The following is a 144,179-nucleotide window of genomic DNA, read 5'->3' as shown; positions in this document are numbered from 1 at the left end:
TTGTGGGTCAAATGGAGCAAGTCCCTGCACAACCCCAGTATGCAGTGTTCCTATTAGATAGCATATCTGTTATAATCCCACAGGAATCGCGTTTAACTCAAACCATTACATTAGCACCAACACAACTGCTTTCTTCTTTCAATGTATAAATTCAAAAAAGAAAAGGATAGTTCAGATGGGGGCCTCACTCAGTGCTAGGGCACAAGCTTTGCATGAAGAAAGTTCCAGGTTCATCCCTGTCTTCTTCATGTAGGACTCGGAAGGACTTTGGCAGGGCCAGCTCAAAAGTTCCCAGCACGTCAGGTGGCATGACAAATGTTGCCCCTCCTTACTTGGTGATGTGCCAGCCTCTGTTCCACTCCCCGGACTGGAAAACAAAGAGGGGCGCAGAATAGAAGTAGAAGGGTGGAAGAGAGGAGAGGACAGGAGAGGAGAGAGGTTGGCTAGAATGTCTCACTCTAACCTAACCCCTCCTCTCCATGCCTCTCTTCCTTTTCTGATCTAGGGAGTGAGAGGAGTAGAAGGAGGCAATGGATGTGGTTGAGCAGAGGTGGGTGCCCCCTATCGATGAACTGCCTGAGGCAGTACTTTCAGTCAGCCTCATAGATGGGCCGGACCTGATCCCTGGACAGCCACTGCCAGTTAGTACAAAAAGCACTGAGCCAAGAGGACCCAGTGATCTGACTCAATATAAGGCAACATCAAATGGCTTAAAAGCTTTTAGGTTGGTCCACAGATGAACCCAACCCTGCCCCAATATCCTCCGTCTAAAGGCCCAATCTTATCCAACTTTCCAGCACCAATGCAGCCATGCCAATGGGGCATGCACTGCCTCCTGTGGTGGGAGGCAAGTCACAGAGGCCTCCTCAGGGTAAGGAAATATTTGCTCCTTTACCTTGGGGCTGGCTGCATCAGCCCTGGAAAGTTGGATAGGATTGGGCCCTTAGTCATTCAGTGTGATGCAACAACATTTCAGGGGAATATTCTTGCTAAGCCAAAAATCATGCTCTCAGTATTCCCTGCTGGTTCACAAAGATGGTCCACAAGAGATGTATCTGTTCCCTACAAACAGAGCAGTCCTATACAGAGTAAACATTTACTCTGAAGTAAGTCCCACTGCCTTCAATGGAGCAACTCTTGTGCGTTTATTTTTGTTTACCAGCTAGGTTTTGTATGCCGACATGGAACTGAAATTAACGAAAAAATAAATCGCATTCTCTAATTTGCATAGCAAATCATGCTGTGCTTAATTTTACAAAAGTTGTTTCAACAATTTCACAGACCAAAACCATGTTTCTTTATGGGGCTTAGCAGAGAGAACAGAAAGGTATTATTACAAATTGCCTTGTGGAGTGCGTGGTGTAGTAGCAAAACACATAGTGACCCTCATTGTGGCAAATTAGTTTCACAAAAACAATTGTCTGGAAGCACTCTTAAGTTCTTTGTGCAGTCTTTTCCAGAGATTAAGAAACTGTCTGAGAATGGTTCCTGATAAGACTGGGCATAAGTGCAAGGTTGTGGGTCCCTTGGAGACACTGGAAGAAAAGGCATCTCCATCCAGCAACAATAGCAGAGAGAAAGATACCAAGCAAGTCCTCGTAAGATGATTATCCAGTTATGGTAAGCTCAAATTCAGATCATCTGAGGACACATAGCTGCTCCATATGTTCTGATAATTTAGATAACTCTTCAAATACTACTTGTTTTCTGGTTCCCATATTTTATCCTGATCAAAAATGCAGAGGAGACCTCAGGAATCTTTGTCTGCAATTTGACTGCGATTACCTCAGTCTGCAATAAATTATGTTCAAATGCTTTGATTGTTGATCTTGCCTCTTATACAACTTAGGGCACAATCCTAACCATGTCTACTCAGAAGTAAGTTCTATTGCGTTCAATGGGACTTACTCCCAGGAAAATGAGGTCAGGCTTGCAGCCTTAGGGTGCAATCCTGACTCGCGCTAGAGCAGGCAGGCCAGCGGGCAGCATTCAGTACAAGTTTGGGGCATCCAGAATTGGCACAGCTTGAGGCAAGGGGAAAACTTTCCCCTTACCCCATGTCATGCTGCACCAACCCCAATGGGTCTACTCAGATGTGAACCACCTCAGGAGATGGCGCAAATGCAAGTACCACTCAAGCACAGATCAGGATCCAGCATAACCCCCACATCGTGGCCGCAGATCCCGCTCCCTGCCCACCTGCCTCCTGGAACGCCCACCACCTGCCCTCCTCCCAACCAGAAACGCCTCCTCCCCGCCTTCCCCATGCCCCCCAGACTGCTGCGTCGACCGAGCTTGGCCAATGCAAACTTATGCCATGTGTTCTGGATTCAGCATGGGGAGGCCAGCACAATTCTCTAAAGTCAGCGCAAACATGCTTTATGGCACATTTGCGATACCGCCCCCCCCCCCCGGTCGGCACAAGTGACCTGTATGGGCCTAACTTGGGGCTTATGATTGTGCTGCACGTGATCCCTTTGTGAAAAGCTCTCCTGCAGGAAGATTTTGTTGTTCTGCTTGTTGGTACAATCCTGAGCAGCATGCACACCTGTACAGCATGCACTGCATCTGTGCTTGCCATAGTAAAAGTACCATAAAGCACTTTGCAATGGCATAGCAGCTGCTGGCACTAGCGCAAAGGCCAGCATTGGCTCATGCATGCTGGCAGATGGGGCAGCACACACCAGAGAAGGTGAGCACCGCACTAAGCAGCATGGAGGCAGAACAGGGTGGAGGGAGGGTTGGGAAAGGCAGCAAGGTGGCAGAATAGGGTGGGAGGGTGGTGACAAGGGCAGGAGCTGGGCTGTTCAGGCTTAGGAAGGGGCAGGATCCCCTCCCTGGAGCGCATACCCCCACCTCCCCCCACCCCCACTTTCCACTCCATGGCTCAGCCGTCTGTGCAACCGAGGAGCAGCAGAGGCCAGGCGCCCACCCAGCGCTAGCCCAGCACCAGCAGTAAGCGTCGAGCCCAGAATTGGGCTCTAATTCCCCTTGTATCTGACAGGGAGGGAGGCATCACTGAGAAGGCCCTCCTGAATATCAACATCAGTTGCACCCCGGATAACTGAGAAACGTGTAGAAACACTTCCCCAGGGATCTCAGTCTACACATGTAAGGTAAGGTGGTCCTTCAGCTACCCAAGTCTCAAGCCATTTAGGACTTTAAAATGTCATAACCAGCACCCTGCATTGTGCCTGGAGGCAGACTGGCAACCAATGCAGCTGGAACTGCAGGGCCATGGTGTGATCTAATACCTCATTCCTGTTAAGATGCTTGTGGCTGCATGCTGTACTTGCTGAAATTTTTGAGAGTCTTCAAAGGCAGCCCCACATGAACATGAACTGAATTACAGTAATCCAAATGAGAAGTGACTGAAGCATGGATAACCAAACCAGGCTTGATTGAGACAAAACGAGTGCTGCCTGGGTACCAGCCAAAGTTGGATAGAAGCATTCCAGGTCACAGCTGATGCCTATGAATCCACAAGCAAGGCTGGGTTCCAGGAGTACTCCCAAGCTGGTCCCAAGCTTGATCCTTCAAGTAGAGCCATCCCAAACAGGCAAACATACCATCACTGCATAAGCAGATCTCCCAACCAGGTTTAACACCCATCTCTTCCAGATTTAATTCTAACTTGTTTGCCCACACCCAGCCATTCTCAGCCTTCCTCATATCCTGTTGTTTCATTAAAAATATACAGCTTTTATTCTTACAGAATAAAAGAGTGCATTGGTCTGACGTCAGCCTCCTCTGCCACAATTGATTTTTGTTGAGTGCCCTTGGCCATTTAATGTGCAGCATTAACACCCCCATGATCTGGTTTATGACCATCAGCATCTGTGGTCAGAAGTGGTTATTGTGATGTGGCTGCTACACCTCCCACAGCACCAGTGGGGTTGCCCAAAATGACCCTGTTTTGCCTGCTTTTTTTCCTCAGGTTGGTAGGTGGCAAAGTTTAATCTCAGACTGTTTGGGGGCTGCCACTGGCTCTTTTGGTTGCAGCATTTTCCTGAGGCCCAGATTTTTTCAAAAGTGGGCAGGCTTGTAATATCATCACCCCATCTCAAAAATCTCAGGATTTGGGGTGCACCTGACCTGGCAATCCTATGCTTTATTAACAAATGTATGCGAGTGTTGCATCTCGGCTGGGACACTTGCACACGATCCTGTCCATTGCTTTGGACGGCCTCCTTGATGGAAGAGAGAAGCAGATCATGAGTGTAAACATGCTCCGGAAACATCCCTGGGCTGATACAAATGTCTAGTGGGCTCGTTCCACTTGACTTAAAGAGCACCAGGTGACCTAAATGTAAGTTCTTCACAAGATAAGAAAAGAACAACTTTAAATGACTCTTTTTTTACATATGAATAGAGTCAATTTGTCTCATAATTGTAGAGCTGCTTCCATAAAGATACCACCAGCAGTTGCTAATTGTACCTAGAAAACTCATTACATTATATGATTGGATTTTTAATTAGAAGTGCAGATGGCAACTCATTTATTACTGTTCTATATAGGTCTCTGACTAGGGAGGCAATCCTCCTCCCTCCCTTTTTCCTTTTTTAAATAAGTCTGAAATTTAGTTATTGGAGAAGAATTTGGGTTCATGAAAGGGGGGAAAGATAATAGATAAATTGCATCTCGGTGCATGATTAAGTTTGCATCTATGGCTCCTGAAGGAGAAAAAGAAGCCATTTTCACTCTCTTGGCATTTATGAAAAAGATGCCTGGAGTCTGCTTTGCTGGAGTGAGTCAGAAATGTTAGTTGCTATTGATAATCACAAGATGATCACAAGAGAAAAGATGGAACTCCTGGAACAATTGAAAGTGACATAAAGAACATACCATGAGTGACAGCACTCACAGTAAATCTCTGAAAGTTTGGTTAATACATGATTCCTTGAAAATACACCAATTTAACTGAACCATGAGGCAGATGCATGGAACATCAGGACTTGCTTTGTATGCTGAAAAGTGCTACAAAAATTCTGCATACTGAAATAATAATTTGCACAGTTGTTCTCGTCGCTGCAATAAGGAGTGATAGTCTCTCGTTGGCTACTTTACAGTTATTCCTCCTTGAGACCTTCAGGCATATAGCAGCTACAATACTATGTAAAGAGTTTTGATAGCAACACAGTTTTATGATTGCAGGGATAGTAATAACAAATGGCCACTGAGTTCCTTCCTCCTTCCACCCCCAAGCAAATGATGTATCCGGAATCCACTTTTAATCACACATTCTTAAAGAGAAAGCAAAAGGCCTTGCCAATGCTTTCCACTCCTGCCACACTGGCGTGCTGTGGCCAAAGCAGGTATTATAATATTGGTTTGCTCCATACTGAATTGGATACTTGATCGTGTGGGTGGCCCAGAACATTGTGGTTACTTCTCATGTTTTTCTTTTATTCCCTGTCCCTGGTTTTTTCCAGGCTGCCACTGGGGGAGAAGAAAAAGAAGGAAGGATGGCAAATTAGGCAAAGTTTAGTTCGGGGTTCCTTTCCTCTGCATCTCCTCTGCACTACAGGGACAATAATACTGATGCCACATTGTAGGCTGTTGTGAGGACTACTGAGATAATCAGTGACCTCGATAGGGAGGTGCAGGCTGCACTGGGTGACACGCACAGGGGGGTGACACCACTACTCACCAAAAAATTTTAAATCTTGGTATTTTTGAATAATATCATCATATTCTATATCGATAGCTGCATAATTTCCTGCATAATGCAATGAAACAAACTGCATGAAAAATCTCTATTCTATGAAAGGTTATAGCCCAAAAAAGCAGCAGGGGCTAAGCTATGGTACATCATCATGCCCACATCCTAGATGTTGTCCTGTCCACTACATAGGAGGAAGTGCATCATAGGGGTGACACTCTGGCCTCCCACACTGGGTGATGCAAACCCTAGTGATGCCACTGGAGAAGATGTATGTGAAAAGTTTTAAACAAACATTTGAAATGCCCTATAAGAATATTGATTGATTGATTGATTGATTTGATTTGATTTGTAATCCGCCTTTCTCCCCGGAGGGCACCCAAGGCAGCTAACAACATTTAAAAGTCATAAAATGCGTTAAAACAACAACAATAAATAGATTAAAAAAAACAATCAGCAGCGATAAAATGTTGTTGGAAGAGCAGTCATGGTAGAATACTCCAGTTTGCCATTTATTCGAGGTTTGCAGCAGCACCTGTTTAATGGTGTCCTAACTTCTCTATAAGAAAGCAGGAGTTTTAATGAGGGACATCACCTGAGATGATGAACTCTTTCCCAATATCTTGGGGTATATTCTGAGACAAAGAGCTGGTACAAATGTATCCAAAGCGCCTTGAAAGTCAGGGACTGTGAAATGTTGGATAGGCTTCTGCTGGTTACAATGCTCCCGGAAGAAAATTTAACCCTGGCCTAGAACCAAAGGCTGAGCTCTAACGTCTAGATTAGAAGTCACCTTTTGTTTGTTCATTTTATTGGTTCAAGTAGACTGGCCACTCATCACTTCCTTATGCTCCAGCATGTCAGCTTTTGCAAAAGCTGGAAAGTGCCTAGCACCACTAGAATGCATGTTCTGGTGGTGCCGGGGGGATTGAATCCAAAATCAGATACATTTCTCCAAATATAAAAGTTGGGCAACCCAATCCTGAGCTGCCCGGGGCTTGCAGCTTCAGCTGTGCCGAAAATGGCTGCCACCAGATCCTACACGCCTTGGGCTACTACAGGTGGCACCTCGGGAGAAGGGAACTTTCGTCCCCTTCTCCCAGGTAAGGGAAGTAGCCCCGCAATGGGCAGTATGAACACGTCTACTGGCGCCGGTGCCAGCTCGGTGCCAGCTGGCACTAGGCTAGCACTGGTGGATCACCACTGTTCCTCTGCTCTGTGATCACCTGAACTGCTGGGAGGTGGAGAGGTAGGTGGAAGTATGGGGGGAGGTGGGGAGGAAGAGTTCCGGGGTGGGGGGAGTCAGGGGAAGGGTGGGGGAGGGCTGGATAGAGGCGTGCCAGGGGAGAGAGTGAGGCGGGAGGGAGGCGGGACTGGTGGAGCCTTGCTGTACTGGATCCTGAACCTCCGTGTCAGGCCAGCGGCCCAATACAGAGGCTCTTGATTCTATGCGACCCTTGGGTCGCCGTAGAATCAAGTAACCCCATATGCGGGGCTACTCGCCTTACCCAGGAAAAGGGCACAAAAGTCCCCTTCTCCCAAGGAGCCACCAGCACTGCCTGGGTAGTGCACAGGATGCAGTGGCAGCCGTTTTCGGCGCCGTTGCAACCCTGTGTGCTGGGCAGCTCAGGATTGGGCTGCTTATCTTCTATAGTTTATGTAAAAAAAGTGGGGTGATGTTCCTCAAGAACCCTGAAAAGACTATTGGAAAACAAACAAAATTAGCAACAGCCTCTAGCAAAATTAGAAACACGGCATTGCTGCATAACAGCACTGCCAACTTAATGCAGCTGTAGAGCACAAAGAGTTTGTGATCAGACCTTCTTGAGGAGTACAAATGGAAACAAAAATTATGTGTTATGGAGGATGACTTTGGTCTTCCATAAGAATAAACAGCACAAAAGAAAATGGGTTCTCATTTATGTCATTTTGATCCTGTTTCACACAGAAGACCTTGTTTGCTCAGGCTTATTCTAAAATTTCCTGTACTATAACAATGAGATTTTTATTGCAAAGCTGAAAGATAAAAACCCTATTCTTCCCCTTTTCACCTATGACGCATTTGAATTTATCGGAATAGTTGTGAAAAAAAATGAGATGTTTTCAGTGACATTTTTAGTTGCTTGAGAGGTCAGCTCTGAAGAAAATCACATACCACATTGTCAGAGGTACAGGAACAATTTCTCATTCTCCATTTTAAAAGAAGTGGCCTCATAAGCTAAAAGCCAGCTCATACTCTCCTTTTTCTTGAATGTTCCAGAGGTTTAAGTAACACCATATCAGGCCAGGTCTGCCATATTTCATCCTGGCTACTGGTACTGTGCATTATGGCCCAATTCTATGCAGGCCCTCCACTGATTCATCAAAGAAGGCCCAGGCCTTTGGCCCAGCAGCTGCAGCTACCGTGCACAGACCAGGACCACCAGTGTGAATTGCTGGCAGCCCCAGGCATGAGCCAGTGGAGTACCCAGCCCCTGCCACAGGGTAAAGTCAGCCTGATGGCATTCTGAGAAGGATTGGGTGGGGATTAGAGCTGGTCAAGGGTGTGCCAAGGAAGGGCTGGTAGTGGATATTGGCGCCAGCAATAGGGCTAATATCCTGTACCTTGATATCCTGTGGCTTAAGAACATAAGAACATAAGAACAGCCCCACTGGATCAGGCCATAGGCCCATCTAGTCCAGCTTCCTGTATCTCACAGCGGCCCACCAAATGCCCCAGGGAGCACACCAGATAACAAGAGACCTCATCCTGGTGCCCTCCCCTACATCTGGCATTCTGACTTAACCCATTCCTATAATCAGGAGGTTGCGCATACACATCATGGCTTGTACCCCATAATGGATTTTTCCTCCAGAAACTCGTCCAATCCCCTTTTAAAGGCGTCTAGGCTAGACGCCAGCACCACATCCTGTGGCAAGGAGTTCCACAGACCGACCACGCGCTGAGTAAAGAAATATTTTCTTTTGTCTGTCCTAACCCGCCCAACACTCAATTTTAGTGGATGTCCCCTGGTTCTGGTATTATGTGAGAGTGTAAAGAGCATCTCCCTATCCACTCTGTCCATCCCCTGCATAATTTTGTATGTCTCAATCATGCCCCCCTCAAGCGTCTCTTTTCTAGGCTGAAGAGGCCCAAACGCCGTAGCCTTTCCTCATAAGGAAGGTGCCCCAGCCCCGTAATCATCTTAGTCGCTCTCTTTTGCACCTTTTCCATTTCCACTATGTCTTTTTTGAGATGCGGCGACCAGAACTGGACACAATACTCCAGGTGTGGCCTTACCATCGATTTGTACAACGGCATTATAATACTAACCGTTTTGTTCTCAATACCCTTCCTAATGATCCCAAGCATAGAATTGGCCTTCTTCACTGCCGCCGCACATTGGGTCGACACTTTCATCGACCTGTCCACCACCACCCCAAGATCTCTCTCCTGATCTGTCACAGACAGCTCAGAACCCATCAGCCTATATCTAAAGTTTTGATTTTTTGCCCCAATGTGCATGACTTTACACTTACTAACATTGAAGCGCATCTGCCATTTTGCTGCCCATTCTGCCAGTCTGGAGAGATCCTTCTGGAGCTCCTCACAATCACTTCTGGTCTTTACCACTCGGAAAAGTTTGGTGTCGTCTGCAAACTTAGCCACAAGGCCTGTTCGTCTTGTATCCTTCGGCTTGTATCCTGTGGCTTGACACACTTCCCTGGACCAAGTTTGTTCCTTACCTTTCTGTTGTACTGCATTTGCTCTGATTTACTTTTATTTGGGAAGATTGAACAATTCAGAGTATGACCAGTTGTGGACCTACCATAAAAGTCCATGGGGCAAATGCCCCAGGAGCAAGCCTCTAGGATCCCACGGAAGCCTCTCAGAGGGTCCATGACAGGGTTGGAAACTGTCTCCCAGTTTTCAGGCTCAGGTAGCGCAAGGCTCCATGAGCCTCAGGTGAGTGTGGGGGTGGATTTGCATGCAGGGGGTGGTGACAGCCCGCAGGGGGGCACCATCGCGGACCTTTGCCCTGGGGTGCAGGGCTGGGGAGGTCCGCTGCTGTATCACCTAAATATAAACTGGCATAAATATTTGTCTACATTTGGATTGGTCACAAAGACATAGGCAGAGGAGAAAGAGAGATCAATTGAAAACAGACTGAAGCTATATAGATTACTTTATTGGTAACATCAGGTTGAATTTTTGAAATACATCATTTTCAATATTTAATCCATGCTGTCGCTCAACGGAAGAGCATGTGCTTTGCATGTTGAATGTCTCCATCAGTTCCTACCATCACCAGGTCAGGCTGAGAAAGACCCCTGCTGAATGTGTGCTCTGGGGCACATGTAACATAAGCACATGAGAAATTTGAACACGTGGGTAGGGACCTAGGTGGTGCAACAGCTCATGACACACTTCAATAGATGGGAATGGAGTAAGGATGAGAGAGACAGAAATAAGAATAGAACACAATACAATTTATTGGGTGGGGTAAATATATAATAAGAGTGAGGAGGAATCAGAACATGCACAGACACAAACAGCTAAGCCCTAAATGGTAGTGGTTACTAGGCAGTACAAGAAAACAAAGTAGTTATTGGAGAAGGGATTCATAAGCATGTCAAATGGAGAAGATAGCAAAGGGAGGGAGGATTGGATATTTTACAGCAAGATATTAGCATCTATGGAAATGAGGGAGATGACTCAGAAGGCCAGCAAATAAGGAGCCAGGATTTGTTGGTACCAAGAAAAAGAGGGAGAGAATGCTGGGGGAGGAAGGAGAAAGAAAATAGAAAGAATCTAACACTTCAGTCATGGTGAAAAACTGTAACTTAAGCTGGAGTTCACTGTAGCCTGGAACAGAAACTACAGGCAAAGGGTGAGCTCCTAGATGGGCCATAAAACATGTCACTCACTTGTCATGTAGGAGTTTGTCTCTCACTATGTGATTCTTCTTAGCTAGCACTGCAGGTGCTCAAAGTTTGTCCCATATGCCCTTGAGCATCCAAGCAGTGGTAGTGATAGTTAAGGAAATCTACCTGAAAAGGAAGCCTTGGGGCTAATTTCCAGACTTCCATCCCTTACTGGTATAAAGATAGACCAAACGTCTTTGCCTCACACATACACTTACAACATTCACACCAGGCAGAGTAACAGAAAAGCAAATAGTCCAATTCACGGTAACTCCTTGTGCAGCAATGCAGCGGCGCCAATGTGGCTTCCACAGTATCCCGCGGGAGAGTTTGGTATGCTGAGGCCTCCTCAGGGTAAAGGAACATTTGTTCCCTTGCCCTGGAGAAGGCCCATGTTGGCCTGACAGATCTACTCAGAACTGCGCCAGTGATATCACTGGTGCAAGTCTGTATTGACCCATGAAGACGGATCAGGACAAGGACGTGGATCAAGATTTGGTGGGTGCTGCTGCCACCAAATCTACCCCCTTCCCAGGCCTGATCTGCCCTGCCCCCCATCTCCATTGCCATCCTGTTCCATCCACCCTCACCCCACTCTAGCCCTCCCCACTTCCCTCCCAGCCCCTGCCCATACTTACCTGAGGTGGAGGGCATCTGGTATCCCTTGCTACACAGACCTGGATGCTCTCTGCTTCCAGCAGCAGCCACCCCACACTCTCCAGTACAGTTGCATTTGTGACAGCTGCAAAGCATGCTATGCTAGTGGAACACGCATTCTGCCAGCATAGCACATGGTTAGGATTGGGTCCAAAGTGTGTCTTCAGTTTAAAGAGACACATGGGAGACACAGAAGATGTTTCATATTGTGGCCAGTGGTTGGGGTACCAATGGCCATGGTTACTCATCCATATCTGCTGGAATGATTCCTTGGATTGCTGTAGGAGTCATGGCGATAGTTAGGCAGTACATAGTGACCTCCTAGTTTAAAGGGACTATCTCAAAACCACTGTATGTTCTCTTGGTATGAGTCCAAACAAAAGCAATGCGAGACTGTCTGGGTCACACTCTCCTGGCATGCACCCAGCACCATGTACACATATGTTGGGCAACAAGTTCTCATCAGTGCATGCAATACTGAGCTAAGTAGACCCTAGCTAGGTGACTCACAGAAGGTAACTTCCTCTTTTCAAAGCAAATGACCATTTTTTTCTTTCTTTCTTTCTAAAGTGTTATATCTATCTATGCTTTTTCATCCAGGCAGCTATTAGGCAATTATGGCGATTTTCACCCTTCAAATTTCAGTAACAGAACAGAGACTTTATTTTTAACTTTGCAGGACGAAATCACCATGGAAACATAATGACATATGAGAGCAATCTAACTGATTGATGATGTTACAGTGAGAAAGATTGACATGAAAAGCAGAGATAAATTTTGTGGCATTTCGAAGCAGGGCTTCGTTTATACAGTAGATGAATCATCAGGCCTAACTTTGCAGGCTTTAAGTTAGTACTATAAGACCACTTAACCCAATGCAAAATGAAACATGCCTCAGATGAGATATTACCCTCCTTGGTTCATTAACGAAGCCAATAAGAAGGATAGCTCTCTTTTCGGTTAAATGGGAAAGATGACCAGCAATAATGAAGGGCCATAAATACACATGACACTTGGGCATATGGTGGGAGGGAAGATTTATTTATTAAATTCACAATTAATTTTGATTTATAGTCCACCCTGCTCCAAGGGCTTAGGCCAGGAAACAGACATTTTACATGGACTACTAAGATCCCCCAAAATCTATACTTTCAGGCTCTGATGCTGGCCCATTTATGTGGAACTAGATTAGCTTGAACTTCATGGGATTTATTTCCAAATATATGTGTGTAAGGATGCTAGAATCCAGAAATTTGTTCAGCATTACTATAAAGCCAAAAATTCCAATCCCGTCCCATTGACTCTAAGTCTTCTCCACTCCTAAATGCTATTTGACCTTTCTTCCTTTTTTAGCTATGTGTGAACCCAATTCTATCCAACTTTCCAGTACCGGTGCAGCCACAGTGCATCCCCGAGGTAAGGGAACAAATTTCCATACCTTCAGGAGGCCTCTGTGACTGCCTCCCCAACACAGCAATCAGTGCATACCCCATTGGTACAGCAGCACCGGCACTGGAAAATTGAATAGGATTGGGCCCTGAGTCTTGTACAGAACTAAACTGCAGAGATTTGCAAGTGGTCTACAGAAAAGCGGAATATTCTCCAACTTTTCAGGTACACACTGAATATTCCATATTGTCCTGAAACTATACACTACAGCAGCCCATGACTTAGAACAAGTCCCATGTTTAATTTAGAAAGACTCGGTGCCACTATTTTATGTCTGAAACATTTTATTTAAATGATCACGTTCAATCTGTGAGATTTGTCAGCATTTGAGAAGTGAGAAGGCAGCAAACATGCAATAGTATTGGTATTTTTAAAAAATCATATACAGTATTTGGTAACTAATCTCTCACGTACAAGTCTTGCAATTAAAAAATAATCTAGTGAAAATTGTTTGATGATGGCTTATTCATGCATTCATGCATTGTGAGGATGCTTGACATTAAAACAGATAATGTTGTTTTCTCATTGTGAAGACTACCACAGCTCACCCTGCATACATGTACTTTGTTCAAAAGGAAGAAAATGTTGAAGATCATGTAAAATAGAAAAACCAAAGCAGCAATCCAAAAAGGCATATACAATGGTGATTTTCTGTTGCCCCACAGAAGTTCCTCACATAAGCACATACCCTCTTAACAGATGCACATACCCCCTTAAAACCTGCTCTTCAAGAAACACCCTCCATTCTGGATTTCACCACAGTGAAAAGGCTACAGTTGGAAAAGAAAATCTGCCCATTCCCCTCATAACTGAAAGGTCTTGCCAACTGAGCAGTGCATCCAAGCTGGTGTGTCTTTCATTTTTGTTACAGTATCATGCGTATTGTACTCAGGTACCTGTATCTCATTGTGAGAAGCACCAGTACTTGGAAAGAAATAATTAGAGAACTGGCAGGAGTTTGTATTTTGAGTTTTGCCATCTACAGGGCAAAGGGTGGGGGAGTTATGGTCGGGAAGGCCCTGTTACTAGTTTCTCAAATTGGGCATTTCTGCCACTTCCAAAGTTCTGAGAACGCGCTGCCAGATTATTTCATAAATGGACAGTTTGTGCCAACTTGTATACGTTTGTCAGCCTATCATAGATAGTTCCAGCTGTGATGCTGTCATATTGCTTAAAGTGTATGGAGTTACCAGCATTCTCATCAGAGTTGTCTCATATTCTTCATTTTAAAAGACTTCAACTGTAAAATGACCCGATTTGTTGCACCAGAGCTTTTTGATGCTCCCTTCCCCTTCAGCCCCTCTGACATTTTCTCAAATAAAAACCATCAGTTGATGCACCATCTTTCATCTCTAGGCTTGATGCAATTTTGGCAGGACTCATAAGACCCTATTTTTATCCGGTATGTTCAGGAAAAGTCTGCAGGACAAGGTATTGAGAACAAAACGGCTAATATTATAATGCCGTTATACAAATCAATGGTAAGGCCACACCTGGAGTATTGTGTCCAGTTCTGGTTGCCACATCTCAAAAAGGACATAGTGGAAATGGAAAAGGTGCAAAAGAAAGCGACTAAGATGATTACTGGGCTGGGGCACCTTCCTTATGAGGAAAGGCTACGGCATTTGGGCCTCTTCAGCCTAGAAAAGAGACGCCTGATGGGGGGGGGAAGGACATGATTGAGACATACAAAATTATGCAGGGGATGGACAGAGTGGATAGAGAGATGCTCTTTACACTCTCACATAATACCAGAACCAGGGGACATCCACTAAAATTGAGTGTTGGGAGGGTTAGAACAGACAAAAGAAAATATTTCTTTACTTGGTGTGTGGCTGGTCTGTGGAACTCCTTGCCATAGGATGTGGTGATGGCATCTGGCCTGGACGCCTTTAAAAGGGGATTGGACAAGTTTCTGGAGGAAAAATCCATTACGGGTTACAAGCCATGATGTGTATGTGCAACCTCCTGATTTTAGAAATGGGCTATGTCAGAATGCCAGATGCAAGGGAGGGCACCAGGATGAGGTCTCTTGTTATCATTTGGTGGGCATTTGGGGCATTTGGTGGGCGCTGTGAGATACAGGAAGCTGGACCATATGGGCCTATGGCCTGACCCAGTGGGGCTGTTCTTATGTTCTTATGTCCTGCAGATACTTTTTATCTTCTGTTTTAAAAACACACGTCTGCCACCTTATGCAGATATTTTTTGCCATTGTTGACCAGATGGGGATTTAGTCATCCAGTTACAGTACCTGAAATGACATTTTACTGCCATCGTTGACCAGATGGGGATTTAACCTTCCAATCGTGGTACCTGAAATGAACTTGTACAATGCGAAACTTTTTTCTTTGCTCAAATTGTACTATATTGTGATTGACTCATAGTATACACTCTGGTGCCCTCTCATGGCCTTCTACACTAATGCTTGGGCTCCTCATCTGTTGAAATTACCAACATTCTTTCACCTCATGTTTAATGTTGTTGTTGTTGTTGTTGTTGTTGTTGTTGTTGTTTTAATTCCTGATAGGCATGAGACTGGGTCCAAGGCAGTGTTGTTGTTGAGCTTAAGTAGGAGCAGAATTGAAGCTGAGTAACTAGTAGATAACCCAAGAGAAGCAACTGGGCCTCTAGGGATAGTGCAAACCAGGCTCATCCATGCTAGTCTCAAGGAGCAGAGGATTCAAGTGAGACGTGGCGCAGCTGGAGGGGGGTTCCCTGCCACACTGAGTGCTCCACTCCCCTCCAGCTATGCCACCGAAGTGAGGTCCAAGAGAAACACATCATAATGAACTGTGCCGAGTGGGGCACAATCACCATTACAAAATATAGCAGCATACTCGCATCGAAACATAAGTACTCCAGTACAAGTGTTAACAGAGCACCAGAGAGGAACTGTCGACCAGCTCAACAACAGCCTGACATTTGAGCTTTGAAATAAATGTTTTCCCTTAAATGTAACTGATTAACATGCAACATGGCTTGAGGCACAGCAATTTATACAGATTGCTACAAGTCCTTTCTCTGCTTGCCAGGTATTAAAATGAAAGGGGGAAATGTAAACATTAAAGCTGGAGTATGAATAATAGTCCTTAATAGTATTAATAACAACCAGAAATTCACAACGTGAGTGGACCTTGGTGCCCGTAACAGTATCTCACGTTATCAAGAGCAAAATTCTAATTCTGAGAGGTTCCACAGCTTGTAAACAAGAAATGAATGGCAAGACATGGTTCAGTTACGCACCGGTCCCAGCACACAGAATGCTAAAATGATTGAGCATTTTATGGGGGCTATTTTTAACGGCAAGCAGTTGTTTATTCATTATAAAAATCTGCATATTGCACAATACACAGCTCCTGGATGCAGGCCTTTCACAAAGGAGCATAACATGGCCATTATTATAAGAAAAAAATGATGTATCATTAGGTAGATCTCACCAAAAATCCACATGTATCAATGCCAGTGTCAGATTGCCCTACACAACTTACTTATGACAGTAGGCAGCGGTTCCTCCCACACTTTCCATCAGTGAAGGGGGAATCTGAACAGTGTTGGAGTGCCCAGCCAATCTGACTTCTGATGCCACCCCAAATGTACTGTCCACTCTGAAGCAGGGCCGACCCATCCATGAGCCACCTCAGATAGCAGATAGTAGAGTTGTGGCCACTCTTGCCGCAATTCAGTGTTGTTCTGGGCCCCCCTCCTCCTTTACAAGAGGGGAGGAAAGGGGTGGCCTAGGGCAGCAGTGCACCGGGAGTCACAACTTCCAGCACACTGCTGCTCTAGGCTGCCCCCTCCTCTACTCCAATAAAGGAGGGGAGCACCCCAGGACATTGCTGAATTATGGCTGGAGTGGCTGTGAGTTGCAGTTCTGCACTTCAAATGCAATTCTGAGCCATGTCTTTCGTCTCCTCAGAAGTGGCCCAAAGTGGCATTGTGTGTAGAGTGGCAGCCACTCTGTGGCCTGGGCCACAACTTTCATCTCCTCCAAGATGAAAAATGCATCTCAGAGCAGCACAGAATCGCACCAGGAAAAGCTTGAACTCCCGGTGCTATTCTGGAAGTGATTGTGGTGATGTGATGACACCACTGCAATTATTTCCGGGTCAGGGGCTGGGGGCGGCAAACAAAGTGGCAGTCCCAGACAGGAAAAAGCCCAGGACTGCCACTGGGTGGAACAGAAGAGGAAGTGTGGAGGAGAGGAGAGTGTGAATGTGAGGAGCAGAGGCTGGCAGGCCACTGTGTATGGAAAATGGAGCACTTGCCAGGCCCTCTCAGGCCCCAGGAGGTTTTGGGATGGCCTTGTTCTGAACAGCCAATATCCTCTCTAGCACTTCCTTCCAGCATTGTCTCAGTAGTGGTAGCAGGGTCCAGAGCAGGGCCTCCTAGAAGTGCCTGCTCCTAGGTCAATCTGGGAGCAATATCAGATCAGACCCGCTGAGCTTCAGCAAGGTTTTTATATCATGTACTTTCAGGCCATGCCCTGGCTCTGTGCTGTGCTATGATACGCTGCTGTGGGTTTCTTAAACTAACTGTAGTACAGAGTCAATAGTCAAGACCTTGTAGCTGTATGCAGCACTTGAATTCATCACATGCACGTTTGAAGAGAAGGGTCTATCACTGCTACATATTCGCATGAAGCTTTTCTAAATTATCCAACAATCATGCTTTTCGCATGCTGATTGTATTTATGACGAGGCAGTCTAGTCTTCTGATGTTTCCATTACACTTTGCTCGTCCTATGAGAAACCTTTTCAGTATGTGCCAGTAGCAGTCATCAGGGGTGTGTGTGCGTGTATGTGGGGGGGGGGGAGGCATGCTCCCACAGTATATGACAGGCTGTCACTTGAGTAGGCCCGTCCCTTTAAGTTGAACCCATCTTTGAGTATCTGGCTGCTTGTTCCTTTCCAGGCTCACAAACTGTTGCGGACACACAGATGAAACAAGACTGGGGCCTTTGTGATCAAAAGCACTCTCAGAACAGCACGCCTCAACTTGAGAAAGTGTTTCCAGAATGTTCCCTTATGTAAAATGTAATGCGACTGGTTATGGGTCAATTCTAACTAGAAACGACACAAAACCATTGCTCATTTCTTCTTTGTCACCCTGCAGCTATTTATTCATCTGGAAAGTGGCAGCCGAACATTTGAGGAGGCTCCATACATTTCATTATAATAGATGTTCTTTTATCATCAGCATATAGCATCTCTGAGCCACTTAATGAAGTGTCTATCTGAATCAAAAATGTTTCTCTAAGCTGGGTCTCTTTCCTTCTATCTGCAAGGCCGTCCCTTGACTGAAATGCCATTCAGAATGCTATTTACCTTCAGCCTAATTTGAATCCTCAGGAATTTACATGCAGTTTAAAGTTTCGGAATAAATCCCTCAACTAACTCCTCGTTACTTTTATAAAAAGCAAGTCAGTTCCCAGAAGACTTACATTGGCATAAATGTGCACACCAGTTTGTGGGACTAGCCACATCCTGGTACTGTGGTTATTCACTTTTTAATGAAGAGTGAATGCCACAGCGTATTTACTGTACCAGGAATCAAAATGTTTTCAGTCTGATGCTAGTTAAGGAATTTCTTTGAGGTCTATTAAGACCCCTCTCAAATTATCCATTCTTTACATTTCGGGCTGTCCAAAACCATGCTGGAAAATTATAAGCAGCTCAATCCCCATAAAGAGAATTGGGGGGGGGGGGGAGGGAGGAATTGAACACAACACTGACCAAAAAATCTGTGCAAATAGTACAACTGCATAAAGAAATAGTTAAGATGGACATATTCTTTCAACAAATAGAATTTGCAGGTTATGCACATTGCCATTTATTTTTAGGTAATCTCCTCTTGCAGCCTACCTTTGTTAAGAGATATTTTGGTATACTTTTCAGCCTTTATTGGCAAATTCTGTGCTTAAGAAACAATTAGTGGAATTATATTGCCTTCTGGCAATTAAAGTTGTGGGCAGCAATTATTATTTGTATCCATTTTTTGTTGGGTAGGAGGTGTCAGAGTATACTGTCGTTCTGCTGGTTTAACTGACGTGTAGGGATACCCAACTACTGCTGTGAGAACAGCTGTTATTTCTACTTTTACTTTTAGAAAAGGGTTGATTTTGTTAAGGCTTACATTAGCAGGAAATTCATTTTCAAAATGTAACATAAGAGGACGGGAAAGACTAGTGGCTTGGCCAACAACCCAATCCTGAGCTGCCTGGTGCCCAGGGCTGCAGTGGTGTCAAAATGGCTGCCACTGCATCTTATGGACTTTGGTCAGCCACCGGTGACTCCCGACGTCACCTCACAGAAAGGGGACATTCATCCCCTTCTCCCAGGTAAGGGAAGTGGCCTCACATTGAGGCTACTCAACTCTGCACTGGTTATTTAGAATAAAAAACAGCCCCATGAATAACAGAATAAAGCAGCCCCATGTTGTTCCAAGAGGCCTGACGTGGGGCTATGGATCTCTGCCGGTCCCGAGCTCCGCTGGTCCTGCCCCCTCCCACCCCTCTTCCTTCTCCTGCCCTGCCTTCTCCCTGCCCTCCCCTGATCCAGAATGCCTCCTCCTATGCTTCTACTCACCTCTCTGCCATCCGGCGCTCGCCATGAGCACCAGGTGGCATCAGGCCAGCCTCTGACTGGTGCTGGCCCAACGCAATCTCGCACTGGGCCAGCACTAACTGTTGCAGGCATGCCTTACTGCAAGTTTGTAACAGTGCACACTGGCGGTGGGGCCCACCAAGATCGGGCTCTAAAAGGTCTTGTCTATTGACTCCAGCAGCTTTCTGCTTTCCAAATCTTCAACAATTTACAGTTAGTTCCCACCTAAGCAGTACCTGTAGCTCTTTTAATTTTTTATTCTCTGATGGCCAAAACCTGCTGTTTAGTTGTTTCTCCAACATCACATCTCCTGAATTCACAAATGATTGGAATAATTTGCCAATCAATGGTACACAAAAACAACAGGTTACATTGCCTGTTACCAAACACAGTGTTCCCCTGTGTTAACTCATTCAACAGCTTGGACATTAAGGATCCCCAAAGCAGATAAACGAAAGTTTTCACCATTGAATTAAAAATATTGTTGTCAAGTGTTAATTTGGCTTCTTTGAAACATTAAGAACTTGAAATTTTGAAAGTTTCTTCATAAACAGCTTCGAGTTCACATCTAAAACTCAAAGTAGCTTATTTCAGGTTAATGGGAGTCTTATCTACCCCTAGTGATGAGGGGAAGGGAACATTGCATGTCCTACTTGTGAGGACATCTTTGGAGCCCTGATGCTGGAAGGAAGTTCCAAGGTTGAGTAACAGAGTCACCACAGATCAAACAGCACAAAGAGGGCTCTTGTATCACCCCAAACTCAACAGTTTTCAGTAGAGACCCAACCACACATTGTTCTTCTCCGAGTTGGCAAATATGAAGTAACGGAATTACGAGACACTAGGATCAGGGCAAAATACTCATCTCATTCATTGCATGTTTGGCCCTGTCATGCTTTGTACATTTCATTGGTAAACCCCCAGTGGTAGAGGAGCTGATCAGGTTTGGGACTGTGGCATGGGGAAGAAGGGTTTTAACCCTTTGCCTCTGCTGTAGTCCTAATCAAATTCTGGGCTGAAGGAACAGCTGCTATTTCCCACAGTATAGAAGCTGCTATTGGTGCCAATGGGAGCTCAATCCAGATTAAAGACCCTCTCCCTCCACACCAGCCATTTTCAACCACTGTGCCGTGGCACCCTGGTGTGCTGTGAATGGTCCCCAGGTGTGCCGTGGGAATTTGGGAGAGGGTCATTTATCAATAGGACCATTGGGGGATGTGAGCCCCCATTGACAGCACAGTGTGCGTTGTCAATTGTCAAAAAGCTGACGGTGTGCCTTGACCATTTTAGTGCCTTGCCAGTGTGCCATGAGATGAAAAAGGTTGAAAATCACTGCTCCACACAATGAGTTCAGAATCTGATCATGTCCCTCCAGCTGGTCTTTGCCAATGAAAAACATCAGTCAAAGCATATTAGTAATGTAACATATACCGTAATTTAGCATTTAGACATGCATATGCATGTTTCAAATTTAGCTCTGGTAGATGCACAAACAGATCTCTTTACTACCCAGGCTACTCCCACCTATTCCACTGGAGAGAGCTCAAGGAATGTTATGTGCTTCTTCCCAAATTATGAATGAAGCTGATGGTGTGTTCCATGCAAGCATTAGAACTCTGCTTCTAGAATACATGAGTTCATCATGGAGAGCCTTAGAACAAAACAAACCCTGTAATCTCTTGATGAGTTTCTGCACTGTACATTTTAATCCACCCCGTTTTCTTTCATTACCCACCTCTTCTTCTTTGACTCCCTTTGTGTTACCCATATTGCCCCCATATACTCACACTGCTACCCAAAAGTGCCACAACCCACTGCTACCGCCCCCCCCCCAAAAAAAAACCCTTACTGTGCTTCCTTGCTGTCATCAAAACTGGAAGTGCAAGACTTCCAATTTTATACACAGGGCCAGCATAAACGCTCACACTATCCCTGTAAATAAAACAAGAAGTGTCTCACTTCCAGGTTTGACAACAGCACACAAGGAGTACAATAAGGAGGGAAGTGATCTGCTTCTTGCTTGCACAAGCAAGAAACAAATCTTTGCAGCTTGCACCCACAGCTTGTATTAGCAGCAGGTTGGAGGGAGGTGGGATACTCAGGGTGAAAAGCACTCTGAATCCACTGGTCCGTTGGACCCGTCACAATCTGCCTCGGATACAACCCTCATCAGCTGGCATCATGGATGGCCGGGCCACACTGCTGCCACAAGATTCCCGCCATAAATTCCGAATTCTGCCAAAAATGGAAGTACTGATGCCAAAAATGGAAGTACTGAGTTTTGAATAAAACATGAAAACATTCACAGACAAAAAGTGAATTTGCATAAATGTAACATTTTTTAAATGAAAGTGTGGTTGTCTTAAAAACTGAGGGTCCTCAAAGCAAAATTTGCACTCATTTAACAAAAACAAACACAAAACACACAGACAGTTTGCGATCAGTCATGGTTATTTCGTCTTCTGAGCAATTGTATGGGTACTACATTACATTACCTTTAGAATGCACATGGGAAATGCTTTTGACACTTTTTGACACTATGCCTTATTTTCCAGGGAGAACATGGTAGGAAGCCCTGTCCAGAAACCTTTGGGTTAATTAGAGCATAAGGAAGCCTTCTTCTCTAAGCCACTAGCATTTTTATCATGATGGATGGAACCAATTCCTAAAACCCTGCAGGCTAAGGGTACACTGTACTCTCAGACACTCAGACTGCTGCAGATTATTAAAAATTCTTGTTCCTTAGCTGCCAGTGGCATGGCAGTTTGTAATGATCATTCCCAGTAACATGCTGCAGTACTAACAAAACAATATAGATCAGCCAGGCAGGGCTAAAGATTTGCTCCCCAGCATCTATTTCCAAAATCCTCTGAAGTAGTTTATCTCTAACTCTGAGACATGGGAGTGTTTCCATATAGGACGAAGTTACATGTTACTCTAAACATGTAAAGTGGACCATCTTGTGTGTGTGTGTGTGTGTGTGTGTGTGTGTGTGTGTGTGTGTGTGTGTGTGTGTGTCTTAAATAGTGGCTTGGGGGGGCAAAAAACAGAGTAGAAACATGATCTGGAGATTGGGGAGGGGAGCTTTATGTCTTTGCCCTGCTTCAGTTTGACTTCTGATCACATCCCCCTGGTGTAAATTTTAAAGAGAAAAAGGCTTCCATTGAAAGCTGAAACCAAAGGCTTCCACTGAAAGCACTGAAACCTCTCAGTAGGTTTGTCAACTCTGACAGAAGCTATTCCTGGAGTTTTTTTCCTCAACGTGATGGACATTCCTGGAGGCTCTGTCACCATCTCGAGGAGTGCTTGGAGTGGTCACCTAGAGACTGATGCTGATTCTCGGAGTCCCCAGTCCTGGAGGGCTGGAAATTCTATCTCTCAGTCTTCCCCCTTGAAAGCTTCTTGCACAGTTCGGCCCAGGGGCTTATCTGAAGAACTGGCACAATACCCATCAAGGGCTGCTCTTGCACCACAGCAGGGAGTGTGCGGAAGTTTCTGCACTGGAGCAAGGAAGCAGCAGTGCCAGCACCTGTGAAGCCTGTGCTTGTCTGCCACACAGACACAACCTGATTACCATAAGCATGTATTTCCAATATGCTTTCTGTGAGCAATGGCAAAATCCACATAGGATCTACAGCAGCAGATTCTGATTTGCCACAGCCAATTCCATTTTTGTAGGGTGGGGGGGCAGACGGACAGACAGACAGGGAACTATGCAGATTTAAAAAATGAGCCCAAGTGGTTTCATAGATTTGGTCTCAGAATGGTGTGATACCACATTACAAAGTCAAGGCCCCAGAATACCCCACCACTGAACTCTGACCTGCCACCATGCTGTGGTAGCCCCCTCTGCCTGTTCTCTCTCTCTCTCTCTCTCTCTCTCTCTCTCTCTCTCTCTCTCTGACCAGTGATGAGATTGGGCCTTCTGGGACGGCTCCAGCCCCCATCTTCCTCCTTAGTGCTGCCTGTGGCAGTGGCATCTCTTCCTCCACTTTCTCCTCCATCAGGAAGGCTCTTCGTCTTCTCCCATTGCATTCAGTCTCAGAAGCAATAGGTTTTCTTTTGTTTTAGTGCATTGTTGTTTTAGCGGTTATTTCATTGTGTGGAGCTCTGTGCAAGCATTTCTGTTTCAAGGGGCCCAGTGTCTATTGAGCTGGGTGGAAGAGGAAGTAGGATTAACCTCCATGCCAAGAAAGACAGGCTTGTTCTATGCCTTTCCTTTCCTTTCCAAACAAATGGGAGTACAACAAATCCAGCAGTGAGAGCACAGTACATATGTTTATACAATATTTTGACAGTAATCCTGCTGAAAACTAATGGAAATCTCAAAAATGCTGATTATATCAGATCCAAAAGTTAACAAACTATTTTTAAATAACTACACTAAAACCAGCAAAGCTTACTTGGTCTGAACAACAGCCTTTTCATGAATCAGCCGCAGACATAGCTGCCTTTACACATCTTTAAACTTAATGCGCTTGCAATTGGTCCGCTTTAGGAGCACTATGCAGAAATGCATGCAATAATTTATGCCTATAAGAAATAACATAAAATCTAAAGCAGCATCAAAGCTATGATTTTAGCCCAGGAATAGTATTGGGCTGTGTTTAATTCTTTTTTCAACAGCAGTTTTTTTCACCTAAGATCTCACACACACCCAGGGCCAAATCCTATCCAACTTTCTAGCATTGATGCAGCTGTGCTAACGGGATGTGCACTGCATCCTGTGGTGGTGGAGCAGTCACGGAAGTCTCCTCAAGCTAAGGGAATGTTTGTTCCCTTACCTTGGGGCAGCATTGCAGCTTCATCCGCACTGGAGAGTTGGATAGGATTGGGCCCTCAGTTGCATTTTCTTCCAGTGGGTTCCAGCGGCATGATTCCAAGGGTATTTTCCTCACCAGGGGTGTCAAACATAAGGCCTGTGGACTAGATGCGGCCCCTGGGGGCAATTTCTCCAACCCCTGTTATAATTGGGCTCTCCCAGAGTGATAATTGGGCTTTATCTTGAAATTGTGAACAAGATTTGCATATTTTCTCATTTGTCATTTGCAGCTAATAAGTTTCTGTGGGAGAACAAAACACTTGCTTCTGGCCATCAACTGCTTAATGGCATCACTTCCTGCTTAAAGATGTCACTTCCAACCCTTGGCAAGCATCATGAATGTTATTCAGCCTACTGTATGAAATGAGTTCGAAACCCCTGTTGTACACAGTTCCTTGTAGTGAACTTTAAAGTGATAGGCCAGTTCCACTCATTTCAAAATTTATGTTTGCTTCCATTGCATTTGCTGGTGGGAAACCAGGAGAAATGGCAATAACAGAGTTGAGTGTATAAAAGTTGAAATTCATCATTTATATATTTTGTGCATATTATTCAAGATCTATGTCAGGCTTTTCCCCATAGTATAAGACTTTCTTACCTTTTTTGCTCTGGAAGAAAAGTCTGCAATATTCCATAGGATCAGTAGCAATATATGAGATTTAGAAATAGGAAATAGAGCCCTGCAGATGTTCTGAATGCTTTCCCAAATAACTTCTGCCTCTAGACAGCAAAATCACTTTATCATTACTTCATATAAATGTCTAAGTAATTTTCCAGGGAGGCCATCACAAAGTGAACTTTCACAGGGAAGCGTGCAGCCAATATTTTTCACACACACTGAGAACTAGGGAGCATTCATCATTCCAATTATAATGTATGGGAAATACAGACTGCTGTGCATTGTTATGCAATTAGTTTGCTGCCCTGGGGTTCAACTGCAGCAGAAATGTTGGGCTAGTATTGAATGAGCAGCAACTGCCACCTACTGGTTACAGATATTTTAACACTCATTTTTACTTGTCTTCCTCAAAAAAAAAACTTGGCAAAACAAGACATTTTAATGAAGACAGCAGTTCGCAATAGGGCAGTGTTTCTCAAACTGAGGGTTGGGACCCACTAGGTGGGTTGTGAGCCCATTTAAGGTGCTTCCCTGATAAGGCCACTGCAAATTCACAGTTTTGGCCTGGTGGAAGAGACTGCAGAGCTGGTTTCTCATGAAAAGGATCTGGGAGGAAGTAGCTTCAGTGGCTGCAGCTTTGTCCCTTATCTAGAACCTGCTACAAAAAAGAGCTACTGTCCTGGAGATGGCTACCAAAGGGATTCAGTCTTCTGGATGATGTTTGGGACACAAGAAGGTGACAGCGAATTACTTGCCAACAATCCGGTGGCTCCTTATTCTCACCCTTCAGATTCTGCTGTGAACGCACTGGGTGTTGTGTATTTTCTTGGAGAGTGGTATCCTACTAAGAGGGGTTTCTGGCTTCTTTCTTTGGTGATGGGTTTATCCCTTGGCTGAGCTAAAGCAATCCTCTGTGAGAGGGAGAGTGTGGGACAATTACCCAGCTGAAAACAGGATATGGTCTGTGGAATGGGTGCACAGTGTAAGAAGGTTCCAGTGAGAAAGGCCAGGAGGAACCTGGGGAACTGATGGTCTGGAGCAGTGGTTCTGACACTTTTAGCACTGGGACCAACTTTTTAGAATGAGAATCTGTCAGGACTCACTGGAAGTGACATCATGACTGGAAGTGACATCGTTAAGCAGGAAAAATTTTAACAATCCTGGACTGCAGTCCTACCCAATCCTACCCAGGAGTTAGTCCCATTTACTATCATATACACAATAGCCTGTTAAAAGAACAGATCTGTAACATTTCCCAAAATGCAGTCACATACCACGGTAGCATCAAGTCTAATAAACTAAAAATTGAATATTGAATTGAATGGGGACCCACCTGAAATTGGCTCAAGACCCACCTAGTGACCCACAGTTTGAGAAACACTGGTCTGAAGGCAACAGCAACAATGACATGCAAACCACACTTTACAGGCAGGCGTTTCAAGTTCAAGTGTTTCCTTTATCCCATTGCTTGAACATGTAACATTGTTCATTGTGGTTCTCTTTCAAACATTTTTTTCCCTGAATGCAGAGTAAATCATGGGCATCCCAATCCAATACCTTAAAAATGCTGTTCCAATCAGCACAGGATATGGCATATTCCCTCAGGTGCCAGTTCAAGGACAATGCCACTGGCACAACTACTGTATAGCTCCGCCATCAGCAATGAAGTCCAGCTGTCACACCCCCAGTTCCGCTGGCAGACACACAACAGACACTGATGTGATATTATGTGGCTATATTTGCAACAGCAGTGCAACTACAGCTTGTGCAAATCCCAAAATGGGGTGAAGGCATAAGTAGGATGAGGAGGAGTTGACTTAAACCATCTCCTAAACCTCCTCCAGGCAACAGGCACATCCCAAACATTGGCACAACACTATGCCAATGTTGGAAGTGGTATAGGGACCAAGAAAACCATTTTAAAAATGAGGAACATTAAAAAAAAAACACTGACAATCTCTCCCACCCTTTCCATCCTGCCCTTTTTTTTTAAATTTTTTTTTGCAATGGAGCATAGAATACAGGCTGCACATTACAGCCAGTCACAGCATATCAATCCTGATACTAAAGCCCCTGCCGGGGAGACCAGAGCCTATGGCATAGGATTACAACTCTATGGCTTTACATTGTACACACTTAGAACATGCATACAGGAATGTTGGATCTAGAGCAGGGGTGCCCAAACCCCGGCCCTGGGGCCACATACAGCCCTCGAGGCCTCTTAATGCAGCCCTCATGGAGCCCCCAGTCTCAAAGAGCCTCTGGCCCTCCAGAGACTTGCTGGAGCCCTCGCTGGCCCAATACAACTGCTCTCAGCGTGAGGGCGACTGTTTGACCTCTCACGTGAGATGTGGGATGAGGGCTTCCTCCACTGCTTGCTGTTTCAGGTCTGTGATGCAGTAGCAGCAGCAAAGGAAAGGCCAGCCTTGCATTGTGCAAGGCCTTTATAGGCCCTGAGCTATTTCAAGACCTTCATTCATTCATATAAGTTCATCTTTAATATATTCATTTATGTAAACTTATGTAAATTTATTCAAATTTTAAATTTAAATTAATTCTTTTTTCCTCGGCCCCCAACACAGTGTCAGAGAGATGATGTGGCCCTCCTGCCAAAAACTTTGGACACCCCTGATCTAGAGAAAGGGTACTTTGCACAAACAGGCTAAAACAAGCACTGGACACTGCTTGAAAACACTGCTGGACACTCAGCTCAAGCTCACAAAACTCTGTCTTGGACTCTGCTTACCAGTAGATACTATTCCATGCATGTCGCATGCTTTGAGAGGGGTGTGTAATGTAATATCAGTGGAAAGTCCTATCTCATTTTGTTATGAAACTTCCACCTCCTTTGTGCATTTGCATTTTGGCTGTTCCCATTGGGAAATACCCTTTTTCATTATCTGCCAGGATAATATCAGTGCCCATCTAGATGTCATTTCATCCATTAGCTCACACTTTCAACATGCCAAAACAGGAGCCATTAAAGCATCCATCAAGTCTCAAGAATAGGATTAGGCATTACAAAATGCCTATCCCCGGAGCTTCACGTAGGCAGTCTCCCAATATTGCAATTAATGCTGGGTTGCTTCAACCAGCAAAGTGTGCTGTATCTGATGCAAAGACTTATTTAGTGAGTTTATGTGTCAAGTCAGAACCTCCAAGCTGCGAAACTTCTGAACCCCTAGGAGGTTTTCCAAGAACATTTGATACAATAGCTACACTTGCACTTTGAATTCTTTTGCTCTATCTCTCTGTACCATCACATCCCTTCTCCCTGCCTGAGCTTAGGGTCTGGGGTAAACATGTAGGATTTTCCACAGCCTTTCCTTTGTTGCTAATACTTTTTTCCATTTTCTCTCTGTTCATTGATTACACTATACATGCATCCATTTCATATGTAGGCGTGCATACACATTTTGCTAGGAGTGGTTGTTTTCTTGAACCTTCACCAATTTCTTTTTAAATAAACCTTATAAAAAACTATGTACTGTATATTTGAAGTTGCTCCTTTTTCAGTCTCATGAGTTAGTTTTTGGCAATGCACCAAGTCTAAAATTCCTCATTCCCCTTAATATCTATGCAGGGAGGGCATGATATAGAAGTGAGTTTGATCACCCTGCATCTCCTTAAGTCAGCCTTGAATTATGGCCCAATCCTGTCCCCTGCTGATCCACAGCATGCAGGTGCACCAAAGGCATGGGCTGCATGATATGGGGGAGAACTGGCAAGATGGCTAGTAAGCAGTAAGTAAAAAATGTTTATACTTACTCAGTGGTGCACAAAGAGGGTGGCCAGTAGGGTGGCTCTGAGTGCTGGGCTGCAGGCGGGTATCTGAGAGGCCACCCTGAGATGGCAGCAGGAGTTACCCAGGCTATGAGAGAAGGGGTGGGGCCAAGCAGTGCATGAGCAGCAGATTCCAGAGCTCTTGGAATTAGTCCGTATTTCTCCTTATTTTTTTGCAGATTCAAGGAAATCTGAGGACAAAACCAGGAGAGGTTTTGTCATCCTGACGGTATAAAGTGTCTTGAGAAGACAAGAGCCTGGCCGGGGGGGGGGGGGCTTTCCTCCTGGGACACAGCAGTTGAGGCAGATAAGGAGAAATGGCAAAATTCGCCACTAAGCTGTGAAAACCCCTACAGTGATACCATCTACGAAAGAAGGAAATTGGGAGATCAAAGTAAGTGCTGACTGTATTATGCAAATCTCGGCTTCAAACAATTGATTTGTGTTGATTTGGGTTAACGTTCTAGAGAAAAAGGAGAAAGGGGGGATATTCCCTCGACTTACTGGTGTTTTTTTTAAACCTGAGATGATACGGTGCGATTTTGATATTATATGGACTATGATCTGATTGATATAACTTTACAAATTTTGCAAATTGGTATTGGATACAAATTTTACTAGACTTTATCTTGGACTATTTTGGACTATTTAAATATGCTGAAGGATACTGAGCGGCGAATTGACTTTGTTTAGTCTGAAGGTCTTGTATTTCACATTCCACAGTAAAAAGAGCTGCTTATGACATCTAGAGGATTAAAAGAAAATTGCAATGGGGAAAAAGGGGGAAAAAGGGAGGCAGAATGGGGAAACCTCTTGGAAGAAAAATTACAAACTTAATTCTATTGAGTCATCAGCAAGGAATTCAATTTTTACAAATTCAAATCAGTGTGGAAATCTTAAGTCAAAAGAGAAATAAACTGAGTGACATGAAAGAAAAAAGCGTAATGGAGGAGGAGATTATTGATCAACAACCTGGAAGAGGAACATTGATAGAGTTGCAGACTGATGGAACAGCTCAGAAGACAAGTATTCAGATGTCATCAGATCAGAGTGGAGAAGAAACAATTGGACTGACAGGCATAGAAATGGATCAAGAGAAGGAGAGGATCTGCCAGAATTTGGATTTGATGGAAGTAACAAGAAGAGGACATTTATTAAAGCACCAATTGTGAAGAAAGATTTATGTGAAGTTTACTAGGAAAAAGAGATGGAAGAAATGTAAGATATTAAGATGAGTGGGCAGAATTTGAGATAAGGAGAAGAATTGGTATTCAAAATAGAGTAATGATTTGGTAGATATTTTTATATTTGAGATAAGAGATATGTTAGTATTTTATAGGTTAACTTAGAAGAATTAGAATTGGAATTAAAGTGTTTGAGATTGCTTTGGAATGATGATATGATAGTAAAAATGGTTAAATTTGTATGTTAAAATATATATGTAATTGAAAATACACTTGGGGATCTTAAGTTTAGAGATAGTAAAAATGGTTATTAGTGTGGTACAATAATAAGTGTTTAATTTTTAGAAAGGGAAAGGTAGGTAAGAAGGATTTTATATATCATATAAAGCAACATATATTATTACAACATATTTTGTATGTTAGGTATTGGAAGGAGTCTAGAAGGTTGATATAAACAGGAACGGTAGAAATGATGATATAGAAAGTATAAGAAGTATATATAGTATATAAGTATAATAAAGGGTATGTAGAGATAATTATATATTTTCTTTTTTTTTTTGTTTATTTAATTTTCTCCCTTATTTTTTAGGTTAATGAGGGTTAAAAGTAAAAAAATAGCAGATTAGGAATGTAGAATGATGTATTAAATAATTTGGTAGATGATGTCCTGCAACCTCTATTGTTTGTGGAGTATGTGTTTGTAGTGTATGTGTGTATTAATAAAAAATTATTTTAAAAAATTTTAAAAAAGGAGTTACCCAGGCTACAGCCTCAGTTTGGCCAGCGCTGGCTGCAGCCACCCTCAAGAGAAGCATGTTTAGTGGTATGATTATAAATAAAAAGTTACAAGTTATATATTCATATATAAATATAAATATACAAACTTACAGTGTGTGTGTGTACACATACACACACACTCACAAAATTCAATAAAATAAATTCACTGTCCACGCTTCTTCTCTGGCCATTATTATTAATTTCATGTCATGACTATTACTGAAAATAATTTTGTCATGGGGGGTGCGAAAAGCTTATGGGCCCCAGGTGCCAAATGACCTTGATATGCTGCTGTACTTACTTCCTGCAGAGCCCCCTGGGATGAGATGGTTGGCAGCTTGAGATGCTCTCTTTGAGATGCTGCTCCATCTTTGATACTGTACAATAAAAAGTTTTACTTGATCACAGTGTAATTTTATTAACAGACAAGGATCTCTTCTCTCCACCCTTGTGGTTTCTTACTTCAGGGTGGGACACTGTAGGGGAGGGAGGAGAGGCTTGTCTGCTATCAGGCTTCAAGGGCTGCAGCATCCTTATTCCCTGACTCTTGGGCTCCAGTGGGGAGAAGCAACTTGTTGGGCACAAGTTGCCTGTTCTCAGCTGTCATAGTGTGTAAGGGAGGCTGTTGAAGAAAATAGAGAGGGAAACACAGACAGCTAGGCCAGGGCTCCTGTGCAGCTGATACCAGCAGTCATGCAAAGGGCATGGCTTCTGTTTATAGCTAAATGGGTGGACTATTGCAATAGGGTGGACTGCTATGTCACATGCCAGCCTGGGCTCCACTCCTTCTGACTGGTCCATGTGCTACAGTGTCTGAACTACAGTGTCATGTGCTACAGGACTTAAACCCTTGACCTTGGAAGGTTGGGTGCTTACTTTGCATCCTGCCCTCTCCCAATGGAGCTATCTTCCTTCGCAGTGCCTACTGCAGTTGAATAGATAATTCTCAGAAGAGTGTGTTTGTGAGAGTGGCATAAAGAGACTTGACCAGAGGGTGCTAGAGTTCCTTGCTTGTCTCCTTGCTGTCTGTGTCGCAACAGTTCTGCAGTAACAGGTGCTGTGACATCCTTATGTTGTGTGTGTTCTTGTGGTGTCATGAGGTGTCTCTACATGGTTGGCAGAGTCATATGGTTGAGTGTGCAAATCACTCCTGGAGGGCCACTGAGGAGATACTGGCCTGGCAGTGGCTGTTCATTGGACCTGTGTCTGCCACTGCCCCCTGCTTGGCTCACTCAGGTGTACTTCCTTGGCTACTGGCCTTTGAGCTGGGTAGGTTGCAGTGATTGGCTCTTTGCAAGTCAGGCTGATGTTCAGTTGCTACACTGTGATTGATGATTGCTGTTTGGGTTTCCATGGACACTAGCAGTGTTCCTGGGAGGGCTGCACTACTGTGGTTTGGCTCTTGTTCCCCTCTCCCTCTTTGGGCTGAACAGAATTAGGATAAGATGGACGTTGCTCCGATGCTGTTTTGATGTAGCACTGACACCAGAGCTTCTTGGGCATGGGATTGCACTGCCAATGTTTTAGTACAGCGGTTCTCAAACTTCTCGAGACCCATCACTGGACTGCAACTACATTTTTGGTGGGTTGCAAAACTGACAAGGAAATGTATTGAACCCTATGGAAACAGAAACAGAACAGCATGTACATATTTTCTCATGAGTAGGTGCCTGTGCCTTGGTCCACTTCAAAGGGCAGCACCATGAGAATGGTCCCAATTCCAATCCAATCCAACGTAGGTCCCAACAAACTCTTAAGAAGGAAGTGTCCCCCCCTCTCCAAACTCACAAGGAAATTGCATTGAACCTGATGGAAAGTGAACCTGTGCATTTACTCACACACGTGCATTTACTTGTGAGTAGGTGACCGTGGCTTGGATCTTACTGAAGGCTAGGCAAAGGGGGACGCAAGGCCACCAGAATGCTCCCAAACCTGTTGTAAAGCTGGGTGGGTCCTGACAGAGTGTCATTTTAAAAAGTGGGTCCTGGTGCTAAAATGTTTGGGAACCACTGTTTTAGCAGATATCTTGGTACATTATCATTTGTTCTTGAATATTGAATGTATTGAGTTAAAAGCAACACACTAATTTAAATCTTCATCTTTTAGAGAGGAAAAAGCTTCAATTTTAAAACAAATAACTTTTGCCTGACCTGAATAGAATTTGATAACTGTGTAGGTTTATTTATTTATTTAGTGTATGACATATAATACATGGACATATATAAATTAGAATAGATCAAATGTCAATGTCCAGTTCGTCCAGCCATTCAAGGACAGGGTTGCCTTCATTGAAAAAGTCAGACCGTGGGCCAGTATACGCCCTCCGTTTGCAGCCAGACACAATGTGGTATATGGTTTGGCGGGGGAACTGTGTAGGTAGCTCCTTCAGACACAAATTCGGACAATACAGAAGGTCCCAACTTCAAGTTACAAACATCTGACTTAAGAACAGGCTTTGTTGGGGCTTTGAAGCTGATACATCTGTGAAGACATTGGCAAAACAATAAGCAGAAGCTGCTTGGAGAGAACTGGAGCTGCTCAACAACTTTGAAAACAGCAACCCCTTGCTGTGGCAATGGGGAAAGACAACAACTCAACAACGGGGCAGAAGGGAGGAAAGGATGAAGTAGTCAGCCTGGCCAAGGCTGACTGGGCACACAGAGAGCTGAGATATCGCAAGGCGCAGTGGAGCATTAAGACTGTATGAAGAAAAGTGGGCCCTGAATGGAGGTGATGCCAACAAGAGAATAACAAAGCCACCTCTTATCATTACCAAGCTAGAAAGGAGGGAAGGGAGGGTTAAAGCTGAGTTTGATCAAGGCCCCCTACAGCTGCCTTCTACTCTCTTTAAGAAGCAAACACAGAGAAAATTGTCACATTCCCCAATCCTTCCCCCACCAGCCTGTGTGATGCAACAGTGCTAATAAAGCACACACTGCATCCTATAGTGGGGTGTGAGTGTGACAAGCCAGCCCCAGAGAGGTAAGTAAAAATATTTTTACTTATCTCTCTGGGGCTGTCTTGTCACACACTCACACCCCACTATAGGATGCAGTATGTGCTTCATTCATGCTGTTGCATCACACAGGCTGGTGGGGGAAAGATAAGCCACCAGGCTGCCAATAGGTCTCCTTTGCCAGATATTTAGCAGGCCCATAGGATTGGGCCTTTAGTGTAACTAGTTCACAGACTCTAAAGTTCTAGGAAGTCACTTTGAAGACTTCCAAGGATCAGCAGATATGCAGGATGTAAACATGAGTTTTCATGGTCCTGAATACTTAATTTTAAGTGTTGAACTTTCCGTAGATCAGTGTTTCTCAACGACTGTCCTCCGCTATACCACTTTACACGGTCCACCTATTGGAAGCACCACTGGAAGTAACTGGTGATGAAATCATCGCCAATTACTTCTGGATTGGGAGGCCAGATGTGATGCAACAAACATCAATAAGAGGCTAAGGGTAGATAAAGGAAGGCTTTTTCGAACACGCGAAACACGCACACTGAAGCTCTGCCCACTGAACCAAATCTCCTACCACTATTTGTTGTGTTGTGTTCCTGGTCTCATTACCCAGTGGCAGGGGTCCAGGGGTCTCGCAAGTACCACCAGACACTATCTCAAGTACCACTGGTGGTACCCATACCACTGTTGAAAAACACTGCCATATATCATATTCAACAACAGATTTGTGAATCACCATCTTCAACTTTCAGAAGCTCAGCAGGCAACCCATCCTTGAAACTGTTGGGCAATAAATGCTTGCTCACTAGTTAGTGAGTTAAGAAATCACTTACAGGGATCTCATACCTAGAGCAACTGTTAAATATGTATATCCAAATATTAAGAACTCTATAACTGAAACTGGAATATTGACAGTGGTACTACTTCCTCAATACCCCATTCTGATCAAGAAAACAGAGTAGAAACTCAAAGATCTCATTTAGACATCACATTCTAGGGTTTGGTGGATCAGAAACAAATGACAAGCCTGAGCAATCCTTCGTGTAAGCCTAGTTTAATAGATTTCCTCAATTGCTAAACCACAGTCTACTGTGGTATCTGAAACTGTGGTTTGAAAACTCCCTATAAACCAAGATTAAAAGCCAGATACAAGCCTAGGAATGCTGCCATTTGCAATGCCTATAATGTCACCTAATCCCCAAAACCTGGGCTGATAAGATCATAGTCTTTGAAAAATTACAACTAGATCTGAAATAAGTAAACACAAGTTTGAAGAGTCTACCTTTCATGTATTTTTTAAGGAAGACTGTGAAGCTGTTTTCAGTTGTATTTACAGATGAAGAATCTAATCATGAAAGAGACTTGCCCATTTCAGATAAAGCAGTAAAAGTACAAATGCTGTGCATTCCTTTTTTTTCTTGTTTGCTTTTCAAGGTACAAAAGAAGAACTCAGAAATAAGGGAATTAAAATGCAGTGACTATGTGGAACATTAACAGTTGTTGAAACGATGAAGTAGTGCTGAGAATATGTGTCATGATCTCTTTGAAGATGAAATTTTTGTAGATGTGTGTGTGTGGAATTAAGAATAAGTGGAAAATAACAATGATGAAGAAATGGGAAAGTGCACAATGAGTCCCATATGACTTTTTGATGTGTTATTTTAAGACTATCACAGCCAAATCCTATGCACACTTGCCTGGGAGTAAGCTCCATTGACTATAATGGGACTTACTTCTGAGTAAACATGCATAGGATTGGGCTGTCAATCTAGTTATAGCACAGAAAATATATATTATATACATGTGGAGATTAGCTATGCCATAGAATAGATAATGTGTGAAACCAGTTTTAGGCTTTGGTCTGAAAGTCCCCCAACTGCATATCTTGTTCTGCAGTTCTGGGTACCCTGAAATGACTGAAAAGGTTTGGGAGAGCAACCCTTGAACTTCATTTCTAGGGAAAGTCTAGCAAATGTCTTTGCTACACACATATTATATGTAAGGTCTCTAGCAGCCTTGGAGCACAGGACCCCAATTATTATTAATTATTAATAATTTAAAAATAATAAAATATTTCTTTCTTGATCATTTTTTTTTGCCCAGTGGGTTGTGATAAATTGTCATAATTAAAAGTGGGTCCTGATGCTAAAAAGCTTGGAAAGCACTGGCGCATACCATTTCTCACAATGGCAGCTTTCCCCCCAAGCTGGGTCCTTTCTTTTTTCAGGACTTCAGTTCACTTATCACAATATTGAGAGTATCCGGCATTTTTCAACTCTCTTCAAGTGCCTGGGTTTGATCTGGGTTACTAGAAGCTTTTGGGGAATCTGGGAGCAGACATTAGAGCTGCCTGTTCACCTAAAATGTGGGGGTTTGTTTAAATCCGTGGTCTCCAAACTTTTTGACCAGAGGGCCACATCAAATATTTGGTGTGGTGTTGAGGGCCAGAAAAATAATTTACATATAAAATTTAAATAAATAAATTTGAGATGGAACTTAGATGAGTGAATAAATGAATGGGCTCATTCATTCAACCTCAATGATCCTTGGAACACATTCCAGACACAATCAGAGCACAGTCCTGTTCATGTACAGTTGAGTGGTCCAGAGGCTTTCAGGGGACAAGAGGTTGGCCACAGGCCTGATAGAGGCTTGCCATGGGCCGCATCTGACCCCTGGGCCAGGGTTTTGGAGACCCCTGGTTTAAAGGAAGAGTATGGGAGGCAGCTTGGACTTTTACTTTCTTTAGCAACTGGCCCAAAAGTCACAATAAAAGCCCCTCAGAGCCACAGCCTATGCATGTCTACTCAGAAGTAAATCCCATTCTAGTCAAAGGGGCTTACTCCCAGGAAAGTGTGGACAGGCTTGCAGCCTCAGGGCCTCATTCTGGGCATGTCTACTCAGAAGTAAGTCCCATTCTAGTCAATGGGGCTTACTCCCAGGAAAGTGTGGACAGGATTGTGGCTAGCGCCAGGTGCTCCTGTTTCTACTCAGGACGCCCCAATCTGTCAGAGCCAAACCCAAGACGAGGCCTTGCCTCCTGACCCCGCCCTCTCCAGATCTGTGTAAGTCTTCCGAAGTCCCTGATTGGTGCAGAGGAGAACGGGCGGCTCCACCCCCGCCGAGGAATCACTGCCACGTCGAGGTTACTTGCGGCTCCTCCCCCGCCACCCCGCCCATCCAGGGGAGGCGTGACGTGCCCCACGGACCCAGCCCAGTAGCCTTCCCTTCGCACCAATCAGAAAGCAAAGGCGGAGAGCCCAGCCGCTCACAGTCCTGCCTGTCAAACGTAGGCGGAGCCTGTGCGAGGAGAGAGGGGCTTGCGCGCACGCTCGGCCGGAGGCTGCCCAGCAAACGGCTCCTCGGCTGCCACGTGACCACCCCCTCCAACCGTCGTCCCATGCGCGCGCTCAGCCCGAACCCCCGCATGCGCAGGAGCGTTGCGGTCGGCGGCAGCGGAGGGGTGACGTTGCTCTCTGGCCGTGAGGGACTTTGGCAGAGCCGAGAGAGGCGCTCGCGGCGTCCGCTGCTTAGGAGCCGAGGGAGCCCCGAGCGGGGGGACGGACCCGAGGGCTCCTCGTAGGCCGAGGGAGATGCGCACGGCCTGACGCGCTCGTCCGGGCCCCGCTCCAGCCATGGCTGCGCCGAGCTGGCGAGAGGCCGTGGCCCAGCAGGCCGAGGAGGTCTCCGCCCGCCTGCGGGACGTGCTGTCGGCCGGCGTGGGCCTGCTGCGCACCGAGCTGGGCCTGGAGCTGCCGCCGGGCCTGGAGCCCCAGCGCCTGCCCACCTGGCTCGTGCTGCTGCTCGCCTCGCTGCTGGCGCTGCTGCCCTTCTTGGGGCTGCTCTGGGCGCGCAGGAGGCGCCCCGGCAGAGCCCCCGAGGCGGGCGAGGAGGACGAGGAGGAGGAGGCGGCGGCGTCCCTGGACCAGGCGGGCGGCAGCGTCCCCGGCAAGGCGGCCCCCGCGGTGCTCCTGCTGAAGGGCGAGGACCAGAAGAGACGGAGCAAGAAGAAGCCGCCGGAGAAAGCGGGCAGGGTGAGCGGCGGGCAGTGGGCCGAACCAGAACCAGGGCAGCCACTGAAACTCAGTGCTGGGAGAGCAGGACAGGCGAGAGAAAGTGCCACTTCACCCAGCGTGTCACTCCGTGGTACTCCTTGCCACAGGGCGTGGTGACGGCATCTGGCCTGGGCGCCTTTAAGAGGGGACTGGACGGGTCTCTGGAGGAAAAGTCCATACCAGGTTGCAAGCCAATGGGTTTCAGAAGTGGGCTACGTCAGAATGCCAGGTGCAGGGGAGGACACCATGATGCAGGTTGCTTGTCCTGTGTGCTCCCCGAAGCATCTGGTGGGCCGCTGTGAGATACAGGAAGCTGGGCTAGGTGGGTCTTCCACCTGTTCTGCTGGGGAAATTCTGATGAACTTAAGCCATTTCTGCCCAGTGTTGTGTATATGTAACAGGGACCAAGTATTTCTTTATCTAGCAGGGGGTTAGTGTGTGGAACTCCTTGCCACAGGGTGCAGTGATGGCACCTGTCCTAGATGTCTTTAAAAGGGGATGGGACGGATTTCTGGAGGAAAGGTCCATCCCAGGTTACAAGCCATGAGGGGCATGTGCAACCTCCTGACCTTAGAAGTGGGCTACCTCAGAATGCCAGGCGCAAGGGAGGGCACCAGGATTCAGGTCTCTTGTTGTCTTGTGTGCTCCCGAGGCATCTGGTGAGCCACTGAGATGCAGGGAGCTGGGCTAAATGGGCCTTTGGCCTGATCCGGCAGGGTTCCTGTTAGGTTCTTATGACAGGAGGGGGGCGTGATCAAAGAAATAGGCAGAAGTCACAAATGGGGACCCCAGGTTGTGCTCAGTTCTTGATCCAGCATCACTTACTTTATGGCCTTCACTCACATGTTATGTATGGTTCTTCCATGTGCATAATGATGCATGTGTGTTTTTTTTTCACTGACTGGGTGATGGTCTGAAGTGGTTCTCTTTTTCTCCTCCTCCCGTGCTTCAAGTAAGGTTTGAAGTAGGACTGGCAAACATTGCAGCAGCTACTGCCACAATTTTAACATTGTATTTGTTTACTGATTTTTTTATTCCATTTCTCTCCCTATAAAGCAGTGATTTACATTTCTCTCTCTATAAGGAGGTGATTTTCAGCCACTGTGCCATGGCACATTGGTGTGCTGCAAATGATCCACAGGTGTACCATGGTAGTTTGGGGGAGGATCATTTATTAGTAGGGCCATTGGGGGATATGAGCCCCCCCACCAGCAACATTGTGTGCCCTGTCTATTTTTTTAAAAAAATTGATGCTGTGCCTTGATAATTTTGGTGTCTTGTCAGGGTGCTGTGAAATGAAAAAGATTGAAAATCACTGCTCTAAGGGGACCCAAAGCTGCTGTGCCATTTACAGTTCTTATCACTGAAGTAAATCTTTGAGGCCTTTACTTCTGACATTACACTGCTCACTTTACACTTATACAAACAGTTATTTACAAGTTTTAACTCACCATAGCAGAGTTACACCAATTCTCTTCTTCTCGGTGCATGTAGATGCAATAAATTTTTCTTGGGGGGGGGAGTGTGTGTGTGTGTGTGTGTGAGAGAGAGAGAGAGAGAGAGAGAGAGAGAGAGAGAGAGAGAGAGAGAGAGTGATTTCTATGCAAGGATCAGTATTTGGGTTTGAATCCCCCTATATAGAAAGTATAAAGAGCTAAATTGAATTGGTAATGGTCAAGGAATTGGTAATGGTCAAGATTAGGGGTGCCCAAACTTTTTGGCAGGAGGGCCACATCAGCTCTCTGACACTGTGTGAGGGGCCAGAGAAAAAAGGAATTAATTTACATTTCAAATTTGAATAAATTTACATAGAAGAATATATCAGAGATGGAACTAATATGAATGAAGGTCTTGCAACAGCTCAAGGCCTATAAAGGTCATTGCACAAAGCAAGCCTAGCTTTTCCTTTGCTGCCGCTGCTGCATCACAGACATGAAGCAGCAAGCAGAGGAAGGAACTCTCATCCCACAGCTCATGAAAAAGGTCGAACAGTTGGCCATTAAGCTGAGAGCAGTTATGTCAGGTCAGTGTGGGCTCCAGCAAGTCTCCAGAGGGCCGGAGGCTCCCCGCAGACCAAATTGGGAGTCCTTGAGGGCTGCAAGTAGCTCCAGGACCAGGTTTTGGGCACCCCTGGTCTAGATGAAGATGAACAAACTTAAATTCAGTTCAGACAAGATGGAGATGTGAAGGAGGTGGTGGTTCTGATTGTAGGAGTAAGGTATGGTTCTAATGTTCTAAAGGGGGTTACATTATTTTTTGAAAGAGCATTCTGGGGAAGTTCATCAGTTCACTTTTATTTAAAACCATTTGTGTCCAGTGCAGCATATATGTAACGGACCAAATATGTACACTTGTGGGCCATGCAGAAATGGGTTCACACAACGGTGGAATCTATAACCAGGTTCACATCGACTTAATTAAAACATATGTATTCTACTTTTCCCAAGGCAGCTTAAAAAGTTCCACATTAAAAACATAACAAACAATATATGATCTATAAAAACAATAGACACATGTATTAATAAAACTAATGGTTCAACTGTTTTGACCAGAGAGCAGATATGAACCCCTCATGCAAAAATGCCAACTGGAACAAAAGCCATGAGGGAGAGGGTAGTTCTTAATTCCTCCAACAGGGAATTCCATAATTGTGGTGTCACTACAGCAAAGGCTCACCCTTGCTCTGCCCTCCCTCTAACTTTGGACAAAGTCATCTGTGTTTACTGCCTTAATCAGTGGTTCCTAAACATACCTTGGTCACAATGACCTTCTTTCATCGTGCCTTATCACAGTGGTGCCGGCTGCCAGCTCTCTTCCAAAATCGTATGAGATCTCACGAGATCTTGGGCCAGCCAAGATGGCAACTCCTGGGACAGTCAGGAAGCAAAAGCTATCTGGGTCATCGTGCAGTGCCCCTGTGAGTTTGCCATGGTGGCTGAGGGCGCTGTGGCATACAGTTTGGGAACCTCTGTCCTAAACAGATTGTAATAAGAGGCAACTATATCCCATATTGGTGGTTTTCAGCCTTTTTCATGCCACGGCCCCAATAAATAAATAAATACAGTTTGAGACTGGGAACCCACTGCTGGTCACGCACCCCCCTCCTGGGACCCTATCTGCCCACTTTCTGTCCCCGTAATGCCCTCCACTGTAACCAAATATTGTTATTAGATAGCAGAAAATGTTATCGTGAAGCTTGGCACTAGTGAAATCTGTTTTGACACAATTGCTAAGAACCTGAGCAGGATTGGGATACAAACTCCTGGTACCTAAAGAGGAGACATCTGGTGTACCTCTTTATCTGGCGTTCTAGTCCAGTGGTCTTCAACCTTTTTCATTCCCATAAATTGCTGCAATCCCACAACTGAGGCTTTGTAACCCCATTGGGCTCCTAACCCCAAGATTGAGGAACACTGTCGCATATGAACTATTCCATACGTTTATTTAGAACATCAGAAGGCCAAAGAACCTCATTTGCAAGGCTCAAGACTACAAGGAATAGGGTCTTCCCAGTGATCTTTTCTCTCTGGGAACCCCTTCTGAGAGAAGCTTGTCAGACTTGCTCTCCATTATTTTGTAGGCTGCTTGGGAGAATGTTAGTTGCAGAGCATCTTTTGGTGTCTTAATCCTGAATCTTAATCCTAAACTCTTAATGTTAGATTTTATTGTTACTATAATTTATTACATTTAGTAATCTTTTCTAGTATAAATCAGAAAATCACTACAAAGATTATACATAAAATTCCTTGTTATATCACACAAAATGGTTAATAAAACTAGATGTGTCTCACAAGGTTAATAAAACTAATGTTTAAAATAAAATTGTATATCTGGAAATAATTGGCATTACTTGTATTATGAAAATATTTCCCACTACTAATAAACTTGTCCCATCTTTTCTTTAATCCTTAAGTAAGTTTTGTATTCATAAGAGGAAATTCTTATGCTTTTCTCTTTTCAAGCCATTATCTACTTGAGGTTCCAATGCATCATCAGTATTTTTCGTAAAGTATAGAATCCTGATTGCTGTAACTGTAAAATGCCAACTTATGGTATTGGATCATTGGTGCCAGTTAGAAGAAACAAGGGATCTAATAACCCAATATCTTCTTGATTAAAGGACTGTCATCAGGTGTGGGGGGAAAATACCACTATCCAGAGGTTTGGCATAATGATGCTTTCTACACATACAGTAGTACTGCTACACCAATATCTGAACATATATGTGGCATTTGTAGGAGCTTGGATTGTGGGAATTTACTTTATGATGACTAGACAGATATAGCAACCTGATGTTGTGGAATTCTCTCTGTTCATGTTCAAAGAAAAAAATTTTTTTTTGGTACATGAATCTTCCCAATCCTGCATGGGAATTGTGCATATTCATGAGTGTCTTGAACTCAGCCTACCATATAATTTTCTGTCTGTTTCTTTCTTATTCATGTTCTAATGATAAAGATTCTTCTGAATCTAAAAAAAAAAAATTAAACACAATATAATCTGAAAAGGAGTTCAATAAACTTAAGTTGATGGTTGTCAAACGTTTTAGCACCGGGACCTACTTTTTAGAATGACAATCTGTCAGGACTTACTGGAAGTGACATAATCAAGCAAGAAACAATTTTTAACAATTCCCCCCTTAGAACAAAATTTGAGTGAGCGTGTAAGAATAAATTCTCCCAAGCAGTTGCTGATCCGTTTAAAACAAAAACAAAAACCAAAGGCTGTAATCCTAGTAAGTCCAATTGACTGCCATTGTTGAAGGCATGTATTTAGTAGCCTACAGCCTACACTACAGATTTAGTAGTGTACAGATCTAACATTTCCCCAAATGCACATATCAAAGGAGCATCAAGTCTAATATACTAAAAATAAAATGCGCATGAAGATGAATGGGGACCCACCTGAAATTGGCTTGTGGCCCACCTGGCAGGTCCCAATCTACAGTTTGAAAAACACTGAACTAAGTGATTATCACTACTTGTTCTTGCTTGTTGGCATCCTTCAGTCTCGGAAGACTATGGTGTCGTGCTCTGAATAGTGGTTCTGGAATAGAGTGTCCTCTCCAGTGCGCGAAGCCTGGATATGGAGGGTAGACCCATGCAGCAAATCCCCTCTCTCCACGTCGCTGAAATGGTCCAATGGAAAGGCAGAAGCCAATACGGTTGGTTCCAGTGGCATCGCAGGAGTTGCCAGAACGTGACTGTGTTCAGCCATGAACTGCATCAGGGAATCTGGCTCTGGATTTTGCCTCGAGGTTGACTCCTGAAGCCTTTTCCACTTGTTCTTGACTACTGTAAGATGTATTCGACTAGAAAATTTCCATATTGGTAGAAATTTATTTTCCACATTCTACCACATGAATGTGGTTTTCCACATTTCTACCACATTGGTAGAAATTTATTTTCCACATTCTTACATCTACTGTAAGATGTATTCGACTAGAAAATTTCCGTATTGGTAGAAATTTATTTTCCACATTTTTATACTGCCCTTTCTCCAAAAAGCTCAGGGTGGTGTACACAATTGCTCCTCTCCTTTTGTCCTAAGAACCCTGTGAGGTAAGTGAGACTGAGAGAAAGTGACTGCCCAAGGTCACCCAGGAAGCTTCATGACTGAGAGAGAGTGATTTCTATGCAAGGATGACTGAGAGGGGATTTGAACCTGGATCTTTCCAGGTCTGAGTCCATCTCCCAAACCATTACACCACCCTGGGTCATCATATTTGTATTTAGAATTTTATTAGGTAAATGGTTCCAGGGCCTGCTTTTGACAATGGGTGAGCTGTACGTTTGTTAAATCACACTGTTGCCTTTCTTTTGTACTTTCTAATTTATATGGCAATTCTATGTACATTTACTAGGGAGTATGTCCCATTAAACTCAGTGGAGTTTACTTCTGAGTAGATATGCATAGGCTGGCACTGTAAGGCTGAGAGAGGCTAAACTATCTTGTAAGAAGATGGGCTTCTGAGAAAAAAATACACTAAAATCTTTAAAATCTCATAATGGGAAAACTAGCCAGTGTTTCTCAAACTGTGGGTCAGGACCCTCTAGGTGGGTCACGAGGCAATTTCAGGTGAGTCCCCATTCATTTCAATTTTTTATTTTAATATATTAGTTTTAAGGCTACCAAGGTATGCGACTGCTAATGGGGAAATGTTACAGCTCTGTACTTTCAACAGGCTACTATGTATATACTTTTAATAATGATGGTAAATGGGACTTACTCCTGGGTAAGTGTGGGTAGGATTGCAGCCTAGGATTGTTAAAAATTTTCCTGCTTCATGATGTCACTTCTGGTGGTTCCTGACAGATTCTCATTCTAAAAAAGTGGGTCCCAGTGCTAAACATCTGAGAACCACTGAATTAGATGATAGTTGCCCATCCTCTGCTCTTTGGACTGTCTCTATTCTAGTCCTTGAGCATTCTTTGGAATAATTTGCTCTTAACTTCCTGAAGTTACTATTCTCCATTGTTGTGAGTTGACCCTGATAGAGCTGAGTTGACCCTTTTAAACACAGAGTTGAACTGTGGCAGCTGAGTATGTTTCACTGTCCCATGTCACATTCAGTGCTGTTCTAGTGGTCCTGACTATCAGGAGCAGCTTTTCAAGGGTCACAGGACATTGCAGTGGAAAAAGAAACTGGTAAGTGCCTCTGTGCAAGCTTGCTTCTAGTCACACTTCTCAGTTTCCAAGCCAAGGTGTCTAAATTAAATTTATTGACTTAGACTTGCAGCCAGTGATTTGGCTGACTTCAAATGTGTCCTCTTGCCCACTTACGTCATTTCACAGGCATACAGTCCTTTTGCCTTTCCAGCGCTCCTACGTATCCAATCTCACTTTCAGTTTTGAATCAGCAGCACATATTACTGAAGCCCTGTATGTGCTTTTGCTCAACTTACTGGTTAGATTTCAAAAGTTTAATGCTGATTCAGAAGACAGTCAAGATAGTACTGGGAAAAATTAAAAAAAAACTTCAGATGGTGTGAGAACATACTGTATTTTTCGCTCCATAAGACGCACTTCCCCCCCCCAAAAAAAGTGGGGGGGGAGTGTGTGCGTCTTATGGAGCGAATACTGCAAAAAAAGTGCACGTTGGGGACCTTGATGCCGTGGGGGAGCCTGCAGCCAGATCAGAAAGGGAAGCCGGGGCTGGGCTGGCTGCTGCCCTCACGCCGGCGAGAGCTCACCTCCCGCCCGCCTCTCGCTCCACCCGCTGCCGGGCTCGGCTGGGAGCCGCCGCCGCCAGGAGATGCGCTCCCGCCGAGGCTGGAGTCCCCGCCCGCCCCTCGCCCAGGTAAGACCGGCGGCGCCCAGCCGGGAGTGCGCCTGCCCCGTCGGGCAGCGCGCTGAGCCGCAGAACTTCCCCGCTGCTTGGCAAACTTCGTGGCCTTCGCCGCGGAGGGGCTGCCGCCACGGAGCCACTGCTGGTGCTGCCGCCCGGGGGCGCCAGCGGGGCTGTGGGGCAAGCGGCGGCGCACGTGCCCGGCCCGGCCCACTCTCTGCTTGCCGGCGTGCCTCCTCCCGTGGGCATGCCCGGTCTCTGCGTCAGGCGGGCTTTCTTGGAGCCGGCCGGGCACCCAGAGGAGGGACGCTGCCTGTCCGCCGGAAGAAGGGGGCTGGGGCGCTGCCGCTCCGCCGTCCCACCTCGCAGGGCTGTTGGGAGGAGGCAGCGCTTCTCCCGCGTGGGGTGAGGATCCCCCCCTCCACAGCAGCTCTGCGCACGAGTCGCCCTTCACCTGCTGCTGCCCGGCTCCACAGCTGCTGGGACCGCGCGTGGCTTCGCCCACCCGGGCGGCACCCCCAGGATCCTGTTTTCCTCCTCTAAAAACTAGGTGTGTCTTATGGTCAGGTGCGTCTTATGGAGCGAAAAATACAGTAATCAAATTTGCCTATAGGCTTTTTCATACCTATTTATTTAGATTCATATTTTGCAATGAGGCAGCTTACAAAAAATGCCAATTTTGAAATGGCTAAGAACAGAAGCACAAATCAATCAATACAATTAAAATAGTGGCAGCAGCAAAGCAGTACAGAAAGTAAATACAAAACAGTAATAGTAAACCAAAAGCTGAACGGAATGGGAAAGTTTAGCTCAGGGGTATCAAACTAGTTTCATATAGCAGGCCAAATAGCATTTGTGATGCCTGGGGAGAGCTGGAAATGTTGTCATAATCAAATTATTTGATTTTTCTCTGTAAACCGCTTTGTGAACTTTTAGTTGAAAAGCGGTATATAAATACAGTTAATAATAATAATAATAATGCAGGAAATGTCATTCAGCAGGTCATGACCAGAAATAAGCACTTCTTTCTAGCTGCAAATAGTAGAAGAGAAAATATGCAGATATTTTCAAGATATGAGAACCCAATTATTACACAGGTTGTTCTTTCAGCAGTGATATCACAGCTCAGCACCTGAGAACAGTTGATGGGGATGCTGAGAGAGCCCAAGGGCCAGATAAAGAGCTTCCAGGGGATGTAGCCGGCCCAGGGGCCTTATGTTTGACATTCCTGCTTTAGCTGATGCCAAAATTTATTTGTATAGCATAGTAAATGATACTATATTATCAGAAAAAAATTAACCAAGGAAGGCACCAATGTCTAGTCCTGTGGGAGAGAGTTCTATAACCTGGGTGTCACTGCAGAGAAGACATTTTAACACATTTAATTTTAACACATTGCAGGGTAATGAACTGGCTGGTAGTGGCTCAGGCAAAGTGCCCAAGTCTCATCCCAGCTAAATGTTCCAGTTTGAGCATAGTGTGCTGTTGAACAGTTGCATGACAACGATAGGAGGTGTGACCCCATGGTGCTTAATATGATTGCTTCATATTTTAGTTCAGGTTTAGTTTGGGGTCCTCATTACATTAATGTGTTTATTCCTAAACATGTTCTCCTATATCACTTTGTGGATGAGAAAAGGGCAAATTTCAAGACCTGAATGCTTTACAGGTTTTTTTATATAATGTTTGGTATCTAGCCTAGGGACTAGATAATTTAAATAAGCTTCTTTGTTCAAGTACCTATTACTGGCTTCCAAGCAGAATTGTCATAGTATCTAAACTTGAACTCAACTGTATGTTCTGTGTGAGAAATGGTATTGAAGGTATTTGGAAGTCCAGTGTGAAATATAAAGGTTAGATTCTTTACACAATTTAAGTCAAGGATTAGATGTAATTTTAGAAGGGGCTGTTTTGCAGCTCTAGCCATTTCCAGGCTCTCATGTTGTAAACTGAGAATTTGAAGTGAACTCAAACTACTATAGTTATATTTAGAAACTTGATTTTATGACATCGGCAACTTAAAGCTCTTACATTTGAGAACAGAGTCGTGTTTAAGTGTCTCAAGTATATTTTTCAAGGAATTATACAGGAATATAGAAAATATTTATCTTTGCCATCAAGTGGAATGTCTCTGAATTGTCACAATTTAAAAAAATAACTTGAAGTTTCCATAATGCTTAATACCTTCTGTTGCTTATCAGAAGTGAGCATAGTTTTCATCTATTCAAGTGACTTCAGAGCGAACCAAATGGTGATTAAAGTATTAGAGCGTGTTTTCATTTTAATGCACTAAATTAAAGTGCATTATAAAGTGCATTATAAAGCTATTTAAAGGAGATTAATCTGCTTTTGTGAGGGGAGGGGGGAATGAATTCACCAGAGTCTGACTGGAGAGACAGGGAAACAGAAGCATTACTTATGTTACTAACAGTTACTAATAAAGTTACTAAAGAAAACAGAAGCATTACTTACGTTATGTTACTAACAGTTACTAATAGAGTTACTAAAGTTGCAAGTTACTAATAAAATACATTTATATTTTTAAGGGGAGAGCAAATAGGCAAAAGCAGACTTAAATTTAGAGGTAAACAGAAAACACAAACATTTAACACAACTAACTAGAGATGTAGCCCTGCCTAGGAAGCACTTGTTTCAGTTTCTTCATTAGCCTCCAGGGATGCTAGTAGGGCAGTCAGCAATGGGCAGATAACCTTGATGTATATTGGAACAGAATGTGCCCTGCCCTGAAACAGAGCAAACCAATTCCTTTTGTGATGATGACTCAGGGTTCTTTCCCCACCCCCAATTCTGATTGAATGCTTAGCGGTGGGAATATTGTATTCAGCTCATTGAACCTCCTCTTTTGATGGAGGCTCAGATGAATGATTTTGACTGGGGTGGGCAAACCCCAGCCCACAGGGAGTTCCTAGTTTCCAATGAGACTCTGGCCTATTGGAGACTATTGGAGCCCAAGTTGGCCCATGACTGCTGTGCACACCTTCAAGATGCAAGCTGTGGGCAAAGTTAGAGTAAGACCTTTTATAATTTCCATGTGTTTTTTTTCTTTTCCATGGGCATTAATTCCCCTCCCCCATTACCTCTAAACAACTTGTGTTTCTGCATGTTTTCACTGTGCCAGAGGTGTGTGTGTGGTAGACAGTTCATAGTTGTCATGTAGTTTTACATGCCTGTATTATAGTTCTTGTGTATTAAATAAGCTTAGTAAAATCCATTCATTCATATAAGTTCTGTCTCTAATATATTCATTTATGCCAATTAGATTTATTCAAATTTGAAATGTAAATTACAAATTCTTCCCCCCCCCCCCGGCCCCCAACACAGTGTTAGAGAGATGATGCGGCCCTCCTGTTGTGGCCCTCCTGTCTTGACCAGTAGCCAGGTGTTAGCAAAACTCAACAAGGGGCCAGTGATTACTCCCCGACCCATTGTTTCTCTAATGTCTGGTGTTTCCAATACACATTCTAGTAAGCTGCTCCTGTGTATATGCCCAAGTTTACAGAGGTCAGGATGGCAGAGATGTACAAGTTGACTCATCTCAATCAGCACCATTTCATATATGCACACAGATTTTTCTCTTAAGCTGTAGGGTCCATGTTTGTCACATGTGATTTAAACTTTTTAGAAATGCCTGTTGGTTCCATCTCTGTTGTGCTATGAGTTTTAAAATGCATGTAAAGAGCCCTAGATGTATGGCTTACCTTAAAAGAATTGCAGCTATTTTAATCAGAACAAACTCTATAGGGCAGTGGTTCTCAAATTTTGAGGGAGCATTACTCCCTCAGTAAGTTCTTGCGGGGGAGGGGCTAGGGCAGTGATGCAATCCCCAGGATCGCGTCACTGAGGGGGGCCTAGGGGGGTTGCTTTGCACTTTTTACAATGTAGGGCTTCAGCAGCACCTCCTGCAAAACGGAAGTGCTTTGAGCCTGCTTTGATTGCAGTTTCCAAGTGTCCGGGAGTGTTGCAGAGGGCTGCGCAGGGCTCCCCGCACCTCCTGCAGCCTGCTGAAGCCCTACACTGTAAAAAGTGCAAAGCACCCCCCTTGCCCCCCTTAGCTACTCAATCCTGGGTTTTGCGTTGCTGTGTCCCTCCCCTTCCCCTGCCCCTTAAAGGGCCAGGGAAGTGTTACAAGAACTGGTCGGTTGCAATCCACCAGTTTGAGAACCACAGCTATAGGGAATTATCACTTGCCCCTCTGTCTTCAGTGAGACTCTTAAGCATAGGAATGTAGTCAGTAGGTCTTTAACTTTTTGACTGGGTCATGCTCATAGTTCTTGTTTCAGATCATTTTATCAGCAGTTAAATGAGGTATGGATTAAAATGGTTTGTTACTACCTTCTTGTAGTAACAATTAAGATACGGAAACTGTAAAAAAATATACCCAAAGGAGGCAACCAGAATGATCAGAGGTCTGGAACATCTTCCTTTTGAGGTAAAGCTACAGCATTTGGGGCTTTTTAGCTTGGAAAAAAGTCAGTTTGATTGACTTGATATGTTGAGACTTAAAAGATTATACATGGTGTAGATAGAGATAATTTTAGCTCTCTTTCGCAATAGGGGAACCAGAGATCGTTCAGTGAAACTAATTGATGGGAGATTTAGGATAAACCAAAGGAGGTACTTCAGACAGTGCCCAGTCAGTCTGTAGAATTTATTGCCCAAGGTATGATGATGGTCACAAGCTTTGATGGCTTTAAAAGGGAATATGCTTCTGAATATCAGTGGTAGGAGAGAATTATGCCTTTTTTCCTGCAGCTAGTGAGACCAGGACTAGGCCTAAGTAGGCCTTTAGCTTTATCCAGCAGGACCTTTTGTATAATCATATAGAAATGGTAATTGTGGGAGATGAATATAACTACAGTAATGTCTTAAGATTCCCTGGGAAGATGTAACATGTGGAATTTGCTTTATAGCAGCTACTCAGGGTAATGACTCCAGCCCCAATCCTAAACTCACCCAGAGCTGGCACTGAGCTCTAGCGCCAGCACTGGGTGCTGTAAACGTGCCGTAAAGCATGCGTACTGCACCTGTTGAGTAGGGAGCACTGGCGCTGGGCCCACACCAGTCTGGCGCTGGGCCTAGCCCCGGCAAGAGGAGGATGCACTGCTACGGGAGGTAAGTGAGACCATCAGCCAGAGGTGCAGCCTCTGGGGAGCCCTGCTCTGCTGGCTCCTGAAATCTGTATCGAGCTGCAAGGCAAAATAGCCAGCACAGACTTGAGAAGCACCATTGCTGGACTTGGGGCTTTCCCCGTGGGAAGGGGACAAATCTCCCCTTCTTCTGAGAAGACTCCTGGCAGCCTTCCAGTACCTGCTGGATGCAGCAGTAGCCACTTTGGTGCCACTGCTCCAGGACACTTAGGATTGGGCTGCCCAACCCTTGGGAAGATCATTCCACACACATTCGGTTTAGTAATCAAAAAGCCCCTCTTTTTGGTCACAACTCACCTCTGAAAGCAGGGACATTAAACAACCTGTCCCCTCCTTTGTTTTGTTTTGTTTTTGGCATTTCCTACACTGTAAAGTAAATAGACAATGTACAAATACATTTTCGCATCTAACTGTACTGTTGTTTCCAATGCCCTTTCACCTGGACTCTTATAGCTGAAAACATTTTAAGATTAATATGTCTTATGGCTTTGGACTACACATAACTCAAACTTTAGCAGTTCTTTATGGGAAACTAATCCATCTTCTAAAATCAAGCAGCTCTCCTTGCATTGCTTTTTTTTTTTGTCCATTGCTATAAGATTTTGGAGTTGTTTCTATTTTTTATTACAAGAATTTTAAGCTAGTACTGCTCTGGGTAGATAAATTGTACTGCCTTAAATTGATAAAGCACTGACTCCAATAGAAGAATTTAGTAAAATAAAAGACATTTATGTAACCCTGCTAATTGGGTAAGAGGCACTTTTTCAAGTGGGTGCTCCTTTTTTTAGCAGGGGGAGAGTAACTGGCCCACCTCACCCCAGCACTGTCTCTTTTAGTGGCTGTCTGCTGGTATTCATTTGCATCTTTTAGATAGTGAGCCCTTTTGGGACAGGGAACCATTTAGTTATTTGATTTTTCTCTGTAAACCGCTTTGTGAACTTTTAGTTGAAAAGCGGTATATAAATACTGTTAATAATAATTATAATTTTGCAGAAATAAACAGTGAAAGTGAACAGTGAAATTTCTAAGATTTGTAGTTCTATGTACATTTTCCAAAATTAATGTGGCTTAATTTTGTGTTTTCAGCTTAATGGTCAACCTGCTCATGAAGTGCCTGAAGATGAAATAATACAAACTCTTCGAAGAGAGAACATAAAGCAGCCATTAGATGCAGAAAAGAAAACTGAAAAGGTTCAGTTATCGCAATTTTCCATCTCTGACAAATAATATCATTTCTAAATTGGGAGGGTTGAGAGTAAAAATGCAGAGCAATTCTGCTATTTTTGGCTGGCTTATGTAGGCAGGCAAAATTTGTTCTTGCTTTCAACCCCACCCTTCCCAAGAGAGAAGAGCGATAAGGTCTTGTCTGATGTTACACAGTCAATGTTTGTGCCCTAAAATGTCTGCTCTGTAGCCAAAATACGTAGAATAGTTTTTCTCTTGCTATTTTTTATTTTCATTGCTTTGCTAGAATAGTATTTCTATTCTATTTTCTCTTTGACATTACTTTTTGAGTTTATAATAAAATTCATTTTGCATGAAAAACACCCAGTACTTGACACAGTTGTCAACAATTTTGCATTTAAAAAGACTTTGTTTGCAACCATTAAACAACATGTCTTGCACATTTGCACCCTGTGCTCTTGCTTTTTGACAGTTTGGAGCCCTTTAAATTCAGACATTACTCTGTGATACATTGCAGTTCTAAATTACTTCAGATTCATGCCTGCTACTCATTGAAGCATCTCTTTTACTGTAATTCCATTGTTCTTGCTGCCACACATGAAGTACCATGCATTTTTAATAATTAATTAAAAATATGTTAATATCATTTAAATGAAAAAAAAATGTTTGCTTTTTCTTTTAGTCAAAGAAGAATAAGAAGAAACCAAAGGGAGATGCTAAAGCAGTTCAGGACCAGTCACGTGTTGATGGAAAAGAGGCTGATGAAGGTACTGAAGAGTTAAAATAGAAAGATGTGTGTGCACACTTACAGTTTCTTTAAATGTATGATTAGTAATCCTACAAAGTAATCATAGTAATCATACAAAGAGAACCACAGATCTCTTCATATAGTAATAGGTCAATTTTACTGGTTATATGTGGAGTAGAAAAACTCTGGTTTTAGGCATAATGTTGTAATATACAGCTGTGTTGTGAATATTGGGTAAGACTCAATTTTAGTTCTCTTAAAATTGAGAGATCAGATCTGAATTTGCATCACATCTTTGATATTGGGAAAGTGTAAACCACCAAGCATTTTGGAAGGTTTCTGAAAGAGATCCATGTTTCATAATTATCAAGACAGGAGAAAAATCTGAGCCCTGAAATGGGAAATCCAATAAAGGTGATGTGCATAGCTGCTAGAATAAAAATTTGTCTTTAGTAGTTATTAAAAACTTCATGTGTGAGGTTTCAGATCAGCTGAAGTATGCACCTCTAGTGAGGACATTCAGAAGGGTGGAGGGATAATGTTTGAGATGGCAGTGTCAACAGAATATGGAAGATAGACCTTGACTATATTGTTGAAGCTAGTTAGTGCTGTCTTGTGGTTGCCCTTGCAAGGAAAGATTGGTATTGGTGAACAAGTTCTCCAACATTACGAATAGGTTTCCCCAGTAAATAGTTTAGAAATCAAATTAACTCATTAATGCTGCTTTTTATGACTTATTCAGGAGCATGGGAAACAAAAATTAGTAACCGAGAGAAACGGCAACAGCGTAAACGTGACAAGGTACTGACTGATGCTGGATCAGAATCAAATCTACCAGGCATGGAAAATTCAGTTACACTATGCACTGAACAACTAACACCTGCAACATCATTTTCAGTTGGTCCCAGAAAAAGCAGAGGTATATACGTGATTGTTCTGTTTTTCACTTCTTGGTTGAGGCTAGGGAGCACTACTTTAAAGAACAAGAAAAACAATTCAGCCTTTTTGAATGGAAATGGTAATTCCTCTCTTTGGATTTTAAAAATGCGTGAAAAAAAAACTTTTTGACTAAAATACCTAGCTCTGAGCTCTCAATAGCTGAGAAGTTATGGAAATATGGAGAACCTAGTGGTGTTTTGGGCAGCCCGATCCTGAGCTGCCTGGGCCCGGCGCCGAGGCTCGGCGGCACCGAGAAGGGCTGCCACCGGATCCTGCATGCGCTGGGCTACTGCGGGAGGCGCCTCGGGGGAAGGGGACTTTCATCCCCTTCTCCCGTGTAAGCCCCAAGCCCGCAATGAGGCTACTCACTTTACTGCCGACCTTTTGGTTGGCAGTAAGGTAAAGGGACTTGTGTAGGGCACAGAGCCCTACATGAGTGCCTTGGATAATGCGGAGCTCCGCGGACCGGCCTCCCTCCCTCTCCCAGGCATTCCTCCCTCCCTCCCCCCCTCCGGCCTCCCCCCCTCCTGGGAACGCCTCCATCCCGCGGCTCAGCGGTCCGGGAGACCACTGAGCCGCGGAAGCTGGCCAACCGCCCCGTGCTAGCCCAGCAGCAACCGGCGCTGGGCCAGCACAGGCAGGAGTCTGGCGGTGAGGCTTGCAAACTTGCCTTAAAGCATGTTTGCGACAGTGCTTGGCAGCACAGAGCCATGCCACCAAACACAGGATCGGGCTCCAAGTAATCTATTTTGGTCTTGCCTCTTTCTGTTATGCTTTTTTTCTTCAGATTTTTGGAAGTTTATTGTTCCATGAGAGTTTGCTCATTTGTTGTGATACTTTTCAGCCCTTGTTTATCTTCCAAACAGTTTATTAGGAATATTTCCATCAGGGCTATCTTGCAAGTAATTTCTTAAGCATTTTTTAGAAGCCTAACTAAGTGATGGACATTACATTCAGTAGGCAGATAATACTGTGGAAAGTACCTTCTCGAGTGAGGTATTTAGCTTGATATCTTGCCTTATTGATGTTTCACTGAAAGTTGTGACTTATATCCTAAGCCAGGGCTTTTCAAACTGGGGTGTCTCGATGCCCCAGCCTGTGGGCCCTGGCCTCTGCCCCCTTAAGGGGCGGGCGCAGCCTGGAGGCAGGGAGGAGGCAGCAGCGCAATCCCCAGGAGCACTTACCCAAGCCTCCTGCAGCCTCCCCAGGGTGCAAACCTTTGTTAGAGATCCCTGCAGCAGTGAATGTAAAAGCGGAGCAATTGTGCCCCGCCTCAGCTAAAGCAGTTCGCACTTTACCCTGGGGAGGCTGCAGGAGACTTGGGTAAGTGCTCCCAAGCCCCCTTTGTCTTGCTACATAAGTAGGGCTACCAGATACAAACGGGGCAGAGTGCCCTTGTCTTTAACTATTATACAGAAGAGGAAATTTTGGCAGGTGCAGCTCCACATGTAATGATTTAAAAAGCTGCACCTGAAAAATTCCCTCTTCTATACAGTGTTTATAGGCACTCTGTCCCCGTTTGTATCTGGTAACCTATATATAAGCCCTGTGTTTTCACTATTATTTATGAATTCTGTTTTTTCAGGAAACAGTAGTAAGCATTGAAAAGTAATGATGCACCTCTTCTCTACAGTGGTGCTTGAGATTTGGTATCGATAATTACTGTCTCAACACGCAGTTCTTTTGTATTGATTTGTGGGAGTTTTACTTCCTGGTTTCTACTGTGTGTGTTGAACAATCCTAAGAATTTGGAGTGAAATATGAGATTGTCAGGATGCTTGTTCGGAGATCTTATGTTGTATATCAGCTAGCATAAATATATGGCTTATTTGTGTACCAGGATATTTAGTCATTGGTCTCTTTTAATCAGGTGATCCAGTTTTGAATGTTCAAGTTAGCAACTCCAAATCTGGAAAAGGAGATACTGTGCTTCAGCAAGGTAATATCTATCTATTTAGCATAGTATATTGATTGGAAATATTGTCTGAAACTTTGTGCAAGGCTTGTGTGCATCTTTTATTCAGTTGTGCAAATCTGTTGCCTTGCATAATTGGTGTACAGCAGGGGTGCTCACACTTTTATGGCTCGAGAGCTACTTTGAAACCCAGCAAGGCCCGGAGATCTACCAGAGTTTTTTTTTACAATGTTCTCACCATCATAACATATAACATTTATGTGTACAATGTATGTTGGTGTACCTTGAGCCCCACTGAGTATAACAGGACTTACTCCTGAGTAGACATGCCTAGGATTAGGCTGAGAGGCTGCAATCCTAGCCACACTTACCTGGGAGTAAGCCCCATTGAGTACAATGGGCCTTACTCCCGGCGTTTCCTCCCAGAGGCACCTGAAGGGGGGGGTCGGCACTCCGCGATCTACTCATTTTGCCTCGCGATCTACCTGTAGATCGCGATCCACCTATTGAGCACCCCTGGTGCACAGCTTCTCCAATAGCTTTGATAGCTCTCCATATGATCCCAACTCAGAGCTGACTGGTCACATGAGTTCATCTGTTTCAGATAAAGCAAATAAGAGCCAAATGATACTTTACTTTAAATGTGTAGTTTTGTCCTACATGTTTAAGTTTTAAGTGCGCAATCCTAACCCCTTATGTCAGTGCTTTCCAGCACTGACATAAGGGCAATGCAGCTCTAAGGTAAGGAAACATACATTCCGTTACTTTGAGGAGGCCTCCATGAGTGCCACCTAACTGCAGGATGCAGCACGTGTCCCATTGGCACCGCTATGCCAGTGCTGGAAAGCACTGACATAAGGGGTTAGGATTGCGTGCCAAGTAACAGTTGCCTGACTCTGGATGGATGGGTAGCTGTGGGAATGAGGACGGGCTCTTAGGAGCCAGGAACATGGCCATAGCATATGGGCAAGAAGTATTTAACCCTTTTATGCTGGGCACTGGTAAAAACAGTGTCCCCAAAGCTGCTTTTAGCCTTCTCACCTGAATCAAATAGCAACTTCACAAACATGGTTTTCATCAAACCTGTGGTATGGTGTGAAAGGTTATATCCTCCCAGCCTAATCCCACAGATTCTGATTGCATGATTCCATTTTTTGTGAAGCTTGCATCCTGATCCTGTGTACATTTACTAAGAAATATGTCCTGCTGAATTCAGTGGGGGCGCACCCATAAAGTGTGTCTAATAATATTGAAGCCTTATGTATGGGGAGGGTATTTTTAAGTAGAGGCTAAATGAAACCAGTTTTGTATAACCTTTGAATCGGGGTCGCAGCCCACCAACCTGGGAAGCCGTCTCTGGCCTCTTAAGGAGAGGGGCAAGTCAGTGACATGATCCCAGGATTGCGCCGCTGTCAGGGACATGAGGGGTTTAAAACCCCCTGGAGCCCTCCCCAGGGCTCCCTAAACCTCCAAAAAGTAAAAATTGCAATTGGAACCCAGTTCCATTTTCACAATCGGAAAACCGGGGAGGTGCCAATCACAATCTATGTACCCCCCCAGTAGCCAGTGCTGACATTAGGTAGGTTTAAAAAAAACACAAAAAAACCCTTGTCCTGGGGATTATGTTGCTGCCTTCTCCCCTGCCCTGCAAAAACTGACCTTGATTCTCAAACTCCCTGAGAGTTTGAGAACTGCTGCTTTAGATAATTTTTATATTGGTATAAGTGTAATCCTTCCCATACATCTTTTCCCCCATCTCCATAAAGATTACCATTGTGAATTGAAAAATAATATAGGTACGTACACTCAGGCCAGTTTAAGGGAGGAGAAGGAGATCCATATGAAAAGGGATCCCTATGAAATGTTATTTCCGTAATAGCCATGCTCATGGGAAGGGAACTGAAACAGATATCTTGGGCTAAAAAGGAAAAGTGGAAGTGTTGGGCCAGAAATGACTTGCTTTGTAAGAACAGAATGACGTGGTAAAGTAATTGCCCTAACGCTGTGTTGATGGTATAATCTTAGTCTTCATAAACTTCTCTTTTAAAAAACATTTGCCTCTTCCTTCTGTTGTCAAGCATGTTTATAGTATTGTTTTTAAACAAAAATGAATGTTGCCATTCAGTACGTGTGTTGTTTTCTTACAGGACTGAGTGAAGGCCCAACTGTTAATGGAGGCAACTGGAATGAAAAACCTGTAAAGCTCTCTCCTCAGATTGGTGCAAGTGAAGAGAAATGGACTTCAGTGTCACCAGCCAGTAGCAAGAGGAAGAATGAGACATTGGCTTGGGGAAAAGATGCTGGTGATAATGGGAAGGATTGGGGAGTGTCCCTAGTGGGCAGAACCTGGGGTGAGCGCACTTTGTTCCCTGGTATTGGTAAGTCCCTGTTTCTCCAAGAGAGCTTTCTCTGTCAGAGGGAATTAATGTTAGCGCTAATGACATTGTAATTTAACACATTGTAATGTGTTAGCTCTACAGAAATGTTTTATCCCTTATTTCAACCAAATTCTGAATTAATAATAGAGAACCTTTTAATACTCTCTGCATAAGCTGTGATCAGAGTTCAAAAAATTATGGAAGTTGCCCTGAAAACTTACATATGCCCAGAGGCTTTGGTTTTCTCAAAAAATTGAGAACCCTCCCTCCACATGTATAATCTGCAAATAACTATGAACCCCTCCCACCCCTATTTAAAAAAAAAGTTTGCCTTTTCAAACGTCCGCTTAGATGCCCAGAACTGATTATCCAGTTTGTTGAACCCTGTCCTGAATCTTCAGCGTCTAGTGTGCTGTATAAACTCAACTTCATTGCCACTACCGGTCAAGGGGCAGAAGTGTAATAACATATAGACCTGGAAATTGCGGTTGTATATGCAAGACTGCATGTGTGTACACATCCCAAATATTTCACTTACATGGTTGTGAAAGGTCTCTTTAAGGGGCACATTTTTCCGCTTCTTACAAGATAATTTGGGAAACTATTTTGGATGTTGCTTATTCAGATAGTACCAGAATTCCTCTTTTCACTCCCTTAAGTTTTGCCTAGCAACCCAAGGATATTTAATCTTATTCTTTAAAAATATATATTAATACAATTGAGTTTGTAAAGAACCATTTTTTTCCACATCAGAATTATTTTTTAGTGTTAACATCAGTTGTAGCGCTTTACTATCTTGTATATGGAATGTTGTAGGGTAGCTAATTCTAAACTGACTGACTATAGTAGATGCAAAAACTAGTTTTGGGAGAATAAGTGTACATGTCTTAGAAAAAGAACTATCTTGCTTGCACCTTTAAGAACAAACTCTAAGCCTAAAGGCTTAGAATTACCATAATTCTATATTACGATAAACAAATAGTATGGGGGACATGGAGTCACATCCCTGGCTAGTCTTAGAATTGGGGGGGGGGAGTAGTAGCTCAGTGTTAGAGCACATGTTTTGCATGCAGAAGGTTCTAAAATCAATTCTGGAAACTCCAGATAGGACTGAGAAAGACCCCGTCTGAAATTCTGGACAGGCACTGCCAGTCAGTGGAGATAATACTGTGATAGATGAACCAGAGGTCCTACTCTGCATAAAGCTACTTCTTATGTTCTCTGTGTCTTAGTACTTGGATGCAATATTTTAGGCCATGCGTAAGATCATGAGAGAGAGAGACCTTACCTTAAGAATGTGTTATATTTTCAGTGACAAAAACACTTTTTATATTATAAAACAATTATATTTTTCCAACAGCTTGGTCTGGAGTTGATGGAAGGATTAATACTCCTGAACAGAGTTCTTCTACTTTCACTTCCTTGGGACTAAATCCTGCAGTTCCTGGTATGATTTTAAATCCTAATACAAATGAACTTTGTTTTTGATTTGTGCCTGTGGCAAAACATTTATGGAAAATTGTTTGTTCCTGCTCATCTTAAGAGTTGGTACACCTAAACTTAGAAAGAATTGTTAATGCATGCACCCTACAAGTGCGTGACCAAGGTAAATTCTAATTCTTTAACTATCAACCATATGCAACTGTTGACTTAAGAAACTGGTATAAAAAACTTTTGCACTAATCCTGAAGAGGAAAGCAAGTTGATCTTATTATGCAAGTGTGGCTTCTTTCTGATAGGCTAGTGAAACCTCATCACTTATACCACTGATGAAAAAAAAGCAAATTATTCCACCAGGCATGGACTTCCCCAGATGATCTGGACATCTTCAGTTCCAGATCTTTAATATGGAGTAAAAGGGCTTTTCTCAGTGGCTGGGATTGAATGTGTGGGTGCACCACCTGTACTCATGGACTTTAAGGCTACCTTAAAAATCAGTCAAGGCTAAGTTAAATCAGTTAAGGCTACCTATCAGCACAGTTCAGGATCATACTGACAAAACCGGTAGGAGAGGGAGCAGGTTGCTGCACTGCTCCCCCCAACCCTGGTTCCTGGGACATTTGCCCCCATTGCCTTCCCTCCACATATGCCACTGAACCTACCCCTTGTTGTCTCAATCTCCTGCTTTCTCATGTATGTTCATTGGCTACACCTTAACATTGTGTCTGAATAGTCTTTTTGCTTTTTTTTGTGCTTGTATGACATCAGCCTACTTGATTTTCTTTCCTTTCAGTCTCATTAACCTTTATTAAGCATAGACATAAATACAAGTAAGCAAACAAAGAACAGAAATGGTCTGACCCTAACAATGGGGTTTCCACAGCTTGTATATTACTTTTCCTTCTGTTTCTTGTAAATGTCTTTATCTTTTCTGTTTATTTGTAAAGCTTTTATAGTTAATTTGATTGTCTGAGCATTTGTTACTCATTTTCATACGTGGCATTTATTTTAAGAAATTACTGCCCCATCTTGTATTGTATTTGTGTGTAAAACTTATAATTTTTCAACAAGTTATAAATACGTGTTTCTTAAATCAGTGGTCTAAATGTATGCTCCTCCTTTTACATTCATAATGCTTAATGATAGCTTTACTCTAGGAAAGGTGTGGGCAGAAGATTGATCCAGTGATCTAAAGTTATTCTCAAGTCTTTTTTCCATCCACACTTGCCTCAATGGAATTAATTTTTATCTTGTGTCCTCTCCTGCTCCTGGGAACTCAGATTCAAAGTCCAGACATAGACTTTCTTAATGCTGTAGGAGGCTTACTGAATTTCTCTTTGCACTCTGTCCTCCCTCCTGCGTGGTGTCGTGTTTCGCCTCATACACTAAGGTAGTCCCTGCACATCCTCTATAGTAGGCACGGCCACCACTGTTGCACTGCGTTTTTGGCCAACAGCTGCACCTAATATTAAGGAAACCTTAATTCACCTGTCTACTCATTTGAGGTCAGAAGTTTCCATTTGTGGAGGGAAACAATGGAATGACACTCAAACTTGTCCCCAGTATATGACAAAAAGATTTGGATAGTCTGTTATTGAAACGTCTCATAAAGCTAACCATATATGTGCTATTCTTTTTTCAGGATCCAGCAGTGACTCTGTTCCACAGCCTGGTACTACAGAATTTCAGTGGGATTTGAATCGTAACCAGGCCCCTGTGGATGATGAATGGTCTGGGCTAAGTATGTTCCTTTTTTACAAGTTTTTTCTAGTTTTGTTTCAAAATACAATTTAAAGATTTGCCTATCATATTCCCAGTTATCCCGAATGCCTGTCCTGCAAATTGTACTAGAAATTTATCCACATGTTTCAGTAATAGTGTATTGTAGCACCAGTGGCATAGCTAAGGGGGTGCAGGGGATAGCAGTCGCACCAGACAACAAGCTTTAGGGGGGCCAACGAGCTGAGCTTGACACCAGTGGCCAAAATTGTGAAAAAAATTTGGTGTCTACGAATAATACCATCATGTTGTATATCATTGGAAAGGTACTTTAATGCAGAATGCAATGAAACAAACCTCATTGGACTATCTGTATTCTATCAAAAGTCATGGTCAATTAACCAGAAAACAAAAACACAACTGCCTTATGGAACAAAAAGTAGATTTTCTTAACTCAAAACTGACCTGTGAAACTGATTGTTCTGAGGGGCAATGAGATGTTATTATGATGCAGCATGGAACCAATAAGGTGTTAATATGAGTCAGCTTTCATTTCCATGTATCATAATACAGCTACTCTTGCTAACTGAGTAAACTAAGTGCTAAAGAGGCACTTTTTTAAGTGGTGCTCCTCTTATATTTAGCAGGGGGAGAATAACCATCCCTTTTCACCCCAGCACCTTATCTCTGACTAATAAGGGGCATAGTTTTTATTTATTTACTTAAAATCAAATTTAATTAAGTAAATTATGGGGAGCTACAAAGTATTCTTCTATCCCAGGTAGCAGATAGATGCCTGAGCTATGCCACTGCCTGGGGGGAGGTGGCAGATCAAGTGGGTGGTGAACAGCTGGGGGGGGGAGGAGGCAGGTTTCCCTCCAATGTGCACTTTTAAAAAAGCCCAGGTGTGACGTCACTTCCCGGGCATCATTTTGAGCTCTGCACTGGGCTACATGTTCATTAGCTACACCACTGTGTAGCACCTTTAGGGATGAAGATATTGTGGCAAAAGCTTGAATGGGCCAGAGTCTACTCTGCCAGGTGCATGAAGCAGTCATCCAAATGAGTAAGTATACACACCCTGACAAAAAGATGAAAAAATTATTTGAATTTTTTAAAAAGGGCCAAACAGTCAGCGCAACATTCTTGCATTGCTTTACATTTTTACTTCCAAGTTATCAAAAAAGCAGTGTTCACAACTTTTCTGAATATGCATACTTGGATCACTTCATGCATCTGGCAGAGTAGGCTCCAGCCCACGAAAGCTTATGCCACAATGCATGTCCTTTAAAATATCAATAAAAGACCTTTTGTTGTATGTGCTACATCAGGCTAACAAAGTTACCCCTCTGGAATTAACATAGCATTCTCCAGTGGGCTCTCCATGGCAGGATCAGTCCTCCACAAGTGGGAAACTCCTGCTACTCAGGCAGGTAGGTCAGGCAGAAAGTCTTCCTGAGGGAGGGGCTTCCCCAGACTGACCTTGCCTCTAGAGCAGTGGTTCTCAAACTTTCTGGGAGATTTACTCCCAGGGTAAATCTTTGCAGGGGCAGCAAAGCAATCCCCAGGATCGCACCCCTGTTGGGGGAGGGCAGGCTATTCTTTAACAAACCATATGTGCTCCCAGGGTCCAAGGGGTGTGGGGAGCCCTGCGGAGCGCTTGCAGGGCTCCCCACAGCTTCTAAACAGTGAAAGTTCCAAGCACGATTGAACCAGAAGTGGAATTTCTGGTTTTGTTAAAGAATAGCACCCCCTCCCCCCCCCGCACGGGTGCAATCCTGGGGATCGCTTTGCTGCTTTCCCCCTGCCCCGCCCCTTAAAGGGAATGGGGCACCGTTATGCAAGCTGTGATGTGAGAGAAAATGGAACTGCAGCTGGAGTCTTGTGTGTGCTTAACTGGGAATAAGCACCATGGAACATAGGGGAATTTCTTTTGAGTAATATGTAGGGCTCCTCTGTTTTATATTGTGATAATTAATCCTGAAATGATGTTCTGAATATTTAGTATGCAATAAGTTAAGATAATTTAGGTGTAACACCAACTTGTGCATTTGTACTCAGTGAATGAACCTAGCAAAGATCATTAGGTTTTCGAACTTCCTCCTCTTCCTGAATGTGGTGATTGGTGATTTAGATAAAATAGCACATCGTGAAACCGTTTTGTACTTGTCTTGGAAACAAGAGCTTGAACCATAATTTGCCAGTTTGGATGAAATTCCAAACTATAGTTTCATTTATGGAAGTTGGAAGAGTGAATTGCTGCATGCAGGAGGATGAGAGCGCATGTCAGCCCACATCGCAGATACAAAATATGAAACCCATCCTGTTTTCTTTGATCTCTTTACCATTATCAGCCTTTAGTTGGACTGCTGGCAACTTTTGCTTCTAACTTTCACAGATGGGCTTTCTTCCACTGATCCCAGTTCTGATTGGAATGCACCAGCAGAAGAATGGGGAAACTGGGTAGAAGAAGAAAAGACTCCCTCCATTCCACAGATTGAAGAAGCATTACCTGAGGCTCAAAAGGTATCTGTCTGCCAGTGGACATGTTGAGTTATGCAGTCCATCAGTCTGACCCAGAATGCCAGTTCTTTATAAAGGAAGAAATAAATTAAAAAGATGAGACCCGACCCTAACGCCAGCCACATTATAGCATGCAGTCATACCAGTGAAGGCTGTGCTGCATACTGTTGGGGGGGGGGGGGATTGGACAACCTGCAGGAGTTAAGTAAAAGTCTTTTTAACATTTCCTTTGTGGACTTCCCTATGGTTCTCCTCAGACATGTGCCAACCATTTTCTTGGTGTATTTCTGAGGAGAGACAAGGGGCAGGGAGGTTTTAAAGGGGACAAGCTCTGGTGTTTGGAACTGCTGCCGAATCCACTCCATCCCTCCCGACACGCTCCTCATTCCTCCCCCGAAATGCCCTATTACTCCACCTCCTTGTCTATGACCCCATCCCCAGCACTGGCTTACCTGCTCTGGTGTAGGCCACTGGCTGCAGCAGTGGGCATCTGATGCTCTGCAGCAGCAGCTCAGAAATGATCACTAGCAGTGTGCTCTGCACATTGTGAGCATCTGATTTACAATAGCAGGACAATACTCTGCTGCTGTAAATCCAAGGATGGGGGGCAGGAAGGCCAGTCTTAATCAAAAATTGCTTCTGTTTTGCTCTGATTCAGTTTCTGCTAAGTGTCTGCAGGGGTGTCAAACTCATTTCATCCTGGGGGCCACATAGGATTCAGGGCACCTGCTGAGGGCCTAACTCCAAATGTGGCACCCAGAAGTGACCTGAACACAGGAAGTGATGTCACTTGTGACCACTTCCTGTTTTTTTAAAAGCTGAGGCTTCCCCCTTGTTCTGCTACTTCACCCCACCCCATCCCCCATTCTACCACAAAGCATCCCCTGCCTGCCAGCCAGCCAAGCCTCCCAGTCGTCCCCAGCCCCCCATCTTACCACAAAGCATCCCCTGCCTGCCAGCCAGCCAGCCAGCCAAGCCTCCCAGTCATCCCCAGCTCCCACCTGCCTGCCACTAGTCAGGGCCAAGGAAGCCACGCACAGCAGCTCTGGCTCCCAGGCCCCCTCTGGCTGCGACCAAAGCCCGGGAGTGCTCTGGCTGCGGCTGGAGGGAGGACTGAAGACTGGGGATGCCACGCATGGCTGCTCCAGCCCTCGGAACTCTCTCTGGTTGCGGCCCTGCTCGCGCCCAGAGGGAGGACCGAGGGCACCACGCGCAGGTCCTCCAGCCCTCAGTCGCCCCTTCCAGCCATGGGCAAGGCCCACTCGCAGCTGGAGGAAGGACAGAGGGCCGGGGACACTGCATGCGGCACCTCCAGCCCTCGGAACTCTCTCTGGCTGCGGGCAAGCCCTGCTCGCACCCGGAGGGAGGGCCGGGGGCACCACACGCTGCTGCTCCAGCACCCAGTCGCCCCTTCCAGCCGTGGGCAAGGCCCGTTCACAGCTAGAGGGAGGGCCGGAGATGTCACACGCAACCCTCGCAACTGTCTCTGGCCGCAGAACTCTGCTCGTGGTTGGGGGGGGTGGGGCAGCCCCAAACTCGCCCAAAGGCCAGGGGGCCATCTAAAATGGGTCTGTGGGGCGGATCTGGCCTGCAGGCCTTATCTTTGACACCCCTGTGCTAAGCAATGGTGAACATAAGCTAAGCATTTGATGTGCCTGCTGTTTACAGTGGTGTTGATCATTGAAATTGATTTGAAAATTCCCAACTATATTTGCAGTTATGTAAACATTATGATACTGGAATAGTTGTGACAGGTTACTGTTGTAATGAAATGCACAGTTGAGTTTTCTTATTCTTAGGCTTCAGATGATGAGAAAGAAAAGGCAGAACCATCTCTGCAAATCGCTGCAAGTGGTAAATCAAAAAAGAAGAAGAAGAAAAAGAAGAAGCAAGGAGAAGAGGCTAGCTCTCCTGCACAGGTAAGATAGTGTAAGCACTAACTTTTGAGCAACAGTTTGAATAGAACGTTTGGGTTAAATTCAACTGGCATTGTTCAACAATATGATTTTGATCATGACAGTATTAATGTTTGTTTCAAATGCTTGTGTATTATGTACAATCTGATTCATAGTGTCTCTGAACTATATAGTATACTTTATTCCCTGGAATGCATAGAATCCTAATAGTGCAGTAGGGGCTTAAATGTGAACAAGCTGAAAAATGAAACTGCCGTATTCAGAGTCAGACCCTTCTTCAGTCCAGAACAGTATTGTCTACACTAGCAAGCAGCAGCTGTTCAGGATTTCAGACTGGGTCTTGCCCTGCTCTGCCTGGATTTGGCAGGGATTCACCTTCTGTGTGCAAAGCATATCATTTGCTATGATACATATGATACAGAATAAAGTTTCTCTTAACTGTCTCTGTTGCCAAAGTGCACAACCAGTTTGTCTGTAGGTTTAACTGTAGGGGTTAATTAGGGGTTGGGTGGTTCTAGATCTGGTTCTGACTAGTAAAAGAACTGATGGAAGATATGAAGGTGAAAGTAATATTAAGTGTCCCAAGCAAGTTGTTCAGCATGTAAATTCTGGGTTGTATCCCAAGGTTCATGTGTGGAATAAAGACAGCATTGTGCACTGTTCTGCAAGCAGTGGTGGTAGGCACATGCAGACAACATTGCACAACAATGAAATTTTACATTCACCAATGATGTGTTGTGCCCAACACATTCCAGTTGAGATTTCATTTGGAATTCTCCATGCGACGACCTTGCTATATTGCTTCCTTGTGTGGAAGGCCCCTTATACAAGCAGGTGGATAATCTAGTTTACAAGTCTGATTGCTTAACTACTGTGCTCTGATTTAATCTTGTAATAGAATTTGCAAGATTCTGTTATGCATAATTGTATGCTATCCTGCATAGCACTAAAAAGAATAATTCATGTTATTATGCTATGTTTCTTCTGTTTTTCTTGGTAGGATGCGGAAGATGCAGATAGAGATGCTGGAGAAGAATTTCCAGAAGATACCTCAAAAACTCAACAAGAAGAGAGAGTTTTCTCTTTAAAGACCATCAGTGCTAGTGAAAAAGCTGAGGTATAACTTTATTTATTTATATCAAGCCTTTTTTCTTGAAGGGACCCAAAGCGGCTATAAATACTTCTAGATGAATGTTTGGGATACATTCAGTACTAATCAGGGAAGAAACCAAAAGGCATTCATACAGTTGAATTCCTATTTTTGAGCCCCGCCTATACACCAGCTTCTCATAGATCAGTCTACACAATCCAGATCATAGTGTGTTGTAAGTATAGTATGTTGTAAGATGCCTGCAAAGCATTTAGTGTCTAACTTGGACATAGAATGCTTACTCAGTTACACCGTTCTTCAGGTGAAATTCAAGAGCCACTAATCAGTCTGACAAAAGAAAGAAAATTTATTCTTAAATATCGTATTTAGTCAAAATTTTAATGGCAGCAGATCTCCCCTCTGATAGTGTTTTCAACCTTATTGGGACACAATTCCACATCCTGTCTGTAATCCTGGATGCAAAAAAAGAGGTGACAACCCAAAACATACTGATAAGAGGAGGAAAGAGACTGGCCGTTTTTAGTTTTTAGTTTAATCTCATATAAATTTATATAAATTTGATCCCCCACCCCACCCCCTCGGATACTTTGGTTTCACAAACATGTTGGGATAAAATGGGTTTTGGAGCATTGGTGCAATGCAGCAAATTCTTGCTGCTTCTGTAGTTTCAAATGCCACTCATCCTTCAGTATATACTTGTTCATGTATTGTCTCTCTTTACTTCTCAGTTTTTAAGTGCTTGGCCTCTGGGGAAAAATGGACTGAGGTTGATGGCTAGTCAATCTTATTGTGATAAGTGCTTTTGTAGGCAAGAGTCTGGAGAGCTTCTATAATTTTAAGGTGTCTGTTAAATGACACCATTTCAGTAGCTATGGTGTTACAGACTGGTTCTTCAGGAGTGTTTTCTGTCCATAATCCTAGCAAAATCACATTGATTACTATTCAGTTTCTCTTACTATTCATAACAATTCAGTTATGTTGCACAACTGTATAATGTCTTAATTTCATACATTTGGAGAGAATCAAAGTTTTGAAAAGGAAACTTGATGGGTGAAATAATTGCATTTAAGTTTCTTAGGGCACAATCCTAACCTGGTCTACTCAGAAGTCAGTCCTGTTTCGTTCAATGGGGCTTACTCTCAGGAAAGTGTGGTTAGGATTGCAGCCTCAGTGCTACATTTTTGTAACTGTGGGGCAGTCTTGAGTCAAATGACAGATTTGAAAAACAGATTCGCATCTTTCAGCATGCTGTATTAAAGAATCAGTCAATTCCAGTGTTTTCCCAAAGTTTATTCTAATTGATACTCTTTTTTATTTTAGCCTGAGGAGATGCCCTCATTTGTTTCTACTGAGCCATCTGTAACTGTATCAGAGAGTGAATCTGACAAGATACCTTCCCAAGTGCCACAGATGCTACAGGAGACAGAAGTTCCTATTTCTAATGTTAAGCAAAACAGTGTGCCTCTACCACAGAGTAAGTAATTCTCTGTATTGAGTACAGAGGAAGTTTGGAAATGGTGTTTAGCGTTCTAGTTTTGTACACAACTGTGGCTGTATGGTAAACCATCAAAATGTATGATGACATATTGCAGATGAATTGTGCTCGACCTGCATGCTCCGTATTCACAAATCCCATTGAAATCAGTAGGGTTTGCACAGACTGGGAAAGGGTTCTGCTTATAGCTGCACATAGTGCACCTGGGTTAAAATTTTGAGATTTGAGGACCCATTGAGCAGAAATTCTAGTCAGAAACATGCAGGGATGGGCAAGACCATCACAGTTTGACTTGAGTCATGCATCTCAAGTCAAACTGACTGCCCATCCTTCTTCCAATGACCATCATTCCTTTAGAGATGAGCAAGAGAGCCTGCTCCAGCCTCCGGTCCAATGCAGAAGCAAAACATTAACCCTTACCTACCTCCTGGCTGGAACTTCCCTGCTGCTCATCCAGTCTGAATGATGGCTCCATGAGGTCTTTCATGCCACAAAAAAGTAAGCAAGCACACCCAGACAGACAGATTGCAGTGTGCATGTGTGGGGAATCAGTGCAGAGTCAAGTGGCCTCAGACTTGATTCAGTGCCTAAATCATCAGTGCAGCTGACTCAAGTCTCCATGAGTCAGTGAAAAACGCTGATTTTTGCAACTCGAACTTCAGTCACCTAACATGAGTTCCCATCTCTAGAAACATATTAAGATCCTAGGTCTATTTGTAAGTTTAAATCAATATGGCAACAATGATGGCAGGCAAAGCTGCTTGGCAACACTGAAAGTAGCAACCTCATTGCTGTAGTGAGAGAGATGCTAAATACAGGGATTCTGGGTGGGGGGAGAAGCATGCATACTGAACTGTAAGGTTAAAGCCCTGCAGGTGGCTCATGAGGAGGTCTCCAGACTAAGAAATGAGGACTTTAGGATCCCTCATTATTCATGATACTTTTAACCCTGACCAGCCATGGCCATACCTCAAACAGTCGTAACTTGAAAATACATAAGTAGGGGAGCTTCTGTATGTCTGATTATTTTTCCTCTAACCCCAGGGACACTTCTAGCAGCTGAAAATCCCCTGCAAGGTACAGTGGTAGCTACTGCAGCACCGCTACATCACTACATGGGGTTTAGATAGAATTGGGATGCCCGTGTATATAGTTTTCTGACATGGGAAGCGATAGCTTGGTAAGAACTGTTTTAGGTTTCCCTAAATCAGAACACATACCAAATAAGTTTTTAATATATGATTTTTCCATAGACAGAGGAAGAAATGTTATCTCAGTCCAGACAGCTTAGTGGTATTTCAAAATTCTAGTGCGCTCTTGCGATCAGTTACTCACTAGAATGCAAAACGTATGGATGAATTGTACATAAATATTACAGTGAATATTCTTTTTGCTCTTTTAAATTCTTAGCCAAGTCTGAAGAAAGCTGGGAGTCTCCCAAACAAATTAAAAAGAAGAAAAAAGCTAGAAGGGAAACGTGAATTTTTTGAGATGGACGTGTGTTGCAGAAACACTTGTCGTGATTATGCTGTTTATGCAATAATTTGTGAACCTGTACAGAATTTTATAGAAATTTCAACAGATTTTTTTAAAAAGAAACTGCTTTGAACACAACCATCTTTGCGAACAGAAGCTGAAGGAAAATAAGTTGGTGACATAATTTAACAGGAAATATGACAATACTGGAAGACACATTGAAGCATCTGTATTTTCAACATATGGGGAAAGTAACTTAAACAACTTGGCTTTACAACAGTGCCCAGTTTACAACAGATTCTGCCCTATCTCACACTCATTGAAGACAAAGGGTTGGTCTTAAAATGATCTCTAATCATCTTTAAAACTAGTGTCACTGAGTGATGTCATAGTGTCTACCATCCTGAATTTGTTTAATGCCTACATCAAAGACCTCTGGTTGAACAATCTGCCATAACTTTCTAATACTTAATAGAATGTGCTAACCATAAAGTTAAGTGCAGAGAGAAGCTGGAAGCATTTGCTTTTGAATAGTCCCCCTGAGTTGAATGATACTACTTCAGGGTCAGTGTGTGTGAAAATTGTGGCTAGAACCATTCCATGAAATCATTATTGCAGTAAAAAAGAATGAAAATTGTGGTTGAAAATGCAAAACTTGCAAACACAGTTTTGGATTAAGAAACTGAGAAATTTAGTCAAAACTTGAACACGGTTCATGAAGTTGTTTCTGATAGTCTTCTACTTGAATTATTCAGATAATATATTTTTAAGAAGATGGGGCAGTGTGCTCAGAATCAGTCTCACTGTGTTTTATTCTTTTTCTAAGGTGAGAGGTTAGCCTGTTAACCTTATTCCCAATGATTTTGAAGCTTATGTTTTATTTGGATTGAAAGGCTATCTTTTCTTCACTTGTCTTTTTAAAAACAAACCTCCACAACCTCTCTAGCTCTTTAAGGATGAGGTAGAGAATTTGAGAGAAATAATGGCTTCAGACAGCTTTAACTGATGTTGAGACCACCTGTTTCAGGAAGTGCTTTTTTTACTGCCTTAACCCTATGTAGAATCTGCATTTAGAGTTCTTAAATGGGATTAGTGTGTGTTTTTGTATTTTTAAAACAATCATGCAAGTATAGCAGCTGTAAAAAAAAAAAAAATTTTCCTCCTGGAATATTCATTAAAAGGGGAATTGAGCTGCATCATTTTCAGGCACTGTGTAACTACATTGTATCAAGCAGGCAGGTATCTGTGAATTGTGCATGTGCAGCCATGTACACCTGTATATAGCCTTTACAAAATGTGTGTGTTTAAAGGACCATAATTAACATAACGGTGAACATCTATCAAAGAAAAGCCATGATTATTTGATGGGATTGGCCTAGGTTTTTCATGTGGCAGAGAAATTGTAACAGCTGTAACCAATGGTACTTACTGACTCCCATAATGTCTCATTGTACACATGAATTTTTTGGTAATATTGACTTGCAATGCAAGAACAATTAAAACAACAAACTGGATTTAGTTATACTGAAGACAAGCCTTATTAATTGATAGTGTTCTTAATAAATGAATACTAATGTGCACAGGTATTAATTCCTGTTTCAGGAACATGGCAGATGTTTACATGTTCAGAAGTTTTGTTTAATTCAGTGACATTTCTAAATCAATTTTGTTAAAATAAATTGAGCAAATTGATAGTATTGTGTTGTTTATGGGAAGGGAGTAGTGCTTTAGATAATGTTTATCAGGAGGGGAGGTGGTCCAGGAAGATATTTAGCATTGAAATACAGTTTTCAACAATGACTTTAAAAAAAATGTTGAATATGTGTAATCATGTATGTTCTTTGTAAATTCTTTCCATTCTTCATATACACTGTTAGTAAATGTGAGAGAATTCTTTCATTTCCATTGTAAACTTTTGAATGTTAAAAAAAAGATTACAGCCCCTCTCCACACTTGATCAAATTCAGCCTTCTGCAACAGGTAGGAAAACGGTAAGCTTGGCTATGAGCAGCCACAAAATTGGAGGTGGACAATGTCTTTGTGCTTCTGTTAAGTGTTCGTTATTACTTAAGGCCATTAAACTGCATTTGTTAATTCTCAAGAGTGCTCCAGCATATCACTCCCATGAGGAAAATTGGAAGATGGGAAGGTTTTATAACCACACCTGCCTGTAAGTCAAACCTAATTAAAATGCTTTCGATATTAACTGTGTGTGTCACTGAAGCAATTTTGTGGGAGCACTTCATAATTTATCATGTGCTCTTATGTAGTTGTTTCCATGCCAAACTGTATGAGGCTGTCATTCTACAGGTTTTGCTGCTAAATGAAATATTGAAGGTACTTTCAGACTTTAAAGTATTGAAATTTAACAAATTTAAAGTAGCTGCCTCTTTAAACCCAATGCTGCCCTGGAGAAGTTTCATGGTGTCTTAGCAAACACATGCTCCTTTTGTTTTTAGCAGTTGATACTCAATAAACCTTGAGCAGTCACTCTCTATAAATTGTGCTACTAACACCTAGCAACAACTGGCTAGTCTTTCCTGGTGCTTGAGTGCCACTTTAGGAATTGGTCCAGGGAGTTTGACTAATAAACATTTTTAATCTGGGATGATCTTGTAAGAACAGAAAATAGTTTTCAGTGTTTAACTTACCGAATTGTCTTTTTGCCAAACAACCTGATCCTATGCAGAATTAGGCACATCTAGGCCAGTTGCTTTCAGTGGGCTTAAGCATGCTGCTCTCTGCATAGGATTGCAGCCTCAATGCTCTTGGTCTGCTCCATTTCACTGCTGTTCTAAAGCTGGCATTTGGCTGATTTTCGTGAAATTTCAAACTGCAACCTTTAGTTATGTTTCATACAATCTGCTTTCCTACATTTAAAACCAGAGGTTGGCTTTCTGTCAACCTCTCTGATACTGTGCAGTTGCTCTTGATGGAACTTTTGTGTTGCTATCTCACTGGGAGGGAAGTAGTGCTGAATGCTTGGCTAGTTTCTGTAACCTCTCATGATGAAGTAACGCGCAAAGGTTTGTAATGCTCATCACACGAGTCTAAAAAACCTACAGTTTCCAAGGAAGCTTTGCTGCTAAATCATATTAATAAAAACCTCCTATTTATCAGTGTTTACAGAAGGGGAGGCCTTTTTTGTCAATGACAAGTGTCCCAAAACATAGTATTAACACAGTATGCAAACCAGGGATGAAAACAAAATCCACACTTGCATAGCCTTTTAAGGCCAGCTACACCCCACTGTCTGTTTATGGCACAAACCAACCAGCTACACGTATTTTCATTAGTGAATGCATGAAAAGTAATGTGGGTTTTGTAACTTTTGAAATTGTTTGTATGCACAACTTTACAAAAATTGTGATATGTAATTGGATAGCCATTGCATGCTTTAATCCTCCTTGATTTTTCTTTTGCATTTCTTGGGGAAAAGTGTACAGAATTCATGTGTTTGTTACAGAGTTGGCTCAAGGTGGATGAAAACTGTATTTCTGACTTTTTTAAAATTTAAAAGAATTACCGTAGATAGACATTATTTAACTATTTACTAAAGAATGTATACATTAAAATGAATTTTCAAAACTCTTTACAGAAATACCTTTTTAGTGTTGCTCTTTGCCATTTCATGAATGCTCCCCCCTCCAATTCATTATGGTACAGGTCAGTAGTCATCCACTGGTTCAGGCCCAGAACTGAATACCACCTTTGGACATGGACCTACTTTGGTTATGATTGACTTCTTCCTCCTTGATTAAAAACAAATCCTTCAGCAATAATGAAAAAGGAAACTCATGGAGCCCACCTGAGGCTAGATCTGAACCTAGTTGCCTGGAAGTTCTTGTAAAGACCTTTTTAGGCCAAGTGGAATCCAGGGCTTACCAACTGCTATCAGTGTGACTTTTGTTGTGCTCTCTCATAGCAGTCTGGCATTAGATTAGCCAAAAACCACACTTGGCAAATCAAAATCTGAATTCTAGATCTAGGCAGTGGGAAAGCACACACACCTGATTATGTCTCAGATTCACAGAGAGCCCATAGGTTAGCTTGCAGGCTTTTCCTGTTGTGCATTGCAGACTTTCAGAAGTAGTTGGATTTTATTTCAAGAGGAAGGAAGAAAAAGGCACCTTGAACCTTGGTCACAGAGTTTTAGCTTTTATTTAAATCATGCCTTACAGAGCCTATTATGTAAATACAGCATTTGGGGTCACATATTGAAAACTTTAAAAAGTTATCAGAAGAAGTGGATGTGACTGCAGTAGGTTGCTTTCCTTACTCATAAGGAAGAATTGTGGTCTCGGGTCACGGTTATCTCTAAGGCAGATTATTTTGAATGTAGAATAGAATGTTCAGCTGGCTGTTGTAGGCAAGGAATTGTGAGAGTGGAGGAAGCATAGAAAGGCTAGGGGGAGGAGGAAGAGTGCCCCTAATCTGAGTCTCACCAAAGCCATGAATAGTCTTATCAGCCATTTTTCTTTGCTTTCCTGTGTACAGCACTCTGACTGCTATAAAAATTAGTGAATGCATGTGAAATGTTTTACACACTTGAAATGCATATATAATTGCTAGGAGCTAGCAATAGTCAATTTAGGGCACAATCCTAACCCCTTATGTCAGTGTATTGCAGCACTGGCATAGCGGTGCCAATGGGACATGTGCTGCATCCTGCAGTTGGGTGTCACTCACGGAGGCCTCCTCAAAGTAAGGGAATGATTGTTCCCTTTCCTCAGAGCTGCATTGCCCTTAAGTCAGTGTTGGAAAGCACTGACATAAGGGGTTAGGATTGCACCCTTAAGTATTTAAATTGCATTCAGGGATATTATCCTCAATACTTGAGGAACAGTGTGCTGTCTGTACAAAAATATTGCATACAAATTTGCAGAAAATCTAAGAACAAGCTGCACAATGGCTCTAATTAGTTGCAAATCATTTCAGATAGTAGCTGCAAACAAAATAATGGGACAGTATCTAAATATATCCTTGCTTTGGGACTGGCATATTATTTCCTAAAGAGCTTGGCAGTTACTGGCTGCCCCAAGCTCAGGGTAAGTGGTGGAAAAACGTAGGATAATTAAATGTCAAAATGAGCACACTCGGATCAAAGTTTGAGAATGCAATCAATACATGCTCTTTCCTCCCCCCCCCCCCGCTTATATAAAATCAGTGTGTGTTCCATTAACTAAAACACTAGCATAATTGGGGTTTAAAACTAGCCAACTTGCCTGCTTCAGCTTTGGATAAGCGGGAGCATATTGTCTATGTAGCATATTCTCTATGTAATTCTTACTAATTTGGGGGAAGGCTAATGAGCCATGAAGGCTATGGAAGACACACCTGTACACATACACGAGTTTTATTCAACCATGCCTGTTTTTTAACTAGACATTGCCCAAAGCCTCTCAGTCACCCCTTTGCAACTGCAAATGCTTGGAAATGAATGAATGTAGCAATTCTCAGGAAGTTTGATTGTGTATCCATAACTTCAAAGTTTTTCTGTGCTATCATAGAATTGCACCTTGATTGCATGGAGACTTGGTAGCTTGGAACAAGTGAATCCAATCTACATTTATTTGGATAGTTGTCCCAATGGGAGCTAACTCTCAGGATGAATCTGAATCAGAACCGTGACCAGGGACCAATTGCGTACACCTGTGAGCCAGGCAAAAATGGGTTAAAGCAACCCACCCTCATGCTAAACTACAGACCCTTCCTGTGCGCTTTTTCATTGTTGTGTTTTTACAAATACAGGATATCACATGTAAGTACACGTGTTGCAATGAGCTCTAATACTTACATCTTGTTGAAAACATGCAACATCCAGACATCTAAGGGCAGCAATTGATGTGTGGAACCATCCCACCACATATTGGTGGATGTCTGCACATCCCTTATAGTCAGTGATATCAGCGGTGTATAGATGCTGATTGGAACATTTTGAGCACTTGATCTTCTAATTCAGGGCTCTCTAGACTGGCCCACAGGATCCTATGCCCTGCGAAACTCCTCCCCAACATGAATGGTGCTGTTCCATGGGGAGAGCCACTCTCTGCCACTCTCCGCTAAACAGCACCCAGCTTGCCATGTCAGTTTGGAAATCCAGGCGCAATGGCTGCTGAGGCAGCAGACGCTGGAAGTGGCAAGCTGGGGCTCAGTTCAAGGGAGAGCAATGCCATGACTGTGAGGCTCCCTGGAGGAGCAGTTAGTACCATTCACATCCTGGAAGCCTTTCCCAGCATACAGCAGTCTCCACTTCAGAGACCACTGTTCTAATTCATAAGCTAATTAATTAAATGGGGTCAAGTAACTACTGTATAATACCATATGCAGTGTCTGTTTGAATTAATATGTGTGTGTTATAGCATTTTTTAAAAGCGACAAAGTGTGTGCACATTGGCTTGAGACGCCCTGTGCTGTGTAGTCTGACCCTCATGCTAACCTCAGCAGGACTTGGGCTTGTGGCTATAGCTGCAGCCAAACTATCTTTCCATCTGGCTTCAAAGTAAGCTATTTATTTACTCTATTTATACCCCACCTTTCTCCCCCAAGGGACCCAAGGCAGCACCAGCTAATCCTATCTTTTAGTACTCGTGAAGCACTCAAGTGTCCAGAATTTCAGGTAAATCTATTCTGCTGAGAACTTTTAAGGACTTGTCATATCCATCTCCATGCAATTATGTCAGTCTGCCTAAGACAGTGTTTCTCAAACTGTGGGTCGTGAGCTAATTTCAGGTAGGTCCCTATTCATTTCAATATTTTATTTTTATTATATTAGACTTGACGCTACCATGTGCCTGCACTGGGGAAAATGTTACAGATCTGTACTTTTAACAAGCTACTCTGTATATTCTTTTAACAAATGATAGTCAATGGGACTTAGTCCTTGGATAAGTGTGGGTAGGATTGTTAAAAAATTTTCCTGCTTGATGATGTCACTTCTGGCAATGACATCACTTCCGGTGGGTCCTGGCAGATTCTCATTCCAAAAAGTGGGTCCCAGTGTTAAATGTTTGAGAATCACTGGTCTAAGAGGTAAAGCACATTAAAACAATGCCCTAGTCACCCTGTTAATTTGAGAACCTTTAAAGTGGACTTTCAGATGGTGCCCAATAAAATGCTATTTCAGGAGAATTAAAACAGGACTGATAGTGTGGCGTGCAGTAGATTGTAAATGAGAGATGAAAAATTAGGCATTTTATTTCTGCTATCAATCTTACAGCATGAAAGGGCCCTTGAATGGAGCCTGGAAGGTGAATCAGCTCACTGTGGAGGGAAGCCAAGAGCTTTCTCTGTTTCTATAAACAGGGAAGAAGCATTAGCTGGCTCAAGTTCTTGGAAGACTTGAAGAAGCTCCAACATAATTAAAGACTTCAGTCTTCTCTGGCTTTAGAACTGGAAGCTCCACTACCTGCATTTGACCTTGGGCTGCTGTCTGAACGGTCTGGTGCAGTAAGAGAGAATACGAAAAGTTAAAATCTTCACTACATGAAATTAATAAAAGCAGCTTTAGAAATGTGTCTTGTTTCTGCACTGGAACTCAGAGACTGGATGTGGCCCTGAAAGCTTTTTATCCAACCCTCAGGCTCTGAAAGGGCAGCCCACATGAAAATTGGGCTCTCCCATTTCTTGAAATATGATTTAGATTTGCATACTTTCTCTTCTGTCACTTGCAGCTAATGAGTTCTTAAGTGAGAAAAAGTGCTTATTTTTGGTTTAATGGCATCACTTCCTGCCCTCAGCAGGTATAATGAATGCTATTTAACCCTTGATATGAAATTAGTTTGACACCCCTGATCTGGTCAGTAGGTCACTTTTTCTACTACTAAAACTTTTCCAGTATCACTACAATGATACACTACATGTGTTGTTACACATTTTAGTCCATGAAGAGTTTCATATTTTTAATAACTTTATGAGGTAATGTAAGTGGAGGCCAGAGTTAAATCTAAAGCCCAACTCCTAACCAATTTTCCAGCAGTTGGCATAACTGTGCCAGTGGGGCATTTGCTTACTCCTGCAGTTGGGGGGCACTCAGGGAGGCCTCAAAGTAAGGGAATGTTTGTTCCCTTTCCTTGGAGCTGCATTGCCCTTTTGTTGGTGCTAAGTTAATCACTATTCCCATTTTAAAAAGGTGGGACTGGCTTGTCCAGGACAGACCCATTTTGTGGGGGTTTTTTTGTGTTTTTTTTTTGAGTGGGGGCATAGCAGATTACCTGCATGGTGTGCAGAAACTCTATTACAACACTGCATGATAATAAAATAGGACTGTTTTCTGATTTGTTTGAGGGAATGCCATAGAATGACTTATGACAATCAAGCCCACCACCCAAAAGGGGGTAATAAAAACAGGATGAAAAAGGTTGAAAATCACTGCTGTACATAATGGAACTTACTTCTGAGTAGACGTGCACTGTCAGTCTCTCATGCTGAAAGAGAATCCAAGCAAACAAGCACACCCTTTCCCCCCTCCTTTGTCAGCTTTACTCTTCTTTAGCCCCCACCCAACCCCAATTCATTGTGTACTTTTGAAAAAAAAAAAGGGGGGGGGAATTCAGTCATTGCAGGGGCAGGGCTCACGTCCATCCTCTCTGCCTATGGGGGGGTGCAAATGAAGTGAGGCCCCCCCAATTAAATCACAGGCGCCAAGAGACTGCGATCCACAGGCTCAGGTGAAGAGCATGTGGAATTCTATGAGGTGGACTCCCTTACAATAGTACACCCTCCCACGGGCTGTAATTCCGAAGTTATTCCCACTGTATTCAATGGGGTTTACTCCCAGGAAAAGCGTGCAGAGGTTTAAAAAAAAAAAAGCGCACTGTCTGCAATAAAAGCAGTAAGAATCCGCATTCGATAGCAGTAATCCAAGGCTGCAATCCTATCCACACTTACCTGGGAGCAAGCCCCACTGATTATAATGAGACTTACTTCTAAGTAGACTTGCCTAGGAGTGGGCTCCAAATGGTGCCTACTCAGCCACTGTAAGGGGGCAGCTTCATCGATTGCAGTCGAACTTCCTTCCAGGTAGGAGCCCAATCCTAGGCATGTCTACTCAGAAGTAAGTCCCATTAGAGTCAATGGTGCTTTGTCCCAGGTAAGTGCGGCTAGGATTGTGGCCGATCGTGGTGCCCCCTTACCAGGGAATAAGGCTGCAACCCTGTCCACGCTTTACCTGGGAGTAAGCCCCATTGACTTTAATGGGGCTTACTTCTGAGTAGACATGCCTAGGCTTGGGCTCTGAATTCAGGCACAGGAGGCCTGCAACTTGGAGAGGACCCAGTGCCGGTCTGAGGTTCCATCATCGACCCGCTTGCAAGCTGGCCCCCCGGGCTCCATTCATTCTTCCGCCTGGCTTCCCCGGGACACGCGCTGCCAGGCTCCCGCGGGTGCGGGGGATGCTCTCCTGGCCCCGCCCCTCGCTTCTGGCAGGCTGGAGGCTCGGTGACGTCATGGAACTGGGGGGGTTCCAGCAGCAGCAAGAGCAGACGCGCCGCCCTCCCCCGCCTCCAGGCACTCAGCCGCGGCTGCAGCGCTGGGGACTCCTGCACGGTGGATCTTCCCCTTGCGGTGGGCTGGGAAGCAGCAGCACGATGAAGATGATGAGCTCCCCTTGGGCCCGCTTCTACTCCAACAGCTGCTGCCTGTGCTGCCATGTCCGCACCGGCACCATCATCCTGGGCGTCTGGTACCTGGTAAGGAGGGCACCGGGGCTGGGCACCCGCAGGCGGCAGTGGGTGGGCGCTCCTGGCACAGGGCCGGGAGGGGTGGCCGCGCCGCGCGAGGCCTTTCTCTGCGTTGGAAGGCTGCAATCCTAGCCACACCTACCCGGGAGTAAGCCCCATAGACTCGAATGGGGCTTACTTCTGAGTAGGCACGCATAGCATTGGCTGTCAGGCTGCAATCCTATCCACACTTACATGAGAGTAAGCCCCATTGACTCTAATGGGGCTTACTTCTGAGAAGGCATGCGTAGACTTGGGCTCTGAGGCTGCAATCCTATTCACACTTTCCTGGCAATATGCCCTATTGACTGTAATGGGGCTTACTTTTGAGTAGGCTGTCAGGCTGCAGTCCTATCCACACTTACCTAGAAGTAAGCCCCACTGACTATAATGGGGCTTATGTCTGAGTTGACATGCATAGGATTGGTCTCTGATGCTGCAATCATTTACATCCTTACCTGGGAGTAAGCCCCATTGACTGTAACGGGTTTTACATCTGAGTAGACATGCAGAGGTTAGGGCTCTGAGTCTGCCATCCTATCCACACTTTCCTGGGAGTAAGCGCCATTGACTATAATGGGGCTTAGTTCTGAGGAGACATGCATAGGATTAGGCTGTCAGGCTGCAATCCTATCCACACTCACCTGGGATTAAGCCCCGTTGACTATAATAGGGCTTACTTCTGAATAGAGATGCATAGGATTGGGCTTGGTCCACACTTCTCTCTCCCTCTCCACGCTTGCACTCCCATCTTGGAGCAGCTCTGAGCTCAGGAGCCAGGATAAGGGGGTGTGGGATCGGAGCAGAGGAAGCAGTGTTGGCATCAGGAGGGAAAAATGCATAGAATGCACATACATTTACATGTATGGGGGCATAGACCATAGACATGTATGGGGGCAATGTGTGGGGGCAATGTGTGTTTCTGGAAAAGAAGAGAGTCCCCCACCCTTGTTAGGTTAGGGGGGGCATATTTTGTATTAATGTTTGCATCCTTAGTATGTTTTCTCAAACCAAAGCATGATCAGACCTATAAACTTGAAATTGTGTTTGGGACTGACTGCAGCTGTAGTTTAATTTCTAGTCTGTGATTCAGCAAGGGGTCTAGTGATGGTGTGTGGGGGGGTATTGTCCGGGTGCCTGCTTGTACCCTGGTGCTGCCTGTGCCCATGTGATTTAAGTCATAAGAACTTGAGAAGAGCCCTGCTGAATCAGGCTAAAGGTCCATCCAGCTTCCTGCATCTCATAGTGTCCCACCAGATGCCTTGGGGAGCACATAGGACAACAGGTTACCTACATCCTTCCCCTCCTTTGCATCTGGCATTACTTCTAAGTAGCCTACTTCTAAAATCAGGAGGTCACACATACCCATCATGGCTTGTAGTCTGTGATGGACTTTTCTTCCAGAAATCTGTCCAATTCCGTTTTAAAGGCATCCAGGCCAGACACCTGTCCTGTGGCAAAGAGTTCCACAGGTTAATCACACAATAGGTAAAGAAATATTTTCTTGACTTCTGGGCCCCTAAGTTTATAATTAGGTTGAAACAATTATGTAGAAGAGGGGAAATTTGTGAAATATAGTGATACTATAGAGGGAATGGGGAAAAAGCTGCGCCTATCAAATTGGGTTTCTGTACAACTGGAATGGAAATGAGCAGCCCTTTTATTTTTTTTCCTATGGCTTACCTGTTGGTTGATGGGCTTGTTTTCAAAACCCTCCTTGGTGGTTTTGCCTCTGAGAATGAGTGCTCCCATTCTCTAGTGGTGCAATGGGAAAGGGCTGAACTTCTTTAGGCCACAAAAAATATGGCTTTTAAAATCTCACAAAATTGTATAGTTTGGTGGGTGTGATAGTGCTGGTGATGTTACAGGTACTATCCAATAGGGATTCATCAGATGTCAACCAACATAATTATATGCTAGCTTGAAAGAAAAATGACAATACTTTATTTCAGTAACAAAATCTTGTAGTTTTGCTTACTAGGAAAAATGTGATATCCTGCAACACAAGTACTGTGTGCATTTCCCACAACAGATGAGTAAAAAGTGTGCATTTATTGCAGAGAGAGAATGAATGAACATCGTCTGGAAAAACCCTTCATGGATGCCTTGGAAAATGATTTTTGTGCCCTTGAAAGAGGATTTAACATAATTTGTTGGGCTCCAGTATGATGATAAAATTGGTAGAGTGGTACTTATATCTTAGATGTCTGCATTCAAGCTGCAATTTTTGCTATGGCCGAATTAGCTAGTTGGTCCTTTGCAAGTTACTCTCTGCCTCAGTTCTCCATCTGTAAAGTGGTGATGTTAGTGGCCTACTTTCCATCATGGTTGTATGGAGGATTGTGATGAAAGTTTTAAGAGTGCAACCTATTCTTCTCTTAAGGGGTAGCATATTGGTGTGAAGGTTCGAAGTGGGGAGACCCAGGTTCAAATCCCCATTCAGCTGTGGAGCTTGCTGGGTAGCAGGGGGCTAATCACTCTAAGATGACCTCCCACTGTTGTGGGTGGGAAGAAAGAACCATGTTGATGTATTCCTCCTTGAATGAAAGGCAGGGTATAAAGTAAATTCATACTAGGTAATGATTGCAGAGGCTGGAGCTGAAGGCACAGATACGTTCCATGTCCACAAATAACCAGATTTGCATCCAGATGGTTATATGTCTAGATGTAGCATATGGGAAGAGTTGCTTGTGGGTCTTGCAGGCAGTTTTGGTTCATCACCTCTACACTTGCCTTGGGGTCTAAACCAATATGTCTTGGGATCTAACTGTGGGATAGTTTGAGATTTGTTCAGTTGCCATTGCTGTGGAGCATATTGTGGCCTAGAACCCTTGCAGTTTAGTCTATAAAAAAGGTTTTAATCAAAACATTGGATTTTAAGCAATCGTAGTTCCATTTAAGTCTCTCTGGCTTAATTGACTTGCAGTTTGAACCCTGCTTTTCATATATTGAGGTGGTGCCATTTGTCAGAATGGGACCACGCCACCCAAAATAAAACCTGTGTTCTTTTTGGTGAGCCACCACATCTTTGGTGGCTGTGTAAATAACATGGTTTGGATCTCATCCTTTTTTTAAAAAATGTAATATAAGAGAAATCCCAGTGTTCAGGATTTCTGCAGGAATGGGGCCAAAAATGAGGACCAAATGACATGTGTGGAGCATGTGCAGGCCACATTGAATTCTGGAACAGCAGCACACAGGTCAAAGGTTCATTTTGATAGGGTAAGTTGTTCACAGAGAGCTTGCTACAAGTTCCCCCCCCCCATCGCCATAGGTGTGTCAAGTTCCATAATCCTGCCTTATTTTTCCTACTCTACCACATTCCCCTTGCTTGTCTTCTCTCTCGTCCTGCCCTTGCTTCCATTATCTTGGCTCTTGGACGTTGCCTCTTACATTGGCTCACTGTAGTTCAGCATCTTTTCATTGTGCTTCTGGGGGATGCTGACTTCAGCAGCTAATGCTGCTTTTCAGAGGACTGGTTTATTTCTGGAGAGATAACCCTCTAAAGAGATGTATTATTAGCAACATAATTCTTTATAAGATACAGTAATTCCCTCAGGCTGCCACTCTACGTAAGCCCACAAGCGGGGCCCTTCACAGATGAGCCATCAAGGATTTGGAGTGCTGCATTCAAACCGCCCGTGGAAAATGCACACAGCCAAGCTTGTTCTTAATGTTTGAATATTTGCATTTCATTATGAGAACTTGGGCTTTTGTTTCGGGCTGTGACAAGTGGTTATATAACCAAAGCGCTTTCAGATCGCATTTTTGGAACATTTGGCACCTGAGACAAAGAGGAGGATTCTGACTGTCCTTTGTCTTGTGCCTCTATTGACTTAGCACTGATGATTCACCCCAGCAAAGTGAGATCCCACAGTAACTGGCTGCACAGAAGGATTTCTGGGCTGGGATGCTAATCCTGTGTGAGCCCTCCCAACAGGAAAGGGAGGGCAAATGAAGTTCTGTTTTGAATTCCATCTCACAGATTGGCCTCCATGAGAATTAGGCCCTTTTCCCATTGTGGTCCTTGGACTGCCCTTCCATAGAGGCATTGGTCTAGCCACCCCTTGCTGTCTCTTTTGAAGGCAGGGTAAGATCTTTGCCTAGGAACCTTGAGCCCTTTACGCAGCAGCCCTCTGCAACATGGAGAGGGAAGGACCATACCTGTTCGCCCTCTCGATGTTCCTGTGGCCCGTGAGTGGACATGTGTAAGGACCCCTTACCAAGGTTCCACTGAATGTATGGCTGTTTAAATAACCACAAATAAACTCCTCCAAAATGAAGTTCAAAGTCCTGTTGGAAGAGCTGAGTCTTGAAAGATGAGAAGGGATGGAGCCTGCCTAAATCCTTGAAAGGGAGGACATTCCACAGTTTAGGTGCCATGACCAATGAGGCCTGTGTCGTGTGACCCCTGTCACACCATAGCAGGTACTCCAGAGTTGCTTTAAGGGTACGTATGAGCAAGTTCAAATAATAGGTGTAGTTTGCCACAATTAGATATTTCAGGGTTCCATTTGATTTCAGTAGGTCAGTCAAAGTATGTGCAGCTTTAAGGCTGCAATTTTATGTAACCTTAGTTAGGAGTAAGTCCCACTGAGTTCAATGGGATTTATTTTTTCTTTATTTTAAATTTTAAGCATGCAGTGGGGGGGCCATAACTCAGTGACAGGGCACAGACTTTGCATACAGAAGGACCCAGTTTGAACCTGCAGAAAGAGCTGGGCTCTTGGGTTGGGGAGTACTGCCTGTCAGTGTAAACATGTACTGGCGTAGATGGACCAACAGTGTGACTTGATACACAGCAGTGTCCTGTGCCCCAAGGCTTGGGCTGCACACAGATCTGTTTACTGTATTTTATTTGTGTAACTTTAACTTCCATTTCTGTTCTGTCCCGCACATCTTTATCAATGCAGTAGCATTTTATTGTTAACAAAAGCCTGAGATGAATTGGATCAATGTACTTTAGATGAATTGGAAACTCAGCAACATACTGCAAAGAGGAAATCGGTGAAGAGCCTGGGTGCTGAAACTGGTCCAGCATCTGTTAGGACTTGGCATTCTTTGCTGGCACTAGTTGGAATTCACTTCCGAGAAGTCCATGATGACATTTTTCTGGAATTCACAATTAAGGTCAACCTGGAATATGAAGCTCAGTACTGCCCACCACCTGATAGAGAAGACTGAGCACCTTTGGGAGCCAAGGTTGCATTTCAGGCACAATAACTCAGATAAATGCATATTCAGGCTGGATTGAGTCATCATCAAATAAAGTCATCTGGGGGGGGGGGGAGAGAGTAGAAACCCTTTAAAAAGAATGAAGTTGACATTGACTGAAGGGCATTCTGGCTGAATATATGAAACTGTATAATTAAGGCTAAACTGAGAATTACTAAACTGAAACCATTGGGAATTCCATAAAGCAGACATTAGACCATAGAGTGAACAGTAAATTGATTTAGTTATTCATTGCATTTTCATTCAATATGCTACAGCTAAATCAAATCATTCTCAGGCATGTGTGTTTAGTATCTAGAATATTTATAGGGCTGGAAGAGTCCTTCCTTTCATTTAGTTAATGTATCTCTGCTGCCGTTGTAAAGCCTTAATATGATGATGTAAAGGCTTTCTGAAGCTCCTGCTAGACTTGCATGTGCATACGACTTTTGCCCATACATAAAATCTCTGGCACAAGAACAGCTGGCCTCAAGACCCTTTTTAAAAAGCTTTTCAAAAGTTTTTGAATGAACTCTTGAGCTATGAAAGAAAGAGACGTAGCTGAAGTTGTGCTGGGACACAGCCATTAGTGATGTTCAGAATACCTTTGAGACTGAGATGCATCTCCTTTGAACATTTGCTCAAGACTGAGAATGGGAGCAGACCGTTTTAGAATTGGATATGCACTCTAGTTAACTTGACTTACCAGTGTGTCATATGAAAAACCGTCTTACTTAAAAGTCAGCTCTTACATTCCTGCCGTCAGTGGCTTAATTATGAGCCTGTACAGTGAAGCTTTTCAAATGGTGCTTTGCTATCGGGTCACAGAGTTTGAGTTTGTTTTTTTCTGGATTAGATTTGGAAGTAGTCTTCACTCAAAGATAGATTTTCTTACGTCTTCTGCTAACACAATGGGTAGGTGTCATTTCTGCAACTTAGTATTGCCTTTCAGCATCCTGCTGTGTTGATGAGATCATGTTTGGTGCTTCTGGGATTCCCCCCTCTATTGACTATAGTGTAGGTTGAACTGAGGAATCTCAGGGAATTTCTTTTCCTTGAAACTGTGACAGTCAATGAGCAGGTATGGTATGGTTGGTGCTTCTGAACAGATACCAAGGGAGACCTACAGCCTTCCCAATTTGCATCGTGTTATAGACGGGCGAGAGATAATTTCACCAAGAGGAGACATGCTTGCTTCCTGGCCAGCAAACCAGTACCCCAACAAACCAGTGATGTTACCCCATGGAGGGCATTGCTGGCCACTCAGCTGCTTTGTGCCAATGTGTTGCTGACCTCCCCACCTGTTATACTGCCATGCATTTGGAGGGTGAGAGCTTCCTAAAGTGCATTTAGTACTTAATATATTTTATTGGCTCTTGATCTAAGAAGCAAAATAAAAATCTCACAACAACCCTGTAAGATGTTAGGCTGAGAGTAGGCAACTTGACCAGTGTCACCAAATAAACTGAATGGCTGAGTGGGGATTTGAGTCCAGATCTCCCTGGTCTCCATCCCACACTCTGACCGCTATACCACACTGCCTCTTCATACACATGTATGCAATACATTTTAGTTAACCTGGGGCGTAACCCCAGGGACCTAAACTTCTTTCTTTGCTTTCCTAAACATGAAGATAACTTTTATGACATAGACTTTCAATTAATTCTTTTAAGTTAATTAAAAGAGATTGGGAGCTTGAAATAATAGCAGTCCTTCCACTTATTTCTTCCATTTCTATCCTGCCTTCCTTCTGCAGAGTTTACAGTGGTATACATAAGGGGATCTTGCTTAATTAACTAGTTACCTGCATCCTCCCTCACCAGTCCAAGCAGAATTCCTGTGGCTGCCCTGATCCTGCATACACAATGTCAGTTGCTCTTCAGAAATAAACATTCATTCACTAATGGTGCCCAACTAGTGAAGCAACAGTCCCTGTTGCTACTAGAGTGGTCATTTTATATATGTGCTAATGCGATCATTGTTCTTGGAGAAATTGGATATTGTGTTCTTTGTTCTCAGCTGTCTGCTATGCTTGCAGACCGTTGTCCTGCGTGGTTTCCTGTTAAGTGGATGTCTTAGAGGTGGTTATTTCACCGAAGCGCCAGGGACCTAATTCATCAATGTTTTATGCATCTACCCTTCTTAAGGAACCAGACACAAGAGTTCAGTGCTTTTCCTAAACAGAGGTGAATATAATGCCCAGGAAGCAGGTTCTCAAACGTTACTGTACAGGAATAAGCGTCAGTAGGGTGGCAGGTCTACTGTATGTAGGAGCACTTTGCAAATTGTTGCCTCTGGGACTTAGCATTCTCTTGGGGAGTCCACTGCAATTGCCCCAGGGAGAGCCATTCTGTTTGCTTTGAAACAGCCTCCCTAGGTGTTTGTGAAAAATATCTGCATTGTTATCACTAAGTAGAGTTCAACTATTGAACCAGATTGTTCAGGATTGTTGACACTGTTTGACAACTGCTGTCCAAGGATTCTAGCAGGAGTTTTTCCAGCCTCACCTGGAGATACCAGGGGTTGAACCTGGGACTGTCGTGGCTCCTCTCCAGGTTCAGACCTTTTCCTTCAAAGCAGGGATTTTGACTTGAATTGTTTGATGCCTTGTCCTAGGTCTATACTTCTCTTGACTTTTGTGTTTCCTTTTGTCTGCTGCTTGCAGTTTGTTTTGCTGTTGTTTGTGGATGGGGGTTGCTGCTTGGGCTACACCTTATCACAAATTACTAGGGATGGGCAAGTCCAGCACAGCTTGAGTCAAGTCACGAGTCTCCGCCTCCCCTTTACTCGAAAATGAGTTATAATGGGAGCACTTTCCGAGTCACCCGGAGTGTTTTCATGACTCAAAGACTCAAGTTACAAGTCTTTCCCTTTAAAAGGCAAGCTGCAATTCCATGGAAAAAAGTTGCTGCTGGGGTGTTGTGTGTGTGTGTGTGTGTGTGTGTGTGTCTCGGAGTTCTCTTTAAACACTGCCCCGATGTCCCCGTCCCATCTGTAAACAAGGTGGGAGGGGGTGGGATGGACTGCGTGAGAATGGGGACAGGAACAACAAAGGGGAGGAGGGTCACATGAGGCTTACCAGGGTGACCCAATCCTTTGCAGCTCTACTTAGAAGTATGCAGTCCCATTTGCGCTGGTCATTCAATGGGACTACCTCCTCCCAAGTAACAGCGGAGCTTGCAGCAGCCTTGTGGTTGGGAAGCATGATTGCTATGAACCTCCCCCCCCCCCCCATTTCCCCACCTCCTTTTTCTCTGGGCTTCTCCAGCCAATTCCAAGGCAAGAACCCCTTGGGCTCCTCCTCCTGCCCTCCCTCATCCAAAGAAAAAAAATCAGACTACCCATCCATTCAATGATAATTTGTTCCTTCAGAGACAGAAAAGAGAGCCTGCTCCTGCCTCCCCCCCCCACTCAGATGCAAAAGCAAACATTAACCCTTCCCTTCCTCCTGACTGGAACCTCCCTTCTGCTTGCCCAGTCTGAATGATGGCCCCACGAGCTCTTTCACACCATGAAATAAAGTAAGCAAGTACACCCAGACACAGGCTCAAGTCTGCATGTGTGGGGACCAAGTGCCGAGTTAGTAGTCTCAGACTTGTGCCATTGGGGGATGTTAGTTGCCCACCAACAGCATGGTGTGCCTTGTCAATTATCTAAAAACTGATGGTGTGCCTTGACAGTTTTAGTACCTTGTCAGTTTGCTGTGAGATTTAGAAGGTTGAAAATCACTGGGTTAGGGAGACAAGATCTCTTGTCTTTAATTTCTTGTTGCAAAATGGTGCTATTTTAGCAGAGTAGTTAAAAGCCTCCTCTGTGCAAGTTGGGAACAGACTAAGGTACAATTAATCACTAATGGTATTCTGCTGTGGCTCAATGGCTGTGCTTATGGATGGTATGCAAAAAGTCCCAGTTTGTCTCTGGTATATCCAAGTAGACCTCGTGACAAATCCTGATTGAGACCCTGGAGAGCTGTTGCCAGTTAATCTAGGCAGTCATGAGCTATAAGGTCTGGCTCTGTACAAAGCTTGTATAATCAGAGGCAGAACCCACAAAAAGGGGAAAACCAAATGCTCCTAAACTTGGAGGAGATCTCTGGTGATTGGGATTGACGTCTTGAGGAAATATTTTCTAGAAACATCTTGGCTACGGAACTGGCATTGCTAGATAATGAAATGCTATGTTAAGTGCTTTGTGGAACCCCTGTTTTAATAGCTGTTCTGAGTGACTCAACTATCGAAGAGCAATTCCTCAACAGTTCTAAGGAGGTTGTACTGTGGGGATCAAGCAGTGTCAAAAGGAGCTGTCCAGCAATTCAGCTTGAGATCTTGCACCTGAATACATTTCTTTGCATCCTTAAGGAAAACATGATGAGATCTACATTAATATCTTTTCAGTGTTTACTATATTTAGTTGGATGGTATTGTATATTTAGTTGGATGGTATATTTAGTTGGATGGGCAGGAGGTCTGGTCTAGAGGGTAGAGCCAGTTCGAGGCCACCAGCACCGTGCGACCTTGAAGCAGCTGACAAGCTGAAACCGAGCTATTCCATCTGCTCTGAGCGTGGGAGGATGGAGACCAGATCAGAAGGAAACATCTGAATTGTTGTAGCTCTTGAAAGATAGAGCTTTCTTTCAATTGTAAAAATCCCTACGGGGATTTAAATAAGCCTGCCTATGTAAACCGCCTTGAATAAAGTCTTGAATAAAGACCAAGAAAGGCGGTATATAAATACCGGTATTGGTATTGGTATTGGTATTGGTATTGGTATTGGTATTGGTATTGGTATTGGTATTGGTATTAGGATGAATATGGGTTTTGGAATGGAACAGGTTTAGAATTCAACTGGCAAAGTCTTCCATTTAGTGACACTTTGCCTCCATTGGTTTTGATGTTTCTGGGCGGGGGAGCACCTTGCTCTGTTCAGCATTTATTATCAGGATTTTAAAGCCTGCGGTTCTTGACTTTGAAACAATGGATTTCTCCATGGCTAGGAGTGCAAGGTATTTAAGGTTCATTTTCAGTTTGTAATGGATCAGAACTTTGACCTGCTTCCTAAGCTGCTTTGTGACACTGATTTGTCTATTTTGGGAAGTGCTCATTTTAACAAATCCCATGGAAAGTCTGCTGCCACAGGTAGCCTCTCTAGGTTAGTAATTGTTACTTGAGGATCTCCACTTTTTACTCTTGTGACTTCTGAAACTAGAAGGAACAAGAAGCACTTGTGCCTTCTGCTTCCTGTTCTTCTAAATTTCTGAGGTGTGCAGGCAACAACTTTTTCATCTTCTCTTGATCCTAAATAGCACCCCTAAATGAGGTGCTTTCATTTCCTGGACACAAAAGGAACCAATATTCTGTTTCAAATGCAGGGATGGTCAGTGATTGGGGAGGCAGGTGAGGCAGAGCCTCCCAACTGGAGTCCTTTGAAAAGTGCTGCTGTTGTGTGAGGCACCCAAGCACTCGTAGGGCAGTAAAACTTTTTGAAAGATTCTAGTGGGGAGGCTATGCCTCACCTGCCTCCCCACCCACTGAGAAGTTCAAATACACGTTTCAGGTTTCACTTTTTTTGTAGTTCCTGCCCCATTCAGGAAGACCTAGAACTAATCCACACTCTAAGTGTCAAGCTTGTTTCAGGGTACCAGAGTTTCAAAGTGTCAAAAAGTATCAGAGTTTAAATAGCAAAATAATACCTGCAAGGCATATATGCCCTTGGAATCAGTGGCCTCTGCATTCTTGTTTGCTGCTTTCGTGTATATTGCAGGGAAACCTGACCACTTATCACAATTAATGTCACTAAATGTGTGCTTTGCTTTTCCTTAAATTTTGGAAGCCTTTTGTCCCAGAATTCACAAAGTAGAGTGTAAGAGACCAATATGAGTCTGAGACACCTGGAATACAATACCTTGGACCCATAAGTAGTTCTTTGTGCTTATGTCTCAGAGGGCTCATTGTGACTATGTCGATTAAATATTTATTTTTGGCCATCCATGGTTGGACAATAGCCTCCCCTGCCAAAAAAGCTTTCTGACCTCAAAGGATAGGATGTCATGATGAATATGGAAGCTATGAGTGAATTCCAAAATGATCTTCAGCCTGCAGTCCCAAGGTAGCTTTTATTTGGTAAATAAATAAGCATGGCATGGCATCTGTGTAAGTATGCGTCCATAAGAATATTTTTGTCAGGGTGTGTGTGTTGTGCTAGTTTGAAGGTGCAGGGATTCGATTGTCACCAGGGGCATGCTTTAAGAGAAGCGGATGAATGGCAACACTAGGCTAACCTTGCCCAGAGAATCATGATCATTTTACTGCTTTGTAGTATTGTGATTGTAAACATTTGCAAAAATGAAAACTGTTCAAATACTCAGTTATTGCAAGTGACACACTGCCAAACGAATTTCACTTATGCGTTGATACTTTTGGCTCTTCTGTGAGGAAACAACTAGCTAATTAATAACAAGCCCATCCTATTCTGTGCTCTTCTTTGAACTTGGTCTAGTTCTTGGGGCTTCACTAAAGTCTGGGGCTTCACTGGTGCAAGAGTCATAATGTTAGCATCACCATCTGAAGAAAATCTGACTACTTCATAGTCCCATCTTGTGAGGTTTGACCCTTCAAGATAACTTGCAGCAAAATTCTATGCCTATATATTTAGAAGCAAGTTGCGCTGTACTCAATAGGAAAACTGGAGGCTTCCATCCATACTTATGAGGCTTCCATCCATACTTGTCAGTAGCAGATGAGGTGGAAAAACTGCTGATTTGAATATCTCTTTTGCCAACTTTGCTTATAAGTAAATTTTATGAATGCTGCCATTCTCTGATGAGGAATCGGTATGCTTATTTCCATCAGGTAATTATGACTTTAGTTTCCACAAAAGGTTACTGGTCATCTTTGTTTGTCTGCCAGAGATTAACACATTTAAGTTTTGTATACTTGTTGTCAAGGACCCAAGTCAGAGGAAAAGCACTTAACGGTCTTATAAATGGGGCATTGATGAAGGTGCTGAATATGTGTTTAGTAACTAAAGGCCCATCATATTTGGTCTCCCTGATGGTGGTGGTGTCTGAACCACATACTGTCAGAGATGATGGGAAGGTGCTTTTCCCTAGCATTGTAGTGCTCTGCTGTACTCTCTTAGACCACAGGAGAGCATGACAGAACTGAATAAGAGACAGAAAGCAATTTCTTTCTTGGATTTAGCTAAAACCTCCATGGAATTGGTGATGGGAGTGCACTGCACAGCTCTGCTTCTATCTAACTAGAAACTGGGGCAAGTGCAAGGTATTATGGAGTATGTGCACTGTCTGGAGTGAACCAATGCTTTCACTTCTTTTATTTTGTCTTTTGTTTGCGGTTAGCCAGTATAAAGGCCTCTTTAATACGCCAGCATAAAACTTTGAAGACTAAGCTGTATTTACATAAAAGTTTCTAAGATGTGTTCCCACAATCTAGCTAAGATGTAACTATTAACCACTGCATTCACCTTGGTCTTCTTTAATGATGTCTATCAGCTGTGGCACGTTATTCAAGAGTTATTGCTATGGAGTAACACTGAAAACCGCTTTGTGAACTTGTGTGAAAAGTGGAAAATATCATTTAAATTTAATTGGTCGTTCTTTATGCCTCCCTGCAACTTATGCATTATTTATGGACACCTTTGACTTCGATAGCTAGACTCCTCTTTAATACCCCATTTGCAGTGTCGGGAGAGTGGCATAGGATTCAAAGTGTGTCTATCCCTTTGTTGCTGTCACCTCTTGAGCTCCCGAATGAGTGTAAGATGCTTCAAATGCAGAAAAGCTTCCCCTTGCATTTGCACTTTGAAGGAGACCATCATTTTGACGAGTCACATGTGCTTATTTCGTAGGTGATGCTGAAGCCAAATGAGAGTCTGTTAGATCTATGTGAGCATGACAGTTATTTCTGGAATTCATGGACTTAGAGCAACCATGCCGTCTGCTGTGCTGGCTGTTTCCGTTTATATAATTAATTGGGGAAGGTGGGTGGATGCCACGATAGGCATGGCTGCTCCCAGGAGCCATCTCATCAATGTACAGCTGATGGGATTTTTTTTCCTGCAGCTTGCATAAGTCTCATTAGTGGAATCCTGTTTGTCAGAATTAATCCACAATCTGGGATGGCAAATTTAAATTTAAAACAGGGGAAATTCATTTGGGAGCCTGTTACTGCTCACTCCAGATCACGTTCTTGAGTGTGCAGAAGCTGTTTATTGTGGAATGAAGGCATTCTAATAAAATGTTCAACGTAAAGCTAGTCATCTTTCAGTCTAATCCTACCAGCTTTCCAGTGCCAATGGGGTGTACACTGCATTCTGGAGTGGGGGGGACAGTTATGGAGACCTCTTCAACGTAAGGGAACACTTGTTCCCTTAATTTATTTGAGCATTAAGTTGTTCCTTGCCTCAGGGCTAAATTTTGGTTGCATAGTTGCTGGAAAGTTGGTTGGAGTGGGCTGTTTGATGTTCAGTATCCATTACTATTAAACAAACTGCGCAGTTGACCTTTCAATTCTCAGGGTTTTGTGACCAGGATTGGAATTTTTTTATTATCGGGTAAGAAATGCCAGTAAAACCAGGTCTCTGTGGCAGACATACTAGTTAGCTTTAAAGCCTGACCAAATCGGGGAAATCTTAGGGGCAGCGCAGCTTCAGGAGCTAACATTTGCTGTGATTCTAGTGAGTCATCCTCGGGGACCTTATTACTGGCTGGTGCCTCTCCGAATCTGTTGTTCATCTAGGTTCTTCATTTATCCTCTAACCTGTAGAGAAAGAGCCCATAAACCTAAAGAAGCAATGTTGTTGTCTAGAGCGTTTCGCTCTTTCCTGCAGTGTGTCAGATGAAATACCATTCCTCTGAATCAAAAAGGGACCCTTCTCGTTTGCATCTTTTGCAAAGACACAAGTCATTTAAAAATACTTTTTTGTTATACTGTACTACAGTGGTATTCAAACTTTGAGGGAGCTTTACTCCCTCAGTAAGTCTTTGTGGGGGAGGGGCTAGGGCAGCAACGTGAACCCCAGGATCGAGCTGCTAAGGCAGGGAGGGGGGGTGCTTGTCACTTACTTTTAGAAGGCAGTGCTGCGCAGGGCTCCCCGCACCTCCTGCAGCCTGCTGCAGCCCTGCCTTCTAAAAGTGACAAGCACCCCCCCTTGCCCCCCAAACGGATGCAATCCTGGGATCGCTTCCCTACCTCTTCCCTCCCCCAACTCCTTAAACTAACCTTTGCACTAACTGGTGGGTCGCGACCCACCAGTTTGAGAACCACTGCTGTACTAGGTTTGAAATCTGAAATTCCAGAAATTTTAGTGCAGCTTGTTAAAGTCCAGAAATCTGTAGCATGAGAGATGACCCAGAACCTCACAGCCCTCAAAAACGTCACTGCGTGGGGCAAATGCTTTAGTTCAGGAGTGTCAAACATAAGACTCACAAGTCGAACGTGGCCCCCAGAAGCAATTTATCTGTCCCCCATGATAATTGGGCTTTCCCAGCATGATAATTGGACTCTCTCATATCTTGAAAATATGATCAAGATTAGCACATTTTCTCTTATGTCGTTTGCAATTGATGAGTTTCTATGTGAGAACAAAGTGCTTATTTCTGGTCATCATCTGCTTAATTATGTCACTTCCGCCCTTCAGCAGGGACCATGAATGGTAACTTTGGCCTTCTGTATGCAACAAGTTTGTCATCCCTGCTTTAGTCAATGTCGTCGCTAGAGGCATTCTTAAACATTTTTAATTTTTATTACAAAACTGCAAAGTGCAGAAAGTGGTGTTGTCTGTTTTTATTTCATCATCGCAAAAAAACTACTGTAGATATGTGCCTATAAATCAATCTCACAGATAAGCCGAGGGCAGGTTTTGAGGCAAGAATCATAGAATTTTCTATGACGCTCAGATAAGTCGGGGTCATAAAGTTGGGGGGGGGAGTGTCTGATTATAGTTTTGTCTGATTTTACCCTAGGCCAGATCCTGAAAAATAACCTACCAGTAATTGTTACCTGACAGTCTCTTAAAAAATATAGTAAAAGATCATAAGATTCATTTTTATTCATAAACTTTTAAATTCTGGTCTTCACCATTTTTTTGTAAACACTATCAAAGAGTAACTGCACTATAAACAACATACTAATAGAACAGTGGTTTCCAACCTGGGGTTCAACCTGGCACTCAACTTTGGGGGTACTTGAAAGAGAATGGAATAATGGCAGTGCTCCAGAATGCCTTGCAGGGCCAGCAAGGGAGGTAGCTAGTTGACTGTGAAAGCCCCACCAATAGCTAATTTTTGGTGATCAATTCATGTATGAACCAGTGATTGAAGACCAGCACAGGAAAAAAAACTAAAATGTTAAAAAGTGATCTATCACTCAGAATTTCTCAGGACATTTCTGGTGCAAAACAGTGCAAAGGCAGAGTCTTCTGCTCTTAAGCCAGAAGCTCTACATATAAATTACAACTTAGAACGCAACTGGGAGTGTGCAATTCAATTCACAGCAGAGACAAGCAACAACAAATGACTGTGACCAAGTGCAGCTGCACATAGCTGAAACCCTATTCACTCAGAAGCAGACCCATTGCTTTCCCTGGGTGTTAATCCTAAGTAATGGTGCTCTGAATTGTAGTTTGTGAGACATTTGATGGGAGTGTTTCCACTTTCAGGGAAGGTGCATCCTGCAGCTGCAACAAGCCCACCCTCACCTGGTCTGAAGGCTGTTTCATCCTCTTGATTTACAGCAGGATCAAGGCTGTCAGGGGAGTTTCACTCTTAAAGAAGTGGGGTGATTCAGGGGAGCTGGTTCAGCTCTGCTCTCTGTCTTGGGGGGATGTGCAAATGGAAACTGCTGTCTGCTGCTCTAATCAGTTTCCTGGTCAGTTTCCCTGATTGCATGGCTTGTAAATAGGGGCAGAGAAAGAGGGACAGTGGGGAAGGGAGAAGAGAAGGGGCAAGGCAAGGAGAAGGGGGAGAAAACAGTACAACAGAGTGAAGGCTGGTGGAGGGAAGAGAGGGGCTGGGGCTGAAGGGCAGAGAGAAGCAGGCAGTGCAGGAGTAGGGGCGGGCGGGCAGGAGGGAGACAGTGTGGGGGGCTCCCCTCCTCCCCCTTGCTTGGAAGAAGCCTATGCAGAGCTGTAGACTCTGCATAAAGAAACAGCCCTCCCATTTCTTTCCCCATCTTCAAGCTACAATCTTTTCCTGGGAGTAAGCCCCTTTGACAATAATGGAACTTACTTCTGAGTAGGCATACACTGGCTTGGGCTCAAAGGCTGCCATCCTATGCACACTTTCCTGGGAGTAAGCCCCATTGACAATAATGGAATTTAAGTACATAACATAAGGACAGCCCCACTGGATCAGGCCATAGGCCCATCTAGTCCAGCTTCCTGTATCTCACAGCGGCCCACCAAATGCCCCAGGGAGCACACCAGATAACAAGAGACCGGCATCCTGGTGCCCTCCCTTGCATCTGACATAGCCCGTTTCTAAAATCAGGAGGTTGCACATACACATCATGGTTTGTAATCCATAACGGATTTTTCCTCCAGAAACTTGTCCAATCCCCTTTTAAAGGCATCCAGGCATCCAGGCCACATCCTGTGGCAAGGAGTTGCACAGACCAACCACATGCTGAGTAAAGAAATATTTTCTTCCGTCTGTCCTGACTCTCCCAACACTCAATTTTAGTGACTGTCCCCTAGTTCTGGTGTTATGTGAGAGTGTAAAGAGCATCTCTCTATCCACTTTATCCTTCCCATGCATAATTTTGTATGTCTCAATCATGTCCCCCCTCAGGCATCTCTTTTCTAGGCTCAAGAGGCCCAAACACCATAACCTTTCCTCATAAGGAAGGTGCCCCAGCCCAGCAATCATCTTAGTTGCCCTCTTTTGCACCTTTTCCATTTCCACTATATTCTTTTTGAGATGCAGCGACCAGAACAGGACACAATACTCCAGGTGTGGCCTTACCATAGATTTGTACAATGGCATTATAATATTAGCTGCTTTGTTCTCAATACCTTTTCTAATGACCCCAAGCATAGAATTGGCCTTCTTCACTGATGCCACACATTGGGTCGACACTTGTCCACCACCACCCCACAATCTCTTTCCTGATCTGTCACAGACAGCTCAGAACCCATTAACCTATATGTGAAGTTTTGATTTTTTTGCCCCAATGTGCATGACTTTACACTTACTGACATTGAAACGCATCTGCCATTTTGCTGCCCATTCTGCCAGTCTGGAGAGATCCTTCTGGAGCTCCTCACAATCACGTCTGGTCTTCACCACTCGGAAAAGTTTGGTGTCATCTGCAAACTTAGCCACCTCACTGCTCAACCCTGTCTCCAGGTCATTTATGAAGAGGTTGAAAAGCACCAGTCCCAGGACAGATCCTTGGGATCCGCTTTTCACTTCTCTCCATTGTGAAAATTGCCCATTGACACCCACTCTCTGTTTCCTGGTCTTCAACCAGACTATATGACCAGACTATATGTCTCATCACATAGTTGCAACCGGTGGTTTGAAAGCTCAATTAAAAACTCTCGTGTCCCTCGCCCTGCTGGCCAGCACACCAGAGATGCACATTTTCCACTCACCCCTTACCTTTACATGGATGTTGGCATCCTGGGCAGGAGGCTTCTCTCGCAGCATGTACCCTTTCCTCTGGGGGGCACCCATCTGATGTGATTTACTTCTGAGTAGGTATGCACTGGCTTTGGGCTCAAAGGCTGCCATCCTATGTGCACTTTCCTGGGAGTAAGCCCCATTGACAACAAGCATGGGACGCGCTCCAGGCTCCTGCTCCCCTTTCCGGTCCTTGCAAAGATGAGCAGAGGAGGAGGAAGTCAGAGCCAAGGAGACCAGGCTCGGGGAGCCTGAGCAGGCGGAACTGCAATGCCCAGGAGGAGCAATGAGGAGGGAGGGAGACAGGAAGGTGAGAGGAGCAGCTCTGTCAGGCTCCCCGCTCGAGGTGGGAAGGAGGGAGCGGCAGGCGAACCGAGCAGCTCCGTCAGGCTCCCTGCATGGTGGGGGAGTGGGTGGCGTGTCACCCTCCCCAGCAGCACCACAGCTATTCTGCAGTGTGCCTGAAACAGCCCTGACCCCGAGTGCCCCCGCAGATAAGGCGAAGGGTAGATTCAGGAGCTATCTGTTGGGACAAATTTATCGCCCTATAGGCGAGTATCTACGGTAGTCATCTCCTGTTGCACTCTACACAGTAAGGTCTTCTAGGATGTTTAGTAGAGGTTGTTAGCACATTAACAATAGCACATTAACTAGAATAGAAGTTCCTCTGATTGGAATTTATAGCAACTGGGGCTATTTGCCTTCATGCACTGTAATTGTAAAATCTTTTCGGGCATATTCAGTAATTGCCTTTTTGCATACAATAGTGATTGGTTCTGTCACAATGAGGGTTTCTGAACTGCTTAAACAAGTCAAGTGGCACTATTGTCATTTTACAGATGAGAATGGCAGGCTGTAAATTACTTGCTTCCTCAGCTCAACAGAGTTGAATCAGCATGATATACCTTCCAAGTCACACCACTGTTATGCTGGAGCCTGGTCAGCCCATGAAAGATTTAGGTTCTGGGACAAAATATACTTCCAGGTGCCTGGCTTCTCTTTAGAGAAGCTGACAATTCTGGTTTCCTGGCAATTGTGTGTGGCCTCTTGTATACACATCGCTGCAGTTGGGAGCATGAACTAATGAAATGGTGTGACATGATATCTAAAGGGAACTTCTGGGAGATGGAAGCCCATAACTTGGCAAGGAAGCCTCCCAGTACTGAAAGAATCATGTCTAAAACCCCCTGAAAGAATCATGTCTAAACATTTTACTGGGACAAAGATCCTGCGTTTTTCCCCTGACACAGCCAAAACAGAGGGCCTCTTCAATGTTGCAAAAAGGATGCCACAAGGGTAATGAACAACAGCTCTCAGCACTCTTGCTAAATTGAGGAGGGTAGAGGAGTCAGCAGGTGGACTCATCTACCTCATGATTTGGAGCTGTGTGCCTCTGAGAGTGGGGTACCTTTGGAAAGAGGCTTTGAATCTTTCATCCATCCCAGTACTCAAGGGGCTGACTGAGTTACATAGTTAACATTACTCAAGAGTGACACAGATTCATTGGCAGTATGAAGGATTTTGGAACATCTTGTGAAAGGATCTGGTTGCAAAGGTAGAAGGGAAAGTTAGCAAATACAGGTGGAGCCTGTTTATCTGTGGATTGTTAATCCATGAATCTGGCTCAACGTGGGTCCCCTGGACCCACATTGAGCCAGACTGGCCTCCACCTGAGCCCTCCAAAGGGGTCAGGAGCTGTGCTACGATTCCCTCCGAAGGGCAGTGGCATCACTAGTGTTGGTGTAATCCCATTTATTTATTTATTTTAACACAGAACAGTACAGGTCACCCAACAAATCAGTAAACAAAAACAAACAAAACCAGTGACCAACTTGATGACATTCCCACAATGGAATAAGAGTTCTCGTATTAGCTCTGATGCATGAAAATGAGAGCTGACTCATACTAACATTTTATTGGTCCCTTGCTGTGTCATGAGATGTTGTTATGACACAGGCTCTCACAGTCTCATTGGTCAGTTTTGACCTAAGAAAATCCCCTTTTTGTTGTATAAGACAGTTGTGTTTTCCTTTTCTGGTTATTTGGCCATAACTTCTGATAGAACACAGATATTTAAATAGTACTAATTTCATTGTATTCTGCATGAAATTACGCATTGAAAGATATATAATATGTTGTATTACAATTTTGACCAGTAGTGGTGTCACGCCCCTGACTGCATCACCTGCTGCAACCCACACTCCCCTAGCAACGCCACTGAATGTGAGCACACTGTCAGTTGTGTCATGCTGATTTGAGGAGGCTATGCCATTTCCCCCTAGCATCTGTCTGTACAGATACTCTAATGCAGGGGTGCCCAAACTCCGGCCCGGGGCCCACTTGCGGCCCTCAAGGCCTCTCAATCCGGCCCTCAGGGAGCCTTCAGTCTCCAATGAGCCTCTGGCCCTCCGGAGATTTGTTAAAGCCCACACTGGCCCAACGCAACTGCTCTCAGCGTGAGGGTGACTGTTTGACCTCTCGTGTGAGCTGTGGATGAGAGCTCCCTCCACTGCTTGCTGTTTCACATCTGTGATGGAGCAGTGGCAGCAAAGGAAAGGCCAGCCTTGCTTTGTGCAAGGCCTTTTATAGGCATTGAGCTATTGCAAGACCTTAATTCATTCATATAAGTTCATCTTTAATATATTCATTTATGTTAACGTATGTAAATTTATTCAAATTAAAAAATGTAAATTAATTCTTTTTTCCTCTGGCCCCCAACACAGTATCAGAGAGCTGATGTGGCCCTCCTGCCAAAAACTTTGGACACCCCTGCTCTAATGAAACCTGATCCACGATCTTGGAAAGTCTGGTATTTTTTAACGGTACCCTCGCCGCAACAGGAGGGCGTTATTGGGAGTAGAGTTCCAGCTTAGCTGGACAGATTTCTGTCCAATTTGGCCCTGCCTTTTACTTTGCTGCTTGCTTTCTTCTGTGTGGTTAAAGTTTGGCTGGTCAGATAGTGCATCTGAAACTACTTCTCACCTGGTATATCATGAGTCTTACAAGATAGTTATTGGTTTCAGATTTGTAACTTAAGCATTTTTCTGAGAAGGAATGGAATTGCTGACTTGCTTACTAAGTGATTTGCACCAGCTTTATCCTTTATGTAACCACAGCATAAGTCACCTTATTTTGCCTATCATGCAAACAGAACACTTGGCTTCCTTTGAGTCAGTGGCCTTCCTCTAATCCATTATGTGCTAATACTGTCTGCCTGCTTGTTTGCCTGTGCGCTTGTCTCTGCTATTTCCGTCCTCATGTGATTCTTTATGTGTTCTGACAGCTTGGAAACATCTGGAGAATAGGAGGTGACTTTCTTGATTTGCAGTTACTGTTTGCTAAGGCCAGAATAGTCAAGTACACTCGAGATGCAGATGTGCAACTAACAGTGCAATCCTATGCATGTCTATTCATTGGAGATTGAGTCAAGGAACATCTGGAAGCCTGTGTACTCTTTTGGGTGGAAGGTTGTGAGAACCTTATTAAATGCGTTGGAAACTTAGAATTGAGCATGTCAATCAACCTGGTTTGTTCCTTTTGGTTTTGCCTTGTTCTTCTATTGCGTATTGTAGTTCACTATCTGATGTATATGGTTGGCAACCTTCAGTCTTGAAAGACTATGGTATAAGCCTACAGCACCCGGTATTCTCAGGCGGTCTCCCTTCCAAGTACTAACCAGGCCTGACCCTGCTTAGCTTCCGAGATCAGACAAGATCAGGCACATGCAGGGTAACAGATGCTGATCTGATGTATATATGTGGCCTCTGTAGGGGACCTGCTAGTCTGTCTCTATTTCTACCTTGCATCTCGAGCTTTGCCTTGGAGTACATAAGCCTCTGGCTCCTAGAGGCTGCTGCTACGATTCATCTTCCTCAATAGACCTAATTGCCCAGAAGCATTCTCTGACCTGAGCATGGCCCTTCCTAGGAGAAAACTATTAAAGGCCTTTCAGCTCATAGAAATAAGTAGGCACCTCCCTAAGGAGACACCTCTCAGTCTGGTTTGAATCCAGACCTGCACTGCATATCGCCTAGGATAAAGTCCTAAAAGTAGTCCTAAAGCTCTCGCCTACCTGCTATGTTCTGCCCTGTTTTGCCCCTCCCCCCACCGCTATTTAGGAGAATCTACACACCAGGCCACATTGCATGGTTAGAAGCACATCTAATTGTGTCCCAGCTTGTGGATACGAAAACCCCAGTTTGCTTTCTAGCAACACTTGGCCGTGAATGAATGGCACTTCAGAAAAATTTATATGCTACTCAGAGCCCTGTAGAGAAGGGGCAAGATACAACTATGTAAAATATATAAATTCAAACTTCTTGGTGTTGAGCTTAGTTCAGATGTTGGACTAAATTATGGTTTAGCTATCAAGCATGACCATGAGCTGCCCCTTCCTTTGGTGTGCACAGGGAGATAGTTTTTAAAAAAACCAGGATTGGTTGACTTCATGCATCAGTTTACAAACAAGCCAAGATACGAAACTGGAAGAACATAAGAACAGCCCCACTGGATCAGGCCATAGGCCCATCTAGTCCAGCTTCCTGTATCTCACAGCGGCCCACCAAATGCCCCAGGGAGCACAACAGATAACAAGAGACCTACATCCTGGTGCCCTCCCTTGCATCTGATATAGCCCATTTCTAAAATCAGGAGGTTGCACATACACATCATGGCTTGTAACCCGTAATGGATTTTTCCACCAGAAACTTGACCAATCCCCTTTTAAAGGTGTCCAGGCCAGATGCCGTCACATCCTGTGGCAAGGAGTTCCACAAACCAACAACACACTGAGTAAAGAAATATTTTCTTTTGTCTGTCCTGACTCCCCCAACACTCAGTTTTAGTGGATGTCCCCTGGTTCTGGTGTTATGTGAGAGTTATCTGATTATGTGGTGTTATCTGGTGTTATGTGAAGAGCAATTGTTGTAGAGGTGACTTGTCCCACCTGCCTGCTCCTTTGTTCTGAAAATCCGACCCCATCCCTGCTTTATATGTGATCCAGTCAGATCTGATTTATTGAAGTGGCTTTGCCGCCAACATCTGAGCTGGAGTTGTCTGGCAATGGAGAGTGTGTGTGGCTAATATCACCCTGGCATTGCATCCAGCCCTTGGCCTGTAGCCCTGAGCCTAGCGGCTTCGGTGAATCGACTCCAATTGGTCTCTTTCTAGAGCCCATCACACAAACTGGCATGCTTATGGTTACCTAGCAACAGCTCAAAAAAGAGCTCATTGAGTTCAGCTCATCAACATTATCCAGATCAGTAATCTGTGAATGGGAAACTTTCACAAGAATCTCAATTAGAGTTGCTTTTCAATCATTTTAGATTTCTAGAACGGAATAAACTGGCAACAGTAATTTTTTAAATCTAAATGGAAAGGATTATTGAGGAAGAATAAATAGCCTATTGTTAGAGGTTACTTATTTCTAACTAGCAAAATGCTAGTTATGGTGACTGGCAGGGGCCATGTGGGGAGAGACCCTGTGTGTTGCAGGGTCCCCACATATGTGTTGCAGATGCTCACATTGGTGCACCCTGAGAAGAATTATGGGTAGCTTTGCTCCTTCAGTGTTTCCCAAGTGTTTGTGCTTCAGTTTTCCCCAAAGACGTGAAAGATCAGTTTATTTAAAAAATGGCAGTAGCAGATTATAAAAAAAGAGTGCGAAAAATTTCAAAAAGGGTCTGAGCCCACGTTGGAGCAACAGCTGCAAAAGGAGTTAGGTCAACATCAGTCATTCTAAAAAGTCATGTCTTGACCAGTTAATGAAATAAATGCGCCCAAGGGCCAGTCAGGTTTTCCAGAGGAAGAGGTTTAAAAGTACTGGTACTGTGACAAAAAAGCCCTGTTCCTTGTACTCACCTGCTACACCTCAGTCAGCAGAGAAATTCAGAACAGCATGCAAGTTGATGGGAGTGCATGCAAGGGAGTATGCAAGAGAAAGTAGTCTTTGTGCACAAACACTTGCTAAATTCTAGAAAGAGTAGCCTTAACATCAGAACAGCCCCACTGGATCAGGCCATAGGCCCATCTAGTCCAGCTTCCTGTATCTCACAGCGGCCCACCAAATGCCTCAGGGAGCACACCAGATAACAAGAGACCTCATTCTGGTGCCCTCCCTTGCATCTGGCATTCTGACATAGCCCATTTCTAAAATACAAGACATAGCCTTGTTAGCCTGTTGCTGCAAAAGAGTCAGTATTTTGTGGCGTGTATGTATGTGGCAAGTATGTATTGGTACTTCCTCAGAGCTACTTGAGGCTGGTGTACCTATTTATCTTTTTAATAAAACCATACTGTCTGCCTCATACTGTAAGAGGGATGACGAAGGAGGTAAAGTTGTAAGGCACCAAACCTCTAAAAGCGCCCCAGTTCTATATGACATTGGACCAAATCAAATGATACTCTCTTATCTCTTTCTTGCATATGGAGCAACTCCCTTTGAGTACGCGTCTCCTGCCTTTTGAGACCAAGAATGTTCATACATGACCATAGCATTTGAGTGTAGTTTAACCCTGAATGTTTGGACAATTACATCACTTTTGTCTGAAATACCACTTGTGATTGATGCATATTGGACCTTTTATGTACATAAGTCCTATTGTACGTACTTAAATTGCATCCAAGTCTTGAGTGTCCAGCAGGATAGGAAGTTGTAATCATGTGTTCACATAGGAAGGAGATAATGGATACTGTCCACTCTCTCCCAATGTGGGCTATGGTAGGAAAGGAAATATTGTCTCTAACAGTAGTTTCCACTAAATGCTTGTAGCAGCCGTGCCGTGGCACATTGGTGTGCTGTGAGTGGTCCACAGGTGTGCCACAGGAATTTGGGGGAAGGTCATTTATTATTAGTAGGGCCAATGGGGGATGTGAGCCCCCCACTGACAGCACGGTGTATCTTGTCAATTGTCAAAAACTTGATGGTGTGCCTTGACAATGTTAGTGCCTTGTCAGTGTGCCATGAAATGAAAAAGGTTGAAAATCGCTGGCTTATCGTATCCAATCTCTGTATGCTTCAGTTGTATGTTGTACAAACTAACCTTTTTGACTTTTCTTCCATACCTAGATCACCAACTCAGTGGTTCTGCTGATTGTACTGAGCGCCTTGACAGATCCTGACCAGTACCACTTAACAACTGAATTGGGGGGCGACTTTGAATTTATGGATGATGCCAGTAAGTCCATATCATTTTAATTATGAGAGTTCATTAGTAATTTACAACTTGATCTCTATTAAATTGAATTGGTATTGAGCCAGGACAGCACTCTGAAGGGACCAGGCTTAGGATTTGCAGCAGAAAAAAAAACCTACTTTGAAAAAACTTTTTCAGCAAAGTAGATATTAAGGATGCAGTTTACAAAGAAAACTGCAACTGAAGCTGACTAATTAAAACTGACTGCCTTGTCTTAATTCTCGGATGTTAATCTGGACAATGAAAATCTGTATAGGCTTTGTACTTTGCAGTCAACAGAGGCTTGTACTCAGAATGTAACTTCAAAGAAGGAGCTTGCATTGTGCTGAACAAATGCATTGTTCCAGATTAAATGTTTCTGGAATTTTTGCTTCATTCTGGAAAGCAACAAATGTCACCCTATGTACTGTATTCTTTATTAGTTGGACATTTTAACTAGTCTCAATAGCTTCACAGCAACAGACCCACCAGCCTCATATTTCCCTTCTACTGAGCCTCTGGGCTGTGGCACCTGCATCTGGGCTGTGGCACCTGCATCTGGGCTGTGGCACTTCCGTCTGCCTGATGGAAGTTTTTGTTGGGGATATTGAGACACTTGATTACTTTCCATTCAAAACAATAAACCCCCCAATTTTGCCTGTAAAACACAGATATACAAAATTCAAAGCTTAACTATAGCAGCAACCAATTGAATCTGTTTCAGGCTGCAATCCTACAACACTTTCCTGAGTTCATAGGATTGTTCCGTTAAAAGGGCACAGACCATTTAAAAACTGAAAGGTTCCTTAGACAAGTGAGTCTTAAATGCCTGTGTAAATGTGAGCAGTAGTGAAGCCCAACAGTTCTTTCCAGGGAAGGAATGTTCTGGTGCCATCACAAAAAAGGCCCTGCCTCTCCCTCACCCAGCCACCAAACTTCTAATGACAATAGTTTGTGAAGCAGGGTGTTTGAAGTCAATGTAAGGGCTTGGGCAGCTTTGTAAGGGAGAAGGTGGTTCACATGCAAATAATATATCCCCAGGTACAATAGGTCATGGGATTGTATTCTTGCAGCAACAAGATGCTAGCATCACCTTCCAGCCTCTTGTTAGGCTGGCCTGCACTCCTCTGCAAATGGGGCAGGGCAGCGAAATGGTTTTGAGTGAACTAAACTGTGGCTCCCTCTCTCCCATACTGAGAAAACCATGGGAGATAGAGGGCAGTGCCTCCTGTAGATATGGAAGATGGGGAGGCCATAAGGAAAGGAGGGCTGCACCAAAAAAGGCTGAAAAAGGAAAATGAGACATGAACTTAAACTGTGCCTGAAGGACAATTTAGATACATTGTCCATGCATTTCAAGACTATATCTTCCTCAGGCACTTCATGTACCAATGTACTCTCTGAAGAAACACTGTCTGAAGTAGAAGCATGTGTCACTAGTGCCCCTGAGGAAGATATTTTGTCAAAACCTATCAAGCCATGCATTTGCCCTCAATAATTCTCATTCTTACTGCAGTTTGAGGGTTGTCTGTCTTTCTCCCTGTTCTGCTGGTGAGCCAAAGAGTATCTCCTCCATGCCCTCCCCCCCGCATTTAACAGTGGGAGCCTCAGTCAAGAATAGCCTGTCATAGAGTCGATTTCCCTTTTAACCTACTGCGTGTCTTTCTCATGGTTGGTGAACTTTAGCAGTGGTACCTTCACTGTTGTAACAAGCTCTCGGGCCTTGTCTCTACATGGCCCACATTTTTACAAGCATTCACTGCAGATTCTATGGGTTTACTTTGCAAATCAGACTCTTAGCATGTAATATTAGCACAGTGGTAATTATGGGTCTGAAGGGTAGTATCCACTACGTGTTCATAGACCTACCATAAATCCCTTTTAAGCCTGCAGAACACTTTACCTAGGTAAATGTTAACAGCCCATTCATATAAAAATAAGGCATTGCTGGTAATTCTGTTCTTTTCTCCTTGGCTTGGGAAGAATTTCTGGAAGTCACTTTCATGTAGAAAATTCTGGGATGCATGTGTGATGAAGCCACATGAGTTTGTTGAGTGCCTGTTTTATAGCACTTTCCATCTTCTGCATGCCACACAGTAGATATGCGCATTGGCATATCTATCTTGGGTTCCTGCAAGCTGAATTTATGTAGCTTCTTACATGGAAGGGACTGTTCATGCCAGCTAGACTAACTTTGCTGCTTTCCACCATAGCAAGTAATATGCAATACATTCTGCATTCTATACCACTGGACTGACAAGCAGGTAGGTAGAACTTGCCATTTTTAAGCTTCGAAAGGTGAAGTTCATGTTTCAAAACACATTCCCTGACTCCTTGCTATCCAAAAGTAACTCTTCCATTTTATTCAATTGCAAACTACAATTGCAAACTACTATAGAGCAATCACAAATGGCAATAATAATTTGGTACTCATTCTTTAAATAGGTTGTGAGCTTTTATTGGCATCCCCTGTTCCAGTTAACCCAATGATTCCAAGTAGAATACCAATGTATGAGTAGTCTATTTAATACGAACTGGTAGAGTTTAAAGAAATTGGCACCTGCTTGCAAATTGCTGAGATTGGGAAGGAGAAAGGTTGAGGGAATAATGGTCCTATATCGGTTCAAATGGAGAATTGTATCTTGGAAAATGAATGTGTTCCTGATGTTTTCATTGCAGTGAAACAGCAGCATGTGCCACCTCTTTTTGTGTGTGTTGAAAAGTAGTTGGGACCTGCTAGGGCAGCCATTTTCAACCACTGTACCCTGGCACACAGGTGTGCTGCAAATGGTCTGCAGGTGTGCTGTGGGAGTTTAGGGGAGGGTCATTTATTAGTAGGGCCATTGGAGGATGTGTGCCCCCATCAACAGCATGGTGTGCCTTGTCAATTGTCAAAAACCAATTTTAGTACCTTGTCAGTGTGCCATGAGATGAAAAAGGTTGAAAATCACTGTGCTAGGGTATGGAGGGGCTGGGTAGCAGAACACGTGCATAGTATGCAGGTTTTGGTTTTAAGTTGCCAGCAGACAGTACTGACCTAGATGGGTCAGCATAGCAGGAAGGAGTTAAATTCCCTGCCCCAACGCACTATAATCCCAACTCTGATTCTTCCTTTTTCTTCACTTTCCCCTGCCTACCCCATGGCTACAGTTTAACTGAGCAGAAAACCAAACCTGCAGGGCTAAACTACATTTCATATAATGTGTTGCTTTGGCCCTCACTGTAAAGTATTGTGTCTCGAGAGAGCTTTCAGAGTGCTGAAAGTGACACAGTACTGAAGTTGTGGCATACATGTGTATCATTTCTCAGTTTGACCAGAGGCTCTGGTGAGAAGAACCCACATAAGGTGGGCAGTTCACCTCTGGCTTAGACAGACAGTGTTGTTTGCTTGAACAATGGTAAGGTGATAACTTGGTGTGTCTCAATAGCTGCTATTCTTCTTGAGTTAGTTAGAGCTGTCATAAATAAAATATCTCCCTTGAGTGATTCAAGATTTCCATGTAGCGCATTCTTTTGGTGTCTTCTCTTCATGCCCTGAACATGGAAAGTCTGATGGACCAACAGCCCAAAACCCAGGCAGACCAATAATGCACACACATGTTTTGTGTTATAGCAGTAAGAATTTGAAAACCATGTCAAGAATTACAAGGCAGTGTTGGGGTGTGTGTGTGTGTGTGTGGAGAAACAACACACCACAGTGCTTCAATTGACATGATTAGTAGCTAAAACTATTTTTCCCCCTTGTTAATTTTGTGGTAATATATTCCTGCTTGATTGCTTGGTTAGGAGGACTTGCTTTCAGATATTGATCCAATGTCCATTTATTTAGTGCAGTTTTAGAAATACTTTTTTTGTGACTTGTTTTAAACCACTCATCTGTTTGTGCTTGTTCCAAGTCTGCACATACTACATCAGAGCCCAGGAAAAAAATAGTGTCATGATCCTGTCTTTAGCTGGGCGTCCTGCTTTAAGTTTTACCTAGAACAGGTTTGAGGCTGTGTTGCAGCTGCCCCAGACCTCAAACTTGAAAAGATAGGAAAGCAACCTTCATGTTCCTCTGCAACTTGCTTGCTAAGAGCTGCTTCACTCATGGCCAGGTTAGCTACATGGAACACACTTCAGCTTAAAATTAGATTAAAACCCAAATATACTCAGATCACTGAGCGTAGAAAAGTTAAAACATCCATAGGAAATTTGGCATGTGACTCCTTAACTATATGCATTCTCGGTGCACATGTTTAGGAAAGCAGTAGCCAACTGCGTAGTGAGAAGCTGCAAAACACCATGAAAACCTGTGTACAAGGCCTCTTGTAGTGACCCCCCCATTCCTTTAAGAAATACATAGATAGATTTAGTGTGAAAAATAGCTCAGTTGGATCATTTTTTTTAGCTCTTTGCCATTGAGGGTGGCTGCATGGTCCAGTTATTTTGCGTGTTTTGCTCAGCTTCTTCATCTACCAGCAAAGAAATGATAGACTTTAGCCAGTCCACATGAGCTGTAGGAGTGCAGATTACAGCTTGGGTGCTATTCCTCAGGTCAGAGATTGGTGTGGTTCTGACTGCATAATTAGACATTCTGAACATATGTGTGCAATAGCCACATATGGTGCATACAAAGTAATGCCTGATTTATGGCATTAATTTTATCTTAATCACTATCATAAACATTGACTAACAATTCAACTGGCAGGCTCATGGGAAAGCAATTCATTGCTATTTATAATCCATTTCACGTTCAGAGTTGCCAGGAGATTGCTTCCCTAAAAGGCACCTTCATAGTGATTTTATATATGGTCACCCACCACTGTATTATTTAAAAGTGTTTAGCAGAGCGAGTGGTTGCTATCATTTAGAAATAATTTGTTACTTGACCTACCGTAGTTAGTCGGGGACTTCAACATACAGCTGCAAAGTTAGTACAGCTATAGTTAGTCGGGGGACTTCAACATACAGCTGCAAAGTTGGATAGTACCTAGACACTCCACAGTATTCCAGCAGAGGCCGCTCAAGTATCAGAGGAGTGCTAAAGCTACCTTTGCTCAGTAAAAACGGTCTAGATCCAATACAGATTGCTTCAAAGGAAAGGAAATGCAATACTTGTCAGCTTTGTGGTGTGGGGAAAAACAATTGGGTTCCCTTGTACTGGGATACCACTGTGTGCATTGCGTTAAATAAATATATTTTGCTTCTCTCTGTAAATAACACAGTTTCATTTCACAGTCTGAATGGCTTTTAGTAGCCAATAATTGTGCAGCATTTCCTTGCTACCCCCAAAGATTGAGTAGAAGCAGGACTGGGAGAAAAAGGAGCCAGCTCTCCATGTACTGATGATTGGTTTCTTTTTGTTTTTGTTCCAGATATGTGTATTGCCACTGCAATTTCTCTTCTCATGATTCTCATCTGTGCAATGGCCACATATGGTGCATACAAGGTAATGCATGATTTATGGCATCTAATTTTATCTTAAGCACTATCAAAAACGTTGACCAACAGTTCAACTGGCGGGCTCGTGGGAAAGCAATTCATTGCTATTTATAAGCCATTTCACATTCAGAGTTGCCAGGAGAATGCTTCCCAAAAAGGCATCTTCATGGTGATTTTACACACCCACCACTGTATTATTTAAGTGTTTAGCAGAGCAAGTGCTTGCTATCATGTAGAAATAATTTGTTACTTGACCTAACATAGTTAGTTTTTTTTAGTTAAACCAAGTGCGCAAAATGTTCCCCATTAACATCTATACACCGCTGACATCACTGACTACAAGATCAGTGGCTCTGCAGTCAAACACCAACATGCGTGCTGGAATGGTTCCACACATCTCTTCAGTTGCTTCCCTTAGATCTTCAAGTGTTGGCAGGTTTTCTACAATGAAGTACGTATGAATTAGAGCAGTGTTTCTCAACCAGTGGTACGAGTGGTCCGATACTTGAGGTAGTGTCTAGTGGTACTTGTAGCACCCCCAGGCCCCTCCATCTGGCAGAGAGACCTGCAATGCAAAGCAACAAGCAGCAGTAGGAAACTCAGCTTGACAGGCAGAGCTCCAGCATGCACTTTCCATGTGCTCAAAAAGGCCCTTGTGTCTTCTTCGAGCCTCTTCCTGGTGTTTGTCACATTGCATCTGGTCTCCCAATCTGGAAGTAACTGACATCATTGCCAGTTACTTCTGGTGGTACTTCCAGTAGGTGGACCATGCAAAATGGTACAGTGGGAAATTAAAATGAGTGTGCATTTTTTGAAGCACCCTGTATATTCATCACTTTGTATCTGCTGGTCACCAAGACAGCATTTAAATATACATGCTTCAAATTGTCCTGCTAACCATTATGATTCTTCTCTCTTTCTCTCTCTGTTTTGTTATGTTTTACTATAGCAACATGCAGCCTGGATCATCCCTTTTTTCTGTTACCAAATCTTTGATTTTGCACTCAACACTCTGGTCGCCATCAGCGTGCTTGTTTATCCAAACACCATTCAGGATTACCTGCGGCAACTGGTAAATCATTTTGCTATGCATTGCTGTTGTAGAGAAAGCAAGGGAAAGGTTTTGTAGCATGTTTTTATTTTACCAGAGTTTTCTGTGGCAAAAATCTGTGAGCACATCACGGGGTTCTATCTGCCAGAGTTTAGTTATTTCAAACATTGGGATACTTTGACCTCTTTCCCACATAAGATTGCCTCCTTTAAAATTGCAAGTGAATACAAAAGCAGCATTTCCAAAACCTTTTAGCCACCTTATTTTCTGCATCAGCAACAATGGGCCTATCATACAAATGGGCAAAGAGGCTTAAAGGCAATTCAAGTTTTGTTGTGCTTTTTAGGGTGGTGGTGTTTTGTGGTACAGAGCACAGTATAACCTCTTTAAAAATAACATATTACTGTGTTTCTCAAACTGAAAATCTGTGGCACACCAGTGGGTCACCACCAAATTATTGGTGGTTTGTGAAACTGACAGGGTAGATTAGGCTGTGTGTTTCAAGGGTTAAACAGCTTGCTACGGGGGGGGCACTGCTGCCCAATCAGCATTGCAGCCAGAGGTTTGAGTGACTGATAAAGTGAAACTTTTTTCTGTGGGTCCCGATGCTAAAACGTTTGAGAACCACTGATAGTGTACTGAATGTGTGAAAATGCCCTTGGTGTGAATTTATGCACGTTGTTCTTTCATGGGCCTTCTTTCACAGGGCCTTCTCAGTAGTGGCACCAACGCTATGGAATTCCCTTCCCCTTGACTTAAGAATGGCTCCCTCTCTTGAGACTTTTTGGCGAGGCCTGAAGACCCTTCTGTTTAGACAGGCCTTCTGAGTTCTCGACCTTTTTTAACATCTTTTCAAAATCTTTTAATATCTTTTAAATACCTGGTTAAAGGCCTGATTCTCTTATGGTTTGCTGCTCTATGCTCTTTTTACCTAACTACTTTTATCTGACTACTGTTTTTATGATATGTTGTTAATATGCTTTTATCTGTTTTTAAATTATGTTTTTAATTTGTTTTAACCTTGTTGTAAACCGACTTGAGTCCCTCCAGGGAGAAAGGTGGGGTAGAAATAAAGTTAATAATAATAATAATAATAATAATAATAATAATGTGATATTGTGAAGTGACAACTGTCACTACTTGGAACATGTGAAATTGTTTTGGTAGCAGCTAATCAGTGGTGGCATTCTTGCTATCTACTCTGGCCTGTTTCTACTGACAGTGGATACAGAATCGGGCAGCTTTGTTAATCACATTATAATTGCAGCTCTTCTGTGATAAATAATTGGGTTAGCCATGAGGCTTCCTGGGTAACTTTGGGCCAGTCACTAGCTCTCAGTCTCACCTGCCTCATAGGGTTGCTGTGAGTACAAAAGGAGGGAAGGAACCATGTACATGATCCTGAGCTCCTTGAAGGAAGGGCGGTATAAAAATGTAAAATTATTTTTTTTGAAGCTTTCATCACACAATGACTTGCTTTTCATCTCTACCTAGAATAGATACTAATTGCAGTAGGATGGAACTCTAAAATGCAAACTCAATAATCCAGTAATAAAGTGTTTTGAGGGATGCATCCAGATGTCATTGCCATGACAATGACTAGATATTATTCCAGCTCTCACATATATTATAGATGTTTTTCCATTTAAGATAATTTGGTGACATCAGTGCTATGGTGCTAGAGGCTTTTCTGGGATAGTCACTGCAGTAGGTCAGCAGCTGCATGTCTCTCAGACATCTTGTTTTGCTCTGATTAATAGCTGGAGTCTCAGAAAGGCTACCATATGTGGACTTGCTTGAAGGAAAATAGCAATACTGCTGAATTATTACTACCTTAGAAAACAATAGAAGAGCAGAAAGAGATTACTGATGAGACCCCACAGTATTGAATTCTCTTTTCTACACTCTCTAGAGAAGTAAACTCTGCCCCATAATCCTCTCCCGCATTTAATTCTCAGCTTTGATGATGTTGATTATTGATGGTGCCGGTTGTAAATGTAAAAACTTTGTAAATTGGTAATATGAGGAACTGACCTCCTTCAAGTGGGATACTATGGACTGCATCATAGGAAGCATCTTGTTCAAAGTACTCAACAATATGAAACTGAATTACAAGCATTTCCAAAACACTTTGCTCACTATTTTCTTCTTCCTGCAGCAAGCAATTTTTAAAACGGCAAATAGCTCTGACTCTTTGGAGGACTGGAAGAGATTAGTGTTTTGCTGAGCTTGAATCTTAGTCATACGCTTCTGATGAAAGCCTGGAAAGGCTTTGCAGGCTTAAACTGTGCCTGTGTTTTCACAGCAGGTGTATTTAAGTGCATTACTTAAAGAGCACTTTTACTAATAGAAGAATGGCATTGGCAAATCAGTCCTTCATGTGACCAGTTCACTGTTCTTTTTGCTTATGATGTTCATGTTACACAAAGCATTCTTATATACATAATGCAAACTGGTGACATTCCTGGTATAAACTTCCATTTGCTATATAGTGTTACTCAAATTGTGGGTCGGGACCCACTAGGTGGGTCGCAAGCCAATTTCAGATGGGTCCCCATTCATTTCAATATTTTATTTTTAATATCTTAGACTTGATGCTTCCATGGTATGTGACTGCAGTTGGGGAAATGTTACAGATCTATACTTTTAACAGGCTACTATATATATGCTTTTAGTGATGATAATAAATGGGACTTACTCCTGGGTAAGTGTGGGTAGGATTGCAGCCTCAGACTGTTAAAAAATGTTCCTGTTTGATGTCACTTCTGGTCATGACATCACTTCTGGTGGGTCCTGACAGATTCTCATTCTAAAAAGTGGGTCCTGGTGCTAAAAGTTTGAGAACCACTGTGCTATTATATTTAGGCAAGAGCCTTTATGATGTTTTCAGACTGTCCTCTGACCTGTCTCTGTAGCTAATGAGAACAGCATAAGATTGCTTCCTTAATTTCAGTCTGGAGAGATGCTTGCCTAAAATACTGATGAGACACTGCCAGTTGGTGTGTAGACCATACTGAACTAGATGAACTAAAGTTCTGACTTGGTATAAAGCTGAAGATTTCCTGGTACCATATTTGGACCTGCTGTCAAGAAAAACCATAAACTGCAGCATGTCGTGAATGTATATTTCTACTACTTTGTTCAGTGACCTGCTGCATCTGCATTTTCCCACAAAGATACAAGTTTTTATGGAAAGACACTTTCCAAATGGCGCATTTCCATGCCTGTGGCTTAATTCCTTATTCATTCTGTATCCAATGATAGGGGATTAAGAGTTGAATGTTGTGGTTTAGTCAGAACATGTAGCAAAGATGTAGCAAGAGTAAGAGGTTTGTCTCTTGGCAACATTAGAGAATCAGGATTGCAAGACATGTGCCATTTGTTCTTATAACTGCAATATCTTAATATAGTTGTTTTTTTTTAAAACAGTGTTGTTGGTTTGGCTGCAGCTAGCACAATTCATTTCAATTGAACTTCGTTCTGGTGCTGGTGTAGTGACCTCTAAACATAAGACTTGAGACCCTTTCTAGTGTATGTATAACCAGAATAATTTTAATAGTGAAGACAAAAGTCTACTTCTGGTTAAACTTAGGATTTTTTGTTTGTTTCCAACCTCAAATTGACCCTATTGCAACAAAGTGCAACAATTACTAGTACTAACACCAAAGACATTGCTACATGTGTTTAACATGTGTACCACCTGCACAGCTGGGCTGCCCAATGCCCAGCTGCAATTAATTTGGAGGTTTACCTGCTGTATAGATTAAGGTCTTGCTGTTTTCCTTGTCCCAAAGTATTTATTGCAATCTCTGTTTTGTTGACTGTAATTCCTTTTGAATTCTGCTTAAATGTGCCGCTTTATGTGTGTGTGACTGTATTGACTTTAAACATATGTACCTACATAGTGATTGTGGGATCTTGGCAGCGGTTCCATTATGAGCCATACAGATGTTTAAAGCATTCCTGTCTCACAAGGAATACTTAAAAAATGTTTACCATTAGCCCAACGGGATTTTTCTCTTTATCCTGCTGAGTTCCTCCTGTCTGTCATTTTGCTATGCAGTCAAAGGTTAATCCACTACTTGACAGTATCTCTTCTCATATGCTCTTTCTAGTGTCATGATTAGAATAACACCCTTCAATGTGTGTGTGAGAGAAAAAATATATTTTTCCTTTACCTTCTTCTAAGCCAACAATGTGACTGGTGCCAATTGAACAGGAGTCCTGTTACAACTTGTTTTTCCTTTCTCTCTGCACTGTTGACCTTGAGCCATGAATCACCTTCCACCACCCCCAATTCCAATGATTTTTCCTTACGCTGCAGCAAGCAAGCAAGGTTTGCTACACAAAGGTGCAGTTTGCATGCCATACTAATCCTGGGGTTTGAAGAATCCCACCCCTCCCCACCCCAAATTCAAGACTTGGAGTACATGAAAGGTGTCTCTGGAGAAGTCCCTGCTAAGATGTTGCAGATGACACTTCTGGACAATGCCATCTGAGATGAAACCATCTCGAGGGCGCCTTTCCTTTCTGTAATTTCAAAAGAAGTGGAAGCTCTCGAATACCTGACTTCCCTGTGTATCTTCAGACTTAGTTGTAACAGAGGAATATGATTATCACTTGGGGATGAACTGCCCAAGGTGGCATTCTTGGGGTGAAACTAGGTCTTTCATTAAAATGTATGTTTTGGCTGTGCACTGGTCATGTCTTCACAAAAGGTAACCATGGAGAAGGTGTGGTCACTCTTTGCCCCAATGCCATTTTCTCATTGAAAACTGCCCTCCCCCCGCCACTGCTATTTGCAGCAAATTGTGATTTGGAAGGAGAGGAATGACATGAGTTAGAAAAATGGCACAGGCAGAGTGTTAATACACACCTCCACATTGGCCTCTATCTTTGTCAGGGTCCAGATAGAGGCCTTCCTGCAACTGCTGTTAAGAGAAAGACTTGACAAGTCTTAAGCAAGCTGTCTGAAAGTGTTCTTAATATATCTTAACAAGGAACATAATTTCCAACCCTCTTCCATTGCAATCAAGGGGTTATTTGGCTATGCCCAAACTTTTTCCTTTGTACTGCCTTCCCACATGCCCCAGCCCCATACTATAGATCTCATCCCTCTCAGTTCACATGAATTGGTGGGGTGGGGGGAACTTTTCCTGCCATAAATGAAACCTTGTGAATGTCACTTGTGCAAATCAGGGAAGTGAAATTGGCAAGGCTTTTTCTTTCTTCAGTTACTTTGCATAAGACTTTTGTCAATAGCCATTCTGAAGGAATGTCCTCATTTTTGATATAAGAAGTGCCACCTAGTAAAGGGAAGCAAATGTTTATTAGGCTGCTGACTGACCAGAAGACAACAACAAGGCCTGCTTCTGGGCTCTAGCTGAATTGCTGGAGAATTCAGCAGAGCTTCATGACATTCTAAGGCTATGCTGATCTGTGTGTCCCAACTGCTGATAAAGACATGAGGGCAAGGGCTAGTTCCTTAAATAAGCTGGCAAAATGAAAAAAAAATTTGTGCACTTGTACTTTTTGAAAAGTACCTGGAAAAGCCCAAAGGCAACTCTGCAAAAAGCTCACTTTTAGCTGTCACAAACCAAAGATCAGCATGGGTCAGGTTGCCGCTTGGTGGGAATTATATTGCTTCAAATTATCACATGCGTTCTTTTCAGCAAAGATGAATGCCAGAGTTTCAGGCTATCTGACCTCTGCTAAATTAAAAAAAAATGTGCAAACATAGTTGGCAACCTTCAGTCTTGAAAGACTATGGTATCGCGCTCTGAAAGGTGGTTCTGGAACAGCGTCTAGTGTGGCTGAAAAGGCCGATTCGGGAGTGACAATCCCTTCCACACTGGGAGCAAGTGCAGTCTGTCCCTGGCCTGTCTCCCTGGCTATGGGCCTTCCTTCTTTGCCTCTTTGCCTCAGACTGTTGGCCAAGTGTCTCTTAAAACTGGGAAAGGCCATGTTGCACAGCCTGCCTCCAAGCGGGCCGCTCAGAGGCCAGGGTTTCCCACTTGTTGAGGTCCACTCCTAAGGCCTTCAGATCCCTATTGCAGATGTCCTTGTATTGCAGCTGTGGTCTACCTGTAGGGCGCTTTCCTTGCACAAGTTCTCCATAGAGGAGATCCTTTGGGATCCGGCCATCATCCATTCTCACGACATGACCGAGCCAACGCAGGCGTCTCTGTTTCAGTAGTGCATACATGCTAGGGATTCCAGCACGTTCCAGGATTGTGTTGTTTGGAACTTTGTCCTGCCAGGTGATGCCGAGAATACGTCGGAGGCAGCGCATGTGGAAAGCATTCAGTTTCCTCTCCTGTTGTGAGTGAAGAGTCCATGACTCGCTGCAGTACAGAAGCGTACTCAGGACGCAAGCTCTGTAGACCTGGATCTTGGTATGTTCCGTCAGCTTCTTGTTGGACCAGACTCTCTTTGTGAGTCTGGAAAACGTGGTAGCTGCTTTACCGATGCGTTTGTTTATCTCGGTATCGAGAAAGAGAGTGTCGGAGATCGTTGAGCCAAGGTACACAAAGTCATGGACAACCTCCAGTTCATGCGCAGAGATTGTAATGGTCAGTCATTGCAGCGCTGGGTGCTGGACTTTAGCATCTGCAGAATTTGTTGTCCTTGGGGGTTTCTGGAATGAAACCTCCACAGAAAATGAGGGCCCACTATATGTATTTTTGAATCCTCAACTGAATTTTCATAAATCTTCAGACTAGGTTGCAACTCACCGCAGGGCACCAATGCCTTAAAAACAAATAACTTGAAAAAACATCCCATGTTTCCTTCCCTGGTTTTCACACAAGCACCATGTACTTTTTTAGAACACAGAAATTTTGTTCATGTGGAATGAATTTGCTGAACGATGTCTAAGTCTTAGCTTACAGAGCAAGCCCTTCTTCTAACCTTTGGCACCTGCTTATGCTGGATGGTACCACGTAACTGCAGCAGCTGCTGTTGCTCTTTACCGCAAAGAGAGAACTTTATTGGTCACTTTAGGATTTCTCTGGCTTCCTTTCCCAAGCACTGTATCCACAGTTTCAATATGTAGGAATGTGATGATGGAGGAAGAGCAGAATCCTGATTTGATGTGCTTCCAGTTTTTGGATGAGTGGCTCAGGGTGCTGGAATACCAAAGTGTCTAACTTGGCCAAAATGTCACTTCCACAATCTATGGCTTTGCTGCTCTATAGAGAGTTCAAAAGAATTGCAATCAGTTGGTTTTTCTTTGAAACTTCATTATTTAATGGTAGTGACATAAAAAGCTTCCATTTTATGTAGTGGGGTGTAGGCCCTTCTTTGTACTTGTGCTCAGGGTGTGAAACTCCATGCCCTGTGAGGCTGTGTTGGCTCCTTCTCCGATAGCTTATGGGCAGGTTGTTAAGACTCCTTTCACCTGGCTATTATTGACTGGGCCTTGAGCCTCTTTCACTTACTTACCTTGGAGAAGGGATGTGGCATCTAGCACAATAATCAATGAATCAATAATCAATCCTAACCAGGTCTACTCAGAAGTCCTATTTTGTTCAGTGGGGCTTACTCTCAGGAAAGTGTGGTTAGGATTGCAGCTGAAATGTATTAAATGCAGGTGCAGGAGTGGGGGAATGGTAATATTAATGCTTTTTTTCTGGCGTTGTGTGAAAATGTGGAGATCATTGCTTTTCTGTGAAGACAAATATATATCCACAACAAGACAAAAACTGTTAAAAATCAGTCCTGAAGTTCAGTGCAAGAAAGAGAATTTTTTAGCAAGAAGCAGAACACATAGTTGCATAACACTTATCTCCAATCTGTTACACGCCATCTGGTGAGTTTAAACAATCCGAACACTTCAGAGAAATTCCAAATAAATGTGGAATGTGTGACCGAACACTTCAGAGAAATTCCAAATAAAGAAAAATTCTTTGCCAGCAGCTGACAAAAAGGAATTTGTGTAGTATAGAGTATATATCTGTCTCTGTGTCTCAATTTATCTCACAAAAATGCCAGACACTTCATATAGAGTATCTGAGAGGCAAGGAGCTCTCTTTTTTCCCCCCAGGACTTTTAAAATGCAATTGAAAAGAACATTTTTGGTTTCTATAAACTAGCAAAAGAAGTTTAAACATCACGTTATTATATTTATTAGAACATCACAAATGTACATGCCGTTTTACAGCCTAATCAAAAACTAGTTCCAAGAAACTTGGGGCCAACTAAATGTGACGTGGGAGTTCAGGAGTCAGAATATTTCAGTATCCTGCTGCAATTTGTATCAAAGGCCATGGTGTGATGAGAAAGGGGTGAGTCTGGCCCTCTCCCTCTTCACTGCAACCCTGATTTAGATTCTCCCCCAAAGCTGTTATGTAACTGCCTATATGAAAACTCATGCCTGTAAGTTGTTGTATCCATTGCTGATAGTTTTGAGGAACAGCCAATTTTAAATAGAATTGGTGTGTAGGCTGTGTAGGTGTATAGGTTAAACCCATTCCCCCACGCCACAGCCCTGGCTGCTCTTTGGAAAAAGAGACGGTTGGTAGCTAACATTGCGAAACTCCTACATCCTATTTATTTTGGATCTTAGAGTATCTTCAGTGCTAATGTACAAGTTGGTGTTTTTTTTGCTGGAAATGGAAATTGTAGAGGATGCAGAGGATTAGCATTCTATTAGAGGCCGCTGTGATGGTGCTGAAGCCTCTGGGGTGGGCCGTTCCTTTATGTTGCCTTTTTTTGGCTGTTACACTAATTCTGTATATCAACCACATGGTCTGTTCAGGTCTAAGAAATTGATTCTCCCTGGTTTATACCAAGACGATTGTGAACGTTGAATGAGATTCCCCAGGAAATAAATCTTCTGACTCTGGATGTGCCTGATCCTCTTTAGTATAGTGGCAGGAGTGTCTCCTTCAGTTTGTCACAAAGGATAGGCACTACCAGACTGAAATTTGCTTTTCACCTTAAGAAGTATTTTTCTGTGTGGAAATTTGGTACGGAATTATGCAAGGACATATGAAAGCACAGTTTAAGATCTTGCCCAGCTTTGACATTTAGGGCACAATCCTAACCAACTTTCCAGCACTGGCATAGCTGTGCCAGTGGGGCATGTGCTGCATCCTGCAGTTGGGGGTCAGTCATGGAGGCACCCTCAAGGTAAGGCAATGTTTGTGACAGGGCAGGAGGTCTGGTCTAGAGGGTTGAGCCTCCATTTGCCTGAAGATAACATCCGAAGGTCGCCAGTTCGAGGCCACCGGCACCGTGCAACCTTGAAGCAGCTGACAAGCTGAGCCGAGTTATTCCATCTGCTCTGAGCGTGGGAGGATGGAGGCCAGAATGTGTGACCAGATCAAGAAAGAAACATCTGAATGTTGTGGTTTCTTGAAAGATAGAACCTTTCAAATTGTAAAAATCCCTATGGGGATTTAAATTTGCCTGCCTATGTAAACCACCTTGAATAAAGTCCGAGGAGAAATCTGAGGACCAAGAAAGGCGTTATAGAAATACCTGTATTATTATTATTATTATTTGTTCCCTTACCCCAGAGTTGCATTGCCCTTGGTGCTGGAAAGTTGGTTAGGCTTGCACCCTTTCTGATGTTTACAATTGGACAAGTAACTGTTCCAGCCTTACTTGCCTCCATAAGCTAGGCTAGGGTCTGAGGACCTTGGTGTAGTGTTTATGTAGAGGCGCTGGCCTTAGCCTCAGTATGTTGGCAACAAGGCAGAGCACACTCTGCGTCTGCGCAAAGAGCACACTCGGCGCAGCCTTGGAAATCATGCTGAGTCTTCGCCCAGAGCCGGTAAACAGAGGATGTTATGAAGAAGCACATATCTCAGGAACGTGTATTGTGGTCAAGCTAGAACTAGCTAGTAGGCAGCCAGTATAATCTTAGCAACCTTCAGTAATTTCCCCTACTGCATAGCTTTGCATCATGTGTTTTGAGAATGAATAAAAGTCTGAAGAAGCTAGCCGGGAGAACGGACTTCTCTCTCAATCTCATACTGCCCTACATCCGGCTCAGCTCTCCCTGCATCAACCCTCTGAATGAATGTCTCTCATTGCTCTGACTCCTTGCTGCTCGAATTCTAACTTTCAAACCCTCAGAGTGCTTCTGCTTTTAGCACTCTCCCTCAGGGACTAAGGTTCTAAGCCCTGGGTGCTTCCCAAGTAGCATTGCACTGCTACACTTGGGATACCAATGCAACAAATTACCACATTCTCTGCATATAAATTGTTGAATAACAGAAGGAGAAAGACCACCCTTGATGATGATGTACTCATAATAATCTTTTGTCTCATGCAGCCTGCTAATTTTCCCTACAAGGAAGAGATTATGTCAGTGAACTCAACCTGCCTAGTTGTGATTATCCTTCTTTTTATAAGTATCATCTTGGCTTTCAAGGTAAGTCTGCATGCGTAAAAGTCAGCCTTGCAAATTCAGAAACTTGTTGGAATGTTTTCACTCCTCTTCTGCATAAGTGATGCTGGAAACTGGGGAAGACTGAAAAAGGCAAGAGTCAGAGCAGATGTTACTAGAAAAATTTCCATAGCTAACCCTGGGACTTGCTTGGGGGGGGGGGTAAGACCAGGTGTTTACCAGGGTCCTGAGACTGGCCACTAAGAGTTCATCACTATTTTCACTTTGTACCAGTGGCTTGTTTTTTGGTTGGGCAGTATAAATCATAGTTGTCCATCATGTGTGTAGGCTAGCCCCAGATGGTACACTAGCATAACTGCATGCACAGAAGCCTCCTTTCCCACCCTATCCTTCCAAAGCCCCCAGACCCGTCCCACAACATTTCCCATCACAGTTTCCAGGTAGTTCTCCTCTCTGTATTCTTTCTGTTGTCCTGGCATAACTTATAGGTGCTTCCCATGCTCACTTATTTTGTCATGCTGCTGTCTGACAAAACAAGTTTTGGAGTGTATTTGGAACACTAGAAAGACTGTCTCCAGTCTGAATTATTTACTTAAACTGAATGCAGGCAAGGCAAGCCATGATCCAAAGAGGTAGATGTGAGGCCTTGTGTGTAGTTATCAGGGTCTTTAAGGTCTCTCCTTTAGGGAACAGCTTCTCAAACTCTATAGAGGGTACATCTGAAGCATGCCCAAGTTTCAGGGATTTCTTTTCTGGGTGTTCCTAGAAATGCAATGCTTAGAAACCTTCATTGTGCATTTGGAGCTTGCCATGCAGCACTTTGGATTGGAATAATTGTATTACTGCTTTAAACAAAGCATTTTGGGGTTTCAGGAGGCAAATATAACAAATGAGGGGGGAAGGGAGGACCTGAGTTTCTCTCTTCTACTGTCTTCCTTTTGTCTGTCTAATCTGTAAGCCTCTTGGAGCAGGGGCAACATGCCATGTACATTGATGGCCTTATATAAATAAGTACAATAATTATTAATAGTGATGATAATGGACTTCATGTGTCTTGAAGTAAATGATATTTAAAGTGGCATAAAGTTCTCAGATTTAACTGGTTTTGCTGTTCAGGCTGAAAGTAGGTCAAGATTATCTCATTCATTGGACTGTTTGTTTTTTGAAATGGAAAATCCTTCATCCGGCAAAAATGAACAAAGCTCAGCCAAAGCTGTATTTTTCAATATTGAGAAGGATGATCCTTGGCCTACAGGTTCATTAGAATGGCAGTATCATTATTGTGCATCTGGCTTCCTAAGTGAGAATACAAACTTGGCACAGAAGTCCAGTAAGTTCTGCAATGTTGGAGTTTAAACTTTGTGCACGTTTGTGTTTCAAAAGCACATCTGTGCTTCAGATTTATGGGATCTGCTTAATGAACTTAAACCAATCAAGTGCACTCTCCTTCAGCTTTGATAGCAGATAGCACCACTTCCATGAAACTAACTGGCATAATCACATTTTTAATTGCGTTTTTGGTATATCTGAGATCAGACAGACATCTTTATTATGGTCTCAGACCAGCATAAAAGTACAAACCACCATGAGCATCATGCATATCCTGTACATCATAAGTCTAAATATCTAAGATCAATTTTCTATTCCCAACCAAAGCCATCAGTATGTATCAGAGAAAGACTAGCAGTTGGAGAAACACAATGATGGCTTCTAAGAACTGTGTCTGTGGTAAATCAGCTAGTGTGTGGTGGGTTGTGACCCAGTGTGCAGTGGGTTGCAACCCCATGTGCTTGGCCGCAACATGATGCTCCTTGTAGCACCATGGCCTTATTGGGAGGCATCTTCCTGGTTGCACAAGGCCAGTGGCCCACTCTGGCTTCTGTGGACCCCAGAGTGCCTTGTGGAAGTGACTTCCAGTCAACCTGGGAGTTGTGCCTGCAGTTTAGAAGTCATAGAGTGAGTTACTGGCCTGGTGCAACCTGGAATTGGCTTCTGGGGGTTCCCTATAAGGCAGTGGTTCCCAAACTGTGTGTCTGTGGCCCAGCAGTGGGTCTCAACCCAATTTTTGATGGATCATGAAACTGCCAATTAGACTATGACTTGACTAGACAATTAGATTAGACTATGTATGCCAAGGTTAAACTACTACTTGGGGGAGCATTATGGGCAAACAACCTTTATAGCCACTGAGACTTCAGTGGCTGGTAAAGCTTTTTTTTAGGTGGGTCTTGATGCGAAAAAATTTGGGACCCACTGCTCTAAGGCATTGCAGCACTACAAGGAGCATCGCATTATGACCCAATCTGGAGGATGAGGTGGGTCATGGCGCTAAACAGTTTGGCAACCACTGCTTTAGCTTATTTGAAGATAATTCTTCCCCCTCCACCCTCCTACTTTTTTGGGGTTGTTCTCTAAGGAAAGCACATAATGTTCTTCAGACTCTTGCTGCCACTATTGTAATTACACTCCTGTTACAGTTGCTTCTCTTGCCTTTGTGTTTCATTTAACTTTTCAATATGCTTTTGGACCCCCAAACTTGGCATGTTCTATTAAGCGTGCACAGCACTGAATAAAATGAAATATTATTTAGCTATGATGCTTCTGCTAATGAAATCTGGAATGGGATTAGATTTGTAGAATGCTGCATTAGATGCTGCAGAAAAAGGACAAGAAGCATTGATCCTCTTTTTTAAGATATGCCTGGGTTACTTTTATTGAAGATACTTTTAAATTTGGTCACAGTTTATGAACTGTGGCAAGGAGCATCACAGTTCCAAGGAGCTGTTTGAGCCGCACTTCATCAGTAGTCCTTTAACATCTTATAAAACCAAACCACTGAATCCTGTTAATCTTTGGCAGGCAGCACAGCCCTGCTTTGTGGTTTCCTGTGCATGGAGAGCATTGTTTGACTGTTCACTGGGAGGATAGATACTGAAGCTGAAGCTTAAATACTTTGGTCACCACATGAGAAGAGAGGATGCTTGAAAAGGCCCTGATGCTGGGAAAAATAGAAGGCAGAAGGAGAAGGGGATGGCAGAGGATGAAATGGTTAGTGTCATTGAGGCAATGAACGTGAATTTGGACAAACTCCGGAAGTTAGTGGTAGACAGGGAGGCCTGGCATGCTGTGGCCCATGGGGTCACGAAGAGTCAGTCACAACTTAATGACTGAACAACCACCACAATTTTTACTTCTGCCATATTCTTAAAAAACAAAATTAATAGATTACATTTGCTTCAGGTGAAATGACTTTTATTTGCTTTCAAGAAGCACAAGCAACCGAGGCAGTATTACAACTTTTATCATTACACTCTCTCTCTCTCTCTCTCTCTCTCTCTCACTCACACACACACACACACACACACACACACACACACACACACACACACACACACACACACACACACACCAATTCTCTCTGTCTCCTAGCTTTAATTTGTGGTCTGTAAATAATAATGAGAAACCTTTCTCACAGCGTCAATGTGATGGTGAATGATCTGATGGGCAGAGCACTTTGTACGCTCTGTACTAGCCACAAACGCAGCACACCACAATTTCTGGATTCCCAAATTGATTGCTAAAGAATCTCACACACTGTTGATGCCTTGTGGGACGTCACCTGTCGGCCTCTGTATTTGATTTGAAGGACTCTTTCCCTAATCTCCTATGATAGCATATATCCCTAATCTTTCCCATTTTCAGCCTACTGATCCCTCCACAGAGGGCTATTACTATCTAACCTGGCAGTCCTGAGTCACTGCTACTGGGAAATTGCTAACTTGATCCATAAAATGCATAGTTGCAAGTAGGGACAATATATCTGAATATTTATTGAATCTTTAGAGAGGGAGCTTGAAGAATTAAATTCCTATTCTGTTCAGGCAAGTGAGAGAAGACTTAGAGCCCTGTTTTAAACATTCTCACCTGTTTTTCATACGGGGCACACTGCTGCCTTTACTCCAGCAGAGAAAAGTTTTCCCATGCCAGTTTTCCCCTGCATTCACAAAGCATTTTGACAGTCATACCTATCAGTGACTTGAATGCTGATCTCTGTCATCTGTCCTACTCTACCACCACCATTCCATAACTTTTCAGTGGGCTGCATGTCACTTCTTTTTTTTTCAAACTTTTTAATAGGGCATGAATCTTTTACATAATGTTTGTCGGCTTTTTAAAAAAAAGAAAATATTTTTTAAATGAGGCAGCAACTGTTACCCTGCACATGCCTGATCTTGTCTGATCTCTGAAGCTAAGCAGGGTCAGGCCTGGTTAGTACTTGGATGGGAGACCGCCTGGGCATACCGGATGCTGTAGGCTTATACCATATTCTTTCGAGACTGAAGGTTGCCAACCAACCAACCATTTTTAAATGAGCTGCAACATTGCACAAGAGATGAGAAGAAAACCAAGTTTGTGACCTTGCAAACATCAGCCAATCGGCACTGTATATGAGTATCTTCTGCTGCAAACTTGAAGAACAGACTTATCCTGAGCTTGATCCTAGGCAAGAAATTGTATGCCTGTATATGTTATGATGAATGCATTTCCACACTGGTTCAACTTTTAAAAAATTGGACTAAACATCAGTGAAATAAAAACAGCAAACCAGCTCTTTTCCACCTGATTCAGTTTGGTTGCCTAGAAGCAGGCGAATGGATTTTTACAAGTCTGCTTTAAGGTGCCATAATGCTTCATGGATGTATTGGGGGGGGTGTTTCTGTGGTGACTAACGCTATTTTTTTTAAAAGATATTCTAGAAGAATGTTAATTTCTTAAATATTGTTTAACAGGCATTCTTGTTCCCTTTCAGGCTTATCTGATCAGCTGTGTATGGAACTGTTACCGATACATTAATAACAGAAATAATTCTGATGTGCTGGTCTACATTACTACCAATGACACGGCGGTAAGCATGTTGAAACGGAATGGGTCACTTGTTGTTCTGGGTCTGGAGGGTAGGACCCAGTTCAGAACCTGTAAAATTATCCATGCTGAGTGTTTCTGTAGATGCAGGCAGCATGGAGGAAACTTCATCTCATCTGGCCCAGTCATGTTGATATCTGCTGCTGCTTCCCCAAAGCAATTCTTGTGTGAGCCTTGGAATAAAAATAGGCGGTTGTCCTGCAAATTGGGAAGCAATGGTTGTGCTGAATCAGACAACACTTTCTTCACATTACCTTAGTGGGCTTTCACCAGCTTAGATGTCTTTTAAGAGGTTTATACAAATTAAGGGCCCAATTCTATCCAACTTTCCAGTGCTGGTGCAACTGCAATGCAGCCTTGAGGAAAGGGAACAAATATTCCCTTACTTGGAGGAGGCCTCCATGATATCCCCCCACCGCAGGATGCAGTGCATACCCCATTGGCACGGCTGCACTGGCGCTGCAAAAGTGAATAAGATTTGGCCCTAAGGCAGGTGAACAGGTCTGTCTTGGACTATACTACATTATAGGTGTAATGATAAATGTTGAAGTGCAGGAGTTCTTCATCATGTCCTCACAGCCTTAGGCTATGATGATAAAACAGTGAAAAAATAAACTTTAGCAATCAAGTTTTTTAACAGCTCCATCACTAGGTCCCCTTTCCAGGTTCATCCTGATCTCTTTCCTTCAGCCATGCTTTTTCCCAAACAATGCATGCATGCATTGCATTTCTGTTTTTAAAATGTTAAGAACAAAATATCAATTCTTCTCCTCCAAGGTCAGAATGGAGAAGAGTCAGAGTACCTTGTCTCCCAATGCTGTTGTCATTGCCTATCACATCTCTCTCCAGCTCCTCCCTCCAGTGATTGCTTATCTCGCCACACTCTACACATCTGAAAAGACAGATGGCAGGGAAGATGCTTGACTAGAATGACCACTTCACTCTTTGCTTGTTCAAGTCCCTGCTCTCACCACCTCCATTTTCTCAGCCTAGTGGGGCAGGTGCAAGGAGAGGGGAAGGAGCAGACTGACTGGTCAGGGGGAACAATGGAGGCAAAGTATCCCAGGTATAGGCAAGTGTTCTGCCTGGCTATAACATTGTTGTGCTTTTGGAAGAGGTGGGAGGGCACTGTGCTGCCCTACTTCCCCTTCACTGTGCTCCTGGGTCTATTAACTATTGGCCATGATGGCTAAATGGAGTTTCTGTGTTGCTGAATGTCAGTTGCCGGGTGGGGTGGTGGTGGAGCAGCACTAGATGGCTGTTTTCTTCACGCCTTCTTCTGGACTTCCCAAAGCATCTGGTTGACCACTTTTCAGCAGTAATGTGTAAGTTTGCTATAGTATCTTTACTGAACCTGTGCCAATCACAGTCCTGTCTCTTGTGGGAAACGGGAGAACCCACAACCAGTTCCTGAGTCCAAATCTCACATTTCCTGCATAATACTGTTTCTGGACTCTTAAGTCCTGAACAAAGAAATTCTTAACAGCGTTGACACCCTGCCTGAAATTACGATATCTTGGCGGCCATTGCAACAATGTCATCAAATCAAAGCACTTTTTGGTGTTCCCAGAAGCTGTGTCTGTCCGCACCATTATACAGAAGGATCTAGAATTGTAGGCTCCCCCTCAACTCACTGTTCTGAATGAGACCAGTTTCTTTGCGGTATCTTCTTAATGACTCCCAGATGATTTTGCTGTAGCATGGGGTATACTTTGTATGATTTAACCAGTTAAATTTGGGCAATTTGCCTAAGAGTCTCTTTTTTTGTAAAAAAAATAATTGATAGCTTGTGTAATTGGGCAACCACGTACATCTGCCCAAAAAGAACATGTACAAATACATTCCTTGCTGCATTTTGGCAGCACAAGAGAATTCAAGGTTATAAATTATCCCAGGGCAGTCCAGCTTCCATCTGCAGTTCCTCCAGGGTGGTTTCTAATGTCCAGCTTCCATCTGTAACTGCTCCAGGGTGGTTTCTAATGGAAATGTTCATAGATAAACATTTAGGTTGTTTCCTGCTCAAACGGGAAGGGAGGCACCCTGGAAACGACTTGACAAGACAGATGATATGTTAAGGAATGCTTAAACAAGTGGCATGTAGCCAGTGTTTCAAGGCAGAATCTCCAAACCCTATTCTGGTTTGTATGACGTGCACACCAGTGTCTGCATTGAATCATAAAACAATGGCTTAATTATCCCCCCAGCAGTAGCATGTGCCATGTATAAGGTACAAAGGGCCTGCATGTGCACAGATCCAGTATATGGGCCAATGCATGCTGCTCCCAGAGGTCACATGGAGGCCCCAGGAACACAACATAAATGAATCACTTCTGTGTCTACAACCTCCCACATACAGAGTGTCCTTCTGTAGGCTAGCTAGAAAAAAGAGAGGGCTAGTTACAGAGTTATTGGTCTTCCTAGTTTTGCACTGCCTACTAGCAATGACTCTCCAAGATCTTGGGCAGATACTTTTGCTTGCCTTGCTATCTGCTATGCCACAAATTGAACTTGGAATTATGTGTTTGCAAACAGGGCTCTACTAGATCTTGCAAGGGTTCTTATACATGCATGCTTACAGCAGCATTTTAAATGGGACTGCATTTCCCATGCAGCTTGTCTTGTAGATAATCTCATGAACCATCTTTAAAGAACTCAGTGATGTGAGGGCTTTATAGAGAGCTCTCCTTCCCCCATCCATGTATTAGGGAAGGGAAACTCTGCTTGTGGATGTCTCACATTTACAACTGTAACTGAATGTTATGGGGGAGACAAAGAGATGAAATACAGAACTGATGCCTGCAGCAGCAGTCACATGTTCCTTGTAATAAAGGCAACCCATCCTAACTAAGTGTGTTCATGCTGGGATCCCCAGAGGAGCCTGCCTATGGATCTAAACTGCTATGTTGGGCTTGATCCCAGGTATATGCTACTTCTATATTTGTTCACTGCTGTGAAGTTAGCTAGACCGTTACTGAGATTTCTTCAGTATTATGCATTTTGTTTTAAGTAGGCAATGAAATGTAGGGGTGTGTGTGTGTGTGTGTGTGTGTGTGTGTGTGTGTGTGTGTGTGTGTGTGTGTGTGTGTGTGTGTGTGTGTTTTCTCTCAGGCTTTAATTTCCTATTCCACCCACCCTTGGTCTAATTGACTGAATAGGCTGTCAGAGTATGTATTTGACTCAATTTTGCCTGGCAGAAGAGGAGAGAAAACAATGTTCCCTATGTGGTCTTGTGTAGATGTAGTTCTTCATCACCCTGCACTAATCTGTTGGTGTCCCTGGGTGGTCTTTAGTCTGTTTGTGTAGCCACAGATACAACATCATGATAAAGCTTTCGGGAAAAACCTTAAGTTGAGCAGGTGGTCAGTTTAATGACCTGGCCTGACGCACTTCTCCAAAACTGGCTGTTTGCTCCAGTACAATGCTTGGCTGCCTAGGTTTGCTGCTAATAGCTCTTCACAGCTGTGCTGGTGTTGAAGGAATGTTCCCTAAACAAAACCGAGGACTGCAAACCAAACGTCTGATTTAAAAGCCAGCATGCAGTGTGATTTAAGCAGAATCTCCTGGAAGACATTTGCAACAGTGAGTGCTACCCCTTTGTTAAGAACATAAGAACAGCCCCAGTGGATCAGGCCATAGGCCCATCTAGTCCAGCTTCCTGTTTCCCACAGCGGCCCACCAAATGCCCCAGGGAGCACACCAGACAACAAGAGACCTGCATCCCGGTGCCTTCCCCTGCATCTGGCATTCTGACATAGCCCATTTCTAAAATCAGGAGGTTGCACATACACATCATGGCTTGTAACCCGTAATGGATTTTTCCTCCAGAAACTTGTCCAATCCCCTTTTAAAGGCATCCAGGCCAGATACCATCACCACATCCTGCGGCAAGGAGTTCCACAGACTGACCACACGCTGAGTAAAGAAATATTTTCTTTTGTCTGTCCTAACCCTCCCAACACTCAATTTTAGTGGATGTCTCCTGGTTCTGGTGTTATGTGAGAGTGTAAAGAGCATCTCCCTATCCACTCTGTCCATCCCCTGCATAATTTTGTATGTCTCAATCATAACCCCCCTCAGGCGAATCTTTTCTAGGCTGAAGAGGCCCAAACACCGTAGCCTTTCCTCTTAAGGAAGGAAAGGCTCCAGCCCAGTAATCATCTTAGTCGCTCTCTTTCACCTTTTCCATTTCCACTATGTCCTTTTTGAGATGTGGCGACCAGAACTGGATGTAATACTTCAGGTGTGGCCTTACCATAGATTTGTACAACGGCATCATAATATTAGCCGTTTGTTCTCAATACCTTTTCTAATGACCCCAAGCATAGAATTGGCCTTCTTCACTGCCGCCGCACATTGGGTCGACACTTTCATCGACTTGTCCACCACCACCCCAAGATCTCTCTCCTGATCTGTCACAGACAGCTCAGAACCCATCAGCCTACACGTGAAGTTTTGACTTTTTGCCCCAATGTGCATGACTTTACACTTGTTAAAGTTTGAACTAGCCAGCTTTTGAAGGTGCAATTCACCTTTGTCTGTGCTTTGCTTCAGTCATGCAGCTGTCCCAATAAGCTATTTATGCTTGGGATAGGGAGAGGACAATGGGAGACATTCCCAGTGCAACTAACAGCCTGATGCCCTGAATCAGCTTAAGATTCTGTAGCAAAAAGTTTTATGATACAGCAACTGAAGACTTGGCTGTACTGGGTGATAACAGATGAAACATCTTTCTGTAGGGAGAGGCCAACATTTCATAGCAGAGCACATGCTTTGTATGCAGATGTATCCACGATCAACCCTAGCATCTTCAGTTAATGACTCGGTGATGAGTGAGAGGCCCAGCAGAATCGGTGCAAGAGTTCAGGACAGTGGACTAAGACAGGTGCCAGAGTTGAAGACGGTGGACCAGTGGTCTGATTCTGAATGTTCTTCTGCTTTACATCTTTCACCATGACTGGAAGTCTCATTTTTGCTTTTATCATCTTGCTCTTTTTTCTCTTCTTCCTTGCCCACTTCCCCCCCCCCCCAAAAAAAGATTAGAATTTGTCAAATTTGACAGTGTGTATCATTTTTGTATATTGCTGTGTTCACAAGTTGTTAGAAATCAACATGACAGTGACCCATCCAGTAAGGTTCCAGCCTAAAAACTGTAGGTTGTTGTACAGTACACTTTACTAGTGATGGCTACTGATATCACAAGGTGAATGATATATGAAATTGCCTTCTACAGCACTTTTTTTAAAGCTCTCCTCCCCCTGGGGCATAGTTCCATACTATTATTGAGCAGTAGCATAGAAGTGGTTCTCTGTATGAAACAGGATGTAGAAGTTGGAAGAAAAATGTTTTCTAGTTCAGTTCATAAGCATTTTGTGGAGGAAGATCTCTGGAGGCAAGTGGGAGTGCAATGACTGTCCAAAACTAGTTTGTAACTGTTCAGTAGAATCCTGAATGCAGGAGTCAGAGGTGGGTGCCACACAATAGAAAGCATGCTTCCTGATAGACATAAACTAAAAATATGATATCCCTTCCTGACAGGCAGTGGGCTCTTGGTATCTGCAGGGGATCCATTCTAGGAACCTCTGCGAATTCAGATTTCTGTGGATAATAAAGCCATTTCTGCCCAATATTGCATGTACGCACCAGGGACCAAATGTGCGACTGGCCTGAACGCCTTTAAAAGGGGATTGGACAAGTTTCTGGAGTTAAAATCCATTACGGGGTACAAGCCATGATGTGTATGCCCATCACTAGAAAAGACACCCCAGCAGTGTCTTTTCTAGTGGCTGTCTGCTGGTGTTGCATCTTTTTAGATTGTGAGCCCTTTTGGGACAGGAAGCCATTAGATATTTGATTTTCTCTGTAAACCGCTTTGTGAACTTTTTGTTGAAAAGCGGTATATAAATACTGTTGTTGTTGTTGTTGTATGCGCAACCTCCTGATTTTAGAAATGGGTTATGTCAGAATGCCAGATGCAAGGGAGGGCACCAGGATGAGGTCTCTTGTTATCAGGTGTGCTCCCTGGGGCATTTGGTGGGCCGCTGTGAGATACAGGAAGCTGGACTAGATGGGCCTATGGCCTGATCCAGTGGGGCTGTTCTTATGTTCTTAACTCTATTTTTTGCATTTTGGCTTAAGAACAAAGACATCATCTTGTCTGTGCCTTCATTACATTTGTAGTATACTGATCTTTAGAAAGCCAGCACACCCCAAGAAGCAAAGCATATGGTGTTGAACTGGTATTTGGAAATTACTGTTTCATTAAGCTCCCCCCTTTTTAAGTTTACTGTGAGATACAGGAAGCTGGACTAGATGGGCCTATGGCCTGATCCAGTGGGGCTGTTCTTATGTTCTTACCTGTGGGACAGCAAAAATGGGTTAAATGTGCTGAAAGCCCTTAAAGGACCTACTGGATGCGACCTCCCCAGGCCTCCGAAATCCTTTGACGCAACCAGAAGGCACTTCTGGTCACATCTGGAAAGTCATGTGAGACCCTCCAATACAAGTCGGCACTCAAATTGAGTCAAATCAGCAGATGCTGAACCCACAGATAAGGACGGCCCACTGTACTTGGCTTTCTATAATGTATAAACCTCTTCCCAAATACTACTGCTGGATTCTTTATATTAAGTTTTAAGGTGGACACTGTGCCACTGGGTTCATCTTGTTCCATTGTCTTGAAGCTGACCCTCAAACAATGTGTTGGGTCAGGAGTTGGAATACAAGTGTATTAAAGTTCATATCGATGAGAACTAATCGCGATACAGTTTGCAACAGATTGGTGCCTGCCTTGGTAGGTTTTACTTTCAAAATTAATTCTTTCTTTTTTAATTCTCAGGTACTGTTGCCACCATATGATGATCCTACAAATGGGGCTGCCGCCAAGGATCCGCCACCACCTTATGTCTCAGCATAAGCGGCATATGTGAAACACACCTAAAGAACAAATAGCTTTACTTTTCAAACATCTGAGCAATAGATTTGTTCAATTTCAAGATGGATGTATAATCTCCAAATGTATTTATTTGCTGTTTTGCTGTAGCTAGATTTTAAACATTCTTTGCCTAAAGCAGCACTGAACTGACTTGAGAACCATCTTGATTAGCTTAAGGGTACTGTAGTCACAGTGTAGTAGGTTTTTTTTTTTCCATGTCTTGTCATGCAAGTCCAGACTATCTGTACTTGACTCTCTATTTCCACACACAACTGTACAGTTTGGAATTGCTTTTGTTCTTGACAGTGTTTCTAGATCAGTAAGAACAGTTCCTGAATTGTCTTTCATGCCTCAAATTGTAGCCCTGTAAGTTATTTTTAATGAGTGCAAAAAGGAAATGAACATCAGAAATGATAACAAACCTTCCATTTTTGCAACGTAAAAGTACCAACCTCTTGCAATTGGCATACAGGTAACACTTCCAGAAACAGTAGTGCACTCGGGGCCCAATCCTATCCAATTATCGAGTGCTGGTGCAGATGTGCCAATGGGGTGTGCGCTGCATCCTGTTGTGGGGAGGCAGTCATACAGGTACCTATGAAGGTACCTCTTCAAGGTATGGGAACATTTGTTCCCTTACCTTGGGGCTGCACTGCCACTGCACTGGTGCTCCAGAGTTGGGTAGGATTGAGCCCCGAGTGCACTACTGTTTCTGGAAGTGTTACCTGTATGCCAAGAATCTCAGGATCCTTCCATTTATGGAACCATCATGCTAGATGCCACCCACTGTGTTAGGATCTGGGCTGTTCTTCAACTAGGGATATTGAATTATTCTCTGTGGTGGTAATAAAAGTTTGTGTGGTCAGAACCTAGACTTCTCATTGTGGGGTAGCTCATTTGAAGAGACAATCTGCTTGGTCACAGCACCTAGTTCAGGAAGCAAACTGCTGCTTCTTGGGGTGGCAGCTCCAGGCATCAAAATTAGATTTGAGCTCTGGAAAAAAATAAAACTTCTGGCTGCTTGAGCCATATGGGCCACCCTGTCCTGGGATGGACCATTGCAGACTTATTTAGGATGTACCCAAAGCCTACTGGTCTAGTTGCCGATTTTGCTGTGGCCTAGATAGGGTTCTCTATGATGCAACTCCAAATCTGGGATCTTGAAGGGATTGTTCTGGGGACCATGACAAGTACTGATTTCGCAAGTTCTTGCAAATACTAGCAGTATCCCTATTAACATAGAGTGGAATCTCCATTCCCTGCTCACTATAGGGTGTTTCACTCATGGTATTTTTAAGATCCATTCATAAAAACATTTTAACAATAACAATTTGCAAGAGAAAGAAATGGACACAAATGCATTTTTTTTCAGCTACATGTCTATCACAGGTACTACTCCAGAGATCAGACAGTCAATGGCAAATATGTTGGCTGCACAATGTGTAAAGCAGCCTTAAAATATCGAGGGAAGCAGATCCAGAAAGTGACACACTTGTCTTATGCAGGACATCAGCATTATCGAGATGGGGAGTACAGTTTTGCATTGGCAAATCAATTTGCAAGACAAAAACAAGCATGATCTAATGGTAGGTCAGGGTTCATGCTGCATATAATTTCTGTGCTTCAGCCTGAGGGTAAGTGATTTATTGCTGCCACAATTCTGCAATATCCTTTGCCTGTTTGTATAATCCCATCCAGCAATTGCAAGCTGTGGGCACAAACCACTATTAAACACTTTAAAATTCCATTAACTTCTGTGGGAGTTAAAACATGTTTTTTAAATCTCTCCCATTGGAAGTGCTGGTCACTTCAAAATGCTTAACTTTGGATGGATTGTGCCCAGTGTGTGTTGAGATCATGCCATTCATTCTTTGAGTAATGGGGTGTAGTATATAATGAATACCTCTTGAATATCATTAAGAATTTTTGTACCGCTTTTAAACAAAAACAGTTCACAAAGTGGTTTACAGAGAAAATTAAATAATGCTCCCTTGTCCCAAAAGGGCTCACAATCTACAAAGATTCAGAAGAAACACCAGCAAACAGCCACTAGAAAAGACATTGCTATGGTGAAATAGGGACAGTTACTCTTCCCCTGCTGAAGATAAAATGAACCCCACTTCAAAAAGTGCCTCTTTGCTCAGTTAGCAAGGAATATCCAAAATGTGAAAGTTTTTCCAGAGGAGCTTGCCTGCTCCTCATGGAGCCAGATGTTAAGGTATAAAAATTATCTTGCAGTTGAATGAATCCTTGTGCACATAAATCTCTCAATCATGTCTGACAGACCAATTTATATATACTACTATCTGTTTTGGTGTGAGAATATTAAACCACCTTGTTTGCATCTGAAACCATCCTACTAGGATTTATTTTTGTTGCCCAGGCCTATTTTTAATAATAGCATTTATAAAGCACTATACAGTGTTCAAGCAGTCCACCGACAACGTCTTGTGATTCTTACATCAACTCTATAAGTTTGGTCAGTATTGTCTCCATGCTGCAATTGTGTGGTGGAAGCAGGCAGAGTGACTGCGCTCAAGGCTACCTAATGAATTTGGTTGAGTCCAAATTCAAACCAGAAATTCATGGTTTGATTCATGGCTACACCAGTGCCCTGTCCTTTATCAAGATTTTTGAAGTGTTCCCTTTAAAAAAGTTTCTTGCACATGATAGTTTTTTTTTTTAAGAGTTTCTTAAATAGAAATGATGAGTTGTGGGCTGCTATTTCTATTAAAATGGAAATACTTCCCCCTTGTACTTTTTGGTACTAAAGTAGTAAGGGGCATTTGTGTGTGTGTGTGTGTCTGTGTGTCTGTCTGTCTGTCTGTCTGTAAACAGTGTTGGCCTTGGACATTTTGATACTTCATGTGAATAAGGCAAAATTATATGGCAACTAGGCAAAAATTAACTAAAGATGAAAAATCTCAGTGAAAAATAACTCAGTTATAAAAAAAACTCAGTGAAAAATAACTTTTGTGATGCTTTGTGCAAAAAAGCACTTTATAGAGAGGTAGAGTGTTATTTATTTGCTGATGGATCACCCTGTGAAAGGGGTCGGACAAAATGCGTATACCTGGCATGCTCTTGGTGAAAGGTGACAAAGGCATCTATCTTCCTGCAGCATTAATTCTGCTTTATAGGCAGGTCTGCTCCTTCACACAGGATGCTCACCAATTACACAGAACAGCTGCAGAATGCTGTATTGGCTACAGAATTCAATTTACAAAGAGTGCTGCTTCATTATTAAAAAAATAAAAGTTTCTAGCTCTTACTATTCTAGATATGTTTGACTGTATTGGAGATGCCTGCTGAAATCTCAAAAGGCAAAGCAGTTCTTTATATAAGATTTCCAGATGTTAGAGCAGTGGTTCTCAAACTTTTCCGGCTGGCACCTCCCCTTGTAGCCATTGGCCACTGCTCCCCATTACAACACCTCACCTCAGTTACCCCCAAAATGGGGATGAAGGTGTTATAATTATACACTAGAAACAAGGCTGCCAGCACTCTGAGGCTGCAGTCCTAACCACACTTACCTGAGAGTAAGCCCCACTGAACAAAATAGGACTTACTTCTGAGTAGACCTGGTTAGGATTGTGCCCTGAGTTTGTTAGCAGCACACCTGGAGAGTTTTGGAAAGGGAGAGGGGAAGTGATGAATTTGCAGGAGGGGAAGACTGTTTTGCGTGTATCTGCTAATTGCAAACTGATGCAAACTGAGACCTAGAGACTGTTTGGCTGGAATCCTAACCCCACTTTCCTGGGAGTAAGTCCCATTGAACACAACAGGACTTACTTCTGAGTAGACCTAGCTAGGATTGTGCCTTTTGTCTTACAATAGCAGCCAACAGAGTACCCCCCCCCAAAAAAAAAAGGAGGCAGGAGGAAAAAGGGGAATGGCTAAAAAGGAATGGGGATTTTAATTTTTAATCAACTTTTGGAGACAAAGCCATTAAGAGTGGCTTTTTTTTCTTTTTTGAAGGGGGGGAAAGAAAGGTGAGGATCCTTGGTTAAGCCGACACAGACTCCAAGCCTATGTAGGTCTACTCAGAAGTAAGTCCCATTTGAGTCAATGGGGCTTACTCCCAGGAAAGTGTGGAAAGAATTGCAGCCACATACAGCAAGATTACAACTCAACCCAAAGTAGATGGGGGCTGCTCTCTCTCTCTCTTGTTCTCTCTCACACACACCCACCCACCCAACATGCAGATGCCACCTCTGTACCCCCCCAGGCAAGACAGAGGAATGCAGGCTGGGGCATTTGGACACACACACCCCCACTAGGAGCAGCCTGGTTCCTTCCTTCCCAAGCAGCCTTGACCAATCCTTGGATGCCCAGGGCGAGGGGCACACTGGGAAATGTAGTCCTTGGGGCAAGGTTGCACATGGAGAGAGCTTCATGATGAGATGCAGCACCTCTGCCTGCCCAGCCAGCCTTCTCTCCCACCTCCCCCCAACATGTTTCACACTGCCCCACCCACCTCATTCTCAGCCTCAGAAAAGCAGCAAGTCAAGAGGCAGCACATGCAGCAGAGCAGCCTCACCTTGCCTCTCTTCCCAAGATGCCTGGCGAAGCCCCTGGAGGCTAGCCACTCCTCACTAGGGCGTCGGGATGCACAGATTGAATACCTCAGGGTTAGAGGATTGAGCACTTTAGTACATACACTCGTATGTATCTCTTTACCTGGTCCCAGTTCTAGCAGAGGCAGGAGAAATTCTGCAGCATGAAAAAATCATCCAAACCGGCATAGGTTGCAGGATTCAGCTGGTTTTGTCACAGTTTAGGTGTCCTGCCAAACTTTTAATTCTAAGAATACCTGTATCCAGCATAGACTACACAGAGCCTCCTTTATAGACCAATCACTCTGCCTGGCCTGTTATTAGAGTAGTCTGCAGCATAAGGCAGTGGTTCCCGTGAGCCATGGCTCCCTGGGGAGCCACATAATTCTTGCAAAAACCCACCACCCTATACAACGTTCAGGATTGTAACCCTAATGGGTCAGGGGAACCCAGTAGGTGAAGGGAGCTGCCTGTCAAAGTTTGGAAACCACACTGGCATAAGGAAACCAAAGACAAACCAATTCTTGCTAAGTGGGAGGGACTGCTGCTGTAATCTAGCCTTTTGCAGGCCATAGGAAGGAGAGGAAAGCTTTCTGCATGCATAGGTGGTACCGGACTGGAGAAGTACTTCCCAGGCAAGTAGCTATTCGACACCTGCCCCACCTCCCCAAATTCCTGCAATTTCTTGAAGAAAAAGACTTTTCAGAGCAGTTTTCCATTGGATCATTTGTGTCCATAGCGGAACTTGGAAGGGGAAGAGAACTGTTTACGCAATCAGAATCAGTAGGGTTTGATTCCGAGCGAACACATTAGAATAGGAGTGCTGGTGTGAAACATACCATTAGTTTTCATTCCAAAATATAATACATGACACAAAGCTCACCCCTTAGAATGCACTCTGCCTCTTTCTGTGTTCCCAAATATTTTTTGTAATGCTACCACTACATGTCTTCCCTGGGCACTTGGGGTTGGCCTGTGCATAAGGCCAATGGCAGGCTTGTACCCAGTGGCCAGCTATTTAGGACACACAGGCAACCAACTACCTGGCTTTCTTATTTCAGTCTTCACTTAGCAGTTTTGCTAGTTCCAGAAGGTCTTGAAAATTGTGATAATCCAGGAATTGGCACAAATGTCAAGTGGTGAATGAAGCAAGCGCAGGCGAAACTTCCCTAGCCTAGGTAACTGAAAGAAATCAGAATGGCCCTGGATGGCCCAGATATATCCAGTGTGAAGGCCTTTCATAACTTTATTGCCAGCAGACAATAATGCATCTCAAACTACTTCCTAAAATCAGCACATTGACCTAGAATTTCCTTAATTTTGTAGGACCAACAGTCATGTATTCTCTGGGTTAGGCCTTGTAGCCATGTTAAATTTTCTTTAGTCTTAGCTTGACATTTTCTTTAGTCTTAGCTTGACTGGACTGGAAATCATACTGTATCCATTTGTTTTGACTCTTAGACTTTGTGGAATTTTTGAACATCTATATGAAAATAAGTCCTTGTACATATTTCTCATCCAAATCTTCTGTGTAAGCAAATCTGTCTCTAATAAAAGGGATATTTCCTCAGGTCTGTGTACATTTTGTATGCTTTTATAAATCCTGATGAAACCATCATTTGTATGTGACAAGTTTGCGTGTGGATCCCAAATAATCTCCTTGGTTGCTTCTCAATACTCTGTATAGAGGTTATTTTCCTACCTACCGTAAAGGTTGAAAGGGGAAAGAGGTTGCCAGTTTTTATCATGGAAATGAGGGTGGGGTTATTAGCAGAATTGTGCATCTTGCTTAAAATTATTTGATCAATAAATTAAAGGTAAGCCTAGTACAGTGGTCTTCAACCTTTCATGCCATGACCCCAATAAATAATGAGACTGGTGAGCCACCACCAATCCGCCCCTGACCCACTCCCATCTTCCGGACAGGTTAGGAGCAGAAAGAAGGAAAAGGTGGCCACAGGGCAGGCTTTGAAAGGTTGCTGCAACCCCATAAAAAAGGTTTCACAACTCCGATTGGGTCTCGACTCAGAGGTTGAACAAGTTGAAGCCTAGTATATGCTTTAATTGGGTTATAGCATTTTTGTAAGATCTGCAATGGCAAATGTGGAGGAGTGGGATACATGACAACCCACTTGCTCTCAAATCACTGAGACCAGGTGGGTAAAACAATAAAAATAGGGATTTAATTAAAAGCTGCACAATATCAAAGGAATGGAGAGACTGAAAAGGGTGGCAAACAAAGCATTAATTCAAAAGGAGAGGTCAGTGGCAAAAAATAGCCAAGATGTTAAAATACAAGCAGCAAATAAAACCTGAAGCCATTTACTCATATTGTTCTAGGTCAGGGGTGTCCAAACTTTTTGGCAGGAGGGCCACATCATCTCTCTGACACTGTGTCAGGGACTGGGAATAAGAAAGAATTAATTTACATTTCAATTTTGAATAAATTTACATAAATTAACATATTAGAGATGGAACATATGAATGAAGGTCTTGCAATGGCTCAATGTCTATAAAAGGCCTTACACAAAGCAAGACCAGCTTTTTCTTTGCTGCTGCATCACAGATGTGAAACAGCAAGCAGTGGAGGGAGCCCTCATCCCACAGCTCACATGAGAGGTCAAAACAGTCACCCTTACAATAAGAGCAGTTGCTTCAAGCCAGAGCGGGCTCCAGTAAGTCTCCCAAGGGCTAGAGGCTCATTGGAGACCAGGAGCTCCCCTTGGGCCGGATTGGGAGTCCTCAAGGGCCACAAGTGGCCCCAGGGCCAGGGTTCTTTCTTTTCTTTCTGAAACCTTTATTGGCATATCAAACACGATTAACAATTGTACTTTACAATTGACATGACAATTTCAACAATTTAAAATAAGATACCAGAATTATTTAAATTCTGACAATGTTACTTTAAGGATCTCGGATAAATAACCAGCAACAGCTGCAGTTAAATAATCACAAACATCACTCATGAACTTGGAGAGAGTAATATCAGAGGGGATTAGGTCAGAAGAAATCCAAGAATTAAGGTAATGATTACGAATATCAAGGTGTACTGGACAAAGAAAGAGTATATGAAACAAAAAATCAGGCAACTCATGACAGAAGAGACAGAGCCTTTTCTCCCGTGGAATGTTAAAAAAACGGCCAGAATGAACTGCCGAGGGGAAAATGTTGAAGGAGGGCCAGGGTTTAGGCACCCCTGTTCTAAGCCATTGCAGCCACTCTTTAGCAGGGTAGATAGGCAAGCCCCCACGGAGCAACAGATGCTACAAACATCAGAACTTGGGTAAAACACACAAAGGGGGTTGAGTGACCTGCTTTTTTATTAACCCAGTTTCACCCATGGAATTGGATGCTTGGGCTCAGCAGCACCACTTGAATTTCCCACTCCTGGAAACAGGTAGGTTTTGCAGTCCAATTGGCTGGCTCAAAACTAAGGTCTCTGTTTCCCTGCTTATTAGGGAAGAAGGTCAACAACAAAGGAACAATGGCTACCGCCATCTAGTGATAGTGAAAGTTTAGCTGTTCTGAATGCCATATCCTGTGCCCGGTGTTTGGTTCCTTACTCAATAGGGAACCTGGAAAACTGTGATATGGGAACAGTTCTAGTTCTTGCTGTCCATACACTCAGATTCAGTATTCCTATTCCACCCTCTGGTTTATAATGACTCTTGTTTCTTTTGGTATGTGACCTAGAATTGCACTGTACTTAACACTCCCACTTTTTCCATCTTGTACTGCACAAGTTCACACCTACTTCTCTGAAGGTTGTTTTTGGCTCTCTTTTTTCCCCTTAAGTATCTTATTTCAACATATAATACATTGCTTCAGTTGCATTTTCCCCCAAGGCATTAACATTTGTGGAACTCTCAAATGCTGTCAAACACAGGCCAATGCACATTTAGCTGTCTTAAAAGCTAGACCTATTCCTGCATATATTTGGGGTGCAAATTCCAAAAATGGCATCAGTTTTGCCCTATTGCATCTAGTTTCAGAGATATCGCATAGCCCCTTTCGTGAATGGTTCAAGCTGCTTCCTTGTGAGAAAGCCTATGCCATGGCTTCTTCCTGAGGAAGCTGCTTGAACCATTCACTGGTACACCAATTCTCTGAAACTAGACATGATAGTGCAAAACTGATGTATTTATGGAATCAGCACCTCAATTTCATATAAACCCATCATAAGTTTTGAAAAGCCTTTTCTGACTTTCAGTGTTGCAGGCCTGTATTATGTATCATGTTTGTATCCACACTTCCTCAGAAAGCTGAGGTGGTCATTCCATTTGATCCCTAATATACATATAAAGTACATTAGGTACACTAGCTAAGAAGGCATTAGCTCAGAGCTGACTAGTGAGTTCATAGCACAGTATGGCTATGAACCAAAGTTTCCTCTCCAAAGAGATCCAATACTCTAACCACTCCAATACACTGGCTGGTACAATGTAGTCCCATTTTCATCATGATAAAAACTTAAAAGAAAATAAAAACTTACTATATAAAAAGATGTTGAACATTAAACATGCTGTTGTACAAATCACCACAAGTCTTGACCATAACCATAGTCTTGTCTTGGTGCATAAACGGTGTTTCTCAACCAGTAGTATGGGTACCGCCAGTGCTACTTGAGGTGATATCTGGTGGTGTTTGCAGAACCCCTGGACATCTGCTACCAGGCAGCAAGACCAGGAACGTGACAAGAAACAGTGGTAGAAGGCTGCAAAGCATGCTTTTCCACACTTGAACAAGCCCTCCCGTCCATGCTGAGCATCTTGCTGGTGTTTGCTATGTTGCATCTGGCCTCCCAACCCAGAAGTAACTGGTGTCATCACCAGTTACTTCTGGTGGTACTTCAAATAGCACCAATAGTGCAAAGCAAGGTACCAATAGTGCAAAGCACTAAGGCAAACAAACATTGAGAAGCACTGGTTAAAAATAAAGTCATCCTGTTGCAGTTAATGGATGACTTGAGTCCTGCTATTGTTTTGTATGAAATAACTATTTGTTTCCTACTTATAGGAAATACTTGACAGTAACTAAAAAAAATTGCTTCTTAAATTAAAAAGTTGGTTGACAGTACTTGCTTATAATCATTGTTATAACACAACTGACAGAAGATCAGTAGATATCAACATTTCAAGCAGAAATGCTCTGCTTTTCCCGGTATGCAGGAAGTTGTGCCTGTTGAATGACAGGCAAATCACAGACCATCTTCTGAGACAGAAGACTGAGACAGAGGAAAAAAATCTTGAGGGGGCAACTGAAGGATGGAATAATCAAACTAGTGGTGACTGGAAATGAAAGGGAAAATGCAGTGGTAAAATCATTCGTTTATGTTTTAACTTTTAATCAAGCAATAGTACATGAAAAGTTATCAAGTCCTAGCAGGCCAGTCCTCTGAGTTGATTGAAGCTACAGGTTGAAGGTTCGTTCAAGCTAGCAATTAAACATTAATCTAGGCTTGGACATTGGGAGGAAGGTGGGGTTTGTATATAAGAAAATAGGGTGTTCCATTTCTTTTTTCTTTAAAGACTGAATAAAAAAATCTAATAAAGTCACATCTATGTTGGACGATGTGTCAGTTGTTGCCATTATCCCATTACTGTCAGAGGAAGATGCTCTGTTTTTCATACAACTGTGTGAAATTTTTAGGATTGCAGAATCTTTTTGTCCAATGCTGTAATTATGGGAGAAGATGTAGGGAGCCCTCTCTAAACTAACATCTCCCTTATAGACTTCTGTCCCATCCAAATATTTCAACTCCCTTGTAATGCCCACTTTTTGGCTAATTAACACCCTCCTTTTCCAAGAACAGCTGTGGTGTGCAAAGAAATGACCAGAACTCCTTATTAGTTGAGCAATTAACCAAATTTATTGCTACAAACACATACACTCCCTGCAAGTCCTCTTGTCCAGAGGCTTTCCCTCCCAAAAACTCCACTTAACTCAGTGGGTAAAGGTCTGAAGCCTCCAGTCCAAATCCAATCCAGTCTCCAAAGCACAGTCCAGTCTTTCCAGTTCAGTCTTCTGCAGCAGAAGACCTCCTCTGTGTCCTCTCCAGCAGAGTGTCTCCTCCAGCAGGATCCTAGCAGTCCTCTCTTTTGTGTCCTCCAGCAGGGTCCTGGCAGTCCCCTTCTCCCCTGTGTTGGTCCTGTAGGCCTGGGGTCAGGTAGCCTCTTGGTCAGGTTCCCTCTGGGCCAGGGTAGCCTTTGGTCAGGTAGCTTTGCTCCTTCTGAAGCTGCCTTTTATCCTGCAGCCCCTTGTTAAGTCCAAATGCAGCTCAGCTGTGAGCTACCTCCTTAGCTCATTCAAAGTCCCATCAAGGTCAAATGAAGCTCAGGTGTCCATCCAGGTCTCCATTGGCCTTGATTGATTGCAGCTGTGGAGCCAGCCCTTCCCTTCCCAGAGCTGTCAAACAGCTATCACAACATGGAATCGCTGTCAACACCACATCATCCACCTGATGATCTTCTGATCTTCCATTACAACTTCTAAAAACAATAACTGAGTTTTTGTGATGACCAAAAGTGTCAGCCCATCTCAGGCTACCCTGTAATTCAAACACTGCTTCTGTCTCTGACTGATAGACTGAAATCAGTAGAGGATAAAGACCTTCATGGGTCTACCTAGTTGGCGGTGGGGTGTGTGTGTGTGTAAACAACAACCTCCTGCTGAAGAATTTCAAAGGAAATGAATGAATACACAACATCTGGAGCACATTGGCATTTGCTTTTTGTAATAATAACAAATTAAATGGACCATATTCAATTTTCTATTCATTACAAAATAAATGTACAATACATTGGCCTGTAAGATAAGCAGTGACTTAGGACCTATTCACAAGCCTCAATTGTCTGCTTATCTGCACATAACCAGGAAAGTGGACTACATGTATGCTCCTGGGGAACTTAGTTGTTTGCCTCCATTTATATTTAAAATTTGATTTCTTAACCAGGAACAATGAAAAATGAAAGCAGTACCACAATCTGGCTTGTAATTTTTAAAACCTGAAAATAGCATCCATCATCATCTTGGCTCTGATGAATTCAAATTAATATTTTGTCCAGGAAGAAGAGTAGAATCTCTAAAGCTGTCTGGACATCCTTGGACTTCTACCAGAATATTTCTGCAAAAATTGGCCAGCTTTTCATTTTCTTAATTTAGCCAGATGCAGGGAAGCCAAATTTGTGACCTTCTACCTCCATGGCTGTGGCTATAATCCAGACCTAGATCATTAGGGACATTGTCACGTTGGCAATAAATTACATGGCAGTCTGAACAAAAGTTCAAAACAACCATTTTATTGTGACAATTATCTGAAATGGCTGGTGTTTTGGAAAGAACTATTAAAATGCACTTTCAAGTAGCAAAGTGTGTGGATGGTACAATGTCTAGTTTTCTAAAGCCAACAAA

At 43.4% G+C, this 144,179-nt stretch overlaps 2 protein-coding genes across 3 annotated transcripts; both read left to right on the top strand.

The window, feature by feature from the left end:
• Nucleotides 1-36,874: 36,874 nt before the first annotated feature.
• MTDH (metadherin) lies at nt 36,875-72,383 on the top strand. 2 transcript variants are annotated; one of them, XM_066625686.1, is made up of 13 exons: nt 36,875-37,460; nt 51,024-51,128; nt 51,805-51,889; nt 52,613-52,789; nt 54,680-54,748; nt 56,872-57,075; nt 58,463-58,549; nt 60,185-60,283; nt 62,660-62,787; nt 64,584-64,703; nt 65,701-65,817; nt 67,132-67,285; nt 68,717-72,383. In XM_066625686.1, exons 1-13 carry the CDS (start codon nt 37,062-37,064, stop codon nt 68,785-68,787), a joined length of 1,815 nt encoding a protein of 604 aa, XP_066481783.1. In that variant the 5' UTR covers nt 36,875-37,061; the 3' UTR covers nt 68,788-72,383. The 2 variants fall into 2 exon arrangements, with proteins under 2 accessions (XP_066481783.1, XP_066481782.1); XM_066625685.1 differs by having other exon boundaries at nt 56,872-57,102.
• A 5,942-nt stretch (nt 72,384-78,325) lies between these two features.
• Nucleotides 78,326-133,081, top strand: LAPTM4B (lysosomal protein transmembrane 4 beta). Its single transcript, XM_066625225.1, has 7 exons — nt 78,326-78,471; nt 103,422-103,530; nt 108,885-108,958; nt 109,901-110,023; nt 120,285-120,383; nt 125,170-125,265; nt 132,118-133,081. The coding sequence occupies exons 1-7, from the start codon at nt 78,370-78,372 to the stop codon at nt 132,193-132,195; spliced, it is 681 nt and encodes a 226-aa protein (XP_066481322.1). The 5' UTR covers nt 78,326-78,369; the 3' UTR covers nt 132,196-133,081.
• Nucleotides 133,082-144,179: the final 11,098 nt, after the last annotated feature.

The sequence above is a fragment of the Tiliqua scincoides genome, chromosome 4 (genome assembly GCF_035046505.1).
Source record: "Tiliqua scincoides isolate rTilSci1 chromosome 4, rTilSci1.hap2, whole genome shotgun sequence".
NCBI lineage: Eukaryota > Metazoa > Chordata > Lepidosauria > Squamata > Scincidae > Tiliqua > Tiliqua scincoides.
The sequence above is the reverse complement of the archived record's forward strand: the minus strand, read 5'-3'. Positions and strand labels throughout refer to the sequence as shown.

Bases quoted from the DNA above. Each gene is read 5' to 3' on its own strand.
- LAPTM4B (XM_066625225.1), top strand. From the start codon at position 78,370: ATGAAGATGATGAGCTCCCCTTGGGCCCGCTTCTACTCCAACAGCTGC. The intron at 108,959-109,900 runs GTAATGCATGAT...GTTTTACTATAG, and splicing joins CCACATATGGTGCATACAAG to CAACATGCAGCCTGGATCAT. The intron at 120,384-125,169 runs GTAAGTCTGCAT...GTTCCCTTTCAG, and splicing joins GTATCATCTTGGCTTTCAAG to GCTTATCTGATCAGCTGTGT.
- MTDH (XM_066625685.1), top strand. From the start codon at position 37,062: ATGGCTGCGCCGAGCTGGCGAGAGGCCGTGGCCCAGCAGGCCGAGGAG. The intron at 54,749-56,871 runs GTAATATCTATC...GTTTTCTTACAG, and splicing joins AGATACTGTGCTTCAGCAAG to GACTGAGTGAAGGCCCAACT. The intron at 65,818-67,131 runs GTATAACTTTAT...TTTTTATTTTAG, and splicing joins GTGCTAGTGAAAAAGCTGAG to CCTGAGGAGATGCCCTCATT.